The sequence below is a fragment of the Cygnus atratus genome, chromosome 15, assembly GCF_013377495.2.
Source record: "Cygnus atratus isolate AKBS03 ecotype Queensland, Australia chromosome 15, CAtr_DNAZoo_HiC_assembly, whole genome shotgun sequence".
Classification (NCBI taxonomy): Eukaryota; Metazoa; Chordata; class Aves; order Anseriformes; family Anatidae; genus Cygnus; species Cygnus atratus.
The window spans coordinates 3,001,443-3,116,168 of record NC_066376.1 but is presented as its reverse complement, the minus strand read 5'-3'; the positions used below and the strand labels follow the sequence as shown (position 1 = coordinate 3,116,168).

At 53.2% G+C, this 114,726-nt stretch overlaps 6 protein-coding genes across 10 annotated transcripts; 3 read left to right on the top strand and 3 right to left on the bottom strand.

The window, feature by feature from the left end:
• Positions 1 to 2,345: 2,345 nt before the first annotated feature.
• On the bottom strand, positions 2,346 to 12,929 carry SREBF1 (sterol regulatory element binding transcription factor 1). The gene is made up of 19 exons (XM_035563361.1): positions 12,824 to 12,929; positions 8,632 to 9,030; positions 8,272 to 8,453; positions 8,039 to 8,179; positions 7,738 to 7,956; positions 7,547 to 7,661; positions 7,232 to 7,446; positions 6,552 to 6,756; positions 5,908 to 6,092; positions 5,070 to 5,331; positions 4,781 to 4,947; positions 4,390 to 4,558; positions 4,195 to 4,303; positions 4,006 to 4,115; positions 3,782 to 3,914; positions 3,476 to 3,638; positions 3,004 to 3,189; positions 2,789 to 2,900; positions 2,346 to 2,569 (listed from the first exon to the last, which is right to left on the bottom strand). Exons 1-19 carry the CDS (start codon positions 12,927 to 12,929, stop codon positions 2,346 to 2,348), a joined length of 3,402 nt encoding a protein of 1,133 aa, XP_035419254.1.
• Positions 12,930 to 16,251: 3,322 nt separating this feature from the next.
• TOM1L2 (target of myb1 like 2 membrane trafficking protein) lies at positions 16,252 to 70,725 on the bottom strand. 4 transcript variants are annotated; one of them, XM_035563352.2, is made up of 15 exons: positions 70,581 to 70,678; positions 51,471 to 51,555; positions 50,950 to 51,028; positions 49,156 to 49,305; positions 44,797 to 44,931; positions 43,678 to 43,836; positions 42,786 to 42,902; positions 40,002 to 40,135; positions 37,495 to 37,543; positions 36,817 to 36,940; positions 36,015 to 36,132; positions 34,030 to 34,105; positions 24,090 to 24,149; positions 21,996 to 22,032; positions 16,252 to 21,492 (listed from the first exon to the last, which is right to left on the bottom strand). In XM_035563352.2, the coding sequence occupies exons 1-15, from the start codon at positions 70,630 to 70,632 to the stop codon at positions 21,344 to 21,346; spliced, it is 1,524 nt and encodes a 507-aa protein (XP_035419245.1). In that variant the 5' UTR covers positions 70,633 to 70,678; the 3' UTR covers positions 16,252 to 21,343. The 4 variants fall into 4 exon arrangements, with proteins under 4 accessions (XP_035419245.1, XP_050569795.1, XP_035419249.1 ...); XM_050713838.1 differs by lacking the exon at positions 24,090 to 24,149 and adding an exon at positions 53,180 to 53,510 and having other exon boundaries at positions 70,581 to 70,637; XM_035563356.2 differs by lacking the exon at positions 70,581 to 70,678 and adding an exon at positions 52,311 to 52,456.
• Positions 70,726 to 71,166: 441 nt separating this feature from the next.
• On the top strand, positions 71,167 to 86,909 carry DRC3 (dynein regulatory complex subunit 3). Of its 2 annotated transcripts, none has more exons than XR_007708870.1 (12): positions 71,167 to 71,230; positions 71,864 to 72,037; positions 73,408 to 73,524; positions 75,061 to 75,227; positions 75,815 to 75,961; positions 77,165 to 77,284; positions 78,223 to 78,338; positions 79,613 to 79,784; positions 82,431 to 82,562; positions 83,844 to 83,955; positions 84,707 to 84,895; positions 86,319 to 86,450. XR_007708870.1 is itself a non-coding variant. In XM_050713837.1 (12 exons), exons 1-12 carry the CDS (start codon positions 71,881 to 71,883, stop codon positions 86,728 to 86,730), a joined length of 1,569 nt encoding a protein of 522 aa, XP_050569794.1. In that variant the 5' UTR covers positions 71,855 to 71,880; the 3' UTR covers positions 86,731 to 86,909. The 2 variants fall into 2 exon arrangements, 1 of the variants encoding a protein (XP_050569794.1); XM_050713837.1 differs by lacking the exon at positions 71,167 to 71,230 and adding an exon at positions 86,617 to 86,909 and having other exon boundaries at positions 71,855 to 72,037; positions 83,844 to 83,914; positions 84,772 to 84,895.
• Positions 86,910 to 87,840: 931 nt separating this feature from the next.
• ATPAF2 (ATP synthase mitochondrial F1 complex assembly factor 2) lies at positions 87,841 to 93,646 on the bottom strand. The gene is made up of 8 exons (XM_035563395.2): positions 93,485 to 93,646; positions 91,930 to 91,974; positions 91,444 to 91,589; positions 90,862 to 90,959; positions 89,830 to 89,910; positions 89,549 to 89,661; positions 89,105 to 89,220; positions 87,841 to 88,463 (listed from the first exon to the last, which is right to left on the bottom strand). Exons 1-8 carry the CDS (start codon positions 93,579 to 93,581, stop codon positions 88,326 to 88,328), a joined length of 834 nt encoding a protein of 277 aa, XP_035419288.1. The 5' UTR covers positions 93,582 to 93,646; the 3' UTR covers positions 87,841 to 88,325.
• Positions 93,580 to 100,820, top strand: GID4 (GID complex subunit 4 homolog). Its single transcript, XM_035563313.2, has 7 exons — positions 93,580 to 93,677; positions 93,827 to 94,328; positions 96,132 to 96,191; positions 97,048 to 97,155; positions 97,868 to 97,969; positions 98,662 to 98,792; positions 99,537 to 100,820. The coding sequence occupies exons 1-7, from the start codon at positions 93,580 to 93,582 to the stop codon at positions 99,598 to 99,600; spliced, it is 1,065 nt and encodes a 354-aa protein (XP_035419206.2). The 3' UTR covers positions 99,601 to 100,820.
• Positions 100,821 to 103,180: 2,360 nt separating this feature from the next.
• Positions 103,181 to 112,140, top strand: DRG2 (developmentally regulated GTP binding protein 2). Its single transcript, XM_035563394.2, has 13 exons — positions 103,181 to 103,325; positions 104,153 to 104,313; positions 104,718 to 104,807; positions 105,939 to 105,999; positions 106,896 to 106,986; positions 107,415 to 107,487; positions 107,634 to 107,724; positions 107,964 to 108,061; positions 108,583 to 108,659; positions 109,095 to 109,183; positions 110,134 to 110,192; positions 110,616 to 110,669; positions 110,753 to 112,140. Exons 1-13 carry the CDS (start codon positions 103,262 to 103,264, stop codon positions 110,837 to 110,839), a joined length of 1,095 nt encoding a protein of 364 aa, XP_035419287.1. The 5' UTR covers positions 103,181 to 103,261; the 3' UTR covers positions 110,840 to 112,140.
• The last annotated feature ends 2,586 nt before the right edge of the window (positions 112,141 to 114,726 follow it).

Genomic DNA, 114,726 nt, shown 5'->3' with positions numbered 1-114,726 from the left:
CTGCTGGGTTGGGGCCGCCAGGTCCCCAAAAGGCCACCCTCCTTCTGCTCTGCCTCGCCGAGACCTCGGCTGCTCTGCTCGCTGGGGACGGGCTTTGCTCCTTGCGCTTGGGCTCAAACCCCAAAGCTCTGGGTGCAAGCCCCAAAGCTCTGGGTGCAAACCCCATGGCTCTGGTGCTAGCCCCATAGCTCTGGGAGCAAACCCCATGGCTCTGGGAGCAAACCCCAAGGCTCTGGGTGCAAACCCCACAGCTCTGGGTGCAAACCCCATGGCTCTGGTGCAAGCCCCATTGCTCTGGGAGCAAGCCCTATGGTCCTGGGTGCAAACCCCGAGGCTCTGGGTGCAAACCCAGATTTTCAGCCTGGTGCAGGTGGGTGCAAACAGCCCAGCAGCAGCTCCCGCTCGGCAGCACCGGTCCCCACTGGGGTGGGCAGCGATTCGGCTGCCCCAGCCCACCCCACAGGGACGTGGGACGCCGCGGGGAGGGACGGAGGAGACCCTTGCTTCCTTCCGCGTGGCGCTGGCTTGCCCCTTGCCGCCGGCTTCCTTTGGCTTCCTCCACTTTGCTTCTCCTCCGGGCTGCTTCAGGGGGCTGCCCAGGGTGACTTAACCCCAAATCCCCGTCCTAAAAGGGAGGCGTGAGCTGCCCCCAGCGCCGAGCATCCCACGGGAAGGGGGCAGCGCTGACCCCACACCCCCAGCCCCATGCCCCGGCCGGCTGTCGCGCCCCCTCCATCCCACACCCAGCCCTCGCCCTCAAGGTTTGCTGGCCAAGAAATGTCTGTCGTTTCAGCAACCTGCCTCGGACACGGGAGCGAGAAACACACATTTAAAAAAAAAAAAAAAATGGGGGGAGAAAAGAGACTAATAAAAATAATGAATTACAAAAAAATTAAAAAAAAAAATCGTCCGTGTCCCTGGCAGTGTTGCCTGAAAGCTGGCTATTTTTAGTGACATCTTGTACATATGACTGTAAAATGGTAAACCGTGTGTATTATATATTGCCTCATTATATAGTGTATATATATGTATACATATACATATATATAATATATATGAAGACTGTAAATGTTAAGACTAGTGTTCTTATTAGTATATTGCTTCACACTGAAGATTGTGTGTAACAAGCTGTTTCTAAAAGATGTTTATTTTCCTTAAGAGTAAAAAACAGGTCATTGCATTCAGAGCGTCAATAAAGATACAACGATTGTTTTGGAAGTACGTGGCGCCCTGCTCGTGGCCTGTGTTTCTCCGCGGGCGCCTGGCCGAGTGTCCCTTTGTCCCCAGGTGCCCCCCCGGTCCAAAGGTCTCGCTATGGGGTTGGGGTTTGGGCGGCGGGGGGACCTTGGGGTATCGGGGACAGCAGCTCTGGTGCTCCCCATGCATGTTAGGGGAGGAAGGGTGGGTTTGGGATGTCCCCATCCCTGTCCCCTTTGTCCCCCACCCCATCCTGTGCAAGGAAAGCGAGACCCCCACAGGCTGCCCACCCGCCTGGGGGGGGCTTTTTGCCCCAGCCCGGCTCGGATTGCCCCCCCCCCCCCCCCCATGCACTATCAGACCCCACACCCCCAGTCCAGCACACAGCGGTATAAATAATCAGCTTTAATTGTCTGTACAAAACTCTCCAACTATGAAAATACCGTTTAAAAAGGCGAGGCAAAGGGGGGGGGGGGGGGGGAGGTGCTGGGGCGTGGCGGGGGGGCTATGTACAAGGTGTGAGCAGCGAGGGGATTGGGGGCACCCACCAGCCCCCCCACCCCGGGGGAGCCTCCCCTTCTCCAAAAGCGCTCAGAGCTGGTGCTTGGCACCGGCTGCAGCAGCTCCAAACTGGGGGGGACTGGTCAGTGCTGGGGAGGGATGGGGTGGGGGGGGGGCCCTCTTTCCTACCACGGGCACCACCTGGGAGACAGACGGTGCCACCATAGCTGCCACCACGGGGCAACCCCTCCTGCCCTCCCCTGATGGGGACAATGCTGGGGTGTCCCCCCCGGGGCTTGGGGACCATGGAGGGGGGACGGGCAGGGACGCGCAGGGGAAGGGGGCGAGGACGGGCCCCAGCCCTGTGCCAGGGTGCTGCGGGGGGGGGGGGGGGGGGGGTGGCGGGCACCGGGAGGAGGGTGGCCGAGCACCCCCAGTGCCATGCAATACTGTGACAGCGTCACTAGAGGTCCCCACGTCCTGGGGACACGCGGGGAGCACCCACTGGGGACGGCGACGAAGGACAGCACCCTGCCGCTCCTCCCCGGCGCCTCCAAACCCTGAGCCCGTCCTGCAGCGGGGTCTCCTACCCGGGGCGAGGGCTTTGGGGTGACCCCCCCCCCCCCCCCCCGGCACCCCGTCCCCCGCTATCCCGAGGTGACCGTGGTGCCGCTGCCCAGCTTGATGATCATCTGCTGGCAGTCGTGCAGCATGCGGCGGTCGCCCAGCTTCTCCAGCGTGCGCGCGGCCTCGGCCAGCATCCCCACGCGCTGCCCGGGGGCCGAGAGGAAGCTGGGGGGCAGGTAGCAGCAGGCGAGCAGCAGGGCCTCGGCGTGCTCCCGCGGTGTGGGGTGGCTCTCGGGCTCGCCGGCTGCGGGGACAGAGCGGGCATCAGTCCCTCACCAGCCCCTGGGTTCTCCGGATCCGCCACGAGGCTATTTGGGCACCCCGGCGCGGATGCCACCACCAAAATATTGGGGGAGAAGCTCCCCTTATCCATGCTGTACCCCCTAAACACGGTGGTGGCGAGCAGCGGGGTGTCCCCATGGGGTACCCAGCACAGGGGGGGCTCCCCAACACCTTCACCCACCTGTTTTGCTGCCCTGCACCCCTCTCCTCCGCAGGCTGCGGTCCAGCAGCTGGTGGGTCCGCGTGGGGCTGGCGCGAGCCATCAGCCTGGCGGTGGCTTCGTGCAGGAACACCTGGGAGGAGGAGGAGGAGGAGGACGATGGGGAGGGTTGGGGGGCACCGTGCACGTCCCCACGGGGCTATCTGAGGCCGGAGCCGGGGGCGGGGGGGGCTCACCCTGCGCATGGCGGGCCGGAGGGTCTGCGCCAGGCGCCGCAGGCTGCTGAGGTCCTGCTGGAAGCCGCGGAGCTCCAGGGCGGACGCCTGGTAGGCGCCGCGGAGCTGCTGGCTGGCGCTCATCTGCTGCTGCCACAGGTTGGTGCGGGTGACGAGGAGCAGGTCGCACAGCAGGAGCTGCACCGCCTGCAGGGGGAGCGGGGGTGGGGGGTGGGGGGGGACACAAGGGGGAGCGGGGGGGCAGTGAGCGGGACAGACGGACGGGGCGCACCCCGACACCCCCTCCCTCCCCGTGGGCGGGCGGCGCTGCGCGGGACCCCCGCCGGGCTGCATGGCAGGGGCATTGCACTCCCAGTCTGACACATGCAATGCAACTACAATGCACCCCCGCGAGGGCCGGGGACGCCTCCTGCATATCGGCAACCCCCTCCCCAAAACCCGCTCCCAGCCCCTCCGGCCCCCCCAGCCTCACCTTGTCGATGGTGCACTTGGGGGGGCTGCTGAGCTCCAGGCTCTCCCGCAGGCAGCTGCTGGCCTTCTCGCAGTGGTTCAGGCTGGCCTGGCTCCCGTCCTGCTTGCTCAGCATGGCCCGGACAGCCTTGAAGGAGTGCAGCGCGGCGCGGGGAAGGGGCTTCCTGCGTGGGGACGGCGGGCACGGTCACCGCGGACCCCTCGCTGGGCACGGCCGAGCCCCCTCCAGCAGGCACAGGGGCTGCACCGACCCCAGAAAGAAGGGGACACGGGGGAAGAGCTGGCACCCTGCACCCCCAGCACTCACTCAGAGCCCTGCAGCACCCGGGGCATGGTCTCCACCAGCGGGTAGAGGCGCTCGGCCCCCTCCTCGTCTCCCTGCAGCCAGTGAATAACGGCGCCGATGACGGACGCCCACCACTTGGACACGGGGTCGGTGCCTGCGGGGCAGAAAGGGACACGGGAGCGGGGTGTCCGCCAGCCCACGGCCCCGCTGCCCCCACGCAGCACCCCGGGGGACGCCGGCCTCACCTGTCACCGCCGCCAAGCCGCAGCTGATGGAGGGCGCGGGGCCGGGCGCGCCGCTGGCGTCGGAGCAGCCGTTGAGCAGCTGGAGGTACTCCAGCGCGTCCGAGAAGCGGCTGGTGGGACAGCAGAGGGGAGGTGAGCGGGGCTGGACCCCGGTGAGCAGAGGGAAGGGGTGCCCAACCCGGTACTCACCCCTCTCCCTGCGCCGCGGGGCGGCCGGGCTCGGGCATGGCCACGCAGCACAGCGCCTTCTCCAGGAGGTGCTCGCGGAAGAGCTGGGTCACCTGCGCCAGCGGGTCCACTGCGGGACGAGAGGGGCTGTCAGCCCCCAGCCGTCCGGCAGCCCCGAAATGGCTGGGGGGGTACGGGCGGGGGTTGAGGGGGTACCTGGGTTGCCGGCGGAGCTGTAGATGGTCTCCCTCGGGACGCCCTTGACGGCCCAGTCGCCGTCCACGAAGAAGCGGTGGCCCAAGGGGTGGCAGAGCCACTGCATGGCCGGGGGCACGGCCCCGCCATGGGACAGGGCCACGCGCCGGGCGCTGCAGAGGAAGGGGCGCTGCGGGGAGAGCACAAGATTGGGGTGGGGGACAGAAGGGGTCCCCAGGGGCCATCGTTGGAGGGGGACACGACAGCAAGCCCCGCAGCAGGGGGGACAGGCGGCCACATCGAGCCACCAGGTCCCACGGCACAGGTGGGGATGGACACACCACCGGGCACCCCACCAAGCCCCCCGAAGGCAAATGGGGCCGTCCCCCACCCTTTGTCCCCCCCAACTCACAGCCAAGAAGTGGAAGCAGCGGTGCAGGCTGGCCTTGACCCGCAGGGCAGCCGCCACGTAGATCTCAGCCAGGGCGGCCACGGACACGGCATCGCCGGCGCACTCAGCCAGGTTGACGGCGCTGAGCGCCAGGTTGATGGCCAGCAGGTGCCCCCCAGCCTGCTTCCCTGCGGGGACCCCCGCCGGGCGGGGAGGTGTCAGCGGGTGGCGGCGTGACACCCCCTCCCCCCCCCCAAAAAAAACCCCTCCGTGCCCCCCCCAAGACCCATCCCCGTGTGGCGGTGCCTACCGGCGAGGTGCAGCTGGTGCAGGCGGTGGTACGCCATGGCGGCGTCGCGGGCGCTCTGGCGGACGTGGGCGCGGGGCGGGGGGTCCGGGCGCAGCCCCCCGGCGCGGGCGGCCAACCAGCGGCCCACCCAGAGGCGCTGCAGGAGGTGGCGCAGCAGGGTCCAGAGGAGGCTGCACGCCAGGTCCCCGTGGGAGGCCGGCAGCGGGCGGCCCAGAGCCCCCAGCGCCGTGCGCAGGTGCTGAGCCCCCTGCGCGAAGTCGCCCTGCGGGGACCCCCCCCCACAGGGCATCAGCACGGGGAGGGCGGGGCCAGGGAGAGGGGCGGGGCTGGGGGCGGGGTCAGGATTTGGGGGCGGGGTCAGGATTTGGGGGGGCGTGGTGAGTGGAGGCTCAAGGAGAGGAGGCTGGGGGGGCTGCGGGGGGCGTGGCCAAGGAGGGTGGGGGCGTGGCTAATGAGGGGGCGTGGCCAATGATGACATGTGGGTGGGGTCAGGGGAGGTGGGAGGGGTCTGGGGAAAGGGGCGTGGTCAGGAGGTAGGGGGCGTGGTCAGAGCAGGTGGGCGACAAGGGGGTGTGGGTGGGCTTAAGTGGGCGGGGCCATGTGGGTGGGCGGGGCCAAACCAGGTGAAATGGGTGGGGCCGATGCGGGTGGGCGTGGCTAATAGTAACGAAGTGGGCGTGGCATTGGGGAAGTGGGTGGGGCAATCCCAGGGAGGGGGTGGGGACAGGGCCAGGGGAGAGGGCTGGGGAGCACTGGGGGGGGGGGGCATGGTGGGTGGGGCCGTGGTGGGCGGAGCTTGGGGCAGTGGGAGGGGCTTGGGGCAGTGGGAGGGGCTTACCCGTTCGAGGTCGAGGTCAGCCTGGCGGCGGTGGCGCCAGAAGAGGACAGAGGACTCGGAGTGCGGGGGGGTGACGGGCTCCCCGCAGACGAAGAGCCGCACCACCGCCCCCAGCACCAGCGCCGCGTTCAGCCCCCAGAACACCAGCGTGGGCCACAGCCACTGCGACCACCCCCATGGCTCCTCTGCGTGCAGGGATGGCGGTCAGCGGCCTCCACCCCCGTGGGGACCACCCCAGCAGCCTCCATCCCCATGGTGCACAACCCAGCGGCCTCCACCCCCATGGTGCACAACCCAGTGGCCTCCATCCCCATGGTGCACAACCCAGCGGCCTCCACCCCCATGGTGCACAACCCAGCGGCCTCCATCCCAACGGTGTCCACCCCAGCAGCCTCCATCCCAATTGTGCCCACCCCAGCGGCCTCCACCCCCATGGTGCCCACCCCAGTGGCCTCCATCCCAATGGCCTTTACCCCCAACCCAACACCTTGCACCCCAACAGCCTCCGGCCCACCCCAACAGCCTCCATCCAAAGCCTTTACCCCAGCCACAGCATCCACCCCACCCCTATCCCAACAGCCTCCATCGCAACGGCCTCCACCCCATCCCCACCCCAACGGCCTCCACCCCGTGCCAGCACTTACCCGCGGTGCCGGACTCGGCCATGATGCTCCTGCCAGGACCCGCAGTGCCCGGGCTCCCCACGGGGGCCGGGGCGCTGGAGCCCCGCAGCAGGGAGGCCAGGGGGTTGAAGGAGAGGCAGAGGAAGACGAAGGCGCAGAGGGCCATGCGGGAGCGGTCCAGCATGCCCTGGCTGCCGGGCGAGGGCAGCGGGCGCTCCTGCTTCACCTGCGTGGGCAGAGCCTCTGTGAGCCTCGGGAATGGGGCACAGGGGGGCAGAGCATGGGGCACAGGGAATAGGGGACAGAGCATGGGGTTCAGGCCATGGATACGGGCACAGATATATGGACACGGGGCATGGCGATGGGGCAGAAGAGTGGGCATGGAGTATGGGGTATGGATAACAGGTCATAGGTATGGGGTATGGGTATGGACATGGGCATGGCATGGATTATACAGGGCATGGGCATGCAGTATGATGATGAGGCACACGCATAGGGCACAGGGCATGGATATGGGGTACGGGGTGCTGGGCACACACACAGGGTCCATAGCAAGGGCGTTGTATCCCCTGAATCCCTCCCTCCAGCCCCACATCGGGCGAGGAGCACCCTAAGGGAGAAGGGCCAGGCTCCCACGCCAGCATCCCTCTCGCTTGGCTCCTGGCCCCCTGGGGACCCCCATCCCCGGCACACCCCCGCACCTTGCCGTGGTCGCAGAAGGGGCTGTCGGGCTCCGAGTCGCTGCTGCTGTTGCTGCTGCCCCCGCTGAGCGAGAGGGGGCTGCCGCGGGAGGGCGAGCCCACGTCCGAGGGCGGCGGCGTCAGCATCTCCATCACCTCCGCCTTCACCACCTCCATGGGGGCCTCCGCCTTGCCCCCCCCGCTGCTGCAGGAGGCCACCAGGTCCTTGAGGGACTCTGCGGGGAGCGGCGCAGGGCTGAGACAGGTTGGGGGGGGTGGGGGGGGGGGGTGGGGGGAAGGACCCCGGCCAGAACCTGCCCACCCCGCGGCACTCACTGCTCTTCTGCACGGCCATCTTCAGGCTGAGGTTCTCCTGCTTCAGCTTCTGGTTGCTCTGCTGCAGGAAGCGGATGTACTCGATGGCCTTCCTCAGGATCGCCGACTTGTTGAGCTGACGGAGGGCAAGGGAGGGCTCAGCCCCGCTGCAAGCAGCCCCCTCCCCACCCCAGCCCCGGCACGGCTCCCACCTTGGCCTCGGTGCCCACCACCAGGTCCTTGAGCTCCACGATCTTGTCGTTGATGGAGGAGCGGTAGCGCTTCTCGATGGCGTTGTGCGCCGTCCGCTTCTCCCCCTTGCTCTGCACCAGCGCCGGCTTCCCGCTGGGCGCCAGCCGGTTGATGGGCAGCTTCTCGGCGTCCACCACCAGCGGCACCGTGGCCAGGATGGTGCCTCCGCTCACCAGCGCCTGCGGGGATGCAGGGAGGCATTGGTGGGGGGGTCCCCGAGCGTCCCCAGCCCACCCCGCAGCACCCCGTGGGGGCACCTACCGGCACCTGCAGCGGGGCCGCGGTGCCGCCGGCGCTGGTGGCCAGGGAGGCGATGCCGGAGGTCTTGGCGCTGCCGGCGTCCGTCTTGACGGCCGTGAGCAGCAGGGAGTCAGCCTTGATGAAATGGGGCTGCAGCAGCACCTGGGGGGTGTGTGGAGGGATGGTCAGCGGGGCTGGGGTGCCACCAGACCCCCCAACCCCCCCACATACGCAATCCTCGGTTCTGGGCTTACCGGCACCGGCTGGATCTGGGGCGAGACGGGCTGGGGGGTGGCGGTGGTGGCGGCAGGGGGGGGCCCGGGGGCCAGGAGCTGCTGGGGTGCCACGCTCTGCACGGGGCCGGGCAGCGTCGCCACGGGCTGGACCGGCTGTGGGGTGGGCAGGGGGCTTTGAACGGCCCCCCCGGGCTGCACAGCTGGGCATGGAGCAGAGGGAGGCGTTACGGGACCCCCCCCAGCACCACAGCCTCACTGGGGGGCACCCCCCTCGAGCTCCCAGCCAGAACCCCCCACACCGAGCCTCCTGCCCAGAATCAGGCAGCCCTGACCCCCCTCCTCCCTATAACACCCCCCCATGCACCCCCAAATCCTCACCGGGGAAGCCGTGCTGGTTCTGGAAACCCACCAAGGGCTGGGGGCTGAACTGGCCGGGGGACGCGGGGACGAAGCTGGGGGGGGCCAGCATCACGCCGGGCTGGGGCTGGCTGCTGGGCACGGCCGACGGCTCCTCCTTCACCCCCGGGGCTGTTGGGGGGCCGGGGGCAGGCAGGAGAGGGGCAGGGGGCTGCGGGGTGAAGGCTGCCAGCCCCGGGGGCCCCGGGTACACATTGCCCGGGGGGGCGGCGGGGGGCGGCTTGCTGGGCCCCAGGTAGGTGCCGAGGGTGCTCGGGGCGGGTGGGAGCCCCGGGGGCACGGTGCTGTCGGGGACACCAAAGGGAGAGTCGAACAGCCCCGAGAAGTCATTGTCTGGCGTGTTGATCAGCTGGAGCATGTCTGCAAAACAGCCCCCCCGCGCCCCGTCAGCGGTGGTCCCGGACCTTGCGAGGGGTCCCCAAAGCCTTTGGCGGGTCCCCAGCCCCACAGCGCTCAGCCCTGCCCAGTGCTTTGGGGAGGGATCCCCACAGCCAGGGGCTCTCTCCAGAGAGAAATTCCCAGGGAAGCGCCATGCCCTGCTCCTCCCAGGCACTCTGCCAGTGGGGAAACTGAGGCACGGCACCCACATGGCGGGGCTGGGGTCTGCCCCCCCCCCCGCCTCAGAGGCTTCCAACCCAGCCTGGGGGCAGCGGGGCTGACCTCAGCCCGTTTCCCAGCTCGGGGTGGGCACAGACCACCTCATTCATTTGCCACCCACCAGGAACCCCGACAGCCCCCACAGCAGCCCCCATATCGGGGGGAGGGAGCAGGTTCGGGTGGGGACAGGGAGGTGCCACATCCCGGACCCCCCCACCCCAGTGCCAAGCGTGTGCACCCCACTCTCCCCCCCAGCAGAGCAGCACGGCAAGCGCAGGGTTAAGCAGCACTGATCTCGGGGGTCTGCCCCCCTCACTGGGGGGCACAGACCCAGGACACCCCCACTGCCGTGCCCCAGCACCCCCACATCGCCACACCCCACAATGCCCCCCAGGGGATGCCCGCATCGGGGTGCCCCCACTTGGGCACCCCCAGCTGAACGCACGGAGGCGCCCCAAAGCTGCCACCACCGGGATGACCCACGGGGGGGGTCCCACCGAGGCACCCACAGACCCACAGACCCCAGGACGCCCCCACCGAGGCGCCCCACGCCCCGGGGCACCCCACGCAGCGGGAAGGGGCCGCGGCGAAGCCCCCCGGGGCCGCGGGGAGGACGATGCCGGGGGTACCTTCCAGCGCGCACGCCGTGCGGCCGGCGGGGTGGGCGCAGCTGGGGGTCTCCAGGCGGAGGCCAAGGCCTCCGCTCAGCCTCGTGCCGAGGCGGCTGGGATATTTTCAAGCCATTTTCTCGCCTCCTCTCCCCGCGGGGCCCTCCCTGCTTGCCGCCCGCGCCAGGCCTGGAGCGGGGCCGGAGATGGGGTGATGCCGACTCCGCCAATCGCCGCCCGCGCGCCCGCCGGCCGCCCCCAGACAGCCCCGCGGCCTCGCCAAGGTGAGCCCGGCGGGTAACTCGCGGGCACCCCGCCGGCACCCGCCGCGGTTACTCGGGGTCAGCCGCCCTTAACTCCTTCGCCGCGCGCCCCCCTGCATCCATCCCCGGCACGCGGGGCGCCCCTCGCAGCCCCCTGCGCCCCAGCATCCCCATGCCTGCTTCGGGCGGCGGAGGAGATGCCCCGCAAGGAGAGGGGTCTGCTTTGCACAGCTCCAGCCCCCTGTAAGAAGTCAGCGCCCCTATTTGCACTGGGGGTCTTTCCAGGGGGCTCTAAGCCTCAGACCCCCCCACTCAAGAGACCCCCAAGGCTCCCCCGTGGTGCAGAGGGGGGCTCTCCCCTCCCACCCCAATACGCAGCCTCCAGCACCCCCCAGGGGTTTCCATCCCGTGGCACCCTACAGGCAGCTGCCCCATCCCTGGGGCTCTGCCCCCACCTGGAGGTGCCAGGGCTGCCCCCACCCCATTGTTTTGGGGGAGCATGTGGGGCAGGGCTGCGCACCCGTGGGTCCAGGTGGGCGCAGAGCACCCACGTTCCTGACTGCCAGAGGACCCCCAGGGTGGGCGCAGGGACCCGTGGCCACGTGGGGACCACAACAAACCCACAGGGGGGCAGGAGGTGGGGCAGATGGCCACGCTGCAGAGCGACATTGCAAAACCCTTTTGGCTTCCCCCTTCCCTAGCCCCACGCACGGCTGGGGGCAGCCCCACCAGGCCCCCAGAGCCCCTCAGCAGGGGGACAGACCCCACATGGGGTGTCAGAGCAAGGCAGGAGGGCCACACAGAGCCCCCCGGACCATATATATTTATAACAACCCTTCACCAAAAATCTCTAGAAAGCCCTCCCATAAATACCACCAGCGCACCCAGCCCCTCTCCATGGGGTATGTGGGGCCAGGGAAGCACCCCCAGGGGGACACCTTCACCCCACATCCCCACCCCTCTGCTCCCCACGGCTTCCTGGGGATCATGGCCAAACAAAACGGGGTGTCACGGGCGGTGGCTGCCCGCTGGTGACCCGGCGCACCGTGTCAGCCCTGGTTCGGGGCCAAGGAGGGCAGAGGGGACGCCAGCGCGGCTCTGGGGCATGACACCCCGCAGCCAAAGTCCTCGCGGGGAGCCGGGCGGCAGGATGCACCGCTTCCCCCGGTGCTGCCACCCGGTTAAAGGTCACCCGGTTGGGTTCGGCGCCGGCACGGGGACACCGCGACGGCCCCGGAGAGGGGGGTCCCGGCACCGACCTCCCAGAGCGTCCCGTGGGCGCCGCGGGGTGCCGGGGGGCTCGGGCGGCCCCACGCCCTCTCCCCACCCCGCCGCGTGCTCCACCGGCTCGGCCGGTCTGTGCCGGGGATGCCTCGGGGCCCCGACGCTCGGCGAGCTCAGCCGGGACGGGCGCCACGTGCTGCCGGCCGGGGAACCTGTTCGGTGCTGGGGCTGGGCTGGCTGCGTGCTGGGCATGGGGACAGGTGTGGGAACGGGTACGGGTACGGGTAGGGGTATGGGTAGGGGTACAGGCATGGGAATGGGAATGGGTACAGGAACGCGCACAGGTATGGGAACGGGTAGGGGTATACGTATGGGTACGGGTACAGTTATGGGTAGGGGTAGGAGTATGGGAACGTGTATGGGTGTGGGAACGGTTATGGGAACGGGTACGGTTCTGGGTACGGTTTTGGGAATGGGAATGGGAACGTGTATGGGTGTGGGAACGGTTATGGGAACGGGTACGGTTACGGGAACACTTATGGGACCGGGTACAGCTCGGCGCTGGGGAGCAGGTCCCGCTGGCACAATCCCCACCCCACAGCCCTCCCCCACCAAGAGGACCCGGTACCGAGGGCTCCGGGCCCGGGGATGCTCCGCAGAGCCCCGGGGCCGCTTCTCCCCCCACTTCCACCCTTCCCTGCCCCCCCCCGCCCCGGGAAGCCAGGAGGAATGACCGGGAGTAACCCCGGCGGTGACGCTACCGCGGGGCGGGGCTGGCGGCGGCACAAGGCTGCGGGCGGGGGGGGGCGCCGGGGCTGCCCCTGCACCGGCACCGACCCCCCCGGGACGGGGAGGGACAACCGGTACCCGAGCCCCCCGGGCCGGGCACGGCCCCCCCAGGACGACGCAGCCCTGCAGCGACTCCGAGCCCCAAAAGCCCCAAACCTCCCCCCCCGCCCCCGGCACCGAGAGCGGCCCCCCCGGGCTGTGCTACGGTTCTCCGGTGTCGCACCGAGCCCCCGGTGTCGCACCGAGCCCGCTCCCCCCCTTCTCCGGTATTGCACCGAGCCCCGGCGTTGCACCCCTCCCACGGCCACGCGTGGCCTCCCGGCGGTGCACCGAGCCCCGGGCACTGCACCCCCCACGGCCACGCGTGGCCTCCCGGTATTGCACCGAGCCCCCGGTATTGCACCGAGCCCCGGGCACTGCACCCCCCACGGCCACGCGTGGCTTCCCGGTATTGCACCGAGCCCCGGCCTCGCACCGAGCGCGCAGCCCCGGTCCCAGCCGTCCCCCCATCCCGGTGCCCCCATATCCCCCATCCCGGTTCCCCCACGCCCCCCCATCCCCGCGCCCACCCCCCCAGGTCCGGTTCCCCCATATCCCCCAATCCCGGTTCCCCCGTTCCCCCAGAGTCCCGGTTCCCCCCCCCCCATCCCGGTGCCCCCGGGCCCCCCGCACCGTCGATGTCGCTGAGCAGCGCCGTGTCGATGTCGCTGCCCCCGGGCAGCCCCAGGGCCGGGGCCAGCCCGTCCAGGCTCCCGTCGTCGAAGGCGAGGGCGCTCATCCCGCAGCTCAGCACCGGCGGCGCCGCCCGGCCGCGGCCGCTCGCACCATGAGCGCCGGAGCCGCGCCGAGCCCGGACCTGCGGCCGGGCGGGGCGGGAGCCACCGGGGGGGGCGGGACGAGGGGCGGCCCCGGGAACGGCCCCGGGAACGGCCCCGGGAACGGCACCCCCCTCCCCGGGACGCCCCCCCCCACCCCCCTCCCCCGCGGGGTGCCCGCCTGTGCCCGGTGGCAGCGGGCACCCCGGAGCGGGCACCGGGGTCCTGGGCAGCGAGTTCCTGGGCACCGAATCAGTACCTGGGCACCAAATGGATCAGTACCTGGGCACCAAATGGATCAATACCTGGGCACCAAGTTCCTGGGCACCCAATGCTTGGGTACCAAACAAATGTCTGGGCTTCAAATAAATCAATCCCTGGGCACCGAATGGCTGGGCACCAAATCAATCCCCGGGCACCAAGTACCTGGGCACCCAATACTTGGGAACCAAATCAATACCTGGGCATTAAATAAATCAATGCCTGGGCACCAAATCGATCAATACCTGGGCACCAAATCAATCAATACTTGGGCACCAAGTACCTGGGCACCGAATCGATACCTGGGCACCAAATCGATCAATACCTGGGTACCAAATACCTGGGCACCAAATCAATCAATATCTGGGCACCAAATAAATAAACACCTGGGCTCCAAATCGATCAATACCTGGGCTCCAAGTTCCTGGGCACCCAGTACTTGGGAACCAAATAAATATCTGGGCATCAAATAAATCAATACCTGGGCACCGAATCAATACCTGGGCACCAGACAGCCAGGCACCAAAAAAATAAATCCCTGGGCACCAAGTAGCTGGGCGCCAAATAAATACCCAGGCACCAAATCAATACACGGGCACCAAGTACATGGGCACCAAATAAATACCTGGGCACCAAATAAATAAATCCCTGGGCACCAAATACCCCGGCATCGTGCACCCAGGGGAGCTCGGAGGGGCACAGCGCAGCCGGAGGCTCCTTGGGTGCTCAGAGAGGGGGGGGCACTGGGATTTTGGGGGAGCCCCGAGTGTTTTGTCTCAGCACCAGGAATAACCTGGGAAAATGAAACCAACTGCACCAGCAGCCCCTCCAAAGTTTGCCTGCTCTGCCAAGCAGGACGGAGGCTGCCCAATAATTAATTAAAGCTGGCTGCACCCTACAATCCTCTCCTCCCCCTCCCCCCCCCCCCCCCGTGCACCCCTGTGCAAAGTTGGAAGCCCTGCGTGGGGCATCCCATGGCGGTGGTGGAGCCGTGGGGGCTCAGCCCAGCCCCGCTCTGGCCGGAGCTGCTCGGGTGTCTCAGCGGCAGCAGAGGCTGCTGAACCCCCCCCCCCAGGAGCCCCCTAACTTGCCATGGGGCGGCTCAGGGGGGCTGCACGCTCTCTCCCCCCTCCCCCCTATTTTATTAGGGTCACTGGGGGGGCGGACGTGCCGTGTCCCACGAGGCAGCTGAGCGCGAATGCGAGGGTCGCACGCCCTTAATAACCCACCGCAAGACACCGGGGGGGGGGACAACCAACAACCCCCAAAACCACCCAAACGGCTTTATTTCCGTGCCAAGCCAGATTTCGCAGGGCCCCTTCCCGTCGCACGCCTCCCCCAAAACCAGAGGGGCCGCGCTCCCCAGGGACCCCGTGGCACGGCGGGGGTGACCACGCGGCATCCGCGGGGCGGTGGGCAAGGGTCCGGGGGCCCAGGCCGGGTGGGCTCGGTGGCGGAGGGCTGCCACGCGGGGTGGGGCTCCCCGGGGGGTAAGCTCGGTTGTGCGGGGTAAGGAAAAACCCCGCCTGTAGAACCAGCGCCACGCAGCCAATAAGCGCGGCGGCCGGAGTGGAGTGATCCTGCATCACGGCGCGGGGCCCGCGATTACATCATGTCGGTCCGCCGGGATCCGCCGGCGGGGCCACGTGGTGCTGCCCGAGTCGCTGGGACGCTCTCCTTCCCCGGCACGGGGCCGGGGGGAAACCGCAAGGATGAGACGGGAAACGAGCCGGACCCGCCACGGCGGGCGCTGGGCAGCCGGCCGGACGGGCTCGAGTGGCCACGTTGGGCTCGCGTGGCCGCTTCGGGCTCGTGTGGCCACTCCGGGCTCATGCGGCTGCATCGGGCTCGTGTGGCTGCATCGGGCTCGTGTGGCTGCATCGGGCTTGTATGGCCACTTTGGGCTTGTGGCCACATCGGGCTCATGGCCACATCGGGCTCGTGTGGCCACTTTGGGCTCATATGGCCACTCCGGGCTCGTGCGGCCACTTCGTGCCCGTGGCCACCTCGGGCTCGCAGGGCCACTTTGGGCTCGCAGCACCGGGGCTGCCCCCAGCACCCCGACCCCACGGCCCCTCGGGCAGCTGGCACCCGCCGCCCCCAACCACTCCTGGCCCTCGGCGCCCCTCGTGCCCCGGGGTTGCTGCGCTCCGGCAGAGCGCGGCGTTAAGCCCTAGCGCGTGCTGCCAGCAGATCCAAAGCCTCTCCCTCGCTACCTGTGCCTGCTGTGGCAGCCGCCAGCCCCCGAGGGCACGCAGCCATGCTTGTCCTCCTCCCCGGGCACCCACCTGGGCCCCTGCTGGAGGCAGAGGAAGATTTTGGGGTCTGGGGACCTCTGCCCCACGCACAAGGGGGGCAGCACACCCGTCCGGTGCCCACGCCAGGGCACGGCGCTGCAGGTTTGCACCCGGAGCTTTTTCTGTGATTTCTGCTCCATCGGGGCACTGGCGGCTGAGCACCTCCCTGAGCTGTGCGCCCACCAGGACATTTATGACACAGGCACGAGCTCAGCACCACGGTAAACAAGCCGGGGCAGAGCTGGATTTAAGGCATGCTGATCCCCAGCTACAAGGAGGGGAAAGATTTCCAAGCTGTTCCACACACCCCTTCCCCAAAACAGCTTTTAAGGCACAGAGCATTGGTTTGGATCTTTGGGCACGGGACAGAGGGCACCGTCCTGACGAACTGCTTCGTTTCTCTTCGGCTGAAGCAATGCCCCCTCTCCAGGGCTTTTCGGTGGCTCCTCTTTGCTTCCCCCTGCCCATCGCAGCCACCTTCACAAACGAGGATGTGGGGAGCAAATTCCTGGCCCGTGAGTCAGGAGAAGCAGCCCATTGCTTGGGCTGGGAACCTCGGGGCGCCGCAGCGCCCAGCAGCTCGTCACCAGCCGCTTTCTAGGTCACCAAAGGCTGGCGATCCCAAGTCACCCCCCCGAGGGCCATCGGGGCACCCCGGGCACAAGGGCTGTCACCCACCCGCGTGCCCTTCTCCGGCGAAGACACCCGAGAGACAGAGAGCGCATCGTCCGGTCACACGAGTAGTGCGTTTATTGGAGTATCTCACATGCAGGAACCAAAGTAGAGATGATTTCTGGAACAAGTTAAACGACGGCGGATTAATACAGGTGTATCTCCCGTAAGTGAACACTTGCTACGTGAATACAGCAACGTTTTAGTGTTGGGTTTCTTCGCTTTTTTTTTTTTTTTTTTTTTTTTGCGTTTTGTTTCTCTTTACACAGTCAATCTCTTAAAGTAGTTACGTCCCCCTTCTCTCCCTACCCCGTTCCCAAACAAAAAAATATCCAGTATCTTCAGTAAATAAATATTATCCACTTTTATCTGGAAAGCCTACAGCTGTAATATACAGAGAAGCTATTACACAGGTTACATTTGTAGGGCTAACGACAGCTCATAATACCATGTACAGAACGAGGAGCTCGTACTCATAAAAACACAGAGCAGGGGGAAGGTGGGCGCGCGTTTACTGTGGGCTCAGGAGGACCGGAGCTCGGCGGGGCCCCAAATCCAGCTGGCTCCCAGCAAAACGCATCCTCACCTCTCTCCCGGACAGAGCAGCGGGGACGCCGGGGCTGGGAGCCTGCTCCAGAGGCTGCATTTTGGGGTGAAGGGTGCTGGCGGACACCAGCATCGCCTCCGAGGACGTGGCTGGGGATCCCTGCCTCCTCGCCTCCGCCGGCGGGCAGGGGCCGTGGGTGCCCCAGCAGCTGAAGGGTTACCTCCAAGACGCCTACAAATCCGCTCGCTGATTGCCTGCTTCAGTATTTCCATAAAAATATCTGTCCTGAGCTGTTTTTTTTTTTTCCAGGGTAGGCTCGGCAAGCCTTGTGGTTAGCACGGAGGAGGTAAACAATGACTGGGCTGGATGAGGCTGGCCCGGGGATGGAGATAGCGCAAGCGGCGCTCCGCAGGGCTTCCCAGCAGCCACAACGAGACCTCACCACGCCTGGGATGGAAGAGACCGCTGGAAATGCTGCTGGGTCTGCTCTCCCGGCTCCTGAGAGCAGGGGAGCGCGGAGCAGAGAGGAGCAGGAGCAGGATGGGTCCTGGTCCTGCTCACGGGAGGGGGGCGAACGCCCCTGCCCCGGCCGAACCCACCGCCCGGGTCTGTTCTTCCACCACTGGAGGGAAACATCTCGCCACCGCAGCCAGCTCTGCAGTCCTCCATTTAGAAGTGGAGACGGTCAGTGGATCCCTTAAAAAAAAGCTGGAGGCGGTCAAATGAACAGAACCCTCCATAAAATCCCTCTCCAGCTTGGGAGCACAGAACCAGCCCCGACCAGGGCAGGGCTGAATTACCAGCACGTTTCTGACAGTGGTGGTGATAACGGGAAGGGGACGGGCACGGCGGGGGCTACGCGAGGGTCCCAGTAGGGACCAGTCTCCCCACTTAGGCTGTTCCCTTTCAAAGACACCAGGCCACATTTTTACGAGTTCTCCTATGAGCCTCACCTAACCACCCTAAATGTCTGTACAGCACGTTGTTAGCTACTACACCTGCCGAAGAAGCAGCTGAAACCTACACGTAACAATTAAAAAAACCCCAAAGGATGCCTTTAAATAGAAAGCATTCATTTCTTACACCTCGGCACATGAAGGGTTAACAGAAGAGGTTAAAAACACACCGGAAAGGAAATATATTGACAAAATAAATATTTTAACCTAGAATATGGTACGATTAGAACTGACAAAGGACCCCGGTAATAATTCAGTGTCGTTAGCAAGCTGTGACCCCCAGAAGCTCCGTCCCTCATCTCGCTCACACCACGGCCACGCACGGCCCCTGCCCACTTGCACAGAGGAAGCATTTAGGGTGAAAGCAAAGGAAGAATAAACCACGGGTCAGTCTTCCGACGCGAAAAGCCCCTTCCCTTTCCCCCAGTTTCCACCAGGCAGGTTACTCGCGGACCACACGAGGACGGGGAAGGTGGGGGATCCTGATACAGGATATTAGGGAGCTCGAGCGCAGCTCTCCCTTTGTTAAAGGAGGCTCGGGACAAACCCTTGGCTCCTCCACACGCTCCTTCCCTGCCATAATTCCCTCCGCTGCGTGCTGGGTGCTGTGGGAGCCAGCCTGGCCAGCCCTGGGGGCCTGCACCGGGCCCACCGAGGGTCCCCCCCAGCCCCCCGAGGGAGGCAGCCCCTGGGTGCTGTCCTATTCGAGCACAGCGCCAGCACCCCCACGAGCAGGGCCCCAGCTTTCCAGCAGGTGACACGGGGCATCGGGGGGGCTACAAGCGCCGAAGGGTCCCTTGAGCAGTGCCAGCGCGTGCCGCACATCTCCCCTCAGCCCCAGCCCTCTTCTTTCATTTGTTTTCCTCCCCGGCCACAGGGAGCAGGCAGTCACCGACAGCTCCGCGAGCTCTTTCAGAAAGGGACCGGCTTCCCTCTGCAGCAACAACTCGAGGTTGGGACAGGCTTAGCAGGAGGCAGAAGCAGGGTTCCCAGCTCCCGTCTTCGCGTAGGGCTGGGGGAAGAAGGGGCAGCAAATCCGCAGCGGTGGGACTCCAAGGGGCTCCGGTGACAGCCCCGCTGATATTCTTGCCACTCGGCATCATTCGGCAACGTTCCACGCTTGAGCAATGCGATTATCTCCCTGGGCTTGGCAGGGAAGCTGGATTAACATGCTCAGAATCACCTGATGCGGCCATTTACAGGGTCAATGTGTTTCAAGGATTTAGAAGCGAAAACACACTCCTAAAACACCCACGGAGCTTTTCTGCGTCGACAGGAATACCAACAATTCATTCTGCGCTGGCAAGGCTGCTCAGGCGATCACCAGACACTGTCTGAAATCAAATCAGCGCCACAGCAGAAGTTTCCTTGGGTTTCTGGAGCTCGGGGCCACAGCTGACGCGCTGCAGAAAGGCAGGGTCTGGCAGGAGCTGGCTGCGGGGTGTCTGGCACCCGGCACCTGAGCGTCGGGCTCACCTTGTGTTAGAGAGCGAGGGCAGCGCGGGAGAGCAGCAGGGCACGCCTGCCGCTAACTGAGGCTGTCCTGGCACCTTCCTTTAGCCACAGAGAGGAAAAAAATAGAGGGAAACCCTCTGCAGACTCACACAGCGGGGCTTGGCGATGCGGAGGGCGAGCCAGCAAGCGGGGAGAAGAGGCAGCGCGGTCCCCAAGCTATCTCCATCCTTACACCGATTTTCCTTGGCCGCTTGCAAGCCATGCAGGGGGCTACGGAGCAGCAGGGGGGGCAAGGCAGAGCCGGGGTGGGGGGCAAGGCAGGCAGGGCAGGACAGAAGGGAGGATGGCAGGGACAGCAGAGAGGGACAGCCGGCCTGGGGTGGCCTGGAAATCCTGCACCAAACAACTCTTCCCTCCAAAGCTGGAGCTGACAGCCCTCAGCCCATCAGTGCTGCAAGCCGGCCACGGGGGACAAGGCTCTATGCGTCACAAGCCACCGAGCGCGGCGTGCCTCGGAGAGTTTGTTACGAGCTGAACTACCCGTGCCCAGATAAAAGCCTCTATCGCTTTCACATCAGCTGTCTGCAGCACGGCTTCTTGGTCGAGAAGAAGCGCCGGAGCCAGCTCGGCACGCAGCAGCGTCCCGGGCAGCCCGGCCGTGCCAAGTCGGAGCAAGGCGGCTGCTTGCCTAAGACAGCCAGCGCCCCAGGGAAGGGGGCTGCGGAGCACAGCGCTGCCTGCACCGGCGTTCCTCGGGTAAGCTGCCCCTCTGCCAGGGCAGCAGATCCTCCCTGCCGCACGGCATTGGGCTCTCGCTTTGATCCTGCGGTCTCGTGCCACTGGCTTCCTACCAAGGAACACGCTTGGGGGTGCAGGGAGGGCTGGAGCCGCCGGCGAGGTGGGCGCACGGGGAGGAATCCCCCCGGGAAGAGCAGTCCCCCAGGAGCTGGGAGTGATAAAGGGGCAGGGGCTGCAAAGGACGCTCCGGAAACTATTAGGATTACATCTAGCATGGCCACAATTGTCCAACGCTGTCTCAGGCCCTAAAGGAAATGAGTTGTTCCACCTCCGGCACGGCCACGGCCAGTCCCTCCACGCATAACCATTTCCACCAGCATTCTCTCACGAGCCTCTGTAGGGTTCTCCTCTCCTCATCACAGCCAAGAAGCAGCAGGTCCGTCCCACCAGGCACGGCAGGGAAGCCAGGAACCTCGGTTCCCACCCAGCCCATGAGCAAAGCCCCATCCGTCTGCACGGATGCTATTTACAACAGCCGAGACAAACACAGAGCTCTGCAGCCACTGAAGAAGGGATCTAAGGTAAGGAAAAAATAACCTAGCTATTTTAAAAAGGCAACCACGCTAGAAAAAAAACCCTCCTGTGCGAATGCTCTCCCAAAGAGCAAAATGCTTCATGCGCTAACGTTACGGCATCCATTCAGCTCGGCGCTTTTCATTCTTGTCAACTGCCAGAGCGACTGGACAGAGCCAACAGACTGCTTTCAAATTAGAGCCAGCCCAGATAAAACACAAGGAAAAAAATACCCTGTGAGATTAAGAATATGAAGCGTCGCACAAAGTGGGGAGAAGCGACCACCATATGGTACCAGGAGATGTGTGAGTGGGAGAGTAAAGGATTTTAACTTGTGAAGCACATGTTGAAAGGGGAACAGTTGTTCCTTGCTGTCGAATCCGACACGAAAGCCAATACATTAACATTTTATCTAAAAATAAAGACACACTCCCTCTGAACATTCCAGCTCAGTCAATTACATGCTGATCGACAGAGCAGTCTACTTGGCAGGACCTGCCTACAGAAGAGGATGATCCCTACATAAATTGAAGGGCAAGGCTGCTCTCTCCCCTCTGGGCTTTTGTTTCAACACACTGTGACGTACTCATGCATTCAAAAGAGGTTTTCAGCATCAAGAGCTGGTTTTGTGCAGCCGGGATAGGAAGGAGGGGATTAAGCAAGTGCTGGAAAATCGTGGTCTGGCAGGAAGAGCGTCGGACTTAAATAGAAAGAGTCAGCTTGTGGGGATGGGTTGTTTGAGACAGAGAGGGAGGAGAAGGAGAAGCGATCTGTGAAACCGGGGGCGAAGGGCTCGCTGTTAGCCGAGTGCTGCGAGAGGACGAGGTGGCCGGACGGCAACTTTCTCCTGCAGAGCCCAGGGGTGGCAGAGCAAATCCTCACAGTGCAAAGAGGGCGTCCTCCGAGCGCTCCTGCTTTTTCCTGCTCGAAGGGTTTGTCGGCGGGGTGGGGGCTTCCAGGGGAGGGGACGGCAGATTGGGAACCATCTCGGCCGCTTTGGCTCGCTCTTCTAAAAATTTGTCAAATTCTGCAATGCAAAAAAAAAAAGAAGGAAGGCAGGTAAGAAGTGGGGCTGTGCGTTTAGCCCCCAGGACAGAGGTTGGCAGGATCCAAAATCCCAGTGCCTGGTGTCCCACCAGGCTGCGATTGCAGGAAGGGGCACGGACGTCCTCTGAGCCACCCCAGCTCAGGCAGCAGGGGGGATCAAAACCCACACCAGGCGATCAGCGGAGGCAGGAGCAGGTAAACCTCCTTCCAAAGGGCCAAGCAGCTCGGACATGCACCCTACCAGCACAAATACAGCGCGCACCCAAGGGAGATGGCAGGAAAGCGCGTACAGCAGGGAGGGCTCCTCAATAAACACCAACTTTTTGCTCTGAAACGCTCTCCTCCTGCCTTTCCGAGCACACAGAAGCATTCGCTGGCGAACAGCAGGCTGGGGGAAGCCGGCATCTCAGCAGGGATCAGAGCAGATCATTCAGTCCGGACATTAACAGGGCATGGCTCACGGCCACGGGCATCTCTGCTTACCTTCGCTGGTCACTCCTTCTTCCAGCTCATCTCCCTTCTGCAATTGGAACAAAAAGGCGTGTGAACACACAGGCAGAGCCTCACCCCCGCTGTCACCCCTCGTACCCGTTAAACGCAACCGGACGGCTTCCACCACTCACTTCCACACGCTAACTGCTGAGCAAGTAGGGGAAATAGGGGAAATCGCAGGGCCCTCGCACCAGGCCAGTGGTGAGCGACACATCGCCGAGTTCGGAGCTAAAGGAGCAGCACCAGAGATGCCTCTGAAGGTTGCTGGTGGCAGCCGGCTGCCAACCGTTCCCTGTTGGAGCTGAGCAGCAGCCCAGAGCTGCTTCCACTTCACACTGAAGGCCCGGTCCAAACCTGGGCTGCAGGAGGCAGAAAGCACCGCCACACGCCCCTTTAAAAGGCCTGCGGCGTGCTTTCAAATCAAATGTGCTTTTAGCTGGCAAAGCACACGTGCCACAAAATAGCTTAGGGTTCTTCCTGCGGGGGTTCGTTTTAGATCCCCTACAAAAACACAGAGGTTTTCTGGTGCCCACGCTGCACACAGACGAGACCAGGCCGGGCTGGAGGAAGGACAGGGCCGGGCTGGAGGAAGGACAGGGCCGGGCAGCTGTCCTGTGAGGTACAAAGGCTGGGATGCTGTGGGGCCAGCACGTTTCTACCAGCTGTGTGCACTTCAACATGGGAATTTCCAACAGTTCTTCAAGGAGGAAATTAAGCCTAAGGAGGTGGCATCCTTGTCAAGCTGTTAGGACGCTAAAAATGGGCTAAACCACCATTTAGATGCCTCAATTGCACCTGCTTTGAAACAGAAAAGTGTCTGTCCGTGCACGGGCTTTCCCACCGGGAGAGTGTGAGCACACTGACGGGCCTCACAAGAGTGTTTAATGCCTGAGAACCAAACGTCACCTAGCATCTAAAAGCTTTCTACGGTCCAGAGGTTCCCCAGGGTACCCGCAGCAGCCACTGCCTCGCAGGCACATGTAGTTTTCTCCAGCGCACCCCAAAAGGGTGAAGAAATAACTACAGATCACCTAACCTCTGGTTTGCTCTTTTTAAGCAAGGCTGTCTAGGGCAGAACAGATGTACGGAGCTCCCTCGGTACCTCTCCACAGCATTATATCTTCTGATAAATTAATTTAACCGGGCCAGAGCCCCCAGCTCTGCCCCGCAGGAGGCTGGGCAGGCAAAGCCCATACTGGAGGAGAGCTGCGGGAGCAGGGAGCTGCCTCTGCACTAAGGAGCACCAGGAGGAGGTGTTCCTGATGGGCACGGTGACCACAAAGGAACACTTTGGTTCGCTTACAGCATGTCTAAAAGAACAGTCTGAACTGCAACCCCCCACCCGGCCCCAAAGTGCTCTCGGTTAATTTGAGTCAGGTGCTTGCATCAAAAAAAAAAAAACAAAAAAAAATGAATAAATGTGTACTGGCTGTGTCACCGCCTAACCCGAGTGTGTACTGGCACAGCAAAACAAACTCCAGACAGAAAGAAAAGCTACTTATGTCTTTGGTTTGTTTGTTTAATAATTACCAGACATTAATCTTTTGGGAGAAACTGGAAGTTATAAACTTTGGAGAGACGTTGTTATAAATTTTTATTATTATTATTATTGTTGTTGTTGTTGTGATGATGAAACACATCAAGATTTCCTGCTCACGTATTTAACAAAGGCGTCTTGATTTGAAAGGAATCTAGGCCCTGATGCAACATCTCCTAAGAGCATGCCTAGAAGCAAACACGTACTTGGGTAGCTTTAAACACGTGTTTTAAGTTTGGTGAGGAACACAGGTAAACTTCAACACATGTTTAAATGCTTCCCTCTGCAGGGAGCAGAAACACGATTTCTGGAATGCCGTCGTGTGTGATGTTAGCATGGAGAAGTGAAAACAAAGTCAGTCAGAAAAAAATGTGTTGAATTGCTGAACACAGCCCTATCGCCCCCTGCTTACATACGCCCCCCCGAAAGGAAATAGGCTACGTGATTTGGAATTTTCACTGCTTCCTGTTATGAGAAACACCAGTAACTGCAACGCATCAAAAATCATCTAATTATCATGTGAAAAATGAAAATATAAAGAGTCTCACCAAGTCGGTACTGAGCCACTCCTCAATGTCATCCATGACAGAGGACTGTGCAACAGGGATCTAGGGAGTGCAGCGAGAGAACAGCAAGGCAGGCAAAAACCAAAACACATCCACAATCATGGCCACAGAGCGATGGAAAATGCCAGAAAGGAGATTAAAAAAAAAAAAAAACAAAACAAAAACAGAGATGTAACATGTGCTGGAAAAAAAAAAAGGCAACAAAATATAAATGGCATTTCAAATAAAGAAACACTTGGAAAGGAACTTATGAACAACAAGGCTAAAAAAAAACAAGAGAAAGATTATGAGGAATGACGTGACTGGATGCCAGCAAGATGGGTAAACTTCTCGACCACATATTAAAACCATCAGGACGGACTGATGATTCTAATCTTGATCGTGAAAAGCTTTTCAGGGTAGAATACTGGATATCAGTTAGGTTTTTAAATGTTAAATTTACACCTTTTTTCTTCTTTTTTTTTAATGGGTATTAGGCACAATGAGGGGTTAGCAAAAAGAGGGGCTCAAAGCCTTCTGGCACCACTCGTATGAAAGCAATTTCACTTTTTCTGAAGGTGGAGGCGGCCCAAGCCTCAGACAAACAGCGATGTTTCCCTCCGGATCCTCCTCCCACCGCACCACGGAGGGCTCGGCGAGCCTTGGCACAGCACCTTATGGAAACCTGTCCCGGCCCTGCTCCTCTCCAAAGGCAGCCCTAGGGGAAGCAGTGGGTCTGAGCCTGTGCCAGCACACGGTGGTGTCCCCAGGGTGCAGAGAGGAGGAGGACGGGGCAGCAGCTCTGCACGCAGAGCTCCCGGCTCCTGCCCCTTTGCACCGTGCAGTGCTGCACCCAGCCTGGCTGGAGCACACCCACCAGGCTCCCACCACCGATAACTCAACAAAAAGGCCCAAAGGCTGGCCTGTCCTGCTGCGATAACACCGCTAACCACGTGCTGTGTGCCGGGGGAGCCGGCACGGTGTGCTGGGCGCTGCGGCGCAGCCGTGGCACAAAGCGCTGCGGGCGGCTGGGGCAGCGAGGGGAAATGACTGAAGTTAGACGTACGGTTTCCTGATGAACTACACTGCTTCAATACAACGGAGGGCTGTGGAAGGAGTAAACAGGAAAGCACCACAACGGAGCTCGTAAGGACAACCTGACGAACACTCGAGAAGCAGTGGCAGGCGTGCAGGTTGCAGGCCAGGGCACGGCAGGCGAGCAGCGGGGCTGGCAGGCGGGAGACCCTGGCAGTGCTGGGGAGGCTACCCTAGGATGAAAAGGTGGCAGGGGCTGGCCACAGCTTTGCCTGGAGGCTTTCTGGGAAAGAAGAGCTGACGGAGGCTTTGCAGGTGGATCCAGTGGGAGCTGCAGCTTTCCCAGGGACTTGTAGGGGAGGCAGACAGACAGACACTGACTTAGAGGCAGCGATTTGTCATTTTGCCTTGCTTTCGGCTACTACGTGAAGATCCAAACCAGAAAATCTGTTCCTGCAGTTGGGTTTGGAACGGGGCAGGTTTAGGATAACTGCCCCTCTTTAATTTGTAATGGAGAGCTGAGTCGCGCACGTACGATGCTAGCACCATGTGTTGAAGCCGCTGCGAGCTGGCGCGGATGGCGAGTAACGAGAGGAGAGCTCTCTCGACATCTTCCAACGTGTTCCTTCCCAAGGACAAGTTACATCTTGTAGAACTGACTTGTTAGTTTAACAGCTTTTGGGAAACTGGCTTCAGAGATATGAAGCAATGAATTTATTCAGCCTACAGCAACCTAAAAGCTGCTGCAGAAGTTTCGCTGCTGTCTCCCTCTATTTCCTACCGCTGCCCGTGGTAAGTAATGCTTTGGGAGGTGTAGCCTGCAGAGCTGCTGGCTAGTTTGCAGCTCTGAAAGACACCTAGGTTTCTTTAGGGATATTACAAAATGTGTACGCCTTTTAATTTTTTTCTGTGAATAAAATAAGCGCAGCTGCTCTAGAAAGCACGGTGGTCCCTGTATCAGGAGGAGGAGGAATTCAAATCTCGGCTGTCCTGAAAACACACCAGATGACTGAGCAAGTAATGGATTCCCAGGAATCACAGGGCTCTTGAGTCTGCAGGAATCCTCCAAGAACAGCTCAGCAGTTTAGGTGGTTATGCTGCTGTGTTTTGTAAGATTAAAAATAAATAAATAAATGAAAAAAAATTCTACTTTCAGGCAGACCTACTTTATACAACAAACAAACAGGAACCTTAGAAGTGTGGAAACACTTCGCACGGGTCACATATAAGAAGCACAGGGAGCTGTAAGATAAACATTTGAGCATGGCAGACATTTGCTATTCAGCACTGGCCTTTTAAAGAGCTTCCCCCCATCTTCCAGGAATTTCACCACAGTTACAGAAAAGCCAAGGCTCTGTATCTATCGCTCCTTCCATGCTCAAACTTCCAATTTCCTTTCCTCAGACTCTGAGCCCCATTTTCCCCATAAATCATGGGTTAAATATATCAGGTTTAATTTGTTCAAGAACAAAGTGGGGCAGGAGGGGGGGGGCTCTCAAGAGCAACTGAAAGTTATAAAATGTTTTAACTACAACCTTGTACCATTTACGAAACTGACCACACACAGAATTTCACTTTTTGCCAGTCTGTTGTACACTTGGCAGGCCTCCCCTTTCCAGAAGTCCTAAACTGAAGAATGCGGAGGGGACTTTTGTTAAAGCTAATCCCCTAAAACACAACAGAAGCAAAGTGAAAATAAATTAGCTAGTTTACACATTCAAAAGACAACAATTTATGGGAACAAACAGCAGTGGCAGCCGCAGACTACATGGAAATGGGATAGTGTCCTGTTAATACTTTGATTATGCAAACATAGACGGTCTAGTGGAGCTCTCAGTCTTGGCAAGACAGCTCCCTAGATAGTCAGTGCTGGCTGCAAGAGCTGTTTTTATAAGAATATTGTGATTCCTTTTTTAAAAGTCTACACTCACTGTAAATGGAAATTAAGTCACAACATATTTTTGGGTGCTTTAACTAGCTTTAAATAAAAGATGGGCTCGTTGTTCAAATTCCTTTTTTTATTTAGTCTTTGGAAAATCCTACAAATGGGATCACTTCAAGAGGACTGAAAGGGAAATGGAAAAGGAGGGCCAGCAGAACAAAAGGGAGCTATCAACGCCTCAAGACCCACAGGAACCTGGGTTTCAGGCTCATACTCATGTAAGTTAGATTGTGTTGGTGTTTTCACTAGGAGCCAAAAGCCAAAGTATTGCCAATATATTTCCTCAGAAGTCATAAAATCCAATATTCTACCCTTAAAAAGACAGTTTAAGGTTATTATTATCACATTTTATTTCTATTAAAAATGATCCCACCGGAGAAAAAGAAGCAGGTATGAAATGACAATTCAGGTCTCTAGGTGAGCTCATTAATGTTCTTAAAGTGTTTAACAAGGCTCATGCTAATTGTTGCTAGACTACTGTCTTGTAGGAGCTTCGTTAATTCCACTCCTTTCCAGATGTTTAACGAAGCTGACACCCGTACGGGGTTGGTTGGCTGCTACTCCCCCCCCCAGGTTAGCAGTAGCAAAGAAAGGGCTGTTATTCCTACAGCAGCAGAACTGGAGCAGCCTACTCCAGCTCACCCTGACAGCCCTGTGATCTATTTCAAGCTGTTGTGATCTTGAAATAGCTGCCTGGCCTCGATATTAGAACGCGCTTGGCTTTACATGTAGGGATGCAATTAGCCACTTGATTACTTGTAAGTATGTTTACACACCGCACGGATGGGGAAGGCAAGAGCTCAGGTGCAGCGTGTTCCCTACGCAGCCTGTTGTGCCTGTACAACAACCTGCCGAGCTGGATCCGATAGGCATGCCCGGACGGTGAGAGTCCTCATCCACGTGGGGGGGATCACACTTCTTGCAGTGTGCCGTAAAATCGAACGGCTTGGCAGGCAGAGAAGCCCGTGTCCTCGGCAGGACAAGGGAACGTTGCCTGCTCGCCTTCAAGAAGGAGAGGGGTCCTACCACACACAGAAGAAGCGAGATCTTCAAATGATTTCAAGCAATTTGGTCTCCAAGATGACTTTTTTTCAATAATTTTATGTTTCCCAAACCATTTCCACGTCCTAAATCCTATCTTTCTCTTGAAGGTAGATTTAGCAGCATCCTACTTTGCTACTAATTAACATCAACTCAGCAAAGATTTCGTTTAATCCTTACTCACGTAGCTTTACTGCAGAGCAGAACCTCTCCTCTAGCCTGGCATGCTGCTGGTGGTGAGGATGCAAGGCTGAAATCTGTTTGTTTATCTTCTGTGCATTCTGGTTCGGTTTCATTCCTCCCTCGCCACTGTCCCAAGGTCTGTCCTGACACGGTGGTTTAAACAACAGCTGCTGCTTGCTTTTGCAACAGGTACCCAATTGCCAGGTGAGTGGGGTGGCAGATTATTCTAACAAATGGATATATTCATGCACATCTCAAGAGCAGCTCGAATTAATGAGAAGGGGAACTGGAATTACCTGCGCTAAGCGGTGGCCTTATGCTGAAGTCTGCGACCAAGAGGTGCAGCCCCCTGCACACCACCAGCACAGCCTGCCCTGCAAGAGCCCAGACCTGGCACTGCTGACACATCCTGGACTGGACAGCTTGGCTAAAATCCCTGAGACGTGCTTGAAAAAGGAACATTTTCTGAGCATAAAACTACATTAGCTTTAGTGGATATAACTGTTTTGAGTCTCCGTGGTCCTGCTATCACCTTGCCAGCAGAACTGAGCTGCAGGTTAAGCTGAAACAGAAACAACGCTGCCAAATTCAGCAGGAGGGTGCCCAAGGAGCCCTGAACGAGCCTTCCCCTACAAAGGTGTGTTCGTGAACTGGGGTGCACAGAAGTGGAGTGCAAAGAGCTCCACCCTAAGCTTAACTGGGTTTGGAAACATCAGGTCACGCCAGAGGGATGTGATAATCGCTCTGGTAGGTTTCTTCTACAAGAACAGGGGAGGAAATCCCTTCCGTGGTCTCCGTGTTGTATAGGCACAGTTTAGGGCAATGTCAGCTCACCCCTCTTTTCCCCCTCATCTCAAAAGCACAAAAAGTTACCAAAGAGTCTGCACACCAGGTTTGTACCCGGGGTGCTGGTTATTCCACCTGCTTTGCAAATGCTACAGTCGTATTAACACATCTAGGTAAGAACTACAGCCAGTTAGGAGAGAAACGGGGTTAATTATTAGTTTGGTTTTATTTTAGGTATTTCTCTCTCACATTTAGCGTACAAACAAGGCGACAAGCTTGTAAGAGCAGTGACTGGCTGGACAGCCGGACCCCCTTCCCTCCCCAAATCCGTATGCCTCCGTGAGTGGTGCAGTATCCTTTTTCCAGACCGAATAACCACAAGCCAATGAAGGAATATCGTGTTTGGTTTTTTAATAACGCAGTGGCGTGAGCGCTGTGAACAGCAGGGGTGCCGATTTCATGCTTCCCTGCTCTTGTAAACAGTGGAAAGGCAAAGAGGAGGAACTAACTCAATCAGCGGATTATTCATTATGGATGAACACCTAACAGTGGCACCGTGCATCTCTGGCTGCAACAGAGCCGCCGAACAGCAAGAGCCTCGGTGAGGCAGCCAACAGCATCGGGGCAAAGCGAGCTGCTCGCTGCACGGCTCTTCCACTCTCGTGTTACGAGCTGCGGGTCTCCGACAGGCACAGAAATAAACTCTGCCTTCCAAGGAGAGGTACCTGCATCTGGGCTCACCTACATGTGGTAGCAGGTACACAACTGCTCTTGGCTGCTTGCACAGGCCAGCAGATATGGCTGTATATATAGACACACGTGTGCCCAGGCACTGTGCATGCTTCAGGCACGCAGACTTCTCACAAATGCACAAAATGGCCCTCAGAAATGATCTGGAATAGCCCTAAATCTAGAAGAAAAAACGCCAAGCGTTTCACAGAGCTGGTGCACTCTGATACTGCACGCTCTGAATTTCCCCAGCCTGAAATTCTCCGGGATGTTTCTCTTTTCAAGCATCGGTGGCTTTGTCTGGGACATTTGTGGCCCTCCCTGGCGTGAGGGATTCCTGTTCCAGAGGCATCCGGACGCCCGGCCCCATGCACTGGGCTGCAAGCACATCGCAGCCCAGAGGGAATTCTGCACCGCACGTTTCTGAACTCAGCTGCAGTCAGGACTGTCTCAGTAGGACTTCCTGGAGTTTGTTCAGTTAGGTCACATTACTGGTACTATTCTCAAACACTTAAAATGATGGATTATGTAGTACAAAAATACAAAATTGGTCTTGGAACTTGGCTTTAAGGCAGAGCAGAGGCTATTTTTTTACCTACCTCTGATTTCTGCACTTAAAGCACGCTTTCCAACTTCTCTCTCCAAGCGTGTTGAAAAAGGACAACTTCAAACAAGGTCAGATGTGCACATATTTGGAGATAGATCTCCAGAAGCTTGATTTTATCAGAACACTGGCATCTTTAGACACAGGAATTAAACCCTTGAAGCCAGAAATGCTGTTGTACCTTTTGGAGTCTGAATCCTAATGCCTGCGTAATTCCCTGACTGGGGTGGAAGATGTTAATTTGGGTCATAGTTCTCCCATTCTCTTCTTCTCGTACAGAAGTACCCCTGCATTATTCAGTTCAATTAAACGTGATCCTACAAACTACATAAGTTTATTCCAGACCACAAAGTCAGGCACTACCAGAAGAGGCTGCTTAAAGGCACCTAGAAAGCGTCCTCTTAATGAACAAGCTGCATGAGACTTGTGTTTATCCCTCGAAAAGTGGATACTGCATAAATAAATCAAGACAGTACAAGGAACCGATTTGATCCCCAGGCCTCATCCGAAGGTGGTGTGTGATGCTACAAATGATTAGGTTGGTCACAGGCCTTTGTCCTGTACAAACCAGGAATTGGTGCAAATCTTTCCCTTTGCCCCAGGTGACAATGTAGGTGGGAAACAAACTCCTTGTACTGTCTGATTTCAAGTGGTTCAGTAGGGCAGGACGAGAGGTGAATGAAGGATGGTTATTCTAGGTAAAGGGACTGGGGTGGGCAGGAGGAATCGCTTCGCTGGTGAAGTCCTCACCATTCCTTGTGTAATTAGCCACTTGTCTATGGGCTCCATGTCTGAGTTCCCACCTTTACCTCTCCTCTGTGTTGAGAACAGAAAGGTCCATAAAGAGAGCAACCACAGCAACACCCGTGATAAAGTAATATAACAGCAGCGAGTTGAGAGCTTCGCGCACACACCCGCACACACACACACACACACACACACCGTGATAGCTTCTGGCAGCAGCTGCATCCCCCTCTGCAGCCTGCAGAAGCATCCTGGCAGTCGTTCAGGCTGCCCACCTCTAAGTGCAGCCGAGGTTAAAAGGACTGCTGATGCCTCCGGTTCCCTCTGCGCAGGTTGCAGGCTGCGTGGCACAGCGCTGCAGAGGCTCTCAGGATGGCTTCTTGTCCTCCAGCACTTTGTCCCCGAGCCGGGGCCCCGGCGCAGAGCCACCTCCGAAGCTCTGGAGGGACTCGCTCGGGACTGGCACCGCGTGGTGGTTCCAGCTCTCTGGTCCTGCCCGAATGGGGCTGGCTGAGCAGAGCCACGTGCGAGTTTGTGTCCCCGCGCTCAGATACCCGTACTGCGTGGGATGCCTCTCCTATCCCCGTTACAACAGATAACGGAGAATCAGCTGCAATTTCTTATGTCTCATTTCAGTACTTGTGCTAAGAGGAAAAAAAATGGGGGAAAAATCACTCCAACTTTATCCACTCTCTGCGTAACACTGGAGAATTGTTTCTTGGACACCTCTCCTCCCAGTTGCGATCGCGCAACAACTCTGTGGCAACAAAAGCAATTCCCAACATGGAAAAGCAATATTAAGAAAACAGCATATTTTTAGCTTGTCTTGTTTCCAGCTGCTAAATCATATTAAAAGACAGCTAATGCCACGTGACCAGCCGTCTCTCCACAGACCTTTCTGAGAATGACTACATTAGAAATGTCGGATGTGCTGAAATTTAGCACTGGACAACTGTGCTGGAAGAAGACGTGTGTGAAGAATGTGTTGCAAAGCTTTTGGCTCCTCCCTAGAGCTGTTCTTAAATTAGCTCTCTGCCCAAATTAACGCGTGTCTTTCATTTACTGAGCGCTGCCAGTTTTTTCCTACACATGCCAGGGCTGGTAACTTCAGGGAAGTTTAATTTTTTATTTCCTTTAAGAAGAGACACCCACAAGCCTCACAACACTAGACAAAAAGCCATGTTTACCAACTACCCAAAGATAGCGTTTCATAACAAGCTATTCTGATTACCTGATCCAGTCATCAGGACCTTTGAAAAGAGGCTGAAAGTCCCTACAACATCTCAGAGCCCAAAGTTCCCCAACCCATAAAGCGCTTGTCCCCAAAAAACTTTGACCCATCAGATTAGTTCAGATTCAGCCCTTTGAACCGACAGCACTTGGGGCAGAGCAGCAGCTACGCTGGTGCGGACGGCACATCACAGCGGTGCCTCACGCTGAGCTGTCTGAGAACGAGTGCTAATCAACACGGGGGTGACCCCAAGCCACCAGGGGAATACGGCCCCCTCGACCGGTAGCTAAGTGCAGGCCCCTTGCTTTTGGCTAGCCAGGAACAAGGAGCAGAATCTCAGATCCTTCCCCAGGTCCTCCCAGTAGCACAGCTCAGTGACACCGGAGGCTTGGACGGCAGCATCGGCTCCAGGGACTCCTCTCTCACTCCCCGGTGTACCTCCGCCCCTGCCTCCCCATGCTTCCCCCTTTACCCATACCATGCTGGCATGAATTTTTGCGGGACCATGCCTGAAACTGGCCACAGGTTATAAATTACCCTTTTTGGAGGAGAGGGCAGGAACAAGCAGACGGATTTGTTGGGGGGGGGGGGGCGCTCCGTAAGAAATCACTGCTGAAGCCCTGCTGCCACTGAGCTGTGGCCAAGGCAGGCAGGCAGCTGTGATCTGACCCCAGCTGGCTCCAAGCACAAATTCTCCCTGGCTCAGAGCACAAGCTGCCAGGCATGCCAGCTGCCCAGAGCACTCCCATCTCAACTTATGAAAGAACCAGGGTGGGATCAGCCAAGGCATGGGGAGGCATTTCTCCGCGGAGGGTGCAGGAGGCGTGTGCAGGCTGCACTGCCTCTCCCACGCTACACTGGCTCTCCCGTGCTCCCTAGTGGTCAGCACAGACCAGGATTGGCCTAGGGAAAGGCTCTGCACTTGCTCTGTCATCTAAGAACTTGCGCACAGCTGCGTACAAAAGCGCAGGACAGTTCTAAAAAAGCAGGGTGGTTGAAAGGGCTTGAGGGATGATCTGAAAGCTCTTTTCACGTCTGCCTTCGTAGGGGCATGCACACAGGGGCCAAGCTCACCCTCCAGGACAAGTTTCTGGTATCATCCAGTGTGAGGTGGCAGCGTGTGGGTCTCTTCTGCCCACACGAGGCAGCAGGAGCCTGCCCTGGGACATAACAGCCTGCATGCAAGGACAGCTCTGGCAAGGCACATGAAGCATTAAATCTACACGATTTCTCTTCCTGTAACTCGCGTGTGCATCCATGCACTTCCAGCAAAGGCCAGCAGATTAAGACTGCACCAACTTTCATAAGAAAAAGCAAAGCAAACAGTTGCACGCCAGTGTTGACACGACGTTCCCTACTTATTCTTTTCAGCAACAACTCCAGTTAAAGAAATGGACCCCCCAGGCAAGCTGCATGAACACAGGACAATTTACCCACTCTCATTTTGAAGCCTTTTAGGCTGGCGTACTAAGTAGCAGCTCTTTAGAAATCATTACTGAGCAAGTACTTGCTCATAGATATCAATTTCAAAATAGCCGGTACCAGCATGTCACCGGAATACAGAATGAGACGTCTCAGTCAAAGCAGCTGTCTACAGCCTGGATTCCACGCACAGCCTCAGATAACGAACCGCAGAGCAACGACCTACCACTCCTGTGTTCTGTTTTCGAACATCCAGGGCGGACGCCAGTCCTTTGACAGCCTGTGGATCCTCATATGTCACGCTGAAACAAAGGAACAAACCACAGAACTAGAAGGAAGTCCAGCAGTCACCCATGCAGAATGTACACGCTACTCTGATTTGCTTCCCCTGAAATCAGAAAGCACGCTCTTTTTCTTAACAAGACTTGAAGCGTACTAAGTGCATTCCAAAAGAGCAGTGTGCTCTGTATAAAGAGTGGCTATCGGTTCCAGCGAGCTTGTTGAATTAAAAAGAGCAAGACTGGCATTATGAAAGGTAGGCAAATAGGTTATGAGGCACCATAAGCACATCCAACAGCTAGCAGGGGACTATGAAAGGAGGCCTGATTACAGACTGTGTTTTGCAGAGCTTTCAAGACGACATTTGGAAGCCTGACCTTGATGCATGGAGGGGAGGAGGCAGAGAGAAACCTGAAGACAGGTGAAACCTAACAAGAACTAAAGCGAAGCATACGAAGAAGTGCACTGAGTTGGTTAATCATCGTCTATTTGCAGAGGTTGGATTTTTAGAAAGCTCCTTAAATTGCTGCATCAAAAGGAAACGTACTAGTCAGCCGACAGAGGCAACCATATCATTTCTCTGAGCGCAGGGGGTGAACCAGGAGTTGAAGCAGATGCCAGCACCTGCCCATAAATCTGCCCCTGGGAGGAACCGCGTGTCTGAGCAGGAAGAGCACTTTCCCCTCCTGTGTGCTGGCTTCTCCCAGGCTCTGAGCTGAGCACCCAGAGGCTCTCACCTACGCATCGTGGCATGTCACACTCGCATCTTTACTGCCTCGCTGTTGCTCACGGAGTACAACCCAGGGAAGATACAGCAATCCTCCCCTGTGAAATCGTGTGCTCCTTGTTCTATTAGCTCACAGAAGTAGATGGAGGTGCAGTGTGGGAAGGCTAGTTTCGCGCTTCATTTAGCGCAAGAGACAGAGGGAACTCCATTAAATCTCTCTGCAATGCATCTCCTTTCTGACTACACATTAGGGTTCTCAGCCTGAAATCTCCAGTGGTAACGTATGTCTCTACAGTAGAGCACATCTTCTCAACACTGACACTGCAGCTGAGGCACTACAAACAGCTATACTCATGACTGCAAATGAAAGACCCCAGTAAGCTTGCCAGCTGAAGTTTTCCAGAGCTGTTAAGGTCTGAGCTAAACTATTTAACAACATTTCTTGGTTTGAGACAAGATATTAATGATGTTCTGACTGCTGGTAGCCACTACGTCCTCTTGAATTTGAAACCAGGAGGAGGCAAGAAATAACATATGAAAGAAAAACACCTGAGTGTCTTTTAATGAATCTCACTTGACAAGGATCAAAGGATTTCTTAATAGGTGCACAGATTTGTTTTATATTAAAATAATTGGACCTGTTAAATACCCATGAAATTGCCAAATTTGCAGCTCTAGAGATGCAAGCCCTTCACATATAAACAAATTAAAGATAGTACAGCAGCCGGGCAAGCTACACTGCCTTGACATCCTGAGAGAGTCTCACTGCTGGGCCAAAGGGAGAGTTTAACTGGATGTTAACTCTGCCCACGATGACTGCAATTCAGTCACCAAAGTATATCCACGACCTTCAACGAAGGACCCTTATGCTCCTCTATCTCAAGTACTGGCTGGGTGGATGGGGTGACAAGCTTTTTTGAGAGGAAGCATCTGCAGAAGTAAAAGCAAGTTCATTTCCAAGTTTCCAGTGAGCTCACTAAGATGGTCAAGTAACATTAATCAGCCAGTCTGCTCTGCCCAGAAGCAAGAACGTTCCCATTTTCTAGTACTCATAAAGACCAGCGGGATAAGGCCTGCATTAAAAGCACAGAAACATACATCAAAACTACTTTTTCAGTCTGGAGTGAAGCAAAGAAGTTTCAGATTTATGACCTTAGAAAACAGCAAGGCCGTGACTCAAACAGTAAAGACAAACTCCAACATACTTCTTTCGCTGCTCAGCCAAGGAACTGCCTCTTGTCTGTGCAAACATGTCGAAGTCGTCACGAGGGTTACTGTGTTGTAGGGAGCCGAGCGTGCCACTGACGCTGTTTGTACCCAAGTCTGCAAAAGAAGCAAACCAATGAAACAGCAAACCACGTGCAAGCACCACTGCTGTGACTGTGTAGGTTACAGAGGAAGTTACTAGCAATACGGCTATAAACATCATCTGGTTAGCAGTTGTAGCGTTGGGCACAACTGTCCAGAAGAGGCTGGAGGCTGCCAATCACACATTTCTGAAAGGACAGTTGTAGAGATTGTTTTATTCCTCCTGGAAGCACCACACCATAGCTATTCCTGATCAAGAAGCCAGTATCTGGAAATGGGTGTGCATTTGCTGCCAATCTCACCCCCAGGTATTCCTTATTCAGTAGTATGGTCCAAAATTTTGGGCACGGATACTAGTCTTCTCCGTAATGCTGTCTCTCAGCTACTGACTGTGAAACCAACAGTTTCACATCAGGAGATCTGATACTGGTGTGGTAGAGCAGAGGCTCCCTGATCCACAAGTGAAAGAGGAAAATGGCTCCTTGAAAACCCAACAGCCCACTGTGCGAAGGGCTTGCACTATGTGTTCAGGTTGGTGACAGGGACCTCAGCAGTTGCTCAGACCTGCTCCCACACTCACACACCTGGATTTCCTAGCAGCCCCAGCATGCTGTTCAAGACCCACAGGCTGGTCAGGCTTGAACAGGTCCATGCATTACAGCCCCGTGTTCATAGACACTGTTTAGATCAGGTACTCACCAAGCCCTGCAAGCTGTGAAGAAAGTGAAGACTGGGGTGTTGAGTTTCCGACCATTGGGCTTACTACAGCTGGAGAGCCAGGACCCAAATCTATTAAGTTATCTTCTGTCACCTCGTTCAGTACCTGTTGGGACACAAAAGCACAGTAAGTTACACATGCCGGAGATTTATTCCTGCAGTACAACATTTAACCCCCCCAAAACAATGGTTGCTTCCTAAAAAGACCTTTCTTGTGTACTTCCAAATGGACTCCTCTCTTGGGTACTAGGATGATGAGTGCAGAACAGGAAGGGTCGGACAGTAAAGAACTGTTTGACTGCTCAGGGCAGCAGGGAATCTACATCTCTTCAGATTTATCTAAAGTGTCTGTGTTCTCCACCTCTTTTAGCACCAGACCACTGTGAATGTCAAAAGTCTGCACAGACTCAGAAGCAATCAAAAAAAGTCAACAGATGAAAAAAAATCCATCAAGGCTTGTAAACACAAAGACGTTTTAGAGCAGCGTCTTCCCGAGCTAAAAGCGTCACCTGAAGTTTGCCACATTCTTATGCTCTGTTCTTTGTTCCCACTATTAACCACCACCACAGGCAGGACCCAGGGCTGGATGGACTTTTTATCTGATCTGGTATGGCTAGTACGGTGTAGCTACTGCTACAATAAATGGAGCTAGGTACTTACTCCATTGCTGGCATTTTGCGTTGAACGTCCTGATCGGTAACGTTCAAATCTGTTAAAAAAAAATAAATAAAAATCGTCATGGACTATTACAGTCACCAACAAACAGTGAAAAATGCAAGTTTATAACGAAGTCGTGAAATGCTTGTGACTAAACTTAGCTTTCATTGGTTCAAAAGAGAACTTTAAAAGCTTTAACTCCAAGCTAGGACAAAGGGAGGATAGTTACAGAAGTTGCATCCTTGCTAGCGTGATATTAAGTTGACTGATCTGACCTTGCAGCACACGCATGCCTGAAAAACACTGTAGGATTTGTCTTTGTTTTTTTCTTTTTTCATTAAGTGCTTCTTGATAGACTATTCTGTTAGCCAAGGGACAGGAGCAACTGCAGTAAGATTGATGCTCCCAGCTAAACAAGTTGAGCACCGCAGTGAGTCTTACTCCCACTTAACAGCTCCCTCTTGCTGCAATACATGTAAATTAGAAGCCATATGCATGCCAGCACGGCCCTATCCAGGCAGCATGTGTCAAGAGAAGCAATACTTAGTAAATAATTTCTTAAACCATTCTGGGTCAGCGCAAAGATGATCAGAGTCTATGTTCAAATAGGCTGGTATTTTCCAGGAAGTAATGATGATGGATAAAAAACCTCACACTTGTTAGGGGAAGAAGTCTGGCTAGTCAAGATCTGGTTTCTTCTCTGCTCCTTCCCCATCCAGCCGTACAGCTGGGACCCCAAACAAACCCAGCCTTCAAGAGCTCAAAAAAGCAGGGGGAACTACCTACTCCCAAGGCCCATCTGAGCCCAGTCTGTCCTTCCTTACCAGGAGAAGCATCATGATTTCTCTGAAGCCAGAATTTTTTTTCCTCATTCAAAGGTAATTTCACATGTAAATTTGGTAAAAATAATAATAATTAAAAAAAAATCTTAGAATTCTTTGGGTTTTCTCCCAGATGAACAAAATGCAGTGGAGAATCTCAAGCAAACTGAAATATTTTCTTAAAGTAACAGAGGAAAATGCGGACTTAAAAGGCAGCAAAAACAAATCCAGGCCCAAATCTCAATTTTAGGAAACTGTGGGCGTCTAGCTTTACTGGAAATCCAGCTCCCTGAACTGGAAACCTACGACACCTCCCACCTCCTATTTCTCACCAGAAGGCTTATGAACCACACGTTCCTTTACATCCAAAGCTCCAGAGCGACGGCCAGAGCTCCTGCCTCCATCACTGCCAGAGCTTGGTACCCACACCAGAAATCAATGTGATGGATGCGGAGCTTTTGGAACAACAGAGGAGGAACTGGGATTTATTGAAAGGCTCAGACCAGTGCAGCTGCTGTACCGCGAAGGGCTTGCTAACACTGCTCAGCTCACCTTTCAGTCTACAACGATAACAAACACTCTGGCTACAGGCAGCAAAGCTGCAGATGGAGGAAGGTGGAAAAAATATTTAGGGTGACCAAACTAAGCCTCAGAGACAGTTACACTCTGCCCCTCGCAGAATTATGCTCGTACATGAAACACACACCATCGCACATAAAAAGCCAGCATTTGTTTCAAAGTTTGCCCCGATCTCCTCTGAAGGGCTAAATCAAAGACAGAATTGAGGCCACAGAGCCTTCTTTCCAGCCTCTGCCGTGACAGCACAGATTCACAGATCTGGAGTCTAATTTATTTTTAAAGGCTTGAGAAACAAAGCCCTGTGCTAAGAACAAGGAACAAAGGGTACTCTTTAGTGCCTCACTCCCCAGGCCTGTCATTACGGGGAAGATTAAACTTTCCCAAGACTGCTGCATCACGTGTCACCTCCTGCAGCAGATGTGGCTGACAGCGCCTTTGTCTGACATGCTGAAAGTCCTCTGACCCAAGTCCCGCCCCTGGGGATGATGCCTGCAGATCAGCTCTTCAAAAACCTCGGCTCTGCGCAAGCCAGGCTTTTTCAAGATTTTCAGCGTTATTTAAAAACAAAAGCCTTACCCGCATGGAGGCTGTGCCCGCATCAGGCAGCTCCCCCTGCACCGGGACTGAAAGTAGGAAGCTCAGAGATCAGAAGGCAGAGAGAGCTCACAGGAGTCCCCTGAGCCAGGAAGCAGCACAAGCATTTGTGCAGAGCCTAAGCTAGCAAGTGGAACCAGCAGCCGGGGTTGTGCTATTTTCAGTCCCAAGGCTCCTACATTCGTGCAGCACCACCCAGCAGGGACTTACGGACTCGAGCCTCCGCTAGTTCAAAGAGTTTTGCACAAAGTTGCCCTGCATTTTACAGACATGCCCTGCAAAAATTCAATTGCAAGTACAAAAAAAAAAATCATAGGATTTAAAGCAACAATTGAAACAGGAATGTTACCATAAAAGACAACAGTAGGATTTTGTAAATGCTTTCTGTGGTTTGGCTCTCTGCATTTTGTTATGCTGGACCATTGGCCCAGCTGGCCATCTCCATCAACTGACCTCTTTAACAGCTGAATGAAATCCCAGAACAAATGTAAACAGTTGACAGAAAAGGTGCCTCACCTTTCGTATCTGAGGAAGACGTTATTTAAATCATCATTCACATGCAGCAGCTCCTCTGTGACTTCTTCATTGGCCACTCGTGAGATAAGCTCCACAATTCTCTGCTGCATAGCTCTACAGGTTCGGTTCAGTTCCTAGGAGGAATGCATTGTGCACACACATTCTGATAAGCAGCCAGCAGTAAGTAGATTTAGTTGAGGTCTGTTCACAGCCAAACATATCCCCCAGCTGAGAAACACTAAGACAAGTCTATCTTTGCATGATTAAATGTCACCCAAAAGCACATCTAATCAAACATGCCCTTCAAGAGATGATGGCATAAAACCTTGAGAGCCTATTTACAATTCAACATCCTGATTCTTCTTTAACTCTGAGCACTTCAGAAAATAAATAACTGTACTTTAGTGATCTGTTTTAAGAATAAAACACGGTAATACAACAGCTTTCCAGAAGAGAGTTTCCAATGAAAACTCCATCTGCTCTTTTTGACGGCATCATCCTCAAAAACTAAATGATGCACACGGTGGAGCAAGCGGGGAAAAAAAGTTCATCAGGGCTAGCACAGGTAGCTAAACGTGTGCTACACAGCAGGAAGAGAAGGGCTGGGGACGCAGAACTTGCCACATACTGAGAAGGTGAGGGTGAACACACAACAAGGACCAGGAGCATGAAAAGATGAGCACCTCCTTCAGAACTGAACCGTACCCAGAAACACTCCCATCAACTGAGTGAGTCCACAGGCAAGGGATGGCAAAAAGGCAGTGGGAAATTTCAGAAGAACATTTTAAAGAATATAGAGTAAGGGGATTTATTTTAGAAGTCTCTCATGCCAAGAAACCTGGGCTTGAGTTTGCCTGAAGGAGTTCTCCTGCTTCCAGGACATCTCTTTGATCACCAATTACTTAGCAGAATTTTTTACCCCTGTTGGTCTGAAAGGCCTCGAGACCAAAGGTCAAAACTGACTGGTATGTCGAGGAGGAACTACAAGAAGAAACGTGACATATGGCATGGCGCCACTGACTAGACCCACGGTTTTACTTCAATAAGCACTGACATTTCAACTAAAGCATGTCCCTTCGTCATTTCCCGCCCCCCCAGCTCCACTTCAGAGCAAAAATTCAGCACTAAACAAGGATGACTTGTTGGTACACAACCTTCGGGATGAAAGCAAAAATGTGTTTGTTTTCCTTGCTTGGTCTGACATCCTAAGCTCTGGATAAATTTCACCTAGTGCAATCCAGCTGCCTTAACAGCTTGAAGAATGTGTTCTCCAATGTCAGTTTTGATCCCATCACTTCAGAAGCAGATTGTGACATTTCAGAGGTTTGTTTGCTGCCTTTCCGAGAGGGCTGACAGTACCTATCTATTCTGCTCAGAGCTGGCTCTCTAGCAAGCTGTTTACATTTGATTGTTGGAGAAAATGTCAGGAACTATTTAAGGAGGATGGCTATATAAACCTCAAAGCCAGGAGCCCTTGCATACAGCACCAGGCTCACAGCTTTCAAAAGACTAACCATCCTTTGTCATCAAAAACGGGTTCTCACCAGCTCTGTGATTCAGATTTAGGATGCATCAGTCGAAGGGAACCGGTTGGAATAAAGAATCGCTGCTGTCGCTCCATTTTATGATCAAGTTCTTTAACCTTAGAGCTATGCCGTAAGGTTATGCTGTCAAGATGTTAGTAGTTATTTCTGAATGTAAGCAAACTGTTCTACACTGTTTTGGTCTGTCACGGTTTCCTGGAAGCTTCTTTTGCTTTGAGCAGTCCAACCCAAACGGGCAGTAACTGAAAGGCTCTTTATTGCAAAGCCTCTCATCAGATGCCATCATGGCTCTGAGACAAACACACAATACCGCTGCATGGGAGAGACCAGCTTTTGGATCGATTTCAAGCTCTGATGTATCACAGAGAGCTATTCCCTGCCTCCCTCCGAATGTACTATTGTGGGAGCCCATCCTCCCTGCTGGAGGATCAAAACAGCAGCCTATTTCGGAAGCTATGGAAAGGCAAATACCACGTTAAGAGCAGCAGCTGGAATGCTAGATCACAGTATTCCTCATCTGTACTGCATTTGTTCCTCAGCCAAGGGCACCCCGCTACCACCAGCCCGGGGAAGCAGATATGAAGCTTGACCCACGAGCTCAACTAATACAGTTTTCTGAGATAATAAATACAGCTCTGGATTGAGACTTTCCAGGAAATAAAACTCTTCTGGGTACCCTGTCAAACCCTCTGGACGGCAGGAAACTTCAGCTGAGCTCCTGCCTTAAGCCACTGCCTTCAGGAGAAGTTACAGCACATCTGGAGAGAGAGTTCATATATTTCGAGATGCAGAGAATCCACAGACCCTTGGCAATATTTAGTCCAGCTGGAAATACGGAGTGTTTTTTCCTGCAGTGACTGGAAATGCTTTACCATCGCATGAGTGATGACAGAGGACTTGAAAGCAGCAGAAATGCCCAGTGCTTACTGAGCCTATGGCAACTCTAGGCTGTGTTGTGGTAAAGAAGACTTTATGTTCAACATTAGGAAAAAAAATCTAGCTACATGGACAAGAAGGCACTGGAGTAGGTTTCAAGGGAAGTTAGGAAATCCTTGTCGCTAGAAGCTTTAATAAATGAAGAACATCAAGTGATGAGACTAACTGGGGTCAAGCACAGCCCAAATCCGTTATATAAACCAAGCAAGCCAAGGCATTGAAGTGAACTACAACAAAAGCCACCCCCTCAAAAAACACTCAAGCACGGAAAGGATCAGAATCATACCTGCTAGGAAGGCATTACCTGGAGTAACTCAAGGTCTGAGGAATCCTCTTGTCCAGGTACCATTTCTGTCAGCATTTCAGACATCACTTTTGTATTCCCACGAACAATATCCAGTTCGCTGCGCAGCCGGGCAATCTATTTTGGGGTAAAAAGACAGCAAGATGCTACATAGTCCTGTGGTTTTAAGCAGATGATTTTCAAGAACTGACTTTGTGATACATCTGGTTCTGTCTGACTTAATATCTGAAGCTCTGGGTATTCTACTGGAGGGAAAAAAAAGTTAAAGGCAAAAAAACCTTTTACCCAGGAGACAGTTTTAGAAAAAGCAACAGAAAAAGAAAAGAACTTCGTAGGACTGGTCACTATCACAACAAAGCCAGACGTGCTACGCTTGTATGGAAGGGAAGTAATTGAAAACAGCAGCTAAAAACAGATTTTGGTCGCAGTATACCTTGTGTGTCTCACTCTAACAGGGGGAAAGACATACAACTTTTGAGCATGATCTTTGGCTCTAAAGTTACTATTTTTGCACAGAGAAAAGCTGATCTTATATTAGGGCATTTGCTAGGGTCTTAGGCACGCAGGCTTAAGTCCTTGTTTGAAAGACTTACAGCATCTGCAAGACATTCTGTGCCTCTGAAGGCGTGGGGCTAGTGGGAGTAACTGTTTACCTACAGCACAACTGCAGCGTCGATTGGTGGAGACTGTGAGGTTTCATAACTGCTGCCATTAGGAGGCCACATGTACAAATAACCCTAGATTTTACAGCACAATAGGAGGAAAGATTACTAAGTAGAACCAGACCTAAGAGGCAATCAAAGTCAGAAGAGTTAAAAACGAGAGTTCCTCTGCAAACTAGCTTTTAATTTGATCTGCTTAGTCTCACTCAAAAGAATAATCATCCCAATACCTGTTCAGAGTTAGCAGTGATGGGACCAGTCACATTCAGAGCTGGAGCCTGAGGAGCAGAATACGCCGTTGGAGAAGTTGACGAGTAAGAACTGGTGCTCATCCTTTGCTGAGACTGTGAATTGTGCATATTTGCTGCAGGATCAACTTCGGGAACACTCTGCCACATCAGAAAGACAAGAGTTCAAAAGCTGAATTGTGACGGCACTTGCTTTGTCAGCAACCTCAGGCCAGATATGTTCAAATATAGAACATAATTGTACCTTGTGGAAAAGGTCAGTGTAGTCATGAAAACAGACTGGCGGGCCAGCCCATATACAGACAGCTGCAACAAAAACGTATGCCTGTATTTTTTGACCCAACCCACATGCATTTAAGTCAATTTATTTTACAATAAAAGTGAGAAGAAACATAAAAACAAGAGCTAAAGATAAATAATTGTGAATAATTTGAAACTGGGAATTAAACTGCAGGCTTACAAAAGATGATGTGATAAATAGATACTGGATTTAATTGATCTTGACACAGGGATTGCAATCTTTCAGTCCTGATCATCTGCATTTACCACTTCAAAGACTCATTAACTTCTCAGGGTGAATAATCAGAAAACCTGTGATCATAAAGTTACTTACTAGCACTAGTTTTGTCAACTTTACAGACCTAACTGTTCAAGGTATAAAGACCTCATGTTACCATGGGATCAGTGGGAGATTCGGACTCTGTACACCTTTAAAAGACAGACAGGCTTTGGTTCAGGCTTATCACCAACAGAAACAAGTAGAGTACTGAGAAAATGAAGCAAATCTGAATCACATGCCCTTCTGCTCTCTATCTGAGCAAATTAGCTGCGTTTATCTGGTGGGTTTGTGGTGCGAGACAAGCGTACAAACCTCAAAACTCTTTTCAGATTGATGTTTGACTCAAGGGAGGAGATCCCATTAGTTTATCAGCCAAAATGCAGCTGCATTATGCTTCTCTTACATGCCCCTTCACTATAAAAAAGTCTTTTCAGAAGTGAGAAAATAAGCCAAATTCAGGTAAACAGGAGAAAGAAGAACAGTTACCCAACTATCTACACGTCTCTGGAAAATGCCCCTGGCATTGCAATGCTGCAGCTTACCCTCTGTGGCGTGTGGATTGGAGATAAAGCATCAAGATCTGCCATGGGAAACTCTACGCCTTTCCTCTTGAGTTCTTCATAAATATGCACTACTCCGGTTAAATCAGGGCTACTTCGAAAGGCATCAGCCCAAGCCTGGAAAACACGAGGGATTATCCATAAACCTTCCCAGTGAAGTTCCTGATACATCCTGACCTCGGGTACCAACTACAAAAGCTTTCACATATTTCAGCCTCAAAGGGAAGCTGTAATCATTAAACCTGACCTGAAAGATCCTACAAATGTTACCAAGACAGTCACGTACACACTTTATATGAATGTCACCCAGACAGAAACCCAGAGCACATTAGCTTCGTATAACCCTGCTTCATCAGAATCTATAAACGCAAGTGAAAGCCTCTTCCAAGCTCCTCTCCTTAGCACTGATTGCATGCTGATCTTTTCTTCATATTCTGTGGCCAATGACCCACCAAAAAAAGCCTGTGTGAAAGATTAAATTGATCTAGGCAAAATTTATGAAGTCACACAGCAATCCTACATAACCTTAATTTATTTTGTGAAACATCCTCATCTATCGAGGAAGAAAAAACCACAGCTGTCAAGTTTTTGTCAGTATTTTATTTGGACCAAACCTAAACATAAAGGGTTGTTTCTGAGGTTCGTATATCGTGAAACATGCAGTGCCACGAGCAGCAGAACTAATGAAGCCCGTATTCTTACAGAGCATATCCAACACTAAGACACCCCGGAGTGTCAGAAAGAGCAAGCTTAAAGGGAGAATTTCCCACAGCCAGAACACTCATAATATCTCTCCCGCTTGAGCCCTCTCGTGTCTAAAAAGACTTCAATTCATATTTGAGCTTTTCCTTCACCGGGAGCACTAAGTGTTTCTCTTCACCAGCCAGCCTCCTGTACTCATGAAGCTGTTAAGAACATAATATCTTGTAAGAGTCTACCCCCTTTCATTTTTTTTTGCTGGAAATTTGCCAGGTATTAACAATTTAGGGGAAGGAAAAACTGCAATATCATGACTCAATTAAAAATGAAGCATTCCCCCACATATGTGAGATAGAGTAGCAGCGGGCTGGCTCCAGAACTACTGAGAGACGTGTGTGGGCTCCGAACTTAATTCATTTAGTCATCCCTTTTACACCAGTTCTTTAACTATTTTTATTTTAAAAGCTGTTTTTAACCACGTTTCATATTGAAGAGGAGAGAAATCAAAGGTAGCAAAACAAGATAAGAAATAATATTAACTTTTAATGTGCATTTGTATTTTGTTCAATTCTAAGAAAGAGCATTTCCTACCCTATGTACTCAGGAGACAACCTATTATCACTTGCAAGCTAACAATTCTGGGTTTGCTTCCCAGCTTTGCTCGAGTAAATTAATGGCATCTACTGTTCTGATGCAGTGCAAGTCCAAACAGCCCCATGTGAGCCATGGAAACCAGCTCAGACTGCAATGAGGCATTCAGTTTTCTTGGAACTGACCTTCAAAACCGTCCCTAATTATCACAGAGACATTCACTGTGCAGGTACCTCTGCTCTCACACGGACTCTGCATTATCAATTTATGTCAGGAGTCATCTGAATGTTGCTTCTCCATAACGGTGCTCCCCACTTCAACTCTATTTGCAAGTAAGAGTGAAAAATGTTCGGCAAGGGATGTTTTATTTAATCGTCACTCAAAAGAAACTTAGAGGCAAAAGCCTGCTCCCTCGTTTCATGAGGCTTGCTGGCCCAGGAGGATGTACTAACGCATCCCCTGTTTCCCTGGGCATTATGGACAGAACTCACTTCATCTGCACTCCACCTTTCTAATATATTCCCTCTCCTACAACTCTTCGCCGGAGAAAGGAGACACTTTCATTTGTACTTTTCATCTGCCTGAGCTGGGGACGTTATCTGTACCACCACGTCTCTTGGAGGTCACAACCAGGACTGGGCACCATTGTCCTAAGCGCTGCCTACACACGTTGTTAGACAATCCCTGTCCCAGACAGCTTACAATTCAACGAGGCAGAAGTAATATTAGCTCTGCTTTACAGATAAGGAGCTACACAGAGAGCTTAGGAGGCTCGCCATTGTCCAAAGAAGCGTATGACAGAGGTGAGATTGAAACTGAGATCTGAGACCTTCGGAGACTTTGGGCCAGACGCTCGCAGATAGGCACTTCAGGATGCTGCTGTCTAGGCCCCACTTGGCGCTCTGTGTGCCCAAAAAGGTTAATTAAATACACTGCAAATCTGGCCTCCGAATCAGTGCCATCACAAGACCATATTTCCAGTCTCGGACACTCAAAATATGCCATGCCACTAAAGATCTCCCCAAGCTTCATCTTTGATGCCCAGCAAGGTGGCAGCTAGGTGGTGGGAACTCTGAGGTGATATGGCAGCTCTTAGCAGTGAGGAATAGAGGCCTTTGAGCAAGGTGAAGAAGGATAAGCTTTATCTAATACATGCTAATTCATATACACTGGGAAATGGGTTGGGAAAGTGAGACACAAGATGCCCAATGTCTCAAAACAGGCAAGTCTCTAGATAAGAAATTGCATGGAGCTTTATCTACTCCTGCTAGGGAAAGGCCTGGGAGTACAAGAGCTATATGGCTGAAGACTTGTGCTGTTTGTACAGCCTTTTTCCATGCTTCCAAGTCTGTGTTATTAATCCTCTCATTTCTCTTAATATTAATTCCCTGATATCAAATTGTAAAAAGCCTCCAGAAGGGGATAAATGTAATGTTAGTGGAGCAGAGCTGAGAAGAGATCAGCCCCCCTGGAACAGAGGTAACTCCAACTGCAGGGAACTTGAAAGAGCAAAGTGGTCATGACATATCAGACACTCCGGGTGCACATGTCTGTAGGGCAGATGAGACCCACCCACAGGCAACTTTCATAATTCCCAGGCTTTTTGTACCAAAAGACATTTAATTCCCGGACACGGTGAGGCTTTTAGCTCTGCTGCACTAAGTCTGCTGAGATAAAGCTATGCTTAATGCACTGAGGCAAGGACTGGGGCTTTTTGGTTATGCTATAAACACCTCCATCTTAGTTCCATTAATACCCTGCAGCCCACATAAACCCAGCACTCAGAGCAACCAACATCCTCTTAAGCAGCGTAGAAGAGCAACCAGTATGGAAACAAGAACACAACTTCTCCTTATGGGACAGCATTGGCCATCACTGCCCAGTCTCCACATGCACCAGCTCTCCCACCCAAGCTGACAGGAGCCTGAGGGCTCAGTCAGATGCGCAAGAATTACTTTTAATGATTTCATTAAGGCTTTTTTTTTTTTCTTTATAGTAGTGCAACATTGAGATCAGAGACCAGAAATAGAGGGACCCCACGTGCCCCAGTGAAATGCCCACCTTGTTTCCCCACCCAGGCTGTTTCCTCTTTGGAAATCACTTATTTAGATTGTCATGCTCTAACAATGTCCTGCCTGCATATCCAAACAACAAATAAACCAGCAGAAATTCAACTGCGTGCTTTGCCACAAAAATCTGAAGTATATTTGGAAAACTATGCTGTGTGTTTGTAAATACCATCCCCCAAGAAACATTGCAGCAGGTTTATATAATTTTAAATATGCAGTGCCTTTTAATCTCTGCTGTATGCAATAGCCTGTAGGAGCTTAGTGATAAAGCTTCCTATAATTGTGAAATTTCCTCCAGGCAGGCACCAATGTTTCCTCATGTGTTGCTAATGGCTTGTGGAATTAACATGGCTGTTTATTGTTATGCTGCACAGAAGGAAAAGTGGCAGCCAGGCCTATGCCTGAACGTCCCCGCTGCAGACAAGGATCTGACAGCACACTTTTACTGCAGAATAACCAGAGAAGGGACACCAAAAACATTTTATCTCTGATATGATCGTTTACTTTCCTGTAGCCATCTTTAAAAGGAATTCAGAATACTTAGTGAAGGAGAGAAATGGCTCTATCTTATATTCAAGGGAACAGACACAGAAAGGCAAGTGTTTTTCAACTAACAGCAAAAGCACAATTGTCTTCTAAAATTTCCTGGCCTCAGATGACAAGCCCATCACAGAAGCAGGTCTCCAGCTCCTAGATTTGCCTGTTAAATTGCAAAGCCATCCACTTATCTTTTATTAAGTCCTCTTGTTTTAGAGTAGAGTGCTCTCTCTCTAACTAGAATCCAGACGTTTCTCCCTGGATACAATTTCTATGCATGTGCATGTCTGCTCTTCCCTGCCAATCTGGATATATTGTTTGTTTTTACATGTAAAAAACTTGCTACATTTTTTAATGATGACAGCATGTTTAGCGATGCGTAGCACTGAAGCAGACAGTCCTTATTCCAGGCAGCGACATATGGAAGCAGAGACAAGCTGTGTACCTGAATCAGCGCTAGTACTTTATCCTGTACAATAGTGGGGGGATTATTCTTGGGCGAGATGATTTTCACCAGAACGCCATCTATGAAGTCACGGTTTGCCACTAAGACGTGAAAGCGATGGCCACAGTTCTTCACACAGGTCTCTAACACCTACACACACACAAAAAAAACAACATTCATTGTTGGAGCAAAGCTTGATCAAACACAGCAGCTATGTGGTTGGTTTCTGATTTTGTTTTTTGTTTGTTTTAAATCTTTTGATAGGAGAGAGAAAAGGTAGAGGAAAATTTAGTCTTATATTCTCAGTTCTTCATCTTTTTTCCCCCAATATTGCCAAAAAGCTTCCTTCTCTGCACACACATTTTCATGCAGCTCACCTATCAATAATACACCGGGCACTTTTGTGATGCACCTTTGCCTGTTTCCAAGGTAAAGACATATAAAGTTTTTTCCTCTTCTAAGCAGAACTTTCCAACTTGCACAGCTCAGCAGCTAAATACAGAGCATCACACCAAGAGCAGGTAAGATAGAGGACATCCTGTCACTGTGAGATATTACCGTGCTGTGACACTCCACCACTGTCTATGTACTGGGGCACAGCTGGATCCAGTTGCTCTGAGCTACAAGTCATGTTTTCGGGTTGGGAATTCAGGTGAATGATCTCCACTCATTCAAAACACTCCCTTGTGAATGCTCTGGCAGGTTATACTTTGACACATTTTCCCCCTGCAACCTAGCTAGAGGCACGTTCCACTTGCCATTCAACTGCCATGGAGGAACAGCTGTTGATTTTTCTCTGAAGAACATGATTAGCATGGAGATAAATCCAATGCGTCACTTCTCCTCACAGCCATGCCTAATAACCGCTGCAACTCTCTATCTGAGGACTCTGTAATTACTCTGCTACTTCAGCTACTTTCATCAGCCCTGATGACACGGACTCATTCCTGATGAATTTTGCTCTTTCCTGTGCAGTGGATAATCTCGTGGTTTGGTCCTTGGTAATCTGTCAAAATGACAATCCAGGATAGGAAATAGCAAGAAGACAGAAAGTACAGTCACGCTTCATCAGGGAGATGCAACAAGAGCCCTGTGAAAGAATCATACAGATCACCTACCCACAGCAGCATAACTCCATCTAGTTACTGCTGCTCATTCCTCAGCCCACTGCGGTGCAGAGCCTGCCCAACACCACGCTTTCTGGAGAGCTGCATTACCCAGGAAACCCCAGCTCCAGCCATCAGGAGGAAAGGTCACTGGCAAATTATCTCACACCTTAGCAGTGCTGCGCAAAGGCACAGAATACAATTTACACTTTATTGAGGGAAATTAGATCAGCATAAATTAATGAGTCTCCTACAGAGATCCACTCACAAAGGAAACTGCGCATCAGCTACTTAGGAAGCTGAAAATACGGCAAGTTCATCATCATCACTTGCAGAAATGCCCACAGCTGTTGTCCTGGAGTGGCGAAACAGTTGGACATAGGGGGATGGAAGCAGAAGAGAAAGCCCCAAAGGTTACGGACCCATTTGGGCTACTTAACTTTTCTCAGTCAGTACTTGGGGTGGATAAGAGCCCAGACAAAAACAGAAATCAATTGAGTCAGGAAAATGCTATGCAAAGCTTCCAGTAACTCTCATCAAGGAAGCGAGGAGGCAGTTGGAGGGAAAAGGGCAGAGCAGTGACTGTTAAAGCAAAGAGTGCGTACATACAAGAGAGTCCCAGGAAAAACAAAATGACCAAAGAAAAGGGATCTGCTCTTCAGAGGCATTCCAGCCTGCCTCCACTCACCGTCAGAGCCAGCATGACCTCTCTGTAATTTTTGTTTCCATTCAGCCTCTTCTTCAGTGCTCGAATGGCATCCTTTGGGCTGAAGGAGAAACACATCTTGTTAAACAGACAGCTCACACACACTTTTCACAGCCATCAGTTCCCCTGCAAACTCCAAGCACAGCTTTTCTGATGCTGAAGGAGATGTATCAGAGAAGCTCTCTATTTAAATGGCTCAAGTTAATAACATTGCCACACCGAGAAGAGATACACCTGCTGAAAACAAGAACCCCAGAAGCACAAACTTGGTACCCAATCCAACAAGATGTTTTTCATGCCAGCCCTCCCAAGCAGAGACCTAGCTCAGAGTGTGCTGAGTCTCACAGTAGTTCTCTGAAATGCGTAAGGAACAGGAGAATCAAACAACTCGTATGCAAACTATGAGCACCTGCCCCAGACTCACTGCACCTCCTCACGTGCTGAATACAACACGAGAGATGACCGTTCATGGACCTTTTAAAGCAGGCTGAAACAGAGCATACCCTTCTTCTGTCTCGTTGATAATGTCACAGATCTCCATGTTAAGTGTCCAGTCTTCACTCTGCAGAGAGCCATCTGTGGCCTTTTCTGTAAGGAAAAAAATAAAAATCTTTTCACATCTTCCTGATTAGGTAATTCAGTCCATCTTCAGTTACTCTGAGCTGAAACTACGCAGTAAAAGAAATACAGAAAAAGAAAAAAAAAATCCCACCTTTCCCCACTGACTCTAAGTGATGTCAAACCTTCCCTCCTGGTTTAGGGATCAGCACAGAGGTTTCCAGACACAATCAGTTTTCCCACATGCTCACTACCTTCAGCCCATCTATGCGGGCTGTTCTTCAGATTCCTGAATTCCTGGGAGAATAGGAAAACGCCAGCTAATTCCAATTTAAACTTTTCAGATGCTGTGCTGTGATTTGGCCTGTAATGAGGAAGGAAAATCTCCCCCGCATCGACCAGACCTCCTCCCTGGCTTAACACATCATACCTCCACCTGGATCAACGGGAAAGAGAGCGACTTGGAGACAGAACTCGGTGAAACCTGGAATTTCAGTGGGAGAGACCCACCAGCACATTTAGCACACGACAGTTCAGGTCACAACACCAACCACGGGCACCCCTTTTTGCCTGGGACTCTTCACTCCTGTACCATGGTCCCTCGCTGTCAGCTTGCCATGGGGCTGGGCACTGCGTCCCTCTGTCCCATGCCGTGTCCCCATTCCCCTCTCCACGGCGGGGCCGTGTATGATCCGCCTGCCTCCCCAGCTCCCAGCTGCATCCTCCCTGCTCTCACGGCAGGTAAGTCGCCCGGGCATCGCACTTAATTCTAGGGGAAGGCTGACCTGCGGCACTGTGACGGTGGCAGACGCCAACTGTTGGGAGTTCAATTTATAGACGACTGCACGAGTAGCGCAACCGTAACTTCAAGTAGTCAGTTGACAAGAACTATTTCCTCCTTGGGATTTCCTTCTAAATCAATATATTTCTGTCGGGTGGTGCCTAGAACATCCCCTGAATTCTTCACACTTCTCGCTGGCAGCATTCAAACCCGATCTGCAAATAGAAATGCTATAAAGCATGCCTGTGGCCCCAGAGACCTAAAAAAGGGGAGCTTTAACCTAAAAAGGACCTTCTCTTCCAAACTAGTCTGGGTTTTCTACAGATGCCTGGTATCCAATTAAGGCAAACAAAAGCTTTTTTTCCCCTCTCTAATGTAAAATAAGCCAAAAAAAAGCTTCTAAACATTTAAAGTCAGAAACAAAGCCGCAGGTACCATCTTCTCCAACCACCCTTCTGTCTTCCCATCGGATCCCAATCTGTCCCCAGCGCAAGGCAGATTTTGTTTTAGAGCGCCAGGCTCCGAGGACTTCACACATCCCTTCTTCTGTTTACCAACAATGCTTTTTCCATTAACATTTTTATCGCCGTGACTGAGGACATAGACGCCCGCAGGCCCTAATGACGGGCTGTTGTCTGGAAAGAAGACAACGTGTCTGGGTAACTCGGGTTTCGGTGACTTGTCCCCAGCAGACCAGCGGCCGGAGCAGCTCCGCCGAGGACAGCAGTGACAGCACACGCAAAATCCAAAGTGGAAGGTGCTGAAAAGAAGCCATTTATCCCCAAAACGGAGGGGAGGCCAGGGGAAAGGCCTCCGAGGGATGCTCTCCTGGCTCACCACTCGCGAGGCCGTGCTGCACGGCACGCAGCTCACCCTGCAGGGAGGCTGCGACGCTCCCCGCCGTGGCGCTGCGGCTCTGGGGCTCCTCCAGCACCTCCCGGCAGGGCTCACTCGGGCAAGAGGAACTCCCTGGGTGCAGCACGCTGCCTTTCTTCGCAGAAACAGAGCTGACAGCCTGCTCTGCTTTGGTTGTGGAGGAGCTCTTCCTGGCTACGTAAGGCTGCTCAGACAGACGGCACACGAACCCTCCCCGCAGCCGGTTAACTCCTTTGTGACAGCTGAGAGCACCGCAGCGGCAAATCTGGGTCAGGCACGCTGCAAAGGACGAGCCGCTACACATGTCCAGTGCTTGTGGGCTCCGTCGCTGGAGAAGAGACTAAAATTAGCTCCCGACTCTTGTTCCGAATTAAAAATTACCCGCCGGGAAAAGAGCTAATTTCCAAAAGGCAACTGCACGTCCTGAACCCACGCGGTCTCCCCCACACGTTATGCTAACTAAAGGAGAGAAATGCAAAAAAAAAAAAAAAAAAAAAAAGAATTAATAAAAAGGTAAGCAAACTTTCTGGGAACAGAGGGATTTCTCTGTGCCTCCCGTATCTCTGAAGGGAAATGCGAATCGAGGTCACTGGGGACCACAGGTCCTGTGCTACCCACGGCACCGCAGCAGCATCTCGGCACCTTACCGTCTCCATCACAGCGCAATTTCTAGCCGTGGAGCAGCGCCACGTACACATTTTGTCAAAATAAACCTTAACTAAATGGGCTTTACAAGACCAAGGAATGAATTGGCTGCTAGCGCAACTTTGTGCGGGATCAGCGTTTTCCACAATCATTTTTAAGAAGTGATTATAGCAGAACCAGAGACGATGAATATTGCTAAGTCGCTGCCTGATGTCAAATGCTGTCAAGAACACACAAATTCGTTAATATACTTTTAGATTAAGAAAATAAATCAAATGCCCAGCTTAAGGAATACCCTCTGTTTAAGGCGTAATCTCTCATTCTGCAACCCTCTGCTCATAAATCCTTTGCAGCTTTGGTGACCACCTTCTCCAGCAGAGCAGATGCAGCAACTTTTTTATCTCTGAATATTAAGGGGGCTTTAATGTTAACTAAAATGTTTTGCTAAGCAGCAAGGATGGCACGGAGGTGAAGGCAGATCACGTTCTACAGCAATAAAGCTTTATGTACATTACCAGAACAAAATGCAGCCAATGAAAGTGATTGATACGCGCAGCTTCGCGCAAAGATGAATTCCTGCAGCCCAGGAAACACTGAACAGCTCTGCCTGCACTCTTCCTTAAGAGAAACCCTCCCAGCAGATCTAAAACACAGTAAATTAAAAATACTCAATAACCTGTCCAGGATCTATCGGACATTTTAGAAGCCGTGCGTCCCTCTGAGGCTTTTCCTCAGCCAGCAAATAGATACGACTGACAAAATTAATCTCATTTTGGGTACCAGCGCAGAACTGTGAAGGAGTGGCATGCAAATACTGATTGCACACAATCACCAGTTCAACCTCATTAAAAGGCATCTAAATGGCACTCATTCACACCAGGGCTCTGAGATGCCACCAAAGGAATCCCAGGGCGAATCCCAGGGCGGCGCACGAAATGTTAAGTCAGACAAGGAAAAGAAAAATCCCAGCGGGAGCCCTCCCTGCCGCTCCCCTCGCCGAACCGAAGGGTTTATGGCATGGTTTTAATTGCAGAAGACAAGGGCTGGCAGCTCCCAGCCTGGGTGGCTGAGGGTGCCCTGCGCGGCTTCCCGAGGGAGCAGAGCTCCCACGCTGGGGCTGTCGCTGCTGTAGGGCCAGGAGCTGGCATCGCACAGTGCAGAGCCCCCAGCACAACAGCTGGAGATGCTCTCCGAAACGAGACGCTCTCAGTTCCCACCACGTTTCCGAAATTAAAGCCCAAGCGTTGTGGTAGGAAGGGAGACAGCCTGGCACTCCACGCCCAGCGTGCTGCAGACCTCGGACACTGCATGTGCATGCACATTAGCTTACCTCTAGTCTGCAAGGGAAAGGAGAAGGAACGTGCTTTTTTTTTTTTTTTTCATTCACACTCCCCATCTGAGATCCAGCTCTTGTGCCCACATTTCCACAGGCTGCCAAATGGCAGGATCACCGCTTCCCTGCTCGCATGGAAGTCACGTACATGCAGGTGCTGGCCAGTGGCGTTCAGCGTTCAGGGAAGGCAGCCTCAGCACACACACCCCCAGCCAAGCCTCCTCCCAAGCAGGCTGCTCCGACCTGGCAGATGTCACCACGAGGAAATCCAGACGAAGTGCCCGCGTACCTGCTACCTAACAGGCGGGGCTGCAAGACAGGAATGGACCTTTACATACAGGAAAAAAATGCAGAAATGTCACCACCCATCCGGGACCCAGCTCAAAAGCCACCTAACGAAGCAATGCTAACCCTGGATGTCCTCTTAGCAGGTACTCTCACAGCCCTTACAGACACAGTCCACCCTACTTTTGCTTCAAAATCACAGTTTAATGTTGATGACACTCTTGAAATCTCACTTTTTTTGCATACGGATGGGACAAAGCAGAAATCCTAGCTCTTCCCTTTTTCCCCCTTCCAGTACTCCTCTCTGACCATCGCACTGCGCCTGCTAAGGGAGACACCCTGAAGACGCTCATCAGGATTGCAGCTGAGCACGTTTAAGTCCCTACACATTAACTCACGTCCCACATGCACGTCTGTAAGGCCGAGACTGAAAAACGGACTGCTGGAAGCCCTGGGAACAGCTACTCGCGCTGAATGATAACAGCAGGCACGACCAGGGTGAAAATCTCTCCGAAAGGTCTATCTGGAAGTATCGATAAGCGGCCGTGGTGCTGCATCACGGTCCTGAAGAAAAAGGCAAAACTCAAACGTTGTGCTGGCTACAGATTGCATTAACCGAAAATGTGGGAGCTGTGTTTTCTGTCTGCGTATTGGAACCTCCTGAATGAACAGATCTCTGTGCTCGGAGAAATCACAGCTTTCTCTCCTGAGACTTTTCCAGATGTTGCTTCAGAGACTCTTGATTTATATGTTTGGGAAGAATTACACACAAGAAAATAACACCTCCTGTTTATGCAAGAAACACGCACCTCGATGCGCAATATTACAGAGATCCAAAAGCACAAGAGTTCTGATTTCAAATTATTCCCCTCCCCTCCAACAGCTAGGATCTGAATTTTGGTGTTCAAGAGGCATAAAACATCCTTTTTCCTTGGTCTTGGAATTTCAGAAGATTGCGGATCTGAAATCTTTGTCTTGTCTGTTAATAGTCCAGCTGCCTACCAGGGGTGCTCCAAGGCTGAAATTAGCAAATCAAAGGCTCAGATGTGTTCCAGTTAACTGCATAATATGTGACAGTGAACAGGACAAGGCACAGTATTTGCAGGCTCTTACTCCCATCCTGCTGGCTGCCACCCCTTCAGCTCAGCAGAGCTCTCTCCGAAGCGAGGTCAAACCAAAATGCTGTCAGAGAACGTGCGAAGGTCTTTCAAGACAAGAAAAGTTTTGCAGAGCAATGCAAAACACACACGCTAGCTCAACAAGGGAAGAGAAGCTCTTGAACGAGATGATAACACCTCTCCTCCCAGCTGCAGCTTAAAGAGCTGTTTTGCTGTAAAGCGTCACGATGTTTTGTGGCTGCACTTGCCTCTCTCGGATTCAACAACTCACCAACGACCGGCACGGCACCATCAATAAGACCTGGGGGAAGACCATTTATAGAGACCACGGAGACATATTTCATCTGTCCAAGCAAAATGAAGAGAACACCAAAGATCCTCGGCATTCACATGGCTCCGAGTTCAAGACATCTCACTTGGAAGACAGCGATACACCAGAATAACGCCCTTGGGTACTCCCGGGCCTCACAGTCTCTTCCTTTCTCTACCTTTGCTTTTAAGATGACAGTCACAGACACTCAGACATCGTAGCAATCAACAGGAGGGTTTTTTTCCTTTTTACCAAAAAGCTGCTATTAAAAACCAAACGTGAATCACTGAAAATTCTAGATCAAAACTCAACTCTGAAGCGACTTGCTCATAAAAACCTGCCAGTTTCTTTGTACGGAAGCACGGCTCCAATCGCATTTTTCAATTAGCCACCTCACTGCTCCAAGTCCTTTTTTTACATTCCTTATTTCACACTGCTCTGAAAATGCTGAGCTTCACACTTCCAGAGAAAAAGCCAGTCAGCTAGAACAAACGGGCTCAATCTGAACTGCAAGGCATTACAGAAAAACGTGATTTGGGTTGTACTGCTGCAGCACTGGTCACCCACTTTGACCGCTGTGATTTTTCAATTGATTTCAGTGACGCTTACATCGAAACTCTTTTGGATGAAGTCATCTATCCTCTAGTCGTTCCTTTGCCAAAGTTTCTGGGGCTGAATAAATGAATAATCATAGCCTGTAATGACTGCAGACTCTACAATAAAATAGAATAACGAGAATCTGTGGACATGGATACGTACACCCATAAAGAGTATTTAGCTCAAATGCCGTTTGAAGGCAGGGTGATAGACTGGGAACTGTCATTTTCTCCAATTAACTTTCAGATTTTCTTCTTTTTGAAGCTGCTGCCTGAATGCCAAGCTTCTCCAACCCAGCTCACACTTACCTGTAAATATGAATATGTAATATGCAATTATTGTGACTTTTTCAAGACCACGTGGAATTGTCAGTTTTGTTACAACATTCCTGTGCTTTAGATATGCTACGGAAAAGACATCGCTCAACATCCCCCAGAAATTCAGCCTCTTAGGAACAGGAATCTACAGCTGATTAACGGAGCACAGCTGCGCAGCAGTTTCAGAAGCAAAGCAAGGTGAAGGGAGTAAAACGTATTAAAGAAACATTAAGCGCTGTATAACAAAAGAGATTTTTCCTTTGTTCTCGTATCTGAGCCTCACCCGAACAAGAAGAAAACCAAAAGTGAAATCCTTATGATATTACCAGAGTAGGCAGGAGAGCATATCAGCTTGACCGGCTGGGTTTATCACATCTCATAGGTCCTGATGCATTTGCAGGCTGTAAGACCAGACTGCCCTTACAGCACTACAGCCATTGTATCGGACAGAAACGGCCCCACAGGGCAACCTGCTCCAGGCAGTGCCTGTACTCAGATGCCGTTCATCTCAGGCACAAACGAGGGTTTAGTCACAGTCCCAAAAGGCATTTGGAGTCTGGATCCCAAGCAGCTCAGTGTTTCTATACAATGAAGACTTTTATCCCGAACCCTCTCAGTGAAGCTCCCCCATCAGCAGAAATCGTTGCTGCTGACAGCACGCTTCGCTGAATGACATGTGTACGCAAGTCACTCTCTTTCCAAACAGATGGCGGAAAGAGACTACGGCTTCCTTAAAACAAAGCGAAATCCCTCGGACTTCCTCATTCTCAGCTTGAGAAAAACAACAGAAACTTCCTCCTGTGCGCCGTGCACTCATTAAAGCCTACGCGCTGACCGTGAATAGCTGTCCTCCAGGGCTAGGGCACACGGCAGCGGCTCAGCAAGCCATTTCCACGATTCACAGACACTTCTCCCTAAAATTCAGGCCACACCGCGCACTACTGCACCTCTTCCAGCAGTGACCTTGGCAAGATCCCCGTCTCAGTGCCAAGCCACGGGATGCAACGCGTGGTGCTTCTTTGCGGCTGACAAACGGGCACCTGCCCACGGCAGAAATCGATGCGTTAAAGCCTTCAATCAGGAATGGCAGAGCAGCCTTAAAGTGTGTGTTCTGTACCCACGGCTTTTAGTGGATTTGAATGCAGACGTTCACTGGGTGATGTACTGCAGGGGAGCAACAAACCCGCGGTCCTTCCTCGTGATGGTCGGTCCCCCTGCAGTGCCGTAGCGGCGTGGTGATGGCTTTGGCTGCGCTTCCACTCCTCCCGCATTACTGCGCCCGGAGTGTCCATTTTTCTTCTCTGGATGAGAGGCACAAGAGCTTAATTTAAAAGCTCGTGGATGATAAAATGTTCTCCCTCGGATTTGCCTTTTTCTGAATTAGGCTGCGACGGCTGTAACTCATCCACATGGCTCCACGTGGGAGAACTCACCAGCATGCCGCTGTTTGAACAAGTCAGTGCTCATCTGCCTACTCCTCCTCCGGCCAGGGACAGGCAGACGGCGCCGCGTACCAAAATACACCGGCATTTGGTCATTGCCACAGGCAGAACTTGGATTTTAGCCTGCCATTTGCCAAAGGATTTTTCTATTGCTTTCGTTTATCCAAGAACTTTGGATGATTGCAGGCAGCTACTTTGACAGTTCCTTAACTGAGAATCTCAAGCATTAAAACAGTGCCACACTGAAAGAATAATGCACGTTTACCAACACCAGAAATACAAAATCAGTTGAGAGCTGAGTCTTTGGCTCCCCCACACCAAAAAAATAGAGGAAGACAGGATGGATATTCCACAAATACCTAATTCGCATACCTTCATTTGTCCTAATGCCAAAAAATAACTGCTGGAAAAACTCTATTCATTTTATCAGCCTTAACTCACAAATCCGAGAGAAGGGGCAGCTGAAAGTGGCGGTTTATCTCTCAGCCTCGTTGTTAGCAAGTATGCCTCGGGGCTCCGTTGCCGCGGATTTGCTGTTTGTAACAATCACACCGAACACTGCTACGACAATTTCTTACCCAAAGTTTGCAAATTGCTTTTTAAAACATTACCGCAAAAAAAAAAAAATGCAGAAAAACCGATACCGTGCATGCAACGTAGATGAAGGTCTGTGACAGTAAGACGCTCCCAGGAGGTGAGAGAGAGGACGAGGGATATCCTACGCGCCAGGAGAGTTTTACCACCCAGGGCTGCAGGCAGCGCCGTGTTACAGTTCGAAATCCCAGCGGCACACAGAGCGAGGAGCTGTCCTGGTCTGTGACCAGCTGCCCCGTTCGGGACTTCAGCGGCACCCAGCAATTACAGGTGAGACTGAAAACAAAGTCTACGGCAAGTTATGGATGATCAGTGTGTCAGGGAGCTATATTTGAAATCTATCAGCTCTTGATGGCTAATTTTGTACTACATGAGTAAAGCAAGTTCTAATAACTCACTTGGGACTTCACTACAGTACTTACAAGCTACGTGCTTTTCATATTCATAAAACAAAACTAATTGCCTTTCATGGATGAAATGGTCGAAGAATTTTTAATCCACGTCAGCTGCAAACTCTAAAAATCCAACCCCATATATTTAAAACTCCCCCTCCCACCCACGCACTTGTAACACGTTGTTTGCTGCAAACAAACTCTACGGCAAAGATAATCCATCAGGCGCCCACATTACAATTCTTTTTCTCTTTTTACAGGTTCCTCCTGAAGTCAATTGCCTGCATTCTCACACGTGCTTAAAATAAACCGAAGACGCTAATTACATTTAGTGAGGGGGAAAAAAGGCAAAATCTTCCAATCCTACAACAACAGCAGTTACAGGAACAACTTTACTCCTTAACGGCAGCACGCCACGGCAGATTTTTTTTTTTTTTTTAAAGTAAATATTCAGAGGAGATAATTAAAATGTGTTACGAACGGAACTAACCACATCTCGCAGCGGGACCACTCCGCGTGCGCGTCCCCACACCCAGCACCCCTCTACCCACAGCTCCGGAGGTGCGAGCTGCGTCCGCTGCAAGCCCACGGTTATCCCACGAGCAGAGGGGAACTAGACGGTGAGAAGCCGGCAGCTTTCGAGGGCCGACAGCTCACGTTTGCTGGTGTGAAACGCTTCAGCTTGCTTTTCGATTTTGCAGCCTTCCTTCACGCTGCTCCGCGAGACGACAGCAGGCCTGCGCGAGAGGCAGCCAGCTCCTACCCCATTCAAATCCTCCCGAACCTCCACGGCTTGAAGAGCGGTGCCTGGAATACACTAAGCGTTTTCTCTGCGGGAAGCGAGGAGAGCTGGCTTGCTTTCTGCTAGGTAGAAAGGGGGTAGCAGGGGTAGCTGCTGCCAGCGCTGCCGTCCCTTGCCAGCTGCCCCCTCCGACAAGCCAAGCTCCATATTCCCGCACGAGCTTGGAGGCAAAACGCTTCCAAGCGACCTGCTCAGGAAACCCGAGTGCAAATCAGGCAACGACAGACACTAACAAGATACATGTGCCCCATTCTGTCTTGTATGGGCTGAGAAAAGGGGGTTTCTTGGTGTCTAATAACCCCATAAAAATTCTGCTCCGTTCCTACAGCCCCATTACTTCTGTGTCACTGCCGTAGATAAGCCTGAAAAAGACTGATAATAGAGAACGTAAATACCAGGAGCGTACATCAAGCGTGCCCGTTTCTAAAACTGTCGTTTTTACCTTCCCATCAGTCCCCCTTCACCCACCTCTGCGATCTAGCCACGCAACTGTAAATTCCTTAGGTCAGAAACCATCCCAATACCTTTCAGGTTGCATTGTAGTCACCTCTAGTACGTGACAGTGCGGTGCTGTGAGATAAAAACAACGTAAATGTATCAGAGAACCACAGTGTACTTTTGGAAAATCACTGCATTGGCCCTTGGACAAGTAAAATTCGAATGGGAAGACAGGTTTTGAGCATGGCATACGTGGCTTGTTTATTGTGTGAGCATCCATGATTGGCAGGAACCTGCCAGGGAGCAGCTCTCCCATCTCCTGCTTACAGCCTGCTCCTCATCAGTGCTGGAGGAAGCCACAGGACACGGAATAACACATACAAAACCTACCACAGCCTTCCTGCAATGCCCAGGGCCAGGGAACCACGCGAGCATCACTGCTTCTGCTTGGGGCATCCGTGGGAACCAGCATCGCCAGCTCCTGCTCTCCTGCTGGGCGTTCCCCGCCGTTTTGGGGTGAATCAAGCTTTTCTCAACTTCCCCAGGGTTTTGCGCTCACGGACACTGCGTGCGGCCTCTCTCTTCCCGGCGGGTTGCTCCCCGAGCAACCAACAGAGGCGAACTGGTGCCGTTTGGGAGGGCGAGGTGCGACACGTGCTGAGCCGGCTCTCTCCCAGCGAGCATCAACGGCCGGGCGCTGGGTCTGCACGCCAGCACGCTGAGGTCTGCCCTAAGGGCTGCTACACGTGAAATACCTCGCTAGCTGCGGCACGACTCACCCCACGGCCTTTAAGGAAGCTGGCAGGAAGAAGGATTTTCTCCCCACTCGGTGGCTACGCCAGGTTACGGGCATAGGTGGGGATTTTGAGTTGTAGTGGCAAAAGCCCCGCACGTGAACAAGCTGCAGGGGCAGAAACCCCCCCCCCCCGACCCGAATGCTGACCCATTTGGGTTGTTTGCTGAACTTTAATCACTTTCCAAGTCTGACAGCTGCTCAAACTTAATTGCTCATTACGCTTGTAAATAAAAACTGATCTCACCCGCTGCTTGGCCAACCACCTCCCAGTTGCCATAACAACTCCTTGCCTAATAAGTGATTTCAGATTTACCAGTATTTGTACTCGCGGAAAATTTCACAAAGGTGTGAGATCGCTCTTTTCACAGAAATACCCTTCTAATTAGAAGAACCGAAAATCAGTCGAGAAAGGGCAGCTCAGAGATAGTAATAAAAAAAAAAAAAAGCAAGCTGTTTATTACAACGGCTTGAACATGAGATAAGGGTGCCCCAAACCCAAATATGTGCTGGATCTTGCTTAACCCCTACCTTTCGCTGCCAATCCTCTTATTATCATTCATACCTGTACCCCGTAACAATCAGGACAATCCCAGAGAGCATCCAGGCAGTAATTAGTCACAACGCAGAGACCAACTTTAAGATTCGCTATAAAATAAATATTCCAGTACGGTCTGCACATCGATTTTCTCTCCGGTTCCTAAATCTTGGACCCATTAACTGGTTGCGTTCCTGATCACTCTGGTAACTGACAGGAACTCTTAAGTTACGATTCTGGCCAAATTAATGCAAAAAGGGAGAAAAACGCTTGTACCGGGCCCAGCAGATGGCCCCTGTACCAACTCCAACCATCTCTGCTGTGCTATGTAAGATTTCCATACAAAAATAGTTGGACTAAGATGTTACCTGCTTGACTTCAGTTCAACAGGAACTCGGGAGCTTTTACAAAAGGAACCCCTTTGGGATGGTGTACAATATCCCATCTTGTCCGTCCATCGCCTCACTCAAAAACTTCCTCCAGGCTTGCCTTTCCAGACAGCACTACTATTAAGAGTCTTACAGATACCTAAAAAAAAAACAAATAATCTGTACCTCAGTAAGTTTTTGAACAACACAACTTCGGTAAGCTGCCTGGGAAAACACACAGTTGTCTGTCTGAGAAGCCAAACTGACGGGGAGCCACGAACCGCTGCTGGCTGGGAGGGCTAGCGTGGAATGAAGACCTTCCAACCTTGCTGGCAAAGCTGCTGAAGCTTGCAATTCATTTCATCTGCTCAAGGTAGCTCTCTGTGTGTGTAGGCAAGGGGGGGACGTCCTTTTCCTTCCAAAAGGGAAATAAACGCAGAAAGCTATAATTAAGATGTAACTAAAGTCAGGGAAAAAAGCAGTCAGGAAATACCAGATTTTAAAGGACTCTTTCTGCATTGACTCAGCTGTGCAAGAGGCGTGCGTTCTTTGTTATTTGGGTCAAATACAAAGCTTGTCACACTTCTTGCAGCAGACTATGAAAATAAAGAGGATGCAACATTAACAAAATCCTCAATATTCCTGATCACAGTCGGGAGGTAACAAAGCCTTTCTCGCCTTACAAAAAGAAATCGGTGCTCTGCAAGTTCTTGGGGTTCAAGCACAGTTTACAGCACCAACACGTGCCTTCACTCTGCACGTGGCTTCTTTGATCTGAATTTGAACAAAGAATTCCTTCCCAAAGTAATCTAACCCAGAAGGCTGCTGAGGACCAGCTGGGAGCAGGCTGGCTCACTCTCAAAGAGCACGCGGGCTTGCGAACGAACCCTACGACTCAACAGGTTTCCCCGGAGCAGGTGATCGTTGCGGAGCGGCTTGTCATCTCGTGCCTCCTGATGCTCCCTGAGACTGTGCTGCAAAGAGCGGGCTGCCAGAGGGTTCCTCTGAACTGAGAGATGCAGACACGCTGGTAAATAGTCTATACGTACCATGCCAGGAGCTACCCGAGCACAGACAGGGAAGACACACCGAGGTGTTTTTGTTTTCTTGCCTAATCCTTGATTCTGAAATGAGTTACTACGTTACGGGGCCCACCGTATTATCCTGGCAGGTGCAGGACAATCACAGAGGGAATATTTACGTTTAAAGACAGCGCTTTCACCAACAGACTGAATTTAGTTGCACATCCCTTTCCTGAGCAAAGGAAAGAGTACTCATAAATTGGAAGATGCGGCTCCTTGAGCTACGTAAAGGCGCGCTCACCCGCAGCGAGGTACCTGCTCCACAGGGAAGAGACCAGGACGGAGCAAAGCCTTTAGACCAGGGTCTTTTGCCCTCAAGAGCCATCAGCTTCAGGAGAGCCCTTTGCAACCGACAATAACTGAAACACACGAGCAAAACAACCAGGGAGAACTGCCCGCAGAATGACTAAGCAAATACAGAAGACAAGGCCCTCGAGATCGGATTTTTATACCCAGCAACAAGTCTCCTCCCTGTAGCAAAGTGGTGTCTCCCCAGGGGGCTGCAAATGGGAAAATCCAGCCCAGGTCTGGCTGACCCGTGCAGTCCCGTCACACCGACACGGGGAAAAAACTCACTCAGGCTGGCCCCCGGGTTCACCCCGTAACCCTCCGGGGCTCTTACAGCACTCCTCTCCAAGCGTGTATGGTTTTTATCACCTATGCGTTAGGAAATCGCCTAGGAAAGGGATCGCCAGGCCAAGTCCGCAGAGCACCACGGCTGCAGGTACTGTGCTGGGCTCTCCCCGCCGAAGGTCATCTCAGAGAAATTTCTGCAAAAGCTTCTGCTGTTCCTCCACTGGAACTGGCCTGGAATTAAAAACCCAGCGCAGGCTACGAAATCAAAGGAAAGGCAGGCTAATTTAAAAGCGCTCTTAATTCAACTAAGGAAAACACATAATACTTCTCTTTTTTTTGGTGAAAACAGCTTTGGGTGAAATTTGCAAGCAGCTGGAACGGTCTGTGGGGCTTTTCTAACTCTGCCGCTTTCGTTAAGCATGTTTTCGACACGCAGTTTAAAAGTCTGCCACGTACACGAGCAGAGCAGTACCAAAGTGGGAACGAGCTGTCCTCACGCTGAGACCTCTCACGTAGAGCTTTGTATTAGAAGCATATGGAATATACGTTTAAGCATACTGCGCTGGAGGAGATAAAACTGCATTACTCAAAAATACACGCTATAATACCTCCACGAACTACAATCTCCTTTTGTGCCTGTAAAATAAATCCAGTCTTAGGAACCCAGTATTAAATGGCATTACACTAATTACCCCGCTTCACACATATATGTAGTTTCTCCAAGTTTCCAGATTCCTGACTCAGTATTTCTTTGCTCCTTTAAAGGCAAAGATATCCATTTTCGCATTTCATGGAGATTTTCCTTACAACACAATCCACTATCACGAAGTGAAAGCAGATCCAAATAGTATTATAAAACTAAAGGCATTTTATCAGCTTCTGCATGACGGGCGCGATTCTGTACGATCAGCGTGGGCTTGGACGGCTAACAACTGGCCAGCTGCCGCAGCACACCCAAACGCACTCAGGAAGCTCGGAGGAGAGCACGTTCTGTGCCCTGTGGGCGAGGATGACGTTCACCTTCCTGATACAGCACAAGCTGCGGGCACCGGAGAGCAAGGAAAGTTACTGCTAGCTTGCACTGAGAAAACCCGCCCTCTGAACAGGGCATAAAACTTCAGGGGGTACGAGTAAAAGTAAGCATCTCGGGGCTTTTTGCTTCATTGCAGTGCAGGGCACGAAAAGGGAGACGATTCGGAGCCCGGCAGCATCCCTCAAACACAGCAGAAAGCTTACTCTGAACGTAACTTAGGCAATTTGTGTATGGGGCCACGAAAGCGTGGGCTAATTCTTCCTACAGGATGACGGCGGGCTGCTCCCTGTAATACATCTCTCTACTCCCGCACGGCGTTGTGAACTCGTCTATTTAGAAGCCACTTTTATTCTACGACCCATAAAAATCTGAAGACGTAAGACCTTTCTTCGGGTTTCTTAAGTGTTTCCTAAGAAGAAAGGAAAATAAAAAGGTGTCTATACATCTTCGCTCATTAAAGAAAAAAAAAAAAAAAGAGGGAAACAAAACAGCAGCCCTGCACCACATTTATTACCAGTGTAACAGCCTTGAATGGAAACTGCAAATGCTTTGATAAAAATCAATTGGAAAGCTGTCTGCCTCGCTGCTGCCTCAATAAAGTGCCTCTGCATCCCTTGCTGAAACCTCGTTTTTGTAGCCTCCTTAAACAATACTGCGCATTAAATCGCTGCACCGGGCCCCCTCCGAAAACAGCCTCCGAGGCAAGCGCCCGGACCCGCGCCCCTAACTCGAACCCCAAGAGGAACCGGGGCTGCAAACCGGCACCTCCAACCAACGCCCTCGCCCCAATTACCCAGGACATGCTAATTTCTCCTATTTCGTTAAAAATTAACTTCCAGGGCCCTGTGTAAGCGAAGTCTGGAGCCCTGCCGGGAGGCCTTTGGCTGAGAGTCAGACAGACTCCACGTGCCTGCTGCCCCGGAGCCGGTACCAGAACAGAGCACGGTGTCCCCGTCCGTCCGTCCGTCCATCCATCCACCCGTCCGTCCACGAGCAGCGCTGACCGAGCTCAGCCCCACACACCCGAGGGTGCTGGGGGGCAAGGAGCGAGGCTCAGCTTGGCTTCAAACACGTAAACACCCTCCTGAAGTGTTCGCAAAGTCCCCGGAGTTACAAAATACTACGAACGGATCTGGTTTTACTCCCTCCTCGTGTGTGAGCCGTATGGCCTGTGTCGAATAAGCAGAACGAAAAAAAAAAAAGAAAAAGTTGCCAGCACTCCCGGCTCTCGTAATTCAATCAGTTTTAATCATCCGAGATTGTTTTTGCTAACCTCCAGTAAGGATATTTCCTCTAGGCACCTTGAATAGAGCGGTGACACTTTATACATGACTGCCTTGAAAAAAAAAAGACCAGAATGCACTTTACGGTACGATGTGGAATCTCAAGGCAAATTCCCACGACTGCAAATTGGTTTTTTCCACAGGGCAGCCTCTCTCCAGGTACCAAGCATCGTGTCTTCACCATTTACTACACATCTTTTCCTATCCTTCCTCCTCGCTGACCAGGATCTTCACGAGGACCATCAAAAAGCACTGACAAAAGCAATGCTGAGGAAACCTTGAAGACTTCTTCTAAGTCCGACTGGACGTGAAAAAGTTTCACTGCCTCACAGAGCCCTCAAGAAGTAACAGATTCCTGGATGAGACTTTAAAAATTCTATGTAAAATATTGCTATTGCCTCCCCTTACTGCAACCAGCTGGTACAAGGCAACACGGAAATTGCAAAACGGCTCCGAAGCAAAAGTTCCTGAGCAGAAGCCCAGGAACCTCCCGGGCTGGCAGCAGCAGGTGGCTGCCAGCCACCCCCGGCCCTCCCGAAACCACCCCCCGGCTCTGCAGAGGCCTCGCCAGAGACAAAAGGACAGCTCGGTCCCCACAGGTTAATCAGGATATTAGAGAAAAATGAAGGGAGGTTTGTAATTAGCAGCCACAGTGGTGTTTTATATGGCCTCTGTTACGTGGCCGCCGGAAACTAGGCTGAGGCTACCGCACAAGGCAGCTGCAAAAATCGGGGAGCTCTGGGAGATGAGGAACCTGGCTCACGTCTACACCGGCACTTGAGATGCAAGAGACTCGATCCATCTCCATTACAAATCCTCTAAGCTCATCCTAGCGTTACTTTCCCACATTAAGCAAAAGAGTTCACGTAAAAAGCCTGCCTGGCTTCAGACGTTATCCAGATAAAGAGCAGGAGGAGAAAGAGAAAATCCCTTGTATTACCTCGCTCGGCTCTCCCCAAGCCTTCTCTGACATCTTTGTTCTTTCAGACCTGGCATTTATCTGAAGATGTTGTCTCGCCCTAATTAAATCTTCACGCGAACCATCGCTACTTGCTGGCAGGGAAGAGGAGCTCTTGGTGTGCTGATGGACCCCCAGAATTTCCTGCGCTTCTCCCTTCTGGTGAGTGCGAGGCCTCGCTCGAAAACATCACAACTGCGTTCAACACAATATGGTTAAACAGCAATACAACAGTATTCGGCTTCTTTTAAAGAATGAAGAGGAACATAAGTGAAAATTACATTCTACAAGCTCATTGAAAAAAAAAAAAAAAAAGCAAAAACCAAAACACAACAAACTGTGGAAGCGCGGGGCAAATAGCACCATCTGAGAACAAGGCGTGCTTTTGTCTCACTGCTGTCTCAGAAAGGCATAGCTGGCAGCGCTACGAGCAGCAGAACCAAACCTTCCAAAATAAAATCTGCAGCGATCTCTTCCCCCCAGGGGTGCAAAAACATGCGTAAAGCGCAATTGAATTTCGTGTTACGGAGGCTACAAGCCCCTCAGACGGCCCTAACCTTATCTAACAAGGTAGCGCCCTCAGAGCTTTGTGTCAGAAGCCTTTAAGCTGGCAGCGGCAGCTCGTCGAAAGAGCAAGGGGACGGAAGAGCTGTGCAAACCTTTGCACTCCGGAGCGGGAAAGGCAGAAGGCTAGAAAAGCAGATCGTAGCGTTAAAACCCCTCCACGATTACCGAGACTGAAGGAAGCTCCTTTAAACCACTTATTGATGCTAGAAGAACCCGCCAAAAAAACAGACCGGGAACTCCTGCCCTCGCTGAGCGACGCTCCTTGAAGAACTCCCGTCCAGGCGGCGAGGCAGGCAGCTGGCCCGGCAGATGTCACCCCCGGGGCCAAACCCGCGTCAAGAATCACATCGAACTCCCACCGCTCTCCTCCCCAGCCTCAAACTCTCCGCGCTTCTCTCGCTAACCAGAAGAGACAAACACCCCAGATGGCTGAGGAGAAGCAGCGAGATGCGCGTACGCTCCGCGCAGCCTGACGAAGCGAGGGCCCAGCCATCTTCCAAGCACGGCGCGAGGCTTCCCCGGTACGGGGCCTTTCAGCTCTGCCAGGGGACGGCTCCGCACACGTGGGTGAGGGCACGGCCGTGCAAGAACTTCTGGGTTTTGAGGCCACGGCCGGGTACTCTGCAAAATGTTTCTGCTTCAGTTCCCAAAGGCACGAGTCCCCTACCATTTCATAAGCTCACGCAGAATAGCTAGAGGCTAGACTACACATAGCTGTGTATTATATTGCATGTAACGCCCTAAGCAAGGCGTTAGGATTACTGCTGTTTGTGAAACAAATGAAGAAAACTAAGACGACGGCTTCACCGGAGAGGGATGTTAGGGCACGTGCAACGCCGCCACGGTCCCTGCGCTGCGGGAACCGGAGCCAGTCTGTCCTTCTTCCCCACCGCAACGTGGGAGAGCTTGCGTTTCTTCAGCGTCTACAAGCGGAAAGCGGGAGGCGACGGCAACCACGGGCGAGTTATCGAGCCCTGCAGAGGCAGGGCCTGGGCTTTCTCCCATGGCCCCGGCCCCGGCAGCCCAGCCCGAAACCAGCCTGGCCCCAGCTGAGCGTGAAGACGTGTGTAGGAGCGACGCAGGAAGGCCTTGTTTAGCCACGCAGGGAAGCCACACCGACAACGAGCCCCCTCACACCACCAAAGCACTAACACCGCCACGTTTCAAGCGCTGGGCTGAAAACCGAACGCGCACTCGTGCCTCCACAGCCCGGCACCCTCCCTACACCTCCACACGTCCCGGGGAGGTTTCGGCGCTTGAGGACAAAGGAGACGGCCAGGATGGGGCAAACACGGGCACAGCTCCCCCCTCCAGCAACCCCCTGGAGCAGCCCCGCAGCCCTCTGCCACCCCCAGAGCCCCCCCAGACCCCCCCAGAGCTCCCCAAGACCCCCAGTCCCCCACCTCCAGACCCTCCCCCGAGCTCCCCAACACCCACAGAGCACCCCTGGCACACCCCTGACCCCCCAAGCTCCCCCCCCCCGGTGCCTCACCACCCTCAGAGTCCCCTATTGCCCCCTATAACCCCCCCACTTCCCCCCTAGAGCCCTCTATTGCCCCCCACAGCTCCCCATTTTCCCCCAGAAACCCCTAATGCCCCCCATAGTCCCCCATTTTCCCCTATTGCCCCCCACTGGCCCCCCAAAGCCCCCCATTGCTCCTCAAAGCCCCCTATTACCCCCCACTGCCCCCCCCCAAGGCCCCCCATTTCCCCCCCATTTCCCCTCAGAGCCCCTCCCCAGCCCCCCATTTTCCCCCCATCGCCCCCCAGAGCCCCCTATCACCCCCCATTACCCCCCCCAAGGCCCCCATTACCCCCCCAAGGCCCCCCATTTTCCCCCAGAGCCCCCCATTTCCCCCCCCGTTTCCCCCTAGAGCCCTCAATTTCCCCCCACTCGCCCCCATTTCCACCCCCCCGGGCGCCGTACCCAGGCTCTGCCCCACCGGGGTGCTGAAGGGGTTCCCCAGCAGGAACTCCATCTTGGGATGACAACAAACAGCGGCCCGGCGGCCCGCCCTCCTCCCTGCCCCCTCCGCCGCCCTGACTGGCAGCCGCCCGCGCCAACCCCCGGTCGTTCTGCCGAGCGCGGCCCGCCTCCTCGCATCTCATTGGTCCTCCCCTGCACGCCCCGTGTTTCTATAGGTTGACGCGCGCGCCCGTCACTGTCAAGAGAAGGGCCCGCCCCCGCCGTCGTCCCGGCCCGTCCCACGCCCTCTGGTTGATGGACAGCGGGGCCGCCGCTAGCGGCACTGCTCATTGGGCAACGCGCACTCCGTTCTGCAATACCATTGGCCAAACGCCGCGTCAATCGTACGCTCCTCCTCCCGCCCCCGGGGCACGCTGGGGGGCGCTGATTGGCTGACACGGTTTTCTCGCGCACTGATTAGCGGCCGCCCTTCCCACCCCTCTCCCGGGCGGTGAGGTCGTCACGTGACTTCCCTAGCAACCGCTTCCAGGGCTTCCTTAGCAACCGGGGCAGGGGCGGCGGGGCCTGGGCCTGGGCCTGGTCCTGAGCTCCGTGAGGGGCCCGGGAACGGCAGAGGCAGGGCATAATTTGTGCCTGTTCCCGCAGTGAAGGTGTCTGTGTGTGTATGGACTCCATCTGACAGCCTTTACTGGGGATCTGCATTAAACGTCTTCACAAAACTGCTGTGCTCTTTATAATTTTTCTTTTTTCCGCAAATTTGTTTTGACTTTTATGGTGAAATCGCTGTTTAAAACTCAGCGAGCTGCTGCTGATAATTTTTATCTGCTGTAAATACTGTGTAGTTGCTCCGTAAATCAAACTTTCCTATAGCAGTATGTTTACTGTTAACAGTACGTTTACCTGTTAAGACTAGGTGTAAATGTTGCCCAGGGCCTTAAATATGCCCTCTTCGTGAAGAGGGATTTCATCAGCAGGTGCTGGGCCATGGCTGTTGCAGGCTCTGCCCAGAGCCTCTCCCCTGCTCTCTTTATAGGGCCAGAATCTAACATTCTCCACGGAAACCTCTCAAACATGGTGAGAAGGCTGTGCCTTTTATCACAAAGTCACACCGGTGACCTTGTGGTAAAAGTCAAGCACATCTTTGATATCAGCTGTGAGGTATCAGGTCTTCTTAAGACTCGACTGTGCTCTTAATTCCTTGGAATTATCGTGCCAGCTCAATGAACATTAGAAATAGTAGCCAGGCACTGGTTTTAATTTTTCTTTCTTTTCTCTCCATTAAGGCTGATATCCTCTAAAAATGAGTCAGTCGTACAACAGCATCAAGCCGAATGTTATCGACGATGAAATGCTTCAGAAAGCGGTTGAAGAGCAATGGCCAGAGGACATAGGGAAAGTCACCAAAAGCGAAGGCATTGACTTCAAAGATGTGACGGAACTACAGCTCAGTTTTAGAGGTGAGTATCAGAACATATATATATATTTTTAATTCACTTACCCTCCAATAAGTATTAGTGGCTACCTAGCAATTAAACAATAGCAATTAGCTTGGGTTTGCTACATGAAAAGTAAGGTCAGGACTTAGATTTTTAGTCATACTTGTATGAAGTAGTTTCAGTTGGGAGGACTGGGTGGCTTTGCTTGAGGGCAGCTTTAAAGCTGCTTCGCTTTATGCTGTTATTGTCAGTGCTATTCTTATTTAACATCTATATTGTGGTGACACCTACAGGCCACAGGCCTATTGGGCCCTTCTGTACGTGGCCACATGAAATCCTGGGCAGGCTCTACCACCTCTGGTGATTATGTGAGAGCTACGTGGTAGACTGTGTGATTACAGTCCAATTTGGTAGCTTCCTCTGGCCATCCATAACGTTATCAAAACTCATCTCTTACTGCCAAACTAGTCATAAACGTGCCTTCAGAAAATGAAAAGAAAGAACATTTGCTTCAATATTTGAGTATTTTGAGGGTATGAAGTGTTTCATGGACAAAATTTTTGATTATTCATTGCGTGCTCCAGGAAAATAATGCACATATTGGATGAGTTCCTTGGGACGTGCTCCCAATTACCTGATCCTGCATGGATTTCTTTGCAAATACAAAAGAGAGAACTGTGTGACCATTTTGTGTGCGCAATTGAGTGCGTTACACTGTGCTCAGTAAACAACAACAGCACCTAGTGAAATCTGCTGGGAAGCCATTGGGGGGAAAAGAACTGGGAGCAAGAGTTTTCTGTATTTTCTGTCACTTTGGTCCTAATGTTTTGCTGTAATGCCTACCAGCCTGCCCTTGTGGGTCTGTTTTTGGAGAAAGCTAAATGCGGTGATATTGATTAGTTCTAAACAGCCACCCTCACAGAAACATTAGATCCCAACTTGTTCTCCTGCGATGAAAAATCCCAGGAGCAGGAGAGTAAATTACAAAAGCAGCAGCTGGCCACCAGTAGCCTGAAAATACAGAGAAAAGCAGAATTTCATCCCAAACCTTGCTTTCAGAGCTGGAAAGGAAAATGAAGGTCAAGGCCTCCTAGTAGAGGATTCATAAAGCCGCTCTTGAGTGCAGTCAGCATCCCCTCAGCGACTCATTGGCATCGCTGATGAGCAGTGTGTGCTGGTGCAGGACACTGAGGTTAACTGGGCTGCTTCACTGAAATCGCATCCAGCCAGCGGACCTCTCAGCTCTCTAGGGCAGTCGTGACACTGTTGTAGGCTGCTAAAAATCATTTTTGAGGTAAGACTGGACGTTTTTCCTTAAGAAAGGTAGTACATCTGCTAAACTGAAAGCTGCCTCACCTGAAAAGCGGTTTTATTTTTTCCTGTGCCTTTAGATATCCTGCAGATTGATAATCTGTGGCAGTTTGAGAATCTGACTAAACTGCAGCTGGACAACAACATCATTGAGAAGATAGAAGCTCTGGAGAGTCTGGTTCACCTTGTTTGGCTCGGTAAGACACAGGCGTATGGGGCTGGATGCCTTCTCAGGTGCAAAGCAATCTGCGATAAAGCCAGGATGTCACATTCCTCCTCGAACACAACTGATAGGAGCTTTCCCAGGGAAGGCTGTTAGCTGTCGGTGTGTTTCCTCATTTGACTGTCAAATGTCAAAAGGCATGAATATCAGTGCTGCACAAAAATCCTTCGAATGTTTAAAAGCCTGGTTTTAATACATTTGGTGTGGCAGGAACAGGAAGCTGAGATTTCAAGGCTGTTTCCAGGTTTTGTACTCGTATTACGAGGTGATTTTCAGAAATATTTACGGAAACTCCCCTGTGACTTAGTCTGTATTCTGTTTTCAAAGGTAATGCAAGCATTTTGAAGCCTAGAACCCCCTGAAAGACAGTGCTGTCTTTACCCCTGCATGCTTAAGGGCTTATTGTCTTCGTTGTCCCAAAAAGCACCTGTCCTTGTAGTCTTACGTGACTACCTTCAACTAAAAACTCAGGATACGGACAGCAGCATCACTCAGCGATGCGGGCTCTGATGCTGGCAGGTCAGTGACCTTGCTGCTACAGATTCATAGCTAACAGCATTCACTGGGAGCTGCAGCTTTGTTGTTGGGTGGCAGCGTAAATATATCCTCACTTGCCACTGAAAATAGCATGGAGGCTTTGGCTCGTAAGAACATCTTGAAATGTCTAATGAGTTCTTCCGCCCTGTTGTCTGCACCGTTCTACTGCGCAGATGACTAATGCACTTTGTGAATCAACAGCTGATCACCACAGCGTAAGCAGAGTGTTTTGAAGCACTCCCATGGGTCTCAGCTTGCCCAAAGGTTGCGGTGGTTCAGCAGGTGCTGTGTGAATGTCTTAGCCATCCAGGGGCTAGGGTGATGCAGACCTCGTCACTGCCTTTGGACTCCTGAAACACTCGGTACTGACCGGCCTGAGAGCAAAGGCTGCCCTTATTTGTGGTGAGCGTAGGCGTTAGGATAGAAGTTCTGGCAGGATGAGATGAGGAAATATTAATGAGTGAAATAGCTACGGTGAGTACGTCTCCATTGACAGCAGGGTGGTTGTGAGCGTGGAGCTGATGTATGTTGGTCTGGGGGAATTACCGTGATAGGGGGCATTGGCATGGCTGGCAAGAGTTGGAAAGACAAGGCAGGGAATGTCAAACTTGTCACAGAAATACCACCCTTTTAAGGGCCTTTCTCTGCCTCTTCTCTTGTATTTTGGTTTTCCCCATAAGGTAGAAATCACTATGAGGTTGTTTATGTGGACTCTGTGTGGGATGTCTTCATTCTTCTTATATAAGAGTTGTGTGGGCAGTTGTAAGGAGAAGTGTCTGTTGCTTCCCGACCCAAAGAATGACGATTTTATGCTCACCCTTTTCTGTGGGACACTGAACACCCCTGAGGAAAACATTGTGTGTAGACTCCTAAATCAAGACCCAGGCTAAATGCAAGGATTGGATCAGGGTGTTCTGCTAGAAATGATTTAACTTTTGCTTGTAAAACTTTTGATTTCTAAACTCTTCCCCAGACTTGTCCTTCAACAATATTGAAGTAATTGAGGGCCTGGATACCCTTGTCAAACTGCAGGACCTAAGCCTCTACAATAACAGAATCTCTAAAATTGAGCATATGGACACGTTACAAGAGCTACAGATCTTCTCCATAGGAAAAAATAACCTGACCGCTCTGGAAGATGTGAGTGCTCCCTGTCTTTGCAATTGTTCCTTATCAAAGGATCAAATATTCTAAAACTGGTGGTTGCCATCTGAGCAGGGGAAAATTCTCCCTAGGACTTCACTTTCTCTAGAGTCTAAGTTATGGTTTTGGTAAGCTATCCAGGTTTAAAGTGCTTATTTCAGCTTTTTCTTGTGTAGATTATTCGCTCGTGAGGTTTGTTACTGCTATCATCTGTGGGAAAAGTCTTATTGGTTCCCACGAGAGCTGGAAAAGGAATAAGTAGCAACATTTGAAGAAAGGAGGGAGTGAAGACTAGGATTTGTTAAGGGTTCTTTTTAAGGGCAGTTTACCAATGTGAGATCTGTGATTTGTCCACCACCCTAATGCTAAAGGCCTTCTTTCCACACCCACCATTTACACATTCATGATGTGTCTTTAAGTATTTCCTTTCCCAAAAGCATTAGAAACTTGTAATTTAATCTCGCCTGTGTTTGGCAGCTGAGCAGGATGTGTACTGCAACATAACTGTGATAAGAGCAACGAATTTCAGAAGCGTGTGTTTCCATAGCACTAGGAGGTACGGCGTCTCTTTCCCATCGGCACAGGTGGTTTATCTCAGGAGGTTTAAGAAGTTGCGCACGCTGAATCTCACTGGGAACCCTTTCTGCGAAGAAGAGCAGTATGTGCTGTTTGTTGTTGCTCACATTCCAGATCTGGTATACTTGGACTTCAAACTCGTGAGTGACACCACAGTAAGTATGTCTGCGTCTCCTTCTTGTGAAATTGGGCACCAGCACGTTACGGAGCATTTGCTTTGTTGGTATGCCTGCAATATTCTAGCATGTGGGGCTGCTTCCTCGCAGAAATTAGACCTATGGAAACATGCAGTGTTTATTCCATCTTCACCTGACAGCTGTGAACCTGCAGGCCAAGTTCTATCAAACCTGGCAGAGAGGTAGAGGTGTCAAAGGTGTTACGTCTTCACAGGTTTTGTGAAAATCAGCAGCTGTCTGTGGGAGAGGGGCCTGGTTAATATTGCCACAGAGATGCTGCAGTGTGAGTGCGAGACTTCTCAGAGATCTGAGAATCTCAGAGATCAGTCCTGAGACAAAGTCCCGAGGAAAGCAGCCTTGGTGGTCCTGCTGCTCACGGAGCAATTTGTTTCAGTAGTGGACTGACAGATTATCCAGGCAAGGAAGTGCCATCCGAATGCATTTCCCAATCCTGATTTCTGAAAACAGGACCATGCATCAGCACTGGTAACCCATGGGACTGCTCTTTGATCCAAGGACTGAAAGGAACACAGAAGTTTGTTATTGTTGTTGTTATTTGCAATAACCAAAGAATGTGATTAATTTTAAATTTGCTTGGCACAGAGCAGGAGCTGTACTTGGAACACGCATTACCCTTACCATAGGACTGGAAGGGCTTTCCAGGTCACTGAGTGTAGTCCCTGCTTGTACAGCCTGTATGCCATAGAATTGCACAGTTAAGTTTGTCAGGCTTCAGCTGCAAGCTAATTAGGTTCTTGCCCCTGCTGCTACCTTGCCATCCATTCCTCAGATGAGCCATCTCCTCCCCAGTAGATGTATTAAACTCAGTAGCAAATCCAGTCAGATCTGAAATTCGAAGTCAAAACAGGGAGTCCTGCTAAAAACAAATGAAGAAACAAACAAACAAAAACCCTAAAGATCAGGAAACTGGTAGATTAAAAGTTGTCCGGGACTGAATCAGTTCAGATGCATTGCATGCAGAGGCAGAGTAATATGTTAACAAACCATGGGGTGAGGAATGGATTAGACACTTCATAAGTAGATTAATAAAAAGACAACAAAGAAACGGAGGTGCAGATGTAATTTAGATGCCCTTTATAGAAAGATGGAATGCTTATGCTTAGATTTGTTGGGCAATGCTGGGTAATCTGATCAAATACCTTCTCTCTTTGTGTTTCTCAGCGAGAACTTGCTGTTTCAAAGTATCGCTATCTCATCGACCCTCTGGAACAGGAGGAGGCCCAGGCCCTGGCTCAGCTGGAGGAGAAGCTGGCAAAGCAGAAGGAGCTGGAGTACCACAAGGTGTGTGTTCTTCAGCTGGTTGTGTATTGTCTCAGGAGAAAGATGTGCAACAGATGTTGACTTCTCCTGTACCTGCTTTAAGCTTTAATGAGAGGTTAACACTGACGGTGCTAAAACTAAGGCTAGGATTAATTTCTGATCTCCGAATCTCTTTTGAACGAAAACAGAAACTGCCGTGAGTACATATGATATGGGGGAACATAATGCTTTTGGCTGAACAATGAAACTGCAGATATAGACCATGAGAAGCTCTATAGTAAATCCTACCCTGGGATCTTATCAGCCTGATGGGAGATTAAGAAAATTACACATCTGAGGGAACTGTTAGTGTTCTCATGGTGCAGCGACTTTTCTCCTAAGTTAATGTTGGTTTTGTTTTGTTTTGTTTTATGGGTAAAGTCTCCAGGGCTTTGAGATTGTTATAGTCCTGTGAACAGACTGAAAACAAGGCCAGGAGGAATGGTACTTTCAGTTACAGTCTGGCTCTGTGTTCCAGACTTCTAGAAGACCAGACTGGCTGAAGAGCAGGAGGACACCTGCAGGAGGAGCGACAGGAAGGACACCTGCAAATCTTCCCTCCTGTCCCCCCCAAAGCCCACTCACTCCTTATCTGCAAGGCTCAATGGTCTTGCAATACATGATTGTGTGTCATAGTGCTTTATGTAAGATTAAACAGTGTTTTCTGTCCTTAGGCTAGAGAGTTCTAGCAGTAAAGCCACATGTGAACCAGGATAGTTTTCATTCCAGTTGCAGGGTGCTTTCATGACCTGGTTGGTAAATCGGTTGTTGTGGTGTGACTGTGTCTGCATAGATCGTTACTTGCACAGCACACCGGTGATCCTCTGCTGGTAAAGAGCTTCTAGGAGAGAGACGTCCTAAGGACTGGCAGAAGGTTAGCACTCTTTATTTTACTTATATCGCTCTGATTCTCTTCAAAGACAGCCTTTGTTGAGTACCTGAATGGATCATTCCTGTTTGACAGTTTGTATGCAGAGGATACAGAAGCTGCCAAACTGGCTTACCTCCCTGGAGTGGATGACCTGCTGCAGGCATATCCTTCCTGGGTTTAAAAAACCTAGAGCTAAAACCTAATGACTTGAGTTAAGAAGGAGGTGCATCTGCTGGGACTCCTCATCCGTTGCTTTTGTCCAGGACTGAAAGCTACATTGATCTAAGATCTGAGACTTTCTGTGTTCAGTTTTGGAACGGTGCCAGGAAAACACTGCGAGACCATGAGACCACTGACAGCTTTAAGGCTTGATATCTCATGAAATAGGAGGGCTACAAACAAATGGTTTGTATTACTGGCAAGCTGGCCAGCCCAGCTTGAAACAAGCTATTTGTATAGCTGCTCACTTCTGTCACCGACAGGTCATGAGATTCCAGCGTTTCAAACTCTCCCCATTGTAATTACCATATTCCTTTCCCTTCACTTGAATCAAACATAATTTCAGTAGTCTTCTTTTCTGACCCTTCAAGAATCAAGGCTTTGTGCTGTCTTTAAGCCTGGAATCCACTTAAAGTTTAAAATGAGCTGTAAGATAAATCTCTGTCAGTTAGATTGTAAGAGTGCAGTCGCTAAGATCATGTTGAAATTGAAGTGGTAGGAGATGGGAACAGACTAATCAGAATTATATGAGTTGCATATCTCATGACCTGACAGAGCTGGCTACATGAAGTTTTCAGGCCAGCACATTTTTCTGATCATTGCTCCTACACGGGGGATCAGAAAGCAGACACTTTTATTTTTTTTATTTCTCATTCAGATTAATAGAGCACTGTCAAGGCCAGTGACTTGACCTTCCTTAAAATTGCATTACACTGTTGGGGAAAAATGCATCATGGCTTAACTACAATATACTCTAGAAACAATTCCATTGCCAAGATAATAGCAGAAGAAAAATTGACGTTATTTTTGTGATGCTACCAAGTCAGTAGTTTATTCTGTGCTCTGGCTGTAGGCTCCAAAGCTGTATTTATTAACTCCACAGACACTGTATTCACACTTGTGAAGACGGATAGGGTTGTATGCTTCATTCTGCTGCTGTGTCAGAAACGAGTCAGAGATGTGTATGCATTTCCTTTTTGTCCTCAAGGCCTTTTTCCCCTCAAGCTACCACAGTGTTCTCCATATCCCTAAGGCAGCAAAATCCTATGCAGAGAATGTGATCCAGTCCTGCCAAGGACAGAATACGAGGAAGTCTGGTGCCAGCAAGAACCACAGAGTTTACATAGCAGTAGCTTGTAAGTCATTGCCCAAATTTACAGAGCTAGAAATGCTTGTTGCTCCACTGAACAAACAAAATACCTTGACTCTGGTGTCACATACAGGAAAGATTTTGTTTCAGTTTGTGAGAACCTATTTAATTATGGTCTGAAAGAGTATGAAAAACGAGAAGCTGAAGTCTCTGAGTTCTACGAAGGCCTTCATGAAGCGTTAACAGCCAACCAACAAGAAGGGAGGAAAATAATCCTAGATTTTGAAAATCGGAACAAAGAGGTAATTTTCTTTATACTTTTATTAGTTTGTTACATCTTATACTAGCTTTCAGTTTTACTGAGAACTAGGGTAACTCCATTAAAATTAGGATAACAAACCTGGATTTATACTGCAGTTACAGGAGTCAGTGCCTGGTCCCTAACTGCTGAGTCACAGAATGGCTGGGGTTGGAAGGGAGCTCTGGAGGACATCTGGTCTGATAAAAAATATATATAGCATATGTATAAACGTATCAATCTGTACCAAGAAGTTACGTTAGCTAATACTCTCAGACACATGTTCTGATTTTTTGGGTGGTCCTTTGGGGACCCAGGAGTTGGACTCGATGATCCTTGTGGGTCCTGTCCAACTTGGGATATTCTATGATTCTAATATAATGTCATTAACTAACATGAGGTTTTAGGGCTCTATAAAGAAAAGGTTTGGGGTTTGAAGTTTCAGCCCTTTCATCAAACCACAGCCAACGCTGACGGCTTTTATCTATGCTGGAAATGGAAATTTAGTGTGGGACAAAGTTAATATGCCATAGTGTTATCTCATTGTCCATGAGATACCTGTCTATTGTCCAGGTAAATGTTCATCAAGGCTTTACAGGAAAAAAAGATGGTTAAACATCTCATTGCCACACAGGAATTACTGGTCTTTACGAAAATGAAAATGCTGAACCTGTCCTTTCAATATTTTTGATAATACTGATTTAAAAAAAAAAAAAAAAGGATTATCAGTGTTAATGGCACTTGTCTTCTCTCTGAGGCCTCCAACAGCTCCTCCTTTATTGAAAAATAGGGAAGAAAGGGAAATTGCAAGTTATTCGGTTTGTTTTCAAGTCATTTTCTGATTCAGTTCATTTTGTCAACAACAGCTCAAAGAACTTTAACAGAAAAATCAGGTAAAGCTGTTGTAATGTATTCCTAGTCCTGTTTTAAAGCAGAAAAATCTTTCTTCATTCTGCTCAACTACAGCCATCCATTGTGGCTGCTCCAGGCACAGCTTCCAGCTGGATCCCCATGTAACCAGGTATAATAGATGGATCATTATTTTGTTTCCACAGGGGAAAAAAAAAATCAAGGGGGCTAAAGCCTGGTAAAACTGTCAGCTGAGCAGAACGAGTCCCTGACAACTGACACCAGGCAGAGTCACGAGCGCTCGCTCTTTGAAAACCGGGTCACGTTTATTTAGGTGCCTTGTCAGGAGCTGGCAGCCTGCTGAGTCACTGTCCCCAGGTCCTGCAACCCTGCTGACTCATGCTGGCAAACGGGCTCTGGCAACTCCGGTCGGGACGTTAGTTGGCAGGATTGCCAGCAGGCAACCGATAGAGATTGATGTGCATACTCAGTTAACTAGTACTTGATTCCCAATAGGTCCTCTGTAATAAATATATACAAATAATATATATATATATGGCTAAGGACAGATTTCGACAGTTCATCCTTGTCTGGTAGCCTACCGACTCAGCCATGGATCGAGCTGCCAGAACAGGACTCAGTGGTCAGGGTGACGGTTTTCACATAAATACTGGAAGAGTCAGCACCCAAGCTGAGCACTGGCTTTTAACGGTCATTTAAAGCTGATGGAGAAGTTTAAAAAGTGCAAAGGTCCCAGCAGACTGAAATTTGTCAACCGTTCTTAGGGGCTGTTTGTCTAGCTATAATCCTATCACGCAAGCTTGGACAAACCTGTAAAATAACACTGCTCTCTGAAGTTGGTGAGGGAGCAAAGAAGCAGTAAAGGCCTTTACCTTTAAAGCTCCTGCTTCCAGAGGGGTGGTTTGGATGGCTTGGGAGCTTTATGGGGCCTCCCAACTTCCTTACGTTAGAAAAGAAAATATCTCGCTCTCCCCTTCCCCACTTTTAATGCTGCAAAATTTGGATACTCTGTTTTCAGAAACAAGTCTTGGCAATGCGTTTGGTCAGAATTCACTCTTTTAGCCTATTCTGTTTCCTCTCAGGAGGATTGGATTAGACACCCCAAGGTGTGTATTTTTTTCCACCTATTAATATTTGATTCTTAACTTGTTTTGAGCAGATTTGAAAATAATATGTTGCTCGGCACAAGAGGATTTTTTTTTTTTGATCCAAGAAATAATAAATCCTGTCTGATACAAAACTGACGTCAATATTTAATTCTGAAGGGGCAATAAATCCATGCTGTAAGAGGAAGTCAGGCAATGATAGGTATTCCATATTCAGAATACTAAATCCTGACCCTATGGAAGTCAATCAAGATTCTCCTTGACAGAAAGGGGATCAGGATTTAGGCCTGCATTTCTTTTTCAGAGTAATTGTTAATCTCTTCTTCATGGCCAGCAATGTCAAGAATCTGATATATTCTATATACACATATTTTACTTGAAATGTGTCAGAAGGGAGCCAAAGCTGGAAGCATGGAAAGGGCAAAGTCATCTGGTGACTGGAGGATGAAGAAGAGTTTTCACCAGTGTCACTGCCTTGCACGGGATCGTTTACCCAGGAGCATACCTCAGCACTGTTGTCTCCCCAGTATGTAAATCCGGAGACTTACTGAATCATCACATTTCATTTCAGCTAATCAGCAGCAGGAACTTTTCTCACATATGTAACAAGTTAATTAAATTGCAATGGAGTGCTGAACACAAACTATAAGTAATTTATGTATCTCTGTGTTTAGAGGCTGGATGAGATTCATCATGCCACTAGTTACAATATTGCTGAGTCTAAACGAGCGGAGTACAACGAGGACATACTTCAGCTGTCAGAGACACTCATGACCTTGGAAATGCAAACAGTTGACCAGCTGGAGGTAAGGTTCAAGCACATACCTGTTAAGCTTCCCATCCGGGATGCAAGGGGGTCATTTTTCTGTTGCTGCACCCCTCTGCATAGTGGCCCGTTGCACAAAGAGGGGAGTACAATTCTTCCAGTCAGGCTGATGTTCTGTCTAAATCTCAGCCTTTCTTTGCTCGGGGTTGATCCGGGTGGTATCAGGCCCTGGACATTGATATGTTGCAACAGATTTCTGTTTCTCAGAGCAGAGCACGGTATTCCCTTCATGTCTATTCAAGCTGATTCCCAAAGCTTTAGAGAAAGGGAGTTGAAGTTGTTCAGTCGTTTCATAGGACTGTGTACAGAACCCTTGCATGGTATGGGATATGCATTTGGGATTCTAAAAGTGTAATTCTTTGAAGCTGATCCTCGCTATGAATAAGATTACACACGTTCCTGCTCAGCTTACTGCATTTGCTTGCATAATAGCTGCCTTTTTTCTCCCCAGACTTTTCCTCAAAAACTAGGGCAGGGCTCCTAATGTGCATCTTCATTTAAAAACAACAACAAACAAAAAGCCCTAATCTATTATAAGCTAACAGGCAGGATCTGCAGCCTTTATGCAAGCAGATGCAGCAGTTTACTTCTGTGAACGTGCGTGACAGAAAGCAGGAGCTCAAAATGGATTCCTTACTGCATCAGGATTGCGCCTTTTAATGCTTTCTGAATTGCTCCTAATATATCTGCAATCACTGGTGGAAAGATCAGAAGCATTCCTGTGTGCATGCCCTTCTGGATTTACAGGATTTGGGTGGCTGTAACTGTTTTATCAAGACAGTAAGTGCAACACTTAACAGATTCTCCGGCAGCCATTTTTGAGAGAGGCACTAGGCAGCAGCAATTTTAGTTTCTGAGGACTAAAACAAAAGCTGCAGTAAGCCTAGGCACTGCTTATTGCCTCTGACAAGAGGCTTCTCAGATATACAAGGAGACTGCAGCATGGCAGCATGCAGGAATACAGCACGCTCTGTGCGTTACGTGAGGGTTCAAAGTGGTCGGCTGACTTGCTCCAGAGACCAGGTAAGTATCATTCAGTCCACTTCTCTCTAGCAAGCTGATTCTGATTTTCTGTCCCTGAATGAGAAAAGAAACTCTTGTGACTTTCAAACAATTTACATGCTTGAGGCAGTTCATTTTCTGACTGTGCTAATAACAGCAGTGAGTCCAAATTATAATCAATTTTAGGTTCTTCCTAGATTCCTTTTTATGCTCAGGAAAGCGTTCATTGTAACGTTTCCTCTTTTTTCCTTCTGTTAAGGAACTAATTAAGGATTTTGAAAAAAACATCGCTGTCATAGCATCAACATTCATTGAAAACGTTAAAGGGATATATCCTTTTGACAGCGTGTTGGTGTGGACGTCTGAGGGAGGTACGTATGCCTCACTCCTAAATCCATAACTGAGCCCTTGGAATAGAACCGGATTATTTTTAGTCAACAGAAAAGCCGTTTTCCCAGCTTTGCAGGAATGGCCATTTGAAGTGCCTTGTCTTTCTTGGAGACTTTGGAAAGCACAAAGGGCTCTGGCTAAGTTCTCCTGTACTGAAATTCTGTAGGACTTGTACAGCTTTCTCCCCTGTAAGAATCTTGCTTTTTTTTTTTTTTCTTCAAGCATGCATGACACAGCTCTTGGAAGACCTGGCTCGGCTGCTTTCTATGTGCTTTCTTGCCATAGAAGTACCTGCAGTTCTTCCTGAAGCTTCTTTAAATGGCCTTCATTTTTGTGTTACTGATGTCTTCTGAACAACGTGAGATAAGAACAGCAAAGTACTTCGGTGACAGTTTACACTATATAAATAAATCCGTTGGCGTGGTGCGGATAATTGGCATATTCAGAGCTTGGCTTTTATCCTGAGAGGCCTCCCTCAGTTTCCTCTGCAAACCCAGGCACAGTCTCAGTGTAATATACGGCGGCGAGGATGAGACCTGATGTGAGCTGTGATTAAGAGCAGAAAGTGCAAATCCTGACATCACAGCAGCTTCTGGCAGCAGCTCGGCTGTTTCCCTTGGAAGCCTGCTGTGAGGACACAGGACACCAGAGTGCTTTTCTGCATGCCTGCATTAGGACTGGCAGCTCTCTTTCACGTAGTTGCTTTTTCCAAGCCTCAGCTTCTCGTTACAGGAGGTCCAGTTTCATCTCTAAAAGTGAATGGTGTGCTCAGCTTTTTCCTTAACCATCTTCTATACGATGGCCCAGTGCCGGGACCTGGAAAACCGTCACCATGAAAAGCTGCTAGAGATCTCCATCAACACACTGGAGAAATCAGTCAAGAATGAGCTTGACGAGGATCTTCCAGATGACGTTCGTGAGGTGAGCACACCAAATAATTCGCCTCCACTAAGGAGTCAGCGAGGAGGCCACAGCCTTCTCTCAGAAGGGAAGGGATTTCCAGGAGGTTCAATACAGCTAGAGCTAGGTCTACACCAGAACGTAGCTTCCTTAGAGGAGGTCCCAGCTGCCTGGCTGAACCGCAGTGCTGCTGGGCATCTCTGCTGACTAGGACAGAGGATGACTGCACTGCAGGTTTCCCTGGGCTCTGCAAGAGCTGGTGGCAGCAGCCCAGGAGAGGTGCTGAGCAAATCTCTCTTGCCTCCAGCACAGCTCTCTTCCCTGGCTGATTTCCAGACAGCCCCAACCCAGCAGGCACTTAGGCAGCTTCTCTGCTGCGCTTGAAGCTGGTTTTGTTCAGATTCTCCCTGCTTCTCCCAGGAGAACCCAAACACCACTGCTTTGCAGGGGGGCTCTGTTTGCCTCGGTGATTTCAGGAGCAGCCCCCCACCCAGAGGTCTCCCACCCCTTAGCTCTTGTGGAGACAGGACACGACATTTCAAACGCAGCCTCCCACCGCAGCCCCAGTCTTGCTCTGATCTCAAAGATCCCAGGAGCCTTTCAGAAAGCACAAATTGTGTTGCAGTGCTCCAGTCAGCAACGCTGCTGACCTTTTTGCCTCTGTTATTCCTTCGCTTAGTGGCTAATTGACTTGAGTTTTGCATTCGCTGTGTTTTCGCTCTGTCCGGATTATCCCAGCCCCCTATTACTCTGGGTAATCAAGAGCTGACAGACACAAAACAGACCCCTCCGTCCCCCGGGGGAGCTCCCTGCTTTATGGGCTGTGCAGATGGCTGCAGTTACGCACCGTTGCTGTGCACCCATTTTGCCTCGCTGCCATCCATTTCCACAGAGAAGCAATCTTCATTTGTTCAACAGCTGCACTTGGCTGCGGGAGGAGAGTCATTACGCTTTAGCAAAGCCACCCTCTATTCAGAGCCACGGGAGAAGTCACTGCTTTGATTAGAAGCTGGGGCTCTCCAAAATGAAGATTTACAGCCGGCGTCAGCAGCGCAAGAGACCCTTCCAAGTGCGATTTTCCACTTCCCGCAGCTGCTGGGGTGGGCGAGCTGGAGCACACGCAGCCTTGCTCCGACAGCAGCTGCCCGCGGGGGCAGCCGTGGGCCGCGAGGCAGCGAGCCCGCAGCAGGCATCTGCTCCCTGCTCTAGCAGGTGAGGCCGAGGGTGCTGCCTCAGTTTCCCCATCTGCACTAGGGAGAACGCCCCAGCACAGCGGAGGGTAAAGCACTGGATTCATCCTGATGACTAGGGCTTTGTCGCTCTGAAACAGAGGTCCTGTTTTCTTCCCCCCAAGCGCTGCAGTTGGCCTGCTGCTCGTTCTGAGCTCTGACGCTTTTGCTGTGCACCCGCCCCCCTCCCCTGATCCGCTCACGTTACCTCCTAGCTTCTCGTGGACAAAACCACCCTCGTCAACATGGTCAACACGTCCCACAACGTCCACCTGCTGAAGATCGATATGCGGGAGTGTGACATCCTCAGCAACGCCTATCGCTGGCAGGCTTCTGTGACGGGGAAGGTAAGGGGCCTTCGTGCTCACGTGGGGCTGGGGCACGGCCGGTGTGCCCCTGGTGGTGGGGATGCTGCTGCAGAAGACACTCCCTAACCTCTGCCAGAGCCCTCGGTGCTGCAGCCAGGGACGCTGGCCAGCCTGTGGGTGCACTGCTTGGTTTCAATCTGTTCAGGCTTTCCAAAATGAGATCGACAGAAACCGCAACCGCGTCAAAGAGATTTTCCAATACATCGACAATCTCCAGGAGCAGCTGGATAGCATCGAGCTCCTGGAGCCGCCAGAGTAGGTCTGCCAGGGGCTGGACAGCTGCCTTTGGGTGCCCACAGGACAGCCCCCGCGGCACAGCACCCAGCAGGGACAGCTGCCCCTCCGTGCCTGAGTTGTCTAGGACATTTCAGGCCAAAGGCGTGCTCCTTCCATCCCGCCATAAGCTGCAAATAAAAGATACTACTTGTCTGCAGAAAAGCAGATGACGCTTTGTCTCTTCCATCCCATTGGCACGAAGCCCCTTCAGTGCTCAGGCCTGGTCACAAGGGGTTATGGCTCAGCTGTGAGCTGATTGAACCAAATCACCGCAGCGCATCACGCCTGAAAGCTTTAGTACCTGCAAGCACAGTGACAGGAACCTGTGATCCGCAGGCACACGGCAGCAGCCGGGGAGAGGAGCGCTCTCCATCAAACCACCCCCAGAATAACAGCGGGTTTCCAGCTCAGCAAGCACAAGGCTGGCTGGGGCTCTGCGTGCCTAGGAGCCTCGTCTTCTCGCCACCTCTCACAAAAGCAGCTTTCTGCAGCGTGAACAGAGCAGCCCCCAGCTAGCAGGGAGGGAAATCAATGGTTCCACAGGAGCTCACACGCTGCTGCTCGCAACAGCCAAGCGAGGAGTCATTAATTCCCCTCCTTGCTCGGTGACAGCAGCTGCTACGCTCACATGTGGGCAGCTTCTGAGAAATGATGCTGGCCAGGGCGGTACTGCTCGAGGCAAGCAGCAAGGAGAGAGGTGGGAAGGTTAAATGAAAGGGTGGCTGCATACGAGCTCTGGGGAGAGGCCAGGTCTCCCGCAAGCCCTGTAGCTGGCGCTGCCTGACGTACAGATTTAGCTCCGAGTGCCCTGCGCTTCTGAAGATGGCTGGAGCCCAGGTTTCCCCCGGTCTCGTTCCAGGGCTGCATAAATCAGCTCCCTGCTACTCCTTGGCTGCAAGGACAGGGCACCTAGCACAGAGAGGCTCACAAAGAGATGCAGAGGGAGCAGCTCTGTTTGGTAGCTACTGCCTGTTCGGTTCTGCTCGTGTTTTTGTCTGCCTGCAGCCACTCCTGCGCCTGCCTAGAGCCTGGCACCTCGGAACCCACACCGTGGTTTGGCGATTAAAACAAAGAAATACTCGGCAGCATTGGCTTTCTGTATCTAGCAGGGGCGTGCCTTTAATCAAACAGAGAGACCCTGGTGTTACACGCAGGCACACTGAGGGATGAAGAACAGATGCAGCCGAGTCTGTTTTCAGATTTCCATAACAAGTGCGTGTCAGGAGCTGGCAGCTCTGAAGACATGTGGCATATGCCGGGTGTGTCTGTGCCGTGCCCTGCCCAGGAAGCTGCTTCTTTCCTGGGAGCTCGTCAGATGAATTCCAGACAGTGGTAACGGACAGGGCTGCTGTCTCCAGCACGCAGAGGGAGCTCACCTTGACCCTTCCTCCTTGCGGGATCAAAACTGCTGGCGCTGCACTGCAGCAGGCAGTCCAAGCGGGGAGCTGCCCACAGAGCCGCAGCTCCTCAGCTCCAGGCTGATCCCACAGACGTGGTGGCAGGGTGGTGGCGACCATCCCTGGGTCACAGCAGCGCCTCACAGCTGTGCGTTCCCCTCCTACACCCAGCCCAGCAGCCTCAGTCCCGCAACAGCTTGTGTTTTACAGTGGAGCTCTCGGAACAGAGGTGAACAAAGAGAGTCCCAGCTGCCGCACGAGCGCGCAGCTCGCACAGATCGTAGTCATGGGCCCACTCCACCTTGCCCCACCGCTGAATCTGAAGGAGAGGAGGAACGTGAGTCAGTTCAGAACGGGATTATACGCCGAGCCGGTCAGCAGCTCAGCCTCCCTTTTCGTGTTTGTGAAACATGGGAAGCTGCCCAGGAGGTGCGCTGATTGCCGACCGCTGGGGTAGGGAGAACTCCAGAGGAGTAAGGTGGAAGGACACGCTTCATCTCTAGTGGGCTCTGAGGCAAAACCCCTTACGGGAAGATGAAAAGATTCCCATCAATTTCAGCCGCTTTTGGGTCAGGGAGAGCTTCACGCCAGGCCAGTTTCCAGCCTGTGCTCTCACAGCAAGCGAGCTATTAGTTTGGTGTCTAGCAAGGCCTCCAGGCTGGAAACCCACAGCAAGAGAAGCCATCCACGACTTCGCACTTCAGATTCGAGAGGGAGAAAATCAGCCGTCTGGGTTCTGCACAAGGAAACTGGCAGCCCCAGGAGCACTCGGGGCAGTTGCGCCCGTCACACTGCTCGACGGCAGCGTGCTCCAAAGCCTCTCAAACGGGGAGGCTGGCGGAGTGGAACCTCTCCCGTAACAGCAGGCCCTTCCCTTGCCAGTTATTTGTGGTGGGGGGTGCGTTTGTCATGCTGAGATTATTGCTCTGTGAATTACAGGGTTCTTCTGTACCAATTTACCTGGTATTCTTCCTCCAGCCGAGACAGAAGCACGGCTTTCTCTACGGTAATGTGCCTGTCGATCAGGCCCATGGACAGAATCAGAGATTTCAGCTGGGTGATTACATATTCTATACCTGGAAGGGAATAACCCAAAACAAACAAGATTCACGGTTGTTTTCTGCAGCATTACAGCAGCGTCTTCACAGGCTCTGAAGGGGCAGCTGCGACCTGGTACCTCCCCACGGAGGTCACCAGGCCAGCGACAGCTCCTGCTCGCATTTGGACTCCTAGGAGCCAAACGTGCTGTTACCAGCAGACACAAAGCACTGGCCGCTGTCACTGCAGTGACCTCGACACCCCGATCACCTCAGCATAGCAGCAGGAGGGAAAAAACACTGCAGCTCTTCTCTCCTGCCCTCGTGCAGCCCCCGCGGAGCGCTCCCCCAGCCCAGCCCCTCTCACCTTGCAGAGCCCACATGTTGTAGGAGGCCAGGTGGCTGATGAAGGTGTCCCTGGTGCTGGCCGGGATGTTCGGCCCCATGATGCTGGTGGAGGAACCGATTGCCACGTTGTACCTGGAACGATCGCACGGCCCCTTAGAAAAGCGCTGGGCTTGTGGGTCTTGCAGTTCTGAGGCACAAGTGCTAAAGCTGCTGGCCTCAGGAGGGCAGGGCGCGAGTAAAGAGAAAGATCTTTGACCAGGGCAAACAGTAGGGTAAACAGAAAGATCTTGGACCTCTTACCTTTTCTCAGCCCAGGCAACGATGGGATCCCATTCGTTTTTCTGCAGCTCTGCCAAGGCAGCCGGCTCCTCCACGCGATAGCTGGGACATCGCGGAACAAAGCCCCGCCGGGTATCAGCTCGCGGGCTGTCGCTGCCCTGCCAGCCCGGGGCACCCCGGGAAGGAAGCTGAGCCCCCCACAGACCCCGGGCCTTTTGCCCGCCCCCTTGGTAGCAGCTGCAGTGAGCAGGAACGATCCCCTCACCCTTCCCTGAGTTCAGAGCTTTTCCTTGTGCTAGGAAGAATGATTCTACCTAGAACATAGCAGCGAAGCATCCAACAGAAAAGTGCAGCAGGCAGCCCGAAGCCAACCGAGGGATGCAGCAAGGTTTAGTGGTTGGAGCCGGAGACGTGCCCCACGGGAGCTCTTTGCAGGGGCCCAGTGGCTCAGCCCGGTGCTCCCCAGTGCCAGCTGCCACCCTGCCCAGCCCCGTGTGACCACAGCCACCAAGAGCAGCGGGAGGCTTGTTTCCCTCGTCCCACAGGAGCGGAGCAGCTGCCACGGACACCTCAGAGGCTGGCACTATGAGACACGAACTTAGGCAGGCTTCATCCCGCAACCACAAGAACTTTAAGGAATGAAGGGCCTTTTGCTGCCGGTACAAGGAAGCCGAGCTTCCTGCACCTTTACAAAGCCAGAGTGCCACGGGACCGGGCCGATAGATTCTCCCAAGCTCTTCGTAGCTGTTAACTTTTCCCCAAGGAAATCTTCATTTCTTGCTGCTCCTGCCCAGCATGGACACCTCCAAAAGTGAGTTCAGCAGAGGAGCAGATCCCCGTCCTCCCTCACACCTCTGCCCTGTAAGTGCATGGAGTTGCACAAGGTTGCAAACGTGGGACTGCCCTAACTAATCCAAACCCGGACAGAGCAGAACCCTGCAGTGACTTGGTTACAGCAGACGTTTCCCCTCAGTTCCCCCAACCGCCTTTCCAAACACTGCACTGCCACGAGACCACCTCGCCTCTGTTGCAGAGGGTCCCCCCGTCCCATACCAGACGGTGTCGGTCTCCAGGAACTTCACAGCTGCACGGATCAGCTGCCCTTTGCTTCGCTGCGTGGGATTGTCCAGAGCCGTGTTGCACAGCGTGGTCTGTGGGACACAGGCAGTTTAAGGCACTGTTACTCAAGGCCTGGGGAAGCAGCAGCTTCCACTGTACAAGGCCGAGCAGAAGCAGAGGAATCTGGGGCACGCAAAGAGCTGAGGAGCTCAGCTAAAATGGAGGTGTGGAGGCAAAACACGGCTCATGCGATAGGAAATCTTCTTTGGAGATTCTGCCTTCGGAGCCAGCCCACCAAACACCACGGGGCAGAGCTCGGGGACTTCCCCAGAGCCCATCCACCTTCCTGCTTCCCCTTGCTGTCCCCAGTAACGCCCTCCAGCCCCTTCTCAAACCCTCCCCCGGTGACACAGCCAGCACCTAACTGCCCTGACAGCTGCAGGGTTCTCCCCAGTGCCCAGCCCAGGTGCTGATCTCTCATCCCCACTTCCACTGGTATCAGGACAACCTGCTCTCTCCACGCGCTGCGTCTGGACACCATTCTTAAGCCCCAGCGCTCTGACCTGCCATGCTCACCAGGTGCATAGTGTAGAACTTGATGGTGTCTTTCTGGGAGTCCCATTCTGTTGCCACTGCGATGGCCAAAGCCTCGCTGGGGACGGTGAAGAGCTTGGCCTGCGGAGTTTTCAGCTTCCGGTGGTCCAGGTTTATTTCAAAGCCTCCTGGGGAATCAGAGTAGAAATCCTGGGGAATTAAAAGAGGAGCAGGCACTAAGGAACAACAGACAACCCCGCGGAGGGAGCAGGCTCAGAGCTGGAGCTGAGGGGAGCGAGGGATCAGCAGCTTCCCACCACCATCAACATGTTGACACTGCTTTCCCCCTAACGACCTTGGAAACTTGCCCACCACGTGGGTTTGCTAGAGACGAGGAAAGGACGAAGCACGCCGGTGACAAACACCGCGCTCTGCACAACCGGGGTTGCAGGCACGCCGCTGCCTCCTGGTGATAACCCCCGGCCCAGGGACCTGGCCCCTGTCTGCCCCCCCAGAGGCTGCGCTCACCTTCTCCTTGGGAGATGCTCACGTTCTGGTAAAACCTCTTCCTCTCTGGGGGAGAAAACAGAGGTGTTGAAAGGGCAGTTACAGGACGTTCGGTCCCCTCCCCTGCTCCCCATCACGGATCAGAACAGAGGGACCCCTTGATGCTATCATGGGCCTGGTCGCATCCCAAAACCTTGCTCATTCAGCCACATCCAAGCCCCTTCTGTTTCAGGGAGCTCCACTCAACTGGGGAAGCGCCGTGAAACCGGCGGACGCCCCCCAGTGCTGCTCCCGCTGCCACGATCGCCCACGGGAGCAGGTTTCTCACAGGCACTGCTGGAGGCGCCGGGCAGCAACAACTGGATGGCGCAGGACAGCTGGATGGCGCGGGGGGCACCTGAGCCGCCAGGGGAGGACCCACCACCCCCGGCTCCCTGCAGCTCTGCTCGGGTGCACGCCTCGTCATCTCGTCTCGCTCGGCCAAGGCAGGAGGAACGTGTGAGCTTTTCCCCTGGTAACTGCAGCCAGATCGCAAATGCTGAGCCCACAAATCCACCTCCGGAGCTGGGAAGGGCACAGGCCGGGCTGTCACCGTGTGCTGCTCACCTGTGCGCTCCCACGCCGGGATTTGGGCGAGGATTTGCTCCAGCTCAGCCCCCTGCAAGCTTTGTGGCCGCAGAAAGCCCCACGCTGGGTTCCCAGCCCTGGGGAGACCGACGGGCACGCGCCCGGGAGGAGCCCTGGCTCACCTCAGTGGGCTCCCGGCAGCCCCGCGATGAGCCCCCCGACACCCTAAAACTGGCTGTGCCGCCCCCACGTCCCCAGCAAGATCCACCAAGGGGACAGGCAGCCCGGCATAGGCCTGAGTCACCCCTGGGGGGGGGGGGGGGGTCTGTCCCCCCCGCCAAAAAAAAAAACAAAACCAGAAAACCCCAAACCAGAGGCGCAGCAGCAGCAAAGCGAGGCCGCACAGCCGGGCCTGGGTGTCGGGGGAAGCCGGGCTCCAACCCCGGAGCGAGCCCAAAACCCACCGGGGGGGTGCTCGGAGCGCCCGTTACCTTCTTTTGGGGGGGATTTTACCCTTTTTAAGGGGGATTATACATTTTTTGAGGAGGATTTTACCCTTTTAAGGGAGGTTTTACTTTTTTTGGGGGGGGTTACCTTTTGGAGGGGGCTTTTACCCTTTTTTTGGGGGGGGATTGTTACCCTTTTGGGGGGGGGGATTGTTACCCTTTTTAAGGGGGGGGATTTTACCCTTTTTGAGGAGGATTTCAACCTTTTTTTTTCTTGGGGGGGGGGGGGGGATTTTACCCTTTTTAAGGGGGACTTTACCCTTTCGGGGGAGGGGCATTTTACCCCTTCCCCCATTTTTCCCTCCTCCCAAGCACCCAAACCCGGCCCCAACCCAGCCCGGGATGACCTTGAGGGGGATCCCACCGGGAAACACCCCCCCCCCCCCCCCCCGGGACCAACCCTGGCGGAGCCCCCCCCCCGTTCCCTCAGCCCCCCCCCTGGAGCCCCCCCCCCGGAGCCCCCCCGCCGGGCACCGTCCCCTCCCCCTCCCTCCCTCCCTCACCTGCGGGCGGGGCGTACCCGCGGCCCCCCCCGGGGCCATCGGGGGGCGGCCTGGGGGCGCAGCCCCGCAGCAGGCGGCAGCAGCGGCCCCTCCACATGGCGGCGGGGACACCGGGAACCACCCCCCCCGCCTCAGCACGGCCCCGTGGGCGCCGCCATGCTGCCCGCGCCGACCAATCCCCGCCGCGATCGCGGTTTGGCCCCTCGGCCTCCCCGTCCGGCGGGAGGGGGGGGGGGCGGGGGGGCTGGGGGGCGGCGAGACTACATCTCCCAGCATCCCCCTCGGCGCGGCGAGCCGGGAGAAACGAGGAGCGGCCAATCAGCGCTTCGCGTTTCCGCGGAGTCCCGCCCTCGGCGGCCGCGAGGGCCAATGGGAGAGCGCGGAGGCGCTGCCGGGAGTCCGCAGGAGGAGGAGGAGGAGGCGGCGGCGGCGGCCTCGGGCCTCGGCGGGGAGCGGGCGGCGGGGAGCGGGGAGCGGCCCCGGGCCGCGGCACCCCCGGCACCCCCCGGCCACGCTGGCGCCCGGGGACCCCCCCGAGATGCCGGTGCGCAGCGAGCGGGGCCGCGCGGGCGGGGCGGCGGCGCCTTCCTCCTCCTCCTCTTCTTCCTCCTCCTCCTCCTCCTCAGCGGCGGCGCCTTCCTCCTCCTCCTCCTCCTCCTCCTCCTCCTCCTCCTCGTCCTCCTCCTCCGCCTCGGCCGGGCCGGCCGCCAGCAGCCTGGTGCCGCCGCCCCCCATCAACACGGCGCAGCCCGGCGTGGCCACCTCGCTGCTCTACAGCGGCGCCAAGTTCCGCGGGCAGCAGCGCAGCAAGGGCAACGCCTACGAGGTGGAGGTCGTCATGCAGGTGAGGGGGAGCCCGGGGCACGACCCCCCCCCCCAGGCCCCGCTCGGTGCCCGCTCCCTGCCCCTGCGCCCTCCCCTTCCCTCGGTTTTCCCCCTGCTCCCTCCCCTTCGTTCCGTTTTCTCCGTTATTGTACCCCTCGCAGTCGGGGGGGGGGCTCTCTGCCGTGTCCCAGCCTCCTTCCCCCCATCCCTCCTCCTTCCCTCAGGCCCCTGTCCCGCTCCCCTGGGGCTTGGCAGGGTTCAAAACCTGGGGTCTCCCCCCTCATCCCCCTGCGGTGCCTGTGCGCTGTCAGGGCGAGCGCCCGCCCCGCCTCAGCGGGGTGTCACGAAGCCCCCCAGCAGCCCCGGCTTCCGGGCCAGCCCGAAAATCAGCAGGGATCCCTGCCCGCTTGGAGCTGGGCTCCCTGCGTTCCCCATCCCCTGGTGCTGCACGGGGAGCCGGGGCTTTGACCGTCACCAGCGCGCAGCCAGGCGGCCGAGGTGCCCAGCCATGCTGGGGAACGGGGCCGCAGCCTCACGCGGCCGTCCCGGCCCTCCCCGCGGCCGCCATCGCCCCGCACGCTTTGTTTTTAGGGGGAAGCGTTGGCACCCTCGCTTCGGGCAGAGCTGCCGTGGTGCGGAGTCAGCCTTGGGAAGGCGGCGTCCGGTGCCTGCCCTCCTGCAGCGAGTCACGGCTCTGCCCCTGCTTCGGGGGGCACAGACGGGGTCTGGGGGCGCAACAAGCGCCGTGACGCTGCCTGGTGCACGGCCCGGCCTCATGGGGTGACGCCAGGGCCCCAGGGTCAGCAGCCCGGGCAGCGTTTGAACCCCTCTGGTTTCACGTGCCGTCCCCCCCGCCTGTCAACAGCACGAGCGTGCCTGGCCCTGCCGCCTCTGGTGGAGACATCCCATGGCTGAGCGGCTCCGCTGCACGCTGCCCCCTCGCAGAGCCCGGTGCCCAAAGCGCTGCTGTTTCGTGCCTGTCGGCTGGGAAGAGGCGCCTGCGTGCCCTCCGTGCGCTGAGCGCAGGGAAACGCGGCTGTGCTTTGATCCCGGGTGGGGGAGATCCGTCTCCTCGCAGTTAACGTTCGCGCTTCCCTAAATAACCCGCTTCTTGCTTTGAAAAACGGCCCGGAGATGTCAGGAAAAAGCTTGGAAAATCCCCTTGTTTAAAGGCAGCCGGCGCAGAGGCAGCCCCTGCCTCGGTTCTGCACGGCAGAAGAGGCCCGATCCAGCCCGGGAACTCAGAGGAAGGGTGACGCAAAGCTTCAGAGCGGGGGAGAAGGCTCGTTTCCAAACACACGAGGTGTCACCTGCCCCCCGAGCGGGCTTTGTGCTCAGGCCTGGTACGAGGCGGAGCACGGGCGGCGTGTCGGAGAGCAGCGGGCAGAGCCTGCTGAAGGAGCAGGTGACGAGGCTCAGGGCGATGCTTTCCGGCCTGAATTACCTCCACTGAACGCGTGCTCTTGGCTCTTTTCTCCCGAGCACGGCTTTGGTGGTGGTGTTTGACGGGGGAAAGTGGCGCCGGGGGTGGGCGAGGTTCCGCCAGCGGTGCTCTCGCTTTGGATCTGCTTCCCTCGACGGAGCCCTCGGGGCTGGAGGCAGCCGGGGGCTGTCGGAGGAGTTCTGGGCGCCTTCAGGTGGTCTTCCTGAGCCTCCCGAGGTGTCTCCAGCCCTGGGGAAGGGATGCCGGGCTGTAAGCCGTGCGGTCGGTACCAGCCGCAGCAGAAGCGAGCCCTGGAGCATCAGGGGGTTGGAAGCGGCTCTGGGTCACCTGGGTGCCCTCGCACCCGTGCTGACGGCAGCGCTTTGTGCTCTTTTCCAGCATGTGGATATGGAAAACTCCTATCTCTGTGGATACTTGAAGATTAAAGGCCTTACAGAGGTGAGTGCTGATTGCAGGGCGGCAGGGGGAGGTGCTGGCTAAAGGCTCGGCTTTTTCCTGGTGGGGTGGGAGAAGCTACCGCTGCAAGTGGGGAGTGGAGGGATGGAGCACGCAGTAAAAGGGGACCGCTCAGCGCTGTAATGGTTCAGCCTGTCGTGCTGGGCGCACGGAGCGGTATGACGGGCCCCGGCGGGAGTGCCGAAGGAGGGAGGCTCGTCTGGCACCCCGCAGGCTCTGAGCAGACCAAAATCTGCCCCCGCGGTCAGCTTTGGGCGCTCCTCCAGCGGTGGTGAAGAAAAGAAAACGGGACCCAAACCAGTGGGGTCTTCCCACGCTTCCTTCCGTGCCCGTGCGCTGGGACCTGCCTGCGGTCAGCTGTTGAGAGCTGTCTCGCAGGGGCGACGTTTCTTCCTGCGCTGCCCCAGGGCAGGGCCCTGCCGGCCGCAGCGCTGCGCGCCCGTAAGGCCGAGTGGGTGCTGGAGAAGTTCGCTCGCCCCAGCTCGGGCTGGCCTCCCCTGGGTGCATTCTCCTAGCACGGTGCAGATGCAGAGCTCGGGGGGAGCTTGTGGCCGAGGCCAAGGAGCTGTGCCGTCTGTACGAGGCCGCTCGTGATTGTCCAGCTCTAACGGGGCTCCTCCGGGTTTTGTGAAGTTGACAGAGTGGCAAAAAAGAAAAAAAAAGAAAGGGAATAAGAGGCGGGAGGCTGTGGTTGTGTACGAGTCAGATTTTCGGGATCCGTGTGCTGCCTGGGGCGACAGGAGCAGCCTCAGGTGGCCCGGAGCCCCTGCTGCAGCCGCTGCTTTTTTTTTTTCCCCGTCAGTAGGTGACGAATCTTCTCGCCTCTCTTCTCTCCTAGGAGTACCCAACCCTCACTACTTTCTTTGAAGGGGAAATAATCAGTAAAAAGCACCCTTTCTTAACACGCAAGTGGGATGCTGACGAAGATGTGGATCGTAAACACTGGGTAAGTAAATGGGGGGCCAGATGTAGGTCTGATGCAGGCCCGGCTGAGCAGCTGGTGTAGAGGTGAGGCGCAGAGAGCGCGCAGGCAGGGGCTGTCAGGAGGGCCTGGAGGGTGCCCACCCTTCCCCCTCGAGGTCTCTGGAGGCCCCTTCAGCGGGCTGCTGGCTGCGCCCTCCGAAGGGAGGGGATGTCTTCCACCTTCCAGTGGTTGGAAGCAGGAGCGGTTCCCATCTCGTGCTCCCCCCCCCCCCCCCCTCGGAGAACGCGCTCCTCGTTTTGAGAGCTCGTCACAAAACGGAGTGGGGAAGGGGAGAGGCGTCCCCCTGGCACGCGCACGCTGTCTCGGCCGGGGCACCAGCACCCTCAGCCTCTCCCCGGGGCAGGGCACGGCTGTCGCTGTGCCCCGGAGCAGGGCCACGGCCGCCTTGACCTGCTGTTTGTCACGCCGGTGTTTAGTGTGGTTCTGTCCAAACGCACCCCTCTGGAAGCTCGGGAGCTTCCGCCAGCGGGCTGGATGTGGCTGGGGGTGGCTGGCCGTCCTCCTCGTTGCCCCGGGCTGCTCCGGGGGTGTGCTCGGCGCTGCTCCGAGGGAGGAGCGGCCCCTTCGAGGGGATCCTGCTCTTCCCTCCGAAATAGAAACTGGCGCTACGGAGCGCTTTTCCTGGAATAAGCCTCCTGGTTCTTGCGTTCATTGTTCTTCCTTTTTGTTCCAGGGGAAGTTCCAGGCTTTCTACCAGTTTGCAAAAACATTTAACTCTGATGACTTTGATTATGAGGATCTGAAAAACGGGGACTATGTCTTCATGAGATGGAAGGTAAACCCCGCACGTCTCCCTCTCTGCTGAGCTGCTCACAACCGGCTGGCAGAGGCTCGTGGTGCCGGGAAGCTTTTTCAACCACTGCTGCTGGCCTAATGAAAGATCTCGCCCTACCAACCAACCTTGTAACCTGCCACGCTTACAAATTCCAGCGTGACTCCTGTCTAGTCAGCTAATTGCGTCCTTCAGGGCTGCAGTCATGGCTAAAAACACAACAGGAAAATCTTGCTTGGTGATGCTCCGGAGAGGGTGGAAGAATCGGTGTCTCCAGTCCCTGTGCTGGGCCTGTGTGGTCTGCCCCTCCCGGCTCTTCAGCTGGATCGATTCCTCCCTCTTGACACGAGTCTTGTGCAGCTGCGAGGGGAGGAAATCAGCAGGCACAGCTCTGGTTCCTGCTTTTGTGATTGGCCTCTGGTTGGGAGAGGGCAGGTGTTGGGCTGAAACTGATCTCGTGCGCTCTTTAAAGCTGCTTCTCTTCTCGGTTGTTGCTTCCCTGTCAATGCCCGCGGTGCCAGGTGGGGAAGGAACGCGCTGGGCTCTGGTCTGGGTTGCCACGAGCACAGGGAGCGCTCAGCCAGGAATGCCTTTGTGTCGGTGGTGCCAGTGCCCGGTCTGGGGGGGCAGGTTTGGGGTGGGGTGGGGGAGTGTTTGACCAGCATCTCTAAACCCGGCGTGTGTTTTGTGTGCAGGAGCAGTTCCTAGTCCCAGATCACACCATCAAAGACATCAGCGGTGCTTCCTTTGCTGGTTTCTATTACATCTGCTTCCAGAAGTCAGCAGCATCTATAGAGGGCTATTACTACCATAGGAGTTCAGAATGGTAAGGAGGCTTCCTTCCTTCGGCGGACTGAAGTGCTGCCTTTTCTCCGTGCCTTGGCCCTTCAGAGGATGTCAGAGGGGCCTGGGAGAGGGAGCCCGGCACTTCCTCGCGTGTAGCAGCTCTGCTGCTGCTCCCTTCGGGCAGGAGTCTTGTTGGGCCAGCGCTCGGTAGCCCGTGGTCCTCGGGGTGTTGCTGCAAGGCACGGGGAACAGCCAAAGTTATTTGGTTGTTTTCTTGCTAGAGCCATCTGACAAGTGGCTGTGGAGAGCTCTTCTCCCTGTGATAGCTTTGGATAAATAATAATGGCATTTGTCACATGCAGCAGGTGAATCAGCTGAGTTGCTGGAAGCTCGCAGGGACGGAAGGTACCTGGGAGGCTTTCAGACAGATCCCCTCGAGCTAAGCTTTGAAAGACCCGAGCGTAATTTCCAGCTGTAGCAAACACTGTTTGAACTTGAAAGTTGGTGAACTTCAAAAGGCGTCCAAAACCCACAGCCAGCCCACCTCAAACAGTCTGGCTGCAGGTAGCTCAAAGGCACGGGAATGGAAATGAGGAACGGGGCTGGATCCTCCCAGGGTTTTGGCACCGCTGGTAAATGGGGGCCCGAACACCTCCGAGGGTGTCCCAAAAGGGAAAGGAAAAGCCACCGGGATGTCTGCCTGCGGCCTGCCAAGCAGGAGCTGTTGGTTCTAGGAGGATCCAGTTGCTCTGTGTAATCCTCTCCGTCTTTTTCCTCTCCCCAGGTATCAGTCATTGAATTTAACTCACGTTCCTGAGCACAGTGCTCCTATCTACGAATTCCGATGACAACTGTCCGGAACTGGTACCGCACAGAAGCAAACCGGGCAGGGGAGCATGGCCTGCCAGGAGAACTGTGTCCCTGTCGGAGCACGGGAATGCACGCTTCTCTCCTGCCCCTCGGACTCGTGAGAGAGAGCCTGGATGTTAACCCACCCAGCCCAAGGAGCATGGCTGCTGGAGCTTGATTCTCCCTCCTGTCGAGTGGCGATTTGATCTTTAATCTGGTTTTAAGATACCTTTAATGCACTTTTCTTATTGCACAGCTAGTTTCTCTATCACTGAAATTCCTCCCAGCTCTCCTCTGGAAGCTGTTTCTCGGTAGCTGGAATCAGTGGTCTGTCCTCTGAGTAATAAGAAAATATAAGCACGGTGCTTTTATTTTCGTTGTTACGGCCTGATGTGGGTTGAAATCGCCAGGACTCAGGTTTGTTGCCCGGATTGCCAGCTCTGATGCTCCCAGAGCCAGGCGCAGTCGTGGGCGTGAGGCTCTGCTTGGCAGGCAGCCGCTCAGCTGCGCAGGCTGTCAGGGGAGAGCTGGCGGAGACGGATGAGGCTTGAACGAGTGCTCGCTTGGCGCTGGCTACCGAGGCCAGCTGGAGCTGCAGATCTTTCAGGAACGCTGGCCCTTTGGAGCTGGGAGCTCTCCCAGTGTCTGGATACGCCACTGGGAATTAATTTGTACGGACTTCCAGGCTCTCAGTAAAGTGGATCTGAACTCTGCTTATAGGTGTATATTTGCTCTTTACTTAAGTTAAGGGTTATAAAAAAAAAAAAAAAGACTTTTATTAAAAAAAAAAATATTTTTATGGTTCCTTTTCCCAAGGACCCTATGGCAAATGCACAATTACTCGATTACATTTTACTGTTTTCACATTGAAAACTGGGAATGTCTCTGTCAGTTTTTATATCCGTGTATGTAATCAGCTAGCCGCTTTGGGACAGTAACCGGAGTGCAAGTGCTGAGCAGCGTCGCAGGAACGCCTCGAACTGTTCAGCAGTTGCACTCGGCCTCTATGCTACACCAACACCACTGCTTGATACCTTTTTGCAAGGCAAAAGAAAAAAAAAAAAACGACAAAAAAAAAAAACAAACAAAAAAATCAGTAGCTCTCCTGACTTTGAAATGTTTCAAGTGATATAACTTAAGGCTTGTGTGCCAAAGTGTGTGTGTGTGTGTGTATGCGTGTGTGGTTTGTTTTTTTTTTTAAAAGACATTTTGAAAGTTGGCCTCGGTGGTGTAATTAATGTGACAGTCACACCTGCAGAGCTTTTGTGCGAATTTAGTTTGCATTTTTCTGGCTGTTTAAAACCCACCCCCCTGAAGCAGGCTTGTGTCGTGCGCTGACCGGGCAGGCATTGAGAACGGGTTTGCTGCCTGGGAGAGGAAAGCAAAACCCCCTGCATACCTAGTGCTGGTTGTTCACTTTTCCTTTTCTTTTTTCTTTTTTTAAACTTCCTTCCTTTTGGCAGCACGTCTGGTATTTCGCGGCAGCCGAGTTGCTAGTCTAAGCCTTAACAGGGCCACGTTGGGTTCTCAGCGAGCCCGTTTCGTGTGTGCCAGACTGGGACTGTGCGCGTTGGAGAGGTGGCGGGGCTGGTCTCGGGGGATGACGCAGCACCGCAGGCGCCCTTCTGCGGGCTGCTGGCTGCAGATGAATCCTTGCCCCCGGAGCAAGCTGTTCTGCTTGCAGATGGAGGCAGGAGACCCGTCTGGTGATAAGGGAAGCGTGTGGCATTGTCCTGGTCATTGCAGGTAGATTTGTAGCGTAGCACGAGCAGGGTGGCTGCGGAGGAGCTGGAGGAAAGGGGGCGACTTTCTCAGCTGATGTGATTAGAGCAGCTTAGAAGTAATTCCCCTTTTATTGTGCTCCTCTGGGAGAAACTCAGCTCCTGTGGAGGTGAGGGGAGGTGTTTAATGTGTGGGACTGGGAGATGTCCTAGTTTTGGAGACTAAAACCAATGGTGCTGCTCGGCTGTAGAGAAGTGGAAGTGAGAGCCTTTGGGAACGTGGCTGCATGGGTGCAGAGAGCCTTCCCCACGGGTTGCTCGCATGTCTCCGGAGCTGCATGTGGTGTCGGTGGTGATGCCAGCTGCCCTGTGCTGTCCGTGCCGGTGTTACACTTGGGTTTCTAACGCTGTTTAGTTGAAATGATTCTGTGGTTGTTATAGAAGCTGGGTTAGGAAGGGTCCTGGGGTTGTTTAGTGTGTAACTACCCCAGAATTTCCCCTGAAGTTTTCCTCTGAGCCACTGAGACTTGGTATGTGGAAAGAAGGGTGAGGAAGGAGGAGCATCCTTTCTCCGTCCCTCTGCCTGTCTCATTCCAGCCGTCTCAAAGCACGTTTCAGCTGAAATCCAAAACTGCCAGATCGATGCCTCTGTAGGATGTGGATTTGGAGCAGGTTGTGAAGCCAAGCTACCGGTGGTGGCAGTGGGAAGGTTTGAAGGGGCAGCCTGTGTTCAGAACTTCTCTTCTCTAAAGCCTTGATTTTGATTTTCTTTTTCTTTGAATCGTTTGATAAGCTAAAAAGGTGTTAAGTATGTCATGTTGTGGTGAAAGATGACTAACCAGGTGAGGTTCTGGGAGAGGAAGTAAGACATGGGGTATATGAGTCTTCTGAAAAGGTTGTGATTTCTTCTTTTTAACTATGTTGGCTGAAGAATTAGTATATTTATGGATGGAATATGGAAAAGGGACTGGAAGAAGTATTTTGCAGAGCTATCAACGTCCAAATTAAAAATGAAATGTATTTAAGGGGCCTGTGTCTGTGTGTGTTTGTCAACCAAAGCAATTCTTGGTTAACGGGGACAAGTGTGCGTTGTCTCACTGCTTAATGACATGTCCAAGAACCCAAAAAGATACTGATTGCCTTAAGTAGATGATGTGGGATTAATTGGAGGGGAGCTGGGGGGCTCACAGCTGTGCTGTGGGGACACCTGGGTGCATGTCCCCAGGGGGGCCTGAGGGCTGTGTCCCCAGGCACCTTTTTTAGGGGAGGGATAAGGGGGCTCAGTGCTGACTGGGGGGGGTGTGAGGAGAGGGGAAGGGGAGCCCTGTACTCTGCTCTGGTGAGGCCACACCTCGAGCACTGTTCATTTTTGGGCACCTCACTGCAAGGAGGCACTGGAGTGTGTCCAGAGCAGGGCTACGAAGCTGGTGAAGGGCCTGGGCCACAAGTCCTATGAGGAGCGGCTGAGGGAACCTCTTCTCACACCTAACTAGTGATAGGACTAGAGGGAAGGGCCTCAAGTTGGAAATTACAGAAATTTCTCCTCAGAAAGAGCAGTCAGGCATTGGGATGGGTTGCCCAGGGAGGTGGTGGCGTCACCGTCCCTGGGGGTGTTCGAGGAAAGGTTGGACATGGTACTTGGGGACATGGTTTAGTGGGTGATGGTGGTAGGGGGACGGTCGGACCAGATGACCTTGGAGGTCCTTTCCACCCCTAATAATTTTAGGATTTTAGGAAGCGAGCGGGCCGCGGTGGCGAGCGGAACGCAAAGCGCGGGGGCTCGGGGCGCGGCCGGAGCGTTGCGGCGGGTGCACAGCGGTGTGTGCGTGTGCGCGCTGCGGGCAGCCCGGACGGCTGAGGCGGGCGGACGGCCGGGCCCGCGGCACTTCCGGCGGGCGGCGTGAGGGGGCCGCGGCGGCGGCGGCGGGCGGGCGGCGCCATGGGCATCCTGGAGAAGATCTCGGAGATCGAGAAGGAGATCGCCCGCACCCAGAAAAACAAAGGTGGGGGAGCCGGGGGGTGAAGGGCCGGGGGGCTGCGGGGCGGCTCCGGGGCAGGGGGGGCTGTGGCGGGGGGCCCGGGCCCGTCAGCGCCTCCGTGAGGGGAGGCCGGGGCCGTGCGGGCGGAGGAGGCGCTGGGGAGGAGACGTGGCGAATCCCCCAGCTCCCGGGCTTCTCCCCCAGCTCCCGGGCTTCTCCCCGCGTTGTTCCCTCCCTTTTTGTTCCCCCCCCCCCGTTGTAAAGCGAGTTCCTGCTGCGGGAAGTGCCTTTTTGGGGTGTTTTTTTCCCCTGCGTCAGGTGTGAATTCACGCGTCTTGGTAGGGATGGGTCGATAAAGTACCTTCACCGGTGTGAGCTCTAAGTTAAGTGTGTTTTTTCGCAATTGGCGGGAGCAGGGCAAGATTCATCCCAGCCCAGTCGCGTGGGATGCTCCCTCAGGAGCGAGCTGCTGGGACCAGGGGTGGCTGCACCCCCGGGGCTCTAGGGCTGACGGCTCCCCTGGGCTCTCTGCCTTCTTCCCCTTCCTGGGCCTCCCTTCGTGCCTTTTATCCTCCGCCTGTCCTCCCCCAGGGTTGCTGCTTTCACCCAGCAATTCTTGCTGCTGCTGCTGCTTTCCCTCCCACCTGACTTCGCGTGCAGCTACTCGAAGGTTTGCATCCAACAGCCGATGTTCCCCTTGCAGGACATGTGTAGAGCGGCCAGCGCACGCGGCAACGCTTCTTTAGGCCCCTGACTGAGATCTGAGCGTTTCTTTTTGGGAAGGTTCTCATTTACAGAAGTGAGTTACGGCCCGCTGTGTGTTAACCACTTGTTGTGTCCCTGTTACGCAGCTACCGAGTACCACCTCGGCCTCCTGAAGGCAAAGCTCGCAAAGTACAGAGCCCAGTTACTGGAACCTTCCAAATCCTCTGCCGCGAAAGGAGAAGGCTTCGATGTGATGAAATCTGGAGATGCCCGGGTGGCGCTGATTGGGTTTCCTTCCGTGGGTAAGGTCAGTGAGTACCCGAGGTAGCCGTGTGTGTGTGTGTGTGTGTGCGCGCCGGGCGGGGATCAGCGCCGTCCCTTTGTGTTTCACCTTCTTGCCATGGGTTGGCAGAAAGCTGCCGTACAATGGGAGCTGGAAGTTAGAGCTGGGGAGTTGCTCCTTCACCTCGTGTGGCGTGCCCGAAAGCTGGGCTTGGCCAGCCACGGGGGTGCTGAGAAAATAGGGGGGGGGGGGGGGGGGATTTCCTTCTCTCAGGAGGGGTGCCGGCAGTCCCCTACTGCCTCAGTCCCTGGAGAGCCGCAGCGCGGCTTTGAAAAGCTGCCGGACGCTTCGGTGTTGGGCGTTCAGCTGAACATCTGCCAGCGCTTTCCTTGGAGCGTCTTTTGTGACGGTGACCTCTTGTGTTTCAGTCCACCTTCCTGAGTTTAATGACCTCGACTGCCAGCGAAGCTGCGTCCTACGAGTTCACGACCCTGACGTGTATCCCGGGAGTCATAGAAGTAAGTAGGCTTCTCCGCTCTAACAGGAGCTAGCGGTAAGAAACCCGCTCGTGTGGCCGTGTCTGTTCACGCCGCTTGCGCTGCCGCCGAGGAGCAGCAGCATCCAAAGCTCTCTGCTGGCTTCTGCTTTAAGCTTTAGGAGGTCTGGAGTGCTCGTGCTGTCGGGTTTTCTGCACCCTGCAGTGCTGACGGAGCACTTCCCTAGGCTGCGTAACTCCTCAGGCTGCCCGGTGGGGTTTCGCGTCCCGTGGGTCGGCTGACCGGAGCGATGCGACAGTTCTCAGCTGAATTTCTTTATAAGTGCCATTGACCAGATGGCCGGAAACCTTGGCAGATTTGTTTTTAATGACGCTTTAAAGGAGGCGATCTGCACTGCGATCGGTTTGGAGGGAAAACGCAGCTACTCCTGTCCTCGAGGAGTTGTGCTGGTGGCGGTCTAAGCGTCCATCAGCAAAGTAAGCGATAAAGGGCATCAAACTGAAAGGCATCCAAGAGTAATGAGGGAATGTGGGTCAGAACGGAAAGCGGAGTTAACACCAATACGTTTGCTTTCGTTATTTGACACGAACACAAATACTGTAACGCACCCACGAGCTGAAACCGTTCCTGGGGACTTCACTGCAGCAGCAGCCTGAAAGCCAACGGCCCTGCAGACCCGGGGAACCCGAGTCTCCCGTTTTTTCCTGTTATTGTGAGACCTGCAGTGCTTCTTGGTACCTCTGATCCGTGCCGGGAAGAGGCGATGGATTTGCTTCTTACAGTGCTTTACTTGTTAGACCAAAAAAGTGTTGTCTCTTTTTTTTTTTTTTTTTTCTTTTCCGTTTCACCAACTCGGGATAACGTTGCTGTTGTACCGTGCTGTTCTCCTGGTGCTTTGTCAAACCGCAGTCCTGGGACCCTTCGGGAGGCCAGCACCTCACGTACTGCGTTTGCTGAGGGCAGCTCAGCAGGAAACGCTCCGGGGGTGGCCTCAGCAGAGCCGTCAGCTTTGTGCGCAGTCGTCCCGCTCTGTCGGCTTCGCTCAGCTCTGCCGTCTGCAGGCTTTGGTCCTCAGCGCGTGCTTGAGGCTTCGAAGGCAGCTCAGGTGCCCCGCACGAGGCTCAACTTTCCATCCCTCTGTTTCCTTTTCAGTACAAAGGAGCCAACATCCAGCTGTTGGATCTGCCCGGGATCATCGAGGGAGCAGCACAAGGTTGGCTGATCTCTGCGTTCGTGTGAAGTGGGAGTCTGCCCTCAGCATCATGCCCGGGCAGCTCGAACGTTAGCAGGTGCCCTGGGCCAGTAGTTCCTGCGCTGGCTTTCCAAACTAACGTTCTGGATCTTACGTGAGGCACGATTCCTATCGCCGGGCCCACGGAAGGCTCTATATGTAGCAGGGAGATGCTTCTCTGGAGGTGGGAGCCAGAGCAAGTCAGTCACTTCTCACCTTCCTGCGTGAGCGTTATCTTGCTCAGCTGCCTTCTGGTTCAGGGGAAATCTAAAGAAAGACGCTAGGGAGGCGGAGGGGGAGATTACAGCTGAACAGTGACTTGGTTGGGCTGACTGCCTGCAAGTCCTCCCAGGGCTCCTGATTCTGGGAAGAGGCGTTGCCTTGGTCCCTTGCTTCATCCTCCTCCTTATTGGTTGGTCGTGCCAGCGGAAGCCTTATGAAACTTAGGAAAGCCTCCCGATGGTCCCTTAGAGGAGCGTGGCCTGGTTAATGAGGTCCCTCCTGACCAGAAGGCGTGCGTAACCCCTCTGCCCGCGGCGCTGCTCTGCGTGAGCCGTGTCTGGGCCTGGAGCAGCTGCCGTGGCACGAGGCTGGGGCTGTCCTGCAGGCAGCGGCGTTGTTTCACCCCGCGCAGCTGTGTGCAGACAGCTTTACGTGTTCTAGGTGTGTAACCCGTGGGGGGGAGCAGCACCGAGTGCTTCTTCTGGCTTGTGCTGGGCATGAGGCAGCTTCAGACTCGCTCAGGCGCCCCCCGCAGCTGCCTGCAGCCCGCACGGGGTTGTAGGGTCTTTTTTCTTGCTTTCAGGCACGAGTCCCCGTCTGTCACAGAACTCAGCTGTTTTCTGTCCCCGATACACAGCCTTCTCCTCTCTTCTCAGGGAAGGGCAGAGGTCGGCAGGTGATAGCTGTGGCCCGGACAGCAGACGTTGTTATTATGATGCTGGATGCCACGAAGGGTGAAGTACAGCGGTGAGTGCGTGCTTCTGGGCGCGTGGGAGCGGCGTGGTGAGCCGGGTTCCCCCATCCGTGCCCAGAAAACATGCCGGGCCTGAAATGCTGTGTCTTGTGTGTGTTGGGGAACCAGTATTTGAGCTGTTGAGCGCAAGGTAGAGGTTCTGCGCCATTCGAAGCATCCTGGCTGACCGGGAACAGCATTTACAGAACTTTGCAGACCTCAGCTTGGGCTTCTCATTCAAAGGATCGTTCCTTCAGGATGACCGATCAGGTGGGGATGTTGAGCTGGATTTCCACCCCAGGCTCTGTCCTGCATTAGCTGTGGGTGTTACGTCGCGGTGAAAGCTTCTGACAAGGCTGCGTCAACGTGACGGAAAGGAAAGGGGTGGCTGCCACCTGACCGGCCTCACTCTCACAGGTCCTAACGTGCGTTGTCCCCGCAGGGCCCTGCTGGAGAAAGAACTGGAGTCTGTAGGAATCCGGCTGAACAAAAGCAAACCAAACATCTACTTCAAGGTGAGGTCTGGTGGGCTGCTGCAGTCCCAGCCTGTGTCTGTCAAAGCCAAGGTCGCTGCGCGCTGCCCCTCGCGTTGGACAGACCGAAGGGGGCGTGGGCGGGGATTTTGCGGGCTGTCTTAAATTGCCTTGTTGCCTCCTCGCAGCCGAAGAAGGGTGGAGGCATCTCCTTCAACTCGACGGTCACGTTAACTCAGTGCTCCGAGAAGCTGGTGCAGCTCATCCTCCACGAATACAGTATCCTTTGCCTAAAACGGAGACCCTCGAGCCTCAAGTCAGCAGCCCGTGAGTCGGGTGGCGCCTGCTGTGGGACAGCCCCGCTGTCTCCGTGGTGCCCGCTGGGTTAAGAACGGGCCTGGGTTGATTTTTCCCGTCTCTGTTCCATTTCTCCAAGCTGCACCGAGCACGCTCAGCCCGTTGGCTCACGGCCGTGTTTAGGCATGTTGGGATTTGGGCCTTGACAACGTTCACCTCAGAAATCTTCAACGCCGAGGTCCTTTTCAGAGAGGATTGTTCCCCTGATGAGTTCATTGACGTGATTGTGGGCAACAGGGTCTACATGCCGTGCCTCTATGTGAGTATCTCAGACACAGCCCGCCTTCTGCAGCACTGAGCATCTCCATTCGTTGCTGAAGGAAACCCAGGGCCTTCACGGTCCCTGAAGCAGTAAGGATGTTAATGGAAGAGGTGGGAGCAGAGCTCGGCAGAGAGCTTTTTCCTGGCTGTGCGTGTGTGACCGTCCTGTGCGCGCTCCCTGTGCCCTCTGGTGGCTGCCTGCCGTGGAGCAGCACGAGCTGCGCGTCCTGGGAGCACCAGGGCTGCAGGATGTGGGGACTTCTGCTCCTCTGCCGCTCCGCGTTTTGAGTTTTCGCTAACGGTCCCGTGTGCCAGAGGTCCTTTAACAGCTCCGATAGTGACTGGGGCTGTGAAATGCACTGGTACTGAAAAACACGTGGCAAGTCGTCCCAAATTGAGAGCTGGAGAAGGTCCGAACTTACGTTTAGGCCCCTGAATTTCAACAGTTTATTTTATTAAAAGCCAGCAGTGTTGCTGAATTGCCTTACTGAAGACTGTGTTGTTTTTCCTTTGACTTAGGTCTATAACAAGATCGACCAGATATCCATGGAGGAAGTGGATCGTCTTGCTCGGAGACCCCACAGCGTTGTAATCAGGTAGGGGCCTGCACGCTGCTTGATGTCCTGCCCGAATGGGCTGGTCGCTCATTTCATGCCTCCTTCTCCAGCGTCTCCCAGGGCTGCCTGCAGCTGTTGGGGGGAGAAGTGGGAGAGCCACCACGCGGCTTTTTCCAGGCTTCCTTCCCCTGCAGAGGCAGGCTGCTTGCTTTCTCCACACGATCTGCGGGGCAGAATAAGTCACTCTACTCATTCCCTCGGAAGTGCTGATATATCCAGCTGGGGCTTTGCTGCTTCAAAGCTCCTTTCCCTTCTGAAAGCCCTGTTTGTTTAATCTCGTGTTTTTCCTTTGCTGACCTCATTAGGGACTTTTCCCCTCGTTTCCTAGCACTTTAATAGGATGTTTCACCTTGCTCTTCTGGATCCCTAAATCACAACAGCAGTAATCACAGGGACTTTTGTGGTGTTTTGCAGCTGCGGCATGAAACTGAACCTGGACTACTTGCTGGAGAAGCTCTGGGAATACCTGGCACTTACCTGCATCTACACCAAGAAACGAGGACGTAAGTGACCGTTAGCTGAGCTGAAGGTTTGAAAGGCACGAGAGGCTGCTCATCAAACACAGGCTGCCAGCGGGGCTCTGAGCAGTCTCTCGTGTCTTGGAAATGCCACGCTTACACCCTCCCCTAACCAGCTTTCAGCGTTAGGCCTTAGGAAATGTTTTCTGTTCCTTCTGATCCAGCCTCGCGTGCATCCCTCCTGTTCTTCCTGGGCTAGAACAGCTGAATTTTCATAAGGCTTTGCGTGATGATGTCATAAGGAGATAAAGTTTGAAATTCATTGCTTCCTTCCTTTGAAAGTTGCTGTCTATGCTCTGTGATGAACCGTTGACCCAATTATGGCCCCAAAGAGGTCTCCTGTACCTGCTGTGAGGGGCTTGGTGATTCCCGTACTGGGCTCGTGAAGCTCAGGTGTGCCTTTGATCCTCCTTTTGCTTTACCGTTCATTTGCAGTTTTTCCCAGTGGTGAAGGCATGTCTGTAACTTGTTCCTTTTCCAAGACCTTTATCTTCAGTTGAGAACAGCCCTGAACTGGGTGGATGCGTGGGGATTAAGGATTTTTTTGTGAGTTTGTTGAGCTGTGAAACCTTGGGGGGTTTTACAGAAAACTGCAGAGTGGTTCAGCTTTTCTTAGGCAGGTTTCTTTTGACTTGGGAAACTTTCGTGTGTTGAAAGCCAAATGTTTGGAATGGGGTTGGAGTAGGTGAACTGTGAGGAAGCGGCTGACTCTGTGACATGGGTACCCGCACGTCTGGGTACTGGAGCGTCTGCAGAACCGATTCGATGCTTTCAGCTTCCTAAACGCCTGATTGTCTGGGAGGCTGCTGCCCAGTCGAACGAGACAAGGAATTCGAGAGTAGCAAGCACAAAGCAATGTGAGATGGCGTCAGCGTGTTAGACCACGTTTGACAGAAAACTAATTATTTTTCCCCCTTTTTTCTGTTTTTCCGCAGAGAGACCAGACTTTACAGATGCCATTATTCTACGGAAAGGGGCTTCTGTGGAGCACGTGGTAATTTCTCTGAATCTTTTACAGTTGCTTGTCTGTAGAAGGCAGGTCCACCTTAGAACCTGCCGTGATTTACTTGTGCTTTGTAAGGCTTGGAATTTGTCGATGTTTAGTTGGGCTTCTCTTTTTGTTACCTTCACTGATTCCATCTGCCTCAGGTTTCTGTCCTCACTGCTATAAAAGGTTGAAAAAGATGCTGAAGGCTGGTGAAAAAGCACATGGGAGCAGTGAAGTGGGGCGTTAGGTGGACCGCTGATTCCTGTGTGTTTGTTCTGTATTCTTTCAAGTGCCGTTAACTGGCTTCTAAAGCCCCTGTTAACAATTTCTGACACAGACCCGGGTTGCTGCTGCTTCCTGGGTATTGAGCAAGTTGTTTTCCAAGTAGTGTCGCTGAACTGCCTGGCATGCTGTCTGTCTGTCTTGCAGTGCCATCGAATTCACAGATCATTAGCCAGCCAGTTCAAATACGCCTTGGTGTGGGTAAGTGTTTAGCAGCAGATGAAATCCTCGTCCTCCTGCGTCTCTGGTCTTCTCCTAACCCTTCTCCCCTTTTTTCTTTAAAGGGGACAAGCACAAAATACAGCCCTCAAAGAGTGGGCTTAACCCATATGATGGAACACGAAGATGTCATTCAGATCGTAAAGAAGTAGCTCTCTTTGCTGGCGCCTGGCCTTGTCTTTAATCACTAGAATTGGAACTGACCACATAAAAGCAAAGCAAAACAAAACATAAAAAGAAAAAGGGAGATGCGTTCCACAGCTGAGAAAGCAAGAAAGCTTCTGTGAAGCTCCTTCCCTTGGAGAAAGGTATAAAATGAGGCTACTGCTTGCAGGTGGGGATGGGGAAGATGGGTTTCCATCTTGCAGAGTTTCAGGCGAGGTAAATTTTGTTAAAAATATTAAAAAAAAAAAAAGGAGCCAGTTCTTCTAGGACACAGTTCCTGGAGCTGGCAATGTCCTGCCCCTAGTAGGGTTTGCACAAGTCTGTGTCAGCCTCCCAGTGGCTCGCTCCACCAGTGGGAAGTTTATGGATTTGTGTGAACAAGTCTGGCCCTGTGCTTTGGGACAAGGAAGCCAGAGCTGCGAGAACATTGCTGATGCTTTGCTGCTTATCCGTTCACTTAATTTAAGCATTGATCTGAAACAGAAAGTGAAGTTCTTCCTCTCCTGCTCATCGGACACATCTCTACAGCTTTCGTGGTCGGAGACGTCAGTCTCTGTGTCTGAGACAAGCCCTGGTGAATTTATGATGGTCCCTCCTCAGTTACATTAAGACGTGGCACTCCGTGCCTCCCGTTAGCTCTGCGGCGGGTTTTGTAGGATGTCCTGGTCCGGCTGGTACTGAGATGAGAAAAAATGAAACCTTGTTCATGAAAGGTGAGCCGAACTGCAGCAGGGTACGATCAAAGAGCCATAGGCTGCAGCGAGGATTCACTTCTGGCATATCGCTGGTGCAAGGAGTTGTCTCGGGAGTTCCCTCCTTCGCTCTCGTCCTGCCCATTAGTCCCTGAGAGTATCGCGGGGGGTCTGCTTCTTGTTCGTGCCCCTAAATTCCAGTAACAGCTCGTTGAGCTCAGTACCCTCCCCTGCCATGGGTTTTACCCCAGCCCTGTTAAACAGCATTGCTTGTTTGGGTATTTTTCATCAGAAGTCTGGGATTTTTCTAATCGTGCTTTTTCATTAAATATCGATGCTAAATAATTCAGAGTGCCTGACAGAGAACAGCTCTTTCCTTCTGGGATCAAGAGTTGCCGATAGCTTTTATTTTCTTTCATGGAGAAAGGGTTCGGTCTGATGTGGATTGTTAACTGTGAGGACAGGTCTGATAGAAAACTTGTCTGAGCAGGGCTCCTTCCCTCTTCTGTGCTCCTCCCCACCCCTCACAAACTGATCGAGCAGAAATGGAAGGAATATTTTATTTGAAAAAAATAAAAATTGCTATTTCATGTGAACTGTAGATGTCTGCCTGCAGTGTTAAGACAGGTCGGTGTGTTTTCTGGTTCTCTTTTTTCTGTCTTTGGCCACCTGAAGAATCACGGATGCTGTTGCGGGAGGTGGTAAGGTGGAATAGATTGTGAAGCAGCTGCGAGAGGGCTCTGAGGTTGGGGAGGACCTCTGTGAGGTGTCACGGAAACTAAATAGAATATTATTCACAATACCCAAGCTAAGAAGGTGACTTTGAACTCTGTAAGTTCCCTTCCCTGTTTCTGGCGTTGTTCACAGCTGGAGTGCAGAGCAAATCCCGACCGCGGTGGCAGCTAGCGGAGAATGAGCTCCAAATGAGCCGCATTATGCCTGAGCTGGCTGCAGAACGCAGGCACTTCTCTGTGTGAGTTGGGTGGGATGCCGTTCCAGCACATTAACTCGCCCTTTACATTTCCTGTGAAGGTTGCGCAGGCAGAGCTTTTCCCGCACACGGTTCTTTTGGTTTCATTTTGTCCCCGAGTTTCTGACTTGTAACTCCAGACCAAGGATCCTGCCAAGCCCCAGCACGCGAGTGGGCAGCCGGAATTGCTGGCTGTGCCTCGTCCTTAGGCCAGGTAGCCTGTGGAACTGGGGAGATGGCCGACGCTTGTGTCGATCTGAAATGCACACTATTATCCTCAAAAGCACGTCCTTGGTTAGCTGGTGCCTGCCTCGTGGTGTGTTCGGGTTTCAAATTGACTAGTCCAGCATGCCATCATTAAAACCTCTGTCTAATTAGCTTTACCAGGCTAAAATGCCAATTTAGGAAATTGGGCGTTTTATCCTGCTCAAAACGAACCGATGGGTGATTGAATTTGGGATGCGGATGCAGTAAAAATAGTTAAATCAGAAGCAGCTAACTTCTTTTTTTTTTTAAGTAAGGGTAGCTTTTCTGCAAGCGAGTTTATAGCTGTATTTGAAAATACGTGCGTTTAATTGCAGCGTTCACTCTTCCAGACAGCTTCCCTAATTGTTCTGCACTAACATTAAAAGCTGCAAACATGGCAATTCAGTGCGGCAGCAGGTTTTGCCTGAAGATCCCTCTGAATCCCGAGATAGCCAAGGTACTCGGGGCAGGTGGGAAATTGCCGCAGCAGTCGTGTTGTGCCCCAGCCTCCTGAGGCTTGCGGGATTGCTCAGACCTCTCGATAGCTCGGTGAGAGAGCTAGCAAAGGGAAATGCAGCTCAGAGACCCCTGGCTGAGTGTTTTTGGAGAAGGGCAGGTGCTCTTTTCTGTCCGGCACCATGGGGGTGCAGAAGCAGCGCCCCCAAAGAGCAGCACGAGAAAAGGCTCGGCTGGATGCCGGCAAGAAGCAGAGCCTGGCTGGCTGGCAGTTCACCATTCTGCAGTGCAGCCCCTGCCCTTTCTCTGCCCTTTCGGCCAGCCCTGCTTCCATTAGCACCGTGCCCTGCTCCCGGGGGGCTGCACCCATCCTGCCCCGCCCCTGCGGTGCTGCCGAGTGCCCCCCAGGTGCGGAGTGGGGTGGATCAGCTTTGCCACAGTCCCTCAGCCACCCTCCATCCAGTCCTGGAAGCGGCGAGGGCCCGAGGCGTGCTCTGCTGAAAAGGCCTGTTCCAGGCAATCGAGCAGCTTTGATTGGCTGAACGCTCCTTTTATAATTTAATTTAGTCAGGAATCGTTTGCGAGGTAATAAAAAGAGACTGACTGCAAATACATCCATTTAATTCAATGAGAGACAGTTACTGCGGCGGGCCCGCCTCCGCCAGCTTCCCTCGCCCCGTCACGCTGACGCCTCGCAGCGCTGCTCGGGGCCCTCTCTAAGAGCCGCGACCCCCGGTGACAGCTTAATTGTTTCGCACGCTGACAGGGGTCACCCCCAGCCAGACACCGCGCATTGTGCAGGGCCGGCTCGGGAGGCTGCGGAGAGGAGGATTTACGGCCGGCCAAATAGTTTCGAATTCCTCCGGTTGCGCCTGCTAAATGATGAACCCGCCCCGCGGGGATTGGGGCTATCGATTGTAATTTGCAGTTAAGCCCTCGCTTTCTGAGGAATCAGCATAATAAATGCCCACCGCATTACGGCGGGGATGCGCTAGCGGGGAGGAGACGGAGCCGAGGCACGAGGAGGAGAAGGGAGCGGAGGGGTTCCCAGCTCGGGGTGCAGCACCCACAGCGGGCTGCTGTCGGTGCCCCGGGGTTTGGAAGAGCCACGGGCTCGACTGCGGCAGTGCTTGAAATGGTCCCCAGTTCTGTGTGGTGCAGGAATCCAGTGCTGGAGGGGAAAAACGAAGCTTTTCTGAGTTTTATTTTTGGCCAGCTGAGCCCAGGCAGGTGGGAGGTGCCCCAAGCCGTGGCACTGCCCAGCCGTGTCACCGGGCACAGGGACAGGGACCAGAGCCGGCTGCCCCTCCAGCCCTGCTCCTCCCCAGCCCCGCACAAGGAAGCTTAGCTCCCATCCCTCCGCTCGTGAGCGGAGATGGGAATAATAGCGCTCATCAAATATGCATGGGGTGGCAGCAGCCGGCAGCTGCCGTGCAGCAAATATGGTCCTGCGGGTGCCGGCGGGGTGACGGTCCCCGAAGGAGAGAGGCCAAGAGGGTGACACCGGCAG

Coding starts and splice junctions, on each gene's coding strand:
- DRG2 (XM_035563394.2), top strand. CDS start 103,262: ATGGGCATCCTGGAGAAGATCTCGGAGATCGAGAAGGAGATCGCCCGC. Junction 104,314..104,717: donor GGTTTCCTTCCGTGGGTAAG/GTCAGTGAGTAC, acceptor CTTGTGTTTCAG/TCCACCTTCCTGAGTTTAAT. Junction 110,193..110,615: donor GGGCTTCTGTGGAGCACGTG/GTAATTTCTCTG, acceptor TCTGTCTTGCAG/TGCCATCGAATTCACAGATC.
- TOM1L2 (XM_050713838.1), bottom strand. CDS start 53,486: ATGTGTAGCGGCTCGTCCTTTGCAGCGTGCCTGACCCAGATTTGCCGC. Junction 42,903..43,677: donor TCACTGCTAACTCTGAACAG/GTATTGGGATGA, acceptor ACCCCAAAATAG/ATTGCCCGGCTGCGCAGCGA. Junction 34,106..36,014: donor TTGGCTGAGCAGCGAAAGAA/GTATGTTGGAGT, acceptor CCTTTGTTTCAG/CGTGACATATGAGGATCCAC.
- ATPAF2 (XM_035563395.2), bottom strand. CDS start 93,581: ATGTGGAGGGGCCGCTGCTGCCGCCTGCTGCGGGGCTGCGCCCCCAGG. Junction 90,960..91,443: donor AGTTCTACACTATGCACCTG/GTGAGCATGGCA, acceptor TGTGTCCCACAG/ACCACGCTGTGCAACACGGC. Junction 89,662..89,829: donor GTTGCCTGGGCTGAGAAAAG/GTAAGAGGTCCA, acceptor CGATCGTTCCAG/GTACAACGTGGCAATCGGTT.
- DRC3 (XM_050713837.1), top strand. CDS start 71,881: ATGAGTCAGTCGTACAACAGCATCAAGCCGAATGTTATCGACGATGAA. Junction 75,962..77,164: donor AACTCGTGAGTGACACCACA/GTAAGTATGTCT, acceptor TGTGTTTCTCAG/CGAGAACTTGCTGTTTCAAA. Junction 84,896..86,318: donor TTCCAGATGACGTTCGTGAG/GTGAGCACACCA, acceptor GTTACCTCCTAG/CTTCTCGTGGACAAAACCAC.
- SREBF1 (XM_035563361.1), bottom strand. CDS start 12,929: ATGAGCGCCCTCGCCTTCGACGACGGGAGCCTGGACGGGCTGGCCCCG. Junction 3,915..4,005: donor CGGCTTGGCGGCGGTGACAG/GTGAGGCCGGCG, acceptor TCTGCCCCGCAG/GCACCGACCCCGTGTCCAAG. Junction 2,570..2,788: donor GGTGCAGGGCAGCAAAACAG/GTGGGTGAAGGT, acceptor CTGTCCCCGCAG/CCGGCGAGCCCGAGAGCCAC.
- GID4 (XM_035563313.2), top strand. CDS start 93,580: ATGGCGGCGGGGACACCGGGAACCACCCCCCCCGCCTCAGCACGGCCC. Junction 97,156..97,867: donor ATGTGGATCGTAAACACTGG/GTAAGTAAATGG, acceptor TTTTTGTTCCAG/GGGAAGTTCCAGGCTTTCTA. Junction 98,793..99,536: donor TACCATAGGAGTTCAGAATG/GTAAGGAGGCTT, acceptor TCCTCTCCCCAG/GTATCAGTCATTGAATTTAA.